The sequence below is a fragment of the Octopus sinensis genome, unplaced genomic scaffold (genome assembly GCF_006345805.1).
Source record: "Octopus sinensis unplaced genomic scaffold, ASM634580v1 Contig10964, whole genome shotgun sequence".
NCBI lineage: Eukaryota > Metazoa > Mollusca > Cephalopoda > Octopoda > Octopodidae > Octopus > Octopus sinensis.
In genome coordinates, this window is record NW_021832231.1 from 1 (window position 1) to 109,823 (window position 109,823).

General features: G+C 42.5%; 6 protein-coding genes and 5 pseudogenes across 6 annotated transcripts; 1 reads left to right on the plus strand and 10 right to left on the minus strand.

The window, feature by feature from the left end:
* Nucleotides 1-1,314: 1,314 nt before the first annotated feature.
* On the minus strand, nucleotides 1,315-1,833 carry LOC115228762 (eukaryotic translation initiation factor 6-like). Its single transcript, XM_036499015.1, has one exon. It carries the CDS (start codon nucleotides 1,819-1,821, stop codon nucleotides 1,315-1,317), a length of 507 nt encoding a protein of 168 aa, XP_036354908.1. The 5' UTR covers nucleotides 1,822-1,833.
* A 15,206-nt stretch (nucleotides 1,834-17,039) lies between these two features.
* Nucleotides 17,040-17,780, minus strand: LOC115228699 (ribonucleoside-diphosphate reductase large subunit-like; the record flags this gene model as incomplete). Its single annotated transcript, XM_036498998.1, has 1 exon — nucleotides 17,040-17,780. A coding segment is annotated over one exon (741 nt), but the record flags the coding sequence as incomplete, so codon positions are not given.
* Nucleotides 17,781-17,808: 28 nt separating this feature from the next.
* Nucleotides 17,809-18,550, minus strand: LOC115228768 (annotated as a pseudogene).
* A 2,086-nt stretch (nucleotides 18,551-20,636) lies between these two features.
* On the minus strand, nucleotides 20,637-20,754 carry LOC115228769 (annotated as a pseudogene).
* Nucleotides 20,755-34,747: 13,993 nt separating this feature from the next.
* Nucleotides 34,748-35,266, minus strand: LOC115228700 (eukaryotic translation initiation factor 6-like). The gene has a single exon (XM_036498999.1). The coding sequence runs from the start codon at nucleotides 35,252-35,254 to the stop codon at nucleotides 34,748-34,750; it is 507 nt and encodes a 168-aa protein (XP_036354892.1). The 5' UTR covers nucleotides 35,255-35,266.
* A 650-nt stretch (nucleotides 35,267-35,916) lies between these two features.
* On the minus strand, nucleotides 35,917-40,376 carry LOC115228701 (homeobox protein SIX2-like). Its single transcript, XM_029799226.1, has 2 exons — nucleotides 39,904-40,376; nucleotides 35,917-36,034 (listed from the first exon to the last, which is right to left on the minus strand). Exons 1-2 carry the CDS (start codon nucleotides 40,374-40,376, stop codon nucleotides 35,917-35,919), a joined length of 591 nt encoding a protein of 196 aa, XP_029655086.1.
* A 17,552-nt stretch (nucleotides 40,377-57,928) lies between these two features.
* Nucleotides 57,929-59,847, plus strand: LOC118761250 (annotated as a pseudogene).
* A 9,923-nt stretch (nucleotides 59,848-69,770) lies between these two features.
* LOC115228703 lies at nucleotides 69,771-70,178 on the minus strand. The gene has a single exon (XM_029799228.1). The coding sequence runs from the start codon at nucleotides 70,176-70,178 to the stop codon at nucleotides 69,771-69,773; it is 408 nt and encodes a 135-aa protein (XP_029655088.1).
* A 2,562-nt stretch (nucleotides 70,179-72,740) lies between these two features.
* Nucleotides 72,741-88,541, minus strand: LOC115228704 (annotated as a pseudogene).
* Nucleotides 88,250-90,281, minus strand: LOC118761235 (annotated as a pseudogene).
* A 13,624-nt stretch (nucleotides 90,282-103,905) lies between these two features.
* LOC115228705 (innexin unc-7-like) lies at nucleotides 103,906-105,078 on the minus strand. The gene has a single exon (XM_029799229.1). It carries the CDS (start codon nucleotides 105,076-105,078, stop codon nucleotides 103,906-103,908), a length of 1,173 nt encoding a protein of 390 aa, XP_029655089.1.
* Nucleotides 105,079-109,823: the final 4,745 nt, after the last annotated feature.

Consider the following 109,823-nt stretch of genomic DNA (forward strand, 5'->3'; position numbering starts at 1 on the left):
CAGAATGAGTGCACTAACTTAGACAGTCAGCCAATCTCCTAATCTTCTGCTCATATTTCTCTTTGAGCATGTCCGAATGGTCCTGCAGTTCGAAAGAGTGGGCAGATCTCATCGACTCGACTTCGTTGGCATGGTTGAGTTTGAGACGTTCGTTGATTTGGACCAACTCGATTATCCTCTCTCGATATTGCACAAGCAGGAACTCCATCTTCTACCATAACTAGTCGAGTCACCTCGTAGTTCGACGGGAGGTCCTTCTCCAGGGAGTCGTCCACCACAGAACGGTTCGTCTGAACATGTAAACACACCCAACCGTCAATTTGTTAAAATCCAATTCTAATTTCTCCTGTTTTTTGACAGCCTGGCTGAGTGAGAGTTCCTGGGAGCTGACTTGCTTGCTGAGTAATGCAATCTGAGCAAGTAGTTAATAGACCAACGTCATTCTTGAGGGACTCGTTCAAATGACAATACAAGACTGAGTCCTCCAACAATGGACTGATGCAACTAATGTGTCGACTCAACTCCGCCAGCTCGAAATACCCAATAATTGACAACCTTGTGAGGAAGAGTGTCCAGGATTGTTGGGTCAATGTTTATAGTCTCCTCCTCAGTCCCTTCCAACTCCTAGAATATGCACTCGCTGTATTTACTTGGCCTTTGTCGCCTAACGCATCACGGACTATGAATATGAGTTGGTCGAATACCGGTTACGGCCACGTCGACTGCCTCCCTCAGACATGCCAACAGACTGGTGAATTGACTGTATTTGATTGGAGTCGACATTCACCACAAAAGATATCACACTATTTTAATAATTAAATCCCTTTTATATAAAGACAAACATCAATAAATAGTGTGCTAAAAATGCATACTGGAAAAATAAAATCAAACGGCAGTCGGGGAAGTTTTGCTTAATGTTCTACGGCAGTGCCCCCTCAAAACAACTTAACACAAAAGAGGACAAATACAAAAAAGGACACAATAAAGATTAAAAACAAATCAGGCAGTTCTGCGACTGAGACTAACATCGACACTACAAATGTGGATAAATAACAACCTCTCCAACAACGCCTCCCTCAAACCATCGTCGGCCCCCCCGGCGAACATGAAGGCAGTCGTCTGCAATTGGAGAACTCGCTCGATCTGTCCAATCTCGGTGGGGGTGGTCGACAGTCCACAAAAGGCAGAAAAGTCATTGGCCACCAGTCCAGCCCCCACAGCCAACTTTCCACGATTGACAGTGCCCCCCATCAGAGGGATTTGGAGGAGGGAAGACAGTTCATCCAACTCCTCAACCTTGGAGGAGGCGTGAATCTAAACACAGTCAGAAGAGCAGCCAACAATTCCCCCCTTGTTTGAGAGCACGGAATATGTGCCCACCAACAGTTCATCAGCAAGACACGTGCGGAAGATCTCCACGCCCAACACGTCGGAAATGACCTCCTCTGTTTCTCTAGACAAGTCTGGGTGTGCTATTGCCACGTGGTCATTGCAGGAGATGACATTCCCCAGGGCGGATAGTCGTTCGTCCACGCGGGTCACCACCACGCAGTCAGGCAGGGAATTCCGGAAGTGCTGAATTTCGGTGTCGTAGGTGGCGGGGGGGAGTACAAGACCTCGCCGGTTGCCCACTGCCAGTCTCCCGACAATCCGACACTCGCCAATGGAGGAGTGGACGACTGGCATGCACCCACTCAGCTCGGATTCGAACTTGCTGTAGAAATTTTGAGAGGACCCGACTCCCACGAGACAGTACGAGTTGGTTAGCAGAGAAAAGACTCCAATGTTGCAATTGCCTTCAATGTTCACTCGATGAGCCATTACTACAAGCACACGAATATATCACGCTACAAATTATTTAATTAATTTAAAAATCAACGAGGCTAATTTAGGAGGTTTATGTGTGGGTTGTATTAAGTAGTGTGCAATGTATGGACTGAGTGTTTGGACGAGGATGGGCAATAAAGGCCGATTGTGGAATGTACTCACTCACCAGCAGACTGTCTCCTTCAGTAGGAGGACACCCTCCCAGATAAACCTGCTGTACATAGTGCGCAAACTGGTGCCCTATGTGTGGCCGAAAGAAAGAGCAATGCGGGCGAGGGTGGTGGGGGCTGTCGGGTGTCTGCTGGCGGCCAAAGTAGTGCAGAATATAATGGCAGATCACCACCATTCAGACCCCCTTCATTTTCAAATTGGTGGTCGACCGACTCAACGACCAGAACATTGCCACCGTCTGCACATTGACTGTGGCCGGCCTCGTCGTGCTGTGTTAGTCCCCCTCCTGACTGGCAGATGGCCTCACGCGAGTGTGCACGCAGGTCTTCTCCGACCTCCGCCTGGCCATATTCTCGAAAGTGGCCCTCAAGGCCATCAAGACAGTGAACGAGAAGGTGTTCCGTCACCTGATGTACCTGGACATGTCCTACCACGCCAATAAGCAGACGGGGGCTGTTTCCCGAGTCATCCAACGGGGCTCCGGGTCACCCTCGTTTGATAATTGTAGAGCCATCCAAGTCATTTTGACACACGTCGTGTTCAACATGTTCCCTCTCCTCCTCGAAACGTGCATTGTGGCCGGCATTCTGGTTGGGACTTGGTCTAATCCAGAAATACAAATGTGGGACACTCACTGCTATCGCCAGCGTCTCCTGCATTGCCTCCTACTTTGTCTTCACTCTCGCAGTCACTCAGTGGCGGTGCCCCTCCTCTCTCATTCACAGTCTCCAGTTTAGAAAGAAAATGAACGAGTCGGAGACTGAGGCGGGGAACAAAGTGGTGGAGTGTCTCCTCAATATCGAGACCATCAAGGTGACTCCCCTCATGACGGCAGTACTTCTCCAACGAGGAACTGGAGACGGCCTCCTATGGCAAAACATTGAGCAAATTCCAGGACTCCTCAGTCAAGACGTGGTGGAGTCTGGCATTGCTCAACTGCGGACAGAACTTGATCATCACGTCGGGAATGACTGCCATCATGCTCCTCAGTCTCACTCAAGTCGAGCAGGGTCAGCTTTGTCCCTCACTGCAGGACTCCTCACCATCGGGGATATTGTTATGATCAATGGACTCCTCTTCCAACTCTCCATGCCTCTCAATTTCCTGGGGACTGTCTACCGTGACCTCAAACAGGCCACCATCGACTTGGAGGCACTCTTCGCCCTCCTTTCGATGCAGTCAGTCATTCGGGTGGCCACTCCCTCACATCCGTAGAATTCCCCCTCTGCACGCGAACTGATCCTTCGGGACTCGTCCATTTCCTTCGAGGACGTCCACTTTGCCTACGACAGTTCGACCGATGTGTTCAGAGGACTGTCCTTCCACATTCCCGGGGGCACATCTGCGGCCATCGTCGGGGGGAGTGGCTGTGGGTGACACTCCTCCTCTCATTCACAGCAAGTCCACCGTCGCCAAACTGCTGTGTCGACTGTACGACCCAGTGGGGGGGAGGGTCACCATCGACGGACAGGACATCCGCTCGGTCACCCTTCACAGTCTGCGCACTCAAATGTCGGTCATCCCTCAGGACTGCACACTCTTCAATGACTCCATCCGCAACAACATCCTCTACGGAGACCCATTCGGCAGTCAGGAGGCCCTCACCGAGGCAGCCAGACTCGCCGAGATTGATCGACTGGTCGAGAGTCTCCCCCACAAGTACGAGACTGTCGTGGGGGAACGTGGCATGAAGCTTTCTGGGGGGGAAAAACAGCGGATAGCGATTGCGCGTGCCCTGGTGGGACAGCCGAGGATTGTGGTGTGCGACGAGGCCACGTCCAGTCTGGATTCCCTGACAGAGCAGGTGTGGGGGCGTCTAACTGTGCAGAGCATTGCCAGGTCGTTGAGGGTGGCCACGGCGGGGCGGACAACTCTGGTGATTGCCCATCGACTGTCCACCATTATGCATGTCGACCGGATATTCGTCATCTCGGAGGGGAGGGTGTGTGAGCAGGGCACTCACTGGCAACTCATCTCCAATCCCCACAGTTTATATCGAAGACTGTGGACCATTCAGAGTGAGTCCGCTACATAGCTGTTGTTATGATTTATGCACTTTTTTAACAATATTCATTTGTAATAAGAGGGCAGTATATAGAATGAATTGTATATTAACTATTTGCATTATTTTGATGGACAAAATAATAAAAGAATTACACGTATTGCTGGTTTATGATTCTCCCCGTCTGTGTGTTTATAAACTGTATTCCCCAAATATTGGACAATAGACCTAACGGCTAATTGGGAGGCCGAGTCCAATTACATGAAAGGACTTGAATTATTCGCATCGTCCGAATACAGCAAAGCCATAAACTCGTTCAACAAGGCAATTGGTATGACTAGGAGTGTCCTACCCAGCAGAGTTGGATCCCGCCAATTCGACTTATTTGTTCCGCAGAATGATTACTTTCCGAGCCACAAAGCAGCACAAGTCAATGATGAGGGACTTGGATGACCTCCTCTTTATAAATCCTCACCAGAAAACAGTTGTGATTGTTAACCAGCCAGGCATTAACATACCGAGCTGATCTCCTCACCAAAAAGTGCAATCTGGAAGAGGCGAGGAAGGACTATCAAACACTCGTTCCCATTCCTCTGACCATGTAGTAGAAGTCTCTGGGGGAGTCAGTGGATGACCGTATTGCCCTCATTGGCCAACTGGAGGAGGCAGTGAATGGTTCTCTCAAGGCTGCTGCCAAGAATGATCACAACTCAGTCATTGACAAACTGGGATTTGTTCTCAAGGCAGTTCCTTGTTGATTACCTTAGAATTGTCTTTACTCGGTCGTGCTCTACCAAGTGAGGGCTGCCAGTTACATTGCGAGGGGAGACTTTGAGAGGGCAGTGTCCGATTATCGACAGGTCGTGGTGCTCAAGCCTCAGGACATGGAGGCAGTACTCCGATTGTCCTTCCTGATTTATGAAAGCGGGGATTGGGAGGACTCTCTCCAGTAATTGCTATTATCTAGGAGACAGGGTTATTCGGGGTTGTCTTCGAACAGACCCCGACAATCGGGATTGCATGAGACACTACAAAATAGTCAACAAACTCAACAAGATGTGGGGGACCATCGAGGGGGCCAAATCTCAGTCTGATTGGGGCAAGTGCATTGATGTGGCCCACACGATCACACTCCCCACCTACAACCAGGCAGTGGCATTCCAGGCCAGTCAAGTCCTTTGTTTGTGTCAGTCCAAAGTAGTCCATCACATGTCACGTAGAATGCCCAAACTGCCCAACAAGCAGTGGCCAGTTGTTCGTCAGTCTTGGAAATTGATTCAGGCTTGGTTGGGACACTCTTCAGTCGAGGGGAGGCACATCTCCTGTTGGGGAACTTTGATAAAGGTGCAGTGTGTGTTGACATGCAGCCGAGAGTGATTTCCGAGCAGTGTCGGACAAACATCCAAACTACGAGGGAGTGCGGGAGGCCCTTCAGAGGTGTCAGAAGATGAGGAAGCAGGCCTCTAAACGGGATTATTACAAGATTCTCGAATTGCCCAGGTCTTCAAGTCTGTGTGATGTGGCAGGAGTGCTTCGAAGGGTGACATTGTCAAGTCCTACCGTCGACTGGCCAAGATCTGGCACCCTGACAGGCATTCAGGGGACGATAAAACAGTGGCGGAGGCAAAGTTCAAGGATATTGCGGACGCGAAGGAGGTGTTGAGTAATCCGGGTTAGCCATGCTCGATTGAGGCGCAGATATGCGTAGGAAGTACGACAGTGGGACTGACCCTCTCGCCGAAGAAGAAGGTTCTTCCGGCTTTGAGGGATTCCACGGTGGGTTTCCCGGGGGATTCAAATTTAATTTCCACAATGGTGGTGGAAATGATTTTTTCTTCAACTTTTGAGGGCGGATTAGAGTGGCTATTCGGATGTTTTATTAGTATAGTTAAGATTTACCAAATTTACATATCACAACTGTCATTTAAAAATATTTCGCTTGTTTGAACGTATTTGGGCTAATCCCCCCCACGTCATGGTTAATTATATTCTCTTTACACTCCTCATATCCCTCCCTCGGCTGTCGCTGTGCCTCCAAAATCTTAATTTTTTGATCTTTGTACACTTCGTAATCGGGGATCACGTTTATTTGGTGTGACTGACACAGAGGATTATAAGAGTTGGGTGTCCTCTGTTCGTGGTCGGGGATCACGTTTATCCACTGTGACAGAGTATTGAAGGATTTTGCTTCCTGTTCCATGTAATATGTATTGTGGTAACTGAAGAGTCAGACTGAGTGATTACCAAGGACTAAAGTCGTCATTCACCCCAAGGTAGTACTCATTTCCGCATGTTTGTGCATTGTCCTCCCCGTAGTAGTCCTGGGGGAGTACATCAGAGAACAAGTCAGGCCTGTAATCACCCTCGCGACCATCCTCTCTGAAGGAATAGTCGGGACCACCCGCGTAGACGAATGACTGCTCCACCAATTTGGGACGACTAATTCTGAAAGAATGAAATATAATAATACCCTTTACGCTCATTCGTCCTCTTCCTCTGTCTTTTGTTCTTGAACCAATTGGAGACCTGCGACTCGGTCATCCCCATCGCCTTGGCCATTTCCTCCTTCTCGTCCGTGGATGCAAATTCGTTATTTCGGAAAAAGGCCTCGAGGAAATTCCTTGATTTCTGTGGCAAGTTGTACGACAACTTTTCCCCATTCCACACAGTCCGGGGTGGGGGGTACTTTTTTCTCAGTCTGAATTTTGCCACAGCCTTCAACTCTTTTCCGTGTGACCGGAGTTCTTGGTAGAACGATTCGTACCACAGTTTTTGCAGCTTATTCCAAATGTGGCAGGGAAATGTATTAGTGCTCAAGTAAGTTCGGATTTGACTGAATTGTTTTCGCGGAATAACTTGTCGATCACCTCAAATGGTACAAATCTTCGCGGTTGCTGAAATGGGAGTAGTTACTGCACACTCGGCAGTCCATGTAAGGCATGTTGTGTGGACAGAACATTCCTCAAGCATCTCCGAATGATTTATATAGTCCTACGACGTGCGGATGACGAAGCCTGTTATCCGGATTGTCTAGTCATTGATATTCGAGAGTAACATTAGATAATTTTATTTCTCACTCGGGTCACATTCACTGCTATACCTCTCCGTCGGGCTGATGTGCTAAGTTACTCATGCTTAGAAAACTAATCCGTGACTTGTCAATTTTTAGGTGGGATAACTTGTCAGGGAATGACGCATATAAGAAAACTCTTATCTACGTTGGGTCTCCAAATTACGCCAAACGAGTTGATATTCTGAAATTCCAAAATAATGTAAGTATCGCACACAAAATAACAAAAATTGACCAAGAAATTCTGACAACTAAAAACAGGGTTGTTTGTTTTAGTGCACAGTAATAATTATTATAAATTTAAATTTTATACTTATCAATTATATCTATCTTACAAAAGTATAAGAAAATTTACATTACTTTTATTTTTTTATATTTAATGATAATTGTTGAATCAGGACAGAGGACTCGAGATTCCGGTTCCCACTTCTTCTCAGAAGTACTAAGATACCATTTTGTGTAAGTCTTTTACAGATCTCTAGAATTTTTTTAACCAAACTTACTTGTTTAAGGAGTGATTCGCAGTCACAATTTGAAGCATTGATTAATGCTTGCTTACTTCTGTCGGTTAGTTGAAAACTTGATAACGACAGTTTAGGTGTTGGTATATGCCTACATCTATATGTTTGAAAATATGCTCTTGATATTAGATCACGTATGAAGAAATCAATTATGACTGTTATAAACGTTTATGCGACCCACGCGCAAAGATTATCGACTTGTATGAATAAGCTTGATGATTTCTATACGAAAAATATATAATCAAATTGATAATATTTTGTGCAAGCAGTCGCAGAAGCGATTATTAGGCAACTCCCGTTTGTATGGAGGAGCCTTGACAAACAACGATCATAGGATCTTACTCTGCAGATTAAATCTGAGAGACTTTACGGAATTTTACATGGAAATCATGCACAGGGTAGACAAACGCAAAAATCAATAATTAATGTCAATACTGCTTATTGCATTGTCAAAATTGTTAAAAAAATCTAGCTATTATGTACTGGCTCGCAGGATTGAAAGACAATTTCCGCGTAAAACAGCCAGCGAGATCCTCTGAATAAGGAATATAAATTCCCTGGGATCTCTGGAGCGGTAGGTGCACAGGCGGCCAAGTTTCTTAAGATGAGCAAGCGTCTTGGCCCCAAAAACACAGGAAGTCTCGACGGCAATTGTCCAAAAGCGAAATCGATCGCGTAAATCCTCGAATTAATTACAATAAAATTACACGTTACAATGGTTTTTTGGATTATCTAAAGAAATGCTTTATAAAATTAAGATTTATAAAGATTCCACCTGTTTAGACAAAGAACTGGCAAAGAAAGAACGCTTTCTCGTCAGAAGTTTCTTGAATATCAGAAGAAGTTTTGACGGAGAAAAAGCTTTTATTTTTTAAAAGGGAAACTTTTGAGGTTCTTTGCAACTGACGAAGCTGAATTAAAGATGGAAACTATTGAGGTAAACTTATTGATTAAAATTTTAAGGCTGAGCACAATTCTAACTATTTTGGTAGAGATAAGCTTTTTATTTCATTAGCATCTAAACTATATGGAATAGAAACACCAGAAGTTGTAAAGTTATCGGACAGTGTACTTTTTGACAGGCAAGTTAAGTCATTTAATTTGTATTCTAAACTGTTAATAGCATCTAAACTTCTAATTACACCTATAATTGATTACAAAGTCATTGAAAATCTTAAAAAGCGGGCGAAAAAATTACCAGAAGATGGAAATTTGATGAAGAAGACATCATTGTGGAAGAGTCAGCGAGATTAAGAAACGACATCGATGCAAATAGAAGAAAGTTCCTATTATATGACGGAATATCTGCAAAAACATGTACAGTCTTAGAAATAATGGTCATTTCTATTCTATCAAAAATGAGGAAACTCGGGAAGAACTCACAAATATACACATATCAAGATTATCTAAATCAATAATAATCAATGAAAAGATAGAATTATGTTTATGGTGGATATGTAGCCTGGCGGATTGCCAAACTGTTTCCCCGGATAATGGCAATCGAGAGCCGTTGCATTAGCCAGTTCGCCTCCCGAGGATCATGGGTGCAGATTATCTAAATTAAAAATAAATTATTAGTTTGCGTTGTATAAGTGGGATATTGGTATCTCATCGAGGAAAAAGTAAAATAGAGTTTAAAAAAAAACGTATATTTTAGCGTACAATTTTAATTAAAGAAAAAATTAAAAAAGTTTTTTTGGGTTCCGTCTCCGGGGTGGTTCCGCCTCTTACCTTTGATAATTAATTTAAAATAATTAAATCTATAATATTTGATTTTGTGATAAATCAACACTTCCAATGTCGGTTCTCGACAATCAATCAAAAATTTCTTATAGCTTGAGAAGGGATAGGGTTTGGTGCTCCTGTTTATGTGGTATAGTTTTTATGTGACAAAAAGGACACTGCTCGATTAAAAGGAGATTTTTAAAAACTTATTTCTAATAAATTAAGACAAATTGCCGTTTCAGTGGCAGGGAGAGACCAAACGAGTTCTGAGAATGCCTCTCTTTTAATAATCAATGATTGAATGAAGCAAAAAAGAAAGAAAATGCATAGAGTCGTTAAAGAACGTCAAATAGACTCTAATAACCTTAAAATGACTGTCCATCGGTTACAAAGTAAGGTTAATCAAATTAAAGAACAAAAAACGTGTCTCGTGAATCAAATGTGGGCTCAAATGGATTTTCATGAGCAGCTTACTCATAAATTGGAAAGTTTATTGGAAGGAAAGTTTACTCAGTCCAAAAAATTAGATAGAAAGTCAATTTATGAGTCAAACAGCCGTTTAAATCCTGAGAAGGATGAAATTAGTGAGTGTGTTAATTCTCTACAACAGCAAAATATGGTTTTTTAATCTCATTTAAAAGCAGTTAACTAATAGCAAGTTCAGGATGCTCAAGTCCACTGTGATGTCCGGTTCTTGTGGGAAAAAATGACACCCTCAAGGCACAATTACATTTGACTGAGGTGTATTTCAGCACCACAATGTTCTAATGCCCTCAGCTGAAATGTACAAATGACGAATTTTACTGCAAGATTAGAGAATTGGATTTATTAAGATCCCTTAACGCTGAACTTGAAAACAATATATATTTTCTAAATTTTCAAAATTCGGAATATCTCTCTGTAATATCTCGACTCGAACAAGTGAATGTGGATAATTTAAGCGAGTTACATTCAAAAGAGTTTTATGAGGTGGAAGATGTTTTTTCTCACAATGAACCTGCAGAGAAGACAGAGAGAGCTCAAAAAACGCGAAAGTTTAAAATTATATCGAATTCTTAAACTTTGTAAAATAATATATTTGAATTAGATTGTTCATTTTCGAGTAATTTTTTTAATTTCCATAAAATTGTTTATTCCTGAATTATTTATTGTTCATTGACCATAAATACTTGTTATTTAAACGCCTTTACAATTATTTGAAAATGATTTTTACTCCTGTATTATTACTTTGGTCATTCGGCCGAATGTCAGTTCCCAGTATTATTATAAATACATCATAAAATTAATAGAATGTTTTAATTCTACATGCTATACATATGTATCAACAGAAAAAACATATTTTCAAGCAAAAACGTATTGCAAACAAAAAGGAGGCATCATTGCCGTAAGTGACAGTTTAAAGAAGGATGAATTTTTAAGTAGATACATTTCTAAATAATATTTGCAGATAAGATACGTCAAAGTTATGGAAATAATGACATTTTTATTGGTTATGATAATATACAAAATCATGATGTTTATATCAATTCTTATGAAACAACTCAAGTTATGTTTATAAAATTTTTTTTCGGGTCTTCTACAGTTGGAGAGATCAAACAAATTACAATATTAAGAACTGCGTAATTAAAGAGGGTATTTATGGATCGTGGGCGACCGAGTACTGTTCTACTAAGCATCAATTTATTTGTGAATTTAAAGGTTAATTATAATTTTTTCTTATTGAAAGATCATACAACATATGTGGGAACCCCATTAGATGCCTCATATTCAAAAAACTTTATGAAGTGTAGTTAAAGCAAACTAATTACGCATTAACCAATCTTTCACTAATAAACGATTCAATCGAGTTAATTGAGCTAATGTCAGTCATAAATCTATTTTTCAACCCAATCTCTTGCAATATCATTATAAAATAAGATCAGATGTTTTTTGAAGCACAGTTGTATCTTAAAGACTCGGTTCAATTTGACGAAATGAATATTTTTTATAAAAATGAAAATTTCCATACAATTAATTAACTAAACAATCATCATTTGTTTCAATTTTTCCTATTGAAAGATCAGCTAATTGAGTTTGCTCTCGGCATCAACATTGTCCGTTTGTGGAGGAAGTCACACGCGCAGATCCGAGAATATAAATTAATAATTCTTTTCCCCGACTTAACGTCCATCTTTCTGGCTCGATTCTATTTTAGGTAAAAATTCAAGAATACTTGTGGTTTCCAACCTTAAAGTGTTTTCAGAACTTTTTCAGGTTAATTTTTTTCCTCGGAACTTTTCCAGTTAAGTTATTAAAATTTTCATTTAAAACATAATTATTGTCACAGGTTTTATTTTGGACCAGGTTTTATTTTGGACCGAGAAAAAAAATCAATAATAAAAATTTTATTCCACTAAAAATATATTAGTTAATGTTAAATTATACTTTTATATAGTTTTTTCTTGATTTCATTTTGTTTTTTAAAAAATGGAAGAATGCATTAACCAACCAATCAACAAATTTGATAATTACAGCGTTGCCGTTACGATATTTATTTAAAAATTGGTCTTCCATTCCAAAAAAATTAAAAACTAAATATAATTCTATTAATTAAAAATTTAAAAATATAACCCTAACACATATACATTCTAATAATAGCCCTAACACCCAAAATCCTAATTCTAAAACACCCTAATTTTTAATTTAATTTTAAAACCCCTATTTGCAATAGTTGTCCGAACCATAAAAAACTTAATTTAATTTTAATTATAAAAATCTTAATCTAAACTAACAAAATTTCAATCCTAACCCTAAACATTTCAACCTTAACCTTAAACAAAATTTCAACCCTAACCCTAAACATTTTAACCTTAACCCTAAACAAAATTTCAACCCTAACCCTAAACATTTCAACCTTAACCCTAACAAAATTTTAACCCTAACACTAAAATCCTAATTTAAGCTAAAGTTATGTTTTCTTATTAGTAACAAAAAGTAAAAATTACAATTTTTTTAACCTAGATATGTGTACATTTTTAATTAATTCTCCTTTTGATAGTGTATAATTCTGTTCTTCCTTTTCAACAATCCAAAACTTTTCAGAGACAACGTTATCATAAAGAGGATATTTTCTTGTTGATACATTTGTATCAAAGTCAGGTTTCAATATCACCTGATCACCGATATTTATTTCCTCTTCATCGAATTTCCACCTTCTTTTTCTCTTCATATTTTCTCCAGCTTTTTGTATGTTCTCTAACACTTCTTTTCTCATTTCCCTGATATTTTGAGTTCTGTTTTCATGTATGAAATTATCATTTTCTTCTGCATTTTCTCCTCCCTCGAAAGCAATCATGGAATCTATTTCTGTTTCTAATATGGGTTCGTTTTTTATTATTCCCATAAAAACATTGAATGGAATATTTTTCGTTGTGGAATGATGCGTTGTGTTATAATCATATACAATACTTTGGAGAATGTTAAAATATTCCCCAAATCTCCCATTGGAATTGCTTGTTGAAGATATCCATCTTTTGATTGATTGATTAAATCTTTATATAAAAAATTAGTTACCTTTCTACTTGTCCTTGAATCCACGGGCATCGTGGTCTGCCGAATACTCGCTTGATGTTGAATTTTCCAGCAAGTTCCTCCATCTTTGAATTTTTGAACTCCAATCCATTGTCTGTATGTAGAATGACTGGAGGTCCGTATGTGTAAAAAATCTTCAAAAAAGTTGAGAAATTTCCTCAGCAGATTTTGTTTTAGATAATTCGACTACTGCAAATTTTGAAAATGAATTGATTAAGACGAGCAACTTAAATATAAATAAAGTTTAAACCCATGAATATGAATCGTTTATTTTAGAATATCTCCTTAGATCTACGAGATCCGCGAGATATCTATCTCGAGGTCTTTTCGCAATAATTGGAGTAATACTAGGCTTCGTACACATAAAATTTTTTGACTATTTGTAAATGAAAAATATTACCTGGCACTCAACACATGATTTAATTACATCGCAGATTTCAGAACGTTTGACGCAGTAAATTTTATTTCTTAATAGGCTTAACATCCTAAAACCTGGTCCAAAATAAAACCGGTCACAATAATTATTATAACCAAAAAGAATTTTAATATGAAAATTGAAGTGAATCCCCTAACTTTCAACAATGAATCTCAAGACTAACTAACCTCTGCTCCCTACATAAAAATCGAGCGCATTCTCTAAAAGAACTCGATTTCTCTAAGCTATCGTCTCTTCCTGTCTACCGTCTTAATCCTGTTGTTTCCTCTTTCTGTTTTACAATAAAAATTTATTTGTTTATTAGAAACCTTTTGTGAACGTGCAGAGAGCTATAGGCCTATTAGGCTCATCAGCTCAATTTTTTTTAATTTTTCCTCTAATATTCAAATAAATTTTCATTAATTAATTTAGTGCCTATTTTCGTGATTCATGAAATAGAAAAGTACCCAATTTATTAAGCGAAGCACTTTCATATTTAGCCCAACTATTCATTCTTCAATAAACGAAACACCACTTAAAAAAGATGAATTTCTGGCACAAACACAGTCATTCATGACTATAAAAGTTTTTCAATTTTTTAAAATTTTAAGAAAAGTGAAAGTTTAGATGATTTTTCTCGGCGCTCGATCCCTCGTGGCGCAGGGATGAATAAACAAGTATCGTGAAGAAAAGTAGAATCTCATATTGCAAAAATAAAAGAATAGTGACATAATAGTGGTCTAAGTTTATAAAGGGAAAAAAACCACAGTCAGCTAGATCACAACAGGCAAAAAAATAAATCAACCCGTGGATACGGGCGACATAAAAATTTCTGCGAAACTAAAATATCTTGGAGTATGTCAATCAAATTGGATTTTTCATCGAATGTATAGAGACGAGAAAACAAAAAGCAGCGGGTATGCTCAAGTAGCTGCTTTGTTTTTGCTCGGAACCTGAAAACGTTCTTATTTATATACTCTGCGTGCATCGAGCCGTTTTGAATATACAGATTCCAATGGTGGTATGACTCTGAAAATAAAAACAAAGTACTTCTTCTTTTGACTTTCATACTTACATTTAATTACCTTAAGGTTTATATGCAATAAAAGATAAGTCGGGATAAAATTATTTAAATTGATTGTTGTATTAGTTTATTTTTATTTGTTTCAACCATTTCTTATTTCTTTAACTGCAATCTTGTGTTCAGCATCACCAATCTGATCAGAATTGTTGTTCCATAAGAACGATTCCGTCATTTTCGACCAGTCGTAAAGATTTTCGTTGTAGGAAGTGAATGACTGCACTAACATCACTCGCTTAAAGTTAATCCCATTTCGGTGCTCCACTAACATACTTTCAAGGGTTTTCTTTAATACAATAGATTGAGTATATGCTCTCGGAATTATATCCACATTCAAAACATCCATATATGACTTGTAGAACGTACAATTCCGTCCCAAGTTAAAACAATAGGAATAATTTTAACTTTCGCGTTGTATATTTGAGACAACTCTCCAGCGATGAGGTCGTATTTGTGAAGTTTTTCTACCTCGACCATCTCAACATTCTCAGTTGTTATCATTGATTGAACTAAGTAAGTCTTCAGTTTCTTTGAATATGTGAGTCCACATTTTATGACACAGGTTTAAATGAAGATATCTCATCACCTCATTGTGGCTATAATAATAAGTCTTTGGGTAAATATCCATTTTTAATTAAAATGACGCTAAAACCTTCTTATAATATATTGTAAATTATAATCTTAGTAGTTATAAAAACATATATTTACTTTCAATTTTAGAAGTAAGCCAATCTTTACAAACTTTATAAAATTAGAAAATTTTTATTTGTTAAAAATCTAATTTTTATTGCATTGGTCTTTAATGCAATAACTGACAAGACTTTCAAATAATTATTAAATTTATTTGCAGTGTTTGTCTAGTTTTAAAATTTCTAACAACATTGAAAGTTAATGTTTCTTAATTTGGTAATAATAATTTTTTCTGTTATATCGGAACTTGTCGAATGTATATAATGCACATATCCTTCCGTTTAAAAATGCTTTCCTCATTTTTAGGACTATTTCTAGCCTACTTCTTTACATTTGGTTTATTTATGATAAATTAATATTTATCAGAATTACTTAAGAATCCAATAAATAGAATAGCATTTCCACCGATAGATAACAACGTGGATTTGCTGTCCATCTTTCCATGTTCCAAAGCACAACTATCTTATACTTTCCCCTGGGACAAAAAGGAGAGTGTCCTCACCATCAGAGCTGTCGAGGCAGTTAGGGATGGCTGGTATCTGTTCAGGACGCTCAAGACCAGAACTCCATATTACATTGGGACACCAAAGAGCGTCCCTGGATCGGCTGGAAATGGAATTTACATTCATAAGAGAAAATATGGATTGGAGGAAATTGTGGTTTTTAAACATGTTAATGAGACAAATGTACTGAATCAGCGTATTCGCATGACTGTAGAACTGAAGTGCCTTGAAATTATAAAAAATGCTTTTGTATGATGAAATAATTTAATTTACACAAATTTGATATTACATAAATCAGTGATTACATTTTATTTTTTAAAATTATTTCTAAACGTATAATTTTATGCCCTATTCGACCCTAGTACCCAGAGATAGCCCCTCTAACAACATATTAAACTCCCCCATTCTCTCCAAAGCATCAATTCTGTCCTCGATAGCAATTTGTCTTGACAATTTCGGTTTCTGCAAAATCAGTAAGATATTTTTTTACTGTCCTTGAAATCGACGTATTGTATAAAACACGGTTCTATATCTTTAATGGATAGTGTATTCTTAGTAATGATCTAGTAATAATTCGGATTTCGAATGTTCTCTAACGAAAATGTTTTTTCAACAGACTAAATTGAATAGTCATTGGCGAATAATCTTATAAAAAGTCACATGCTATTAAAGTTTCAAAATTTTAAATGCCATAAAAGTAGGCTACTAATCTTAATGAATTAAAAATTCAAAATATTCTGTTTGTTGAATTCAATCAATGTTTTTAGTGACCCCAATATGATAAAGGAACAAAATTTTTAATGAATTTAATTTTTCATAAGGAAACAAAATATTAAAAGAAAAATCATTTGTTTGCGGGGTGAATTGCTTGAACGCTCTAGCGGAGAATGACAACTTTTCCATACCCACGAGCATTCACGTATTCACTTTCAAAGACGTAGTGAGACACCTTCCTACGGCTGAGGTTTCGAACGCGACCAAAGCGACAAAATACTGGTGCTAGTGACTTATAATAAGTTTTTAAGATTGAGGTTTATTGGAGAATTAAAAATCCAATGAAAAAAACCAAGAAAAAACAATCAGCCTGAGCACGAGAAACAACCATTTCCAAGCAATTTACATGTTTCCATTTGCTGAATATCATCGCTGTCAGTCGGTAGTTGTGAACTAGATGACGAAGATTTATTTTCCGCAGCTAATTTGGATCTGATTCTTGCCTTATCGACAGTGAACTGTATTGCATTGGCAGCAGGCTTTGTCCGCAAGTAGTACATTCCCGTTTTTAGTCCCTATCAAGTTGTAGAAAGTAAGCTAACAAGTTTCCAAGCGTAGAAATGCATGCTCGTAATTTTCCCATAATTTGGCTCAGCAATGTGGAGGTTAATGGATTGACTCTGATCTATGAAAGGAGACCGATCAGCAGCCATTTTTAGGATTATCTTTTGAGGGATCTCCCACACCGTTTTATACAAATTTTTGAGTTCTTCGGGAATCGATGAAATGTTCTAAATTAAAAAACACAAAAAACCCAACCTGTACAGACCCATTAAAGTGTAATAAAACATTTTTCATGTCGTCATTCCACAGACCGGCATCGACGAGATCCTTGAGGAGATACTTATTGACAACTTGGAACTCCCCCGACAGAACACGACGAGTGTAAAAATTGCTAGTAAAAGGCTCAATCGACTCGTTATTTCCAAAAATTTGAGCAGTCGTTGCCGTTGGCATTGGTGCGATAAGAAGAGAATTCCTCACTCCATACTTAGCAATATCCGCTCGGAGGGCAGCCCAATCATGACGAGAACTATCAGAAACACCCCACATGTCATGCTGCAGTATTCCTTGACTTATTGGTGACCCGGGATATGACTCATATGGCCCATATTCTTGAGCAAGGAGACAACTTTTTTTCAGTGCGGAATAGTAGATTGTTTCAAATATATTAATATTTACTTCTCTGGCTTCTTCGCTATCAAATGGGTATCTTAGCATGCAAAAGCAGTCAGCTAGTCCTTGTACACCAATCCCGATCGGCCGGTGTCTTAAGTTTGACAATTTCGCCTCGGGGATTGGATAGTGGTTTATGTCAATCACTCGATTTAGATTTTTGACGATGACACCCACAATATACTCTAATAAACCATAGTCGAAAACTCCATTGACCACAAAAGCCGAAAGAGAAATAGAAGCAAGGTTGCACACCGCAGTCTATTAGTAGAACAACATTTTCTCAAACCTCATCTGCAGCACTGTATTGGACAATTTCTGTGCACAGATTACTCGATTTGATAGTCCCGAGATTTTTTTGATTAGATTTTATATTTATAGCATCCTTATAAAGCATATAAGGCACCCCAGTCTCAATCTGAGCCTCAACTATAGCCCGCCAGAGATGTTGAGCCTTTACTTTTCTAACATACTTTCCGGTCCTCTCATATCTAAACAAATTCAAACAAATCCTTAAATTACTCTTCATAAAGTTTATCGAAATTGTCCCCGTAGCAATCAAAAAGGCCCGGGGCTTGGTCAGGCGTCATTAGACACCACATCAAATCATCACTGACTCTCCTCATAAATAAATCAGGGATCCATAGACCCAGGAATAGATCTCGTGCCCTCATCTCTTCTTTTCCTGTGTTCTTTCTAAGTTCTATGAATTCGTAAATATCCGCATGCCACGGTTCGAGATAAACGGCAAACGCCCCCGGCCTCTAATCATTTTTTATTCCAGAAAACTTTATTTCCGCCTTGGTCGACGTACCTGGCTGTGGCATTGAACACTTTGAGCATCGGAATCAGTCCATTCGACCTCCCATTTGTCTGAAAATCATCAGAGCTCATTACCCCGGCAATAAAGCTTCCCGTAGATCTTATGCAATGTACGTGGATTCCGACTCCTCCAGCCCCTTTGGAAATGAGGGCACATTCCTTCACTGTATCATATATTCCCTCAATACTGTCTGCCTTCATTGCGACCAAAAAACAACTGATTTTACACTGACATTAAGCAGAAACCTCGAAAGAGAAGAGTTTTGAGTTCCTGCGTTGAAAAGAGTAGGAGAAGCGTGAGTGAAATACTGCTGAGACATCAAATTATAGGTTTCAAGAACGGAACAAATGTCTTCTCCGTGAATTCCAATGGCCACTCGCATGTACATGTATTGAGGTCTCTCAATGACTGAAATATAACGACAAAATTACCTTTCCCATCAATTTTAATCAAATAAGACCTTTCTAATGTCTTGAATCCAAAATAAGAAATGTTGAAATCTCTCTCATCTTTAATTGCGTCGTTAATGGTCTATTTTAATCACATCAATTATAAACTTGTTTATGGGTTTGGACTGTATTATATAGATTTTCAGACACAAGAGGGTATGGTCTCGATGTATCTTTGTGGATGTAATGGTAGAGCTCATCAACCGCATCTGATACATTTTAAGATAATATTGTGCCTGAAAATTGGCTTTTGGTTTCTTTTTGTAGATTAGATATTGCAATTCTCGAAGCTAATGTTGCGTAATCGGGATGTTTTGTGGTCATAGTGGCAGCCGTCTCTGCAGCCAGATTGTCAAGTTCTTTGGTTTTTACACCTGAGTAAAGGCCATTAACCACTTTGAGAGTCACCTGAGCCTATTGGAAAATAAATTCGAGCAAATAACCGGGTCTATATGATCCTCGTTTAGACCATAACAAAGCTTTGTGATTCGGCTTGTGATTTTATCAAGGAAAACTTTTTCTGTTCTTCCATCTAATTTAGAAGGGTTTTTTTAAAACAGCAAAACCTCGTTTCTCAACAAACATTTTTCGACAGTTTATGATAATATAGAATTTTATTATATTTAAAGACTTGTTCATAAATATTCATTTTTTTAATTTTAAATAATAAAAATATTCAATGAATATTTTATGCCTTTTTGACTGCTGGCAGCAAAAAAAGATTTTCGAAAATCTATTTGGATCGGATGATGCGCCCTGGCGACATTTTTGAGATTTGTTGCAAAGAAAACCTAACAAGGAAATGAATTCATGGTTGTCAAAAAATGGGAGTCAGCAAAAAGTCCTCCCTGATGGCCATGTTTTAATGATTTTCAAATTTAATCAAATTAAATCAAATTGAGACATGTTAGTCATAACATATGACTCATAAGTTTCCATTTTCGAAGCAATCAATGTATTTTGTTAGTCATCAGGTTTAGTAACAAAGTAATATTGACATCTAGCATTAAATAAAAGTAATCTACATTAACAAATTAATTTGTTGCTTGACTCGCCTGACTCGTTTGCCATTCGTTTTTGATAAAGAATTTGAATATAAGAAGAGAAAACCATTTTGTCATTGAGAAAGAAGAACAATGAGAAAATAATTTTCTTTAAAATGCTTAAAGTAAACCAAAAAAATTATTTATGTTTTATTAAAATAAAAAATAGTTCTAATTGTTTTTCTTCTATATTTGCCTTGTACTTTCTTATTAAAAATTAAGAAAAATTTATGTCTCTCTTAAAATAGTGTAACAATTACCTTTAAATTTTTTTTAATAGTTAAATTTTTTTTTAACGAAAACAAAAAATAAAAACTAGCTATTATGAACTGGCTCGCAGGATTGAAAGACAATTCCCGCGTAAAACAGTCAGCGAGATCCTTTGAATGAGGAATATAAATTCCCTCGGATCTCTGGAGCGGTGGGTGCACAAGCGTCCAAGTTTCTTGAGATGGCAAGCGTCTTGGCCCCAAAAACACAGGTTTCGACAGCAATTGCCCAAAAGCAAAATCGATCGAGTAAATCAACATATTTCGATAGTTTTGCAAATTCGGCCTTCTCGGCCGACGAGCCGGGACAAGCCGTCCCAAACGAGCTGTTTCCCGGATTCAAAAGCGAACAGCGTACAGCCGTCCGAACAGCGTACCTTTAAATTGTAATTAATCTAACTTCATGAAAGATCAGAGAACAACAAAGCGAAAACAGCGTGCAGAAACTTTTATAACTTTTAGAAGTTATTCCGACGTAAATTTATCATTTATCAACATTATAGGGAGAAGAAGACGAACAAATAAAAAATGTACGACACTGTTGTTCCCAGGCGGTCACCCAGCCAAGTACTAGAACAGCCTGTAATCGCTTAACTGCCGTGTTCGGATGGGTACGGGTATTTACGACTAAGTATGATCGTGCACGTTAATTGTTTCCTACCTGGTCTGGGGAACCGCCTATTTTCGGAATTTCGTTATTAGAGTTATTTAAAAACTTTGGAACACTTCCAGATCGAATCTTCGGATACGTTTTCCAAAGCCATTTTTTGAAATGGCCGTATCTTTTAAATTCAATAACTTGTAAGAATTCTAAACAGAAATATTTTGTGTTTCCAATAATTCTGTCAAATAGTTTAACTTGGGTCTAATAAAAGTAATCTGAAAGATTCTATAATGCCAATATAAATTAATTGAAGTAACCCCGTAGTATTTGTTAAATGAAAAAAATATTTCTATTCATACACAATTCGGCGGAATACAATGCTTAGAGCAGCTGTTAATCAATAGTAAATATTGTTTTTTATTTTTGAGCTGAATATCAAAATTAGTCAACGAATCCATAAATATAGACTAGGTCATCTAAACTCTTTGTGAAATATAGGAGCAGATGGAGTATCTATAGGCATAATTTCTAGAATTTTTGGCTTAGAAATTATCATTGGTTTCAAATTTTTTTTTCGCGTAATTTTATTAATAAAAAGACTAGAGAAAACTTGTCATTGGCAGATAGCCAGAATATTACCTTTGACTATGGCTATGGATATTGGTTTCAAATTATGCGTTCTGTTACTAAAGATTGCAACAGTTTCTGATTTTGCCTCATCTTAATAATAAAATGGTATGGTGTGTGTCTGTCTGTCTGTCTGTCTGTGTGTGCACACCAACTTCAAATTGGCAATACGATGTCCTCGACTTACATGATGAGGTCCTTAAAACCTTCCCCCCAAAAAAAATTTAAAAAAATTTTTCTGCATTTTGGTCAAAATGAACAACTACGATGTCTTCGACTTACATGATGAGGTCCTTAAAACCTTCCCCCAAAAAAAAATTAAAAAAAAATTTTCTGCATTTTGGTTAAAATGAACAACTACGATATCCTCGACTTACATGATGAGGTCCTTAAAACCTTCCCTCCAAAAAAAAATTAAAAAAAAATTTTCTGCATTTTAGTTAAAATGAACAACTACGATGTCCTCGACTTACATGATGAGGTCCTTAAAACCTTCCCCCCAAAAAAAATTTAAAAAAATTTTTCTGCATTTTGGTCAAAATGAACAACTACGATGTCTTCGACTTACATGATGAGGTCCTTAAAACTTTCCCCCAAAAAAAAATTAAAAAAAAATTTTCTGCATTTTGGTTAAAATGAACAACTACGATATCCTCGACTTACATGATGAGGTCCTTAAAACCTTCCCTCCAAAAAAAAATTAAAAAAAAATTTTCTGCATTTTGGTTAAAATGAACAACTACGATGTCCTCGACTTACATGATGAGGTCCTTAAAACCTTCCCCCAAAAAAATTAAAAAAAAATTTTCTGCATTTTGGTTAAAATGAACAACTACGATGTCCTCGACTTACATAATAAGGTCCTTAAAACCTTCCCTCCAAAAAAAAATAAAAAAAAAATTTTCTGCATTTTGGTCAAAATGAACAACTACGATGTCTTCGACTTACATGATGAGGTCCTTAAAACCTTCCCCCAAAAAAAAATTAAAAAAAAATTTTCTGCATTTTGGTTAAAATGAACAACTACGATATCCTCGACTTACATGATGAGGTCCTTAAAACCTTCCCTCCAAAAAAAAATTAAAAAAAAATTTTCTGCATTTTGGTTAAAATGAACAACTACGATGTCCTCGACTTACATGATGAGGTCCTTAAAACCTTCCCCCCAAAAAAATTAAAAAAAATTTTCTGCATTTTGGTTAAAATGAACAACTACGATGTCCTCGACTTACATAATAAGGTCCTTAAAACCTTCCCTCCAAAAAAAAATTTAAAAAAAATTTTCTGCATTTTGGTTAAAATGAACAACTACGATGTCCTCGACTTACATGATGAGGTCCTTAAAACCTCCCGCCAAAAAATCAAAAAATTATTTTCTGCATTTTGATTAAAATGAACAACGCGAATGTCCTCGACATTCATGATGAGGTCCATTAAAACCTTCCAGGCAAAAATCTCACATATTAAGAATATCCTTGATGAAAACGACAGCGAGAATATTGACAATGATGAACTCCCAATTATTCGCGATAAAGAAATTCAATTCATCCTATGTTTTTCTCTTTAAAATTAAATGCATATATCATTATCGACCATGAATCAAAATTAAAGCTATTATCATATTTGACTTTGACAGAATGTGCAATCACAGATTGCACGACTTTTAATAGAGTGTGCAATTAACAGATTTTGAAAAACCACTTTGATAGTTGAAACAACATTAGCACAATCATTAACACAATTTACCACCAATTGACGCACGACCTTGAATAGAGTGTGCAATTAACAGATTTTGAAAAACACTTTGATAGTTGAAACCACATTAGCACAATCATTAACACAATTTACCTACCAATTGACAGCGCAATCTGAAGAATTTGCGTAAAAATATTCACTATTTAGTTAAGTTTTTCGTAAAGATAGAATTTATTTTCGGTATGTCTCTTTTCCTAAACTTTTTTATTATTCAAAAATAATTTTTTCAATAGATAACCGAAGGAGGGAAGACGACCTTAAGAAAATAAGTTTTTCGTAAAGATAGAATTTATTTTCTGTATGCCTCTTTTTTCCTAATATTTTTTATTATTCAAAAATAATTTTTTAAATAGATAACCGAAGGAAGAAAAACGAAGCTGAAGAAAAAACGGGCACCTTAAGGTAATTAATTAAATCTTTTTTGTGTGTCGCTTTTTTGGCTGCTGCTACTCTGCCTGCCCCATTTCCGCCAGTGGTTTTATTACGAAATCTTGCGCCACCTAAATTATGCAACGGAACGAGGTTAGTTATCAAAAATTTAATGGCTAACGTAATAGAGGCGACGATATTCACAGGTAAGTATAGAGGTGATGATGTTTATATTCCACGAATTCCGATAATTTCTGATGAATTACCATTTAGATTTAAAAGGCTGCAATTTCCTTTGAGGATGAGTTTTGCAATGACAATAAACAAGGCCCAGGGACAGTCATTAAAGGTAGTTGGGTTATTTTTAGAGAGTGAGTGCTTTTCACATGGACAGCTGTATGTGGGATGCTCGAGGGTAGGCAGAAGAGAAAATTTATTCATATATGCCAAGGAAGGACGGACGACAAACATCGTTTATCAACAGGCGATAGAATAGGGTTACATTAAACCAGGTAGTTTTATACATCTACATAAACTTATAGTTGTTTGATGAAACAGGCCCTCCGCAGGAGCTAGGTCGCGGTGAGCGAAGCGAGCTGCCGAGCTAGTATTTTAATAAATGTTCAAATAATAAACATTTTTACATTTTTCACTTGTCAAATCAGTCGCTAACTTATCAATACAACTAACATAATAAAACGTAAGCAAACTCTTCGAATAGGACACTTTTAATGTGACGAAGCATCCGCGTTACCCATACTACCGTGTTACACACTTGACTCATATTGTAACCTAGATTTTTTGATAATTGACCTAGATTTAAAATCTATTGTTTAAATTACTTTTCCTTCTCATTTTTTAAGTCTTTAGTGTTTTATAATTGTAATATTTTAGGAGGTCCAAAATTATAAAATAATGCTTTTAAAATAAAAAAACCTGGAACCTGGAACCCATCGGGCTTGACCGGGGAGATGGCAGAAGGCCCGATGGGATAACTCTTTTCCCGTACTCCCAGGGAAAATCACTCGCATGGGATGCGACGTGCGTAGACACGTTCTCCCAGTCCATGATTCTTCGGAATATTCATTCGCCCGGTTGGGCCGCTAATGCGCAGAAAAGGCGAAGATATCTAAGTATTTGGAGATCGGAAAACTTTTCCGTTTTGTTCCTATCTCGATAGAGACGTCTGGTGTAGTGGGATCCAAAACCGCGGAATTTCTCAAGGAAATTGGGGCGATGCTGGCTAAACGAAGGAGGGACAGTCGCGAGGGGTATTGGCTTCGCCAACGTATCGGAATTGCAGTTCTTCGTGGCAACACGCACGCGATACTGGCTGCCGGAGCGTGACGATTTATAATAACTGGGGGAAATGATTAATTAGAAACGATAAACAAGTTAACAAATTTAATTTTGTATAAATTGTAGTTGGTTGTGGTTATAGACTCATTTTCTAAATTCGCAGTTGTAAAACTTGCCAGGCGGAAATCAGCGGAGGAAATTACTAGAAAATTAAAGAACATTTTTTACATGATTGGTCCCGCATTTATTTTACAGACGGATAATGGGAAAGAATTTAAGAACAAATGTATTGAAACAATGTGTAATGATCTGAAAATCATACAAATAAGTGGACTCCCTAAAGCACCATGGATTCAGGGTCAAGTAGAAAGGCAAGTTATTTGTAACGAGGACGATTGAGAAATGATATTGATGCGAATCCAAATAACCGAAAATACCCCCTATACGATCAGATTGATTCCACTATATATGAAATATCGGAGGTTGATAAATACAAATGCGTACTTAAAGATCTTAATGACGAATCATCCAAATATGTACACAAAAGTCGTATAAAAAAATATGACTCATATAAAAAATTTTTATATAATAAAAATTCATGAATTTTTAATATTTGTTTTTAAATGGTAGACCTAAAAAATTGTATAATTATAATAAAATACGTTATTGATTCGGAAAAATTGGTGATCCGGTTTTTGCCGACTCTTTGGAAAATTCTTTCAATCAAAAAATGGATAAAAAAATTGAATAAATCGAATTAATTCCATTATCAAGTTATTTTTAATTAATTATCAGGTTATTTTCGTTTGATTTTAAAAAAAATTTAAAAGGGGTATTATGTGACATGGGCCAAATGATACGTATGGGATGCGCGTTACACTGACCTTCAATTAATGTTAATCTGTCAATTTATCGATAGACTTCAAACAAACTTTTTTTTTTTTTTTTAATGAAAACCAACCAATAACTACAAGTTAAGCCGACGACGCCGACGCGATCGAGAAAGAATTAGAGCGTACTATCGCAAGGGATATCCGCTCGAAAAACCATCTCGATTCGCGGGCGTCGCCTGTGATGGCAGACATGCGGGATCCGATCTCCTGAACGAAGCTGATTGCCTTACTGCCCAAGGAACCGGAAGTCTCAACCGCGAATGGAAGGAATTGGAACTTCTCCGTAAGTGAGGAGTACTTCCGCATCTTTTTGCATCCGCGGTTGTGACAATAGATCCAGGAGCGGAGGCCGACATCAGCAGGTTCTGAGGCGAGAAAGAGTCCACACACGTGGCATCCCAGGTGAGAGGCTTCCCCTGTTGAAAGGAAACACAGTTATCCCGTCAGGCCTTTTTCCGTCCCCCCGATCGATCCCAGTGGGTTCAAGCAGGGAGGGGATTCAAACAAACTGATTATTGAATTAACAACTACAAAAATAATTAATTTAATTAAGTTTTTTAATCCTGTCCATGCCGACTATAGAATTCTCCCCATTTGAGTGTTTAATCTATTAAATAAATAAATGTAAAACTACCTCTACGGGATTATTCGACAAAATATTTATTATTTCAGCTGGCGGATAGTAATGTGATTCGAATTTATCCAGTCACAGCGATAGATTTGTAATAATTAGAAGTTTCACCAATGGCTTTTTTTGGATCCGGATAGGAACATTTTGACTCGGAATCATTTACGTACACTCAACCCTCTCAAATTGGCATCAATGACCGTTAAATCTTTACAGTAAAGTAGCTTTGTCGGCACTGATATTCAATTTTATTCACTCCTCCGTGAGAATACTTGTGCAATGTGTCTGCAAAAAGCTCCATTTCAGATTCATTATCCAGAGTAATGACTAACTTAGAATCAGAGGATTAAGGATACAATCTGAAACTTATTGCGCATTCAAAAAAACCTTTCATTTATGATAGTGAAATTCTTTATTTTATTGGCAAGCCTATATTTTTTGTGCCTCGAGAAATTTTCTGGAAATTTACCAGCCAACACATCCTTTAAAATCTCATATTCGATATTGTCTTTTACAAAACCCTTGTAAGAACTCATTACAACAAAATTAAACAAGAAAAAAACACGCTAGAAATGTAGGTTCGCCAACTTAAAAAATTAAAATCTTAATAATTGTAACTTTAATAAATTAAAGATAATTTAACATGTTTGAAATCGATTAATTTAATATATTTTTTTCACCATAAAAAATTAAATTTCGGATAATCAAAGAATCAATTTTGGCACGCGCGTTGTTGTTGTTGTGGTGCACTTTTTATATTCATTTGTTCATTTGCTATTTGTTATTCAATTCAATAATTCTCTCTCTCTTTCCATTTCTCTTTATTCTCTCTCTTTTTCCATTTCTTTTTGTCATCCATTTGTTCATTGTTTTTATCTTGCTCTCTTTTTATGTCTTTCTGTTTCCAACCCACTTCTGTTCTATGCTCTACTTGCGAAGTTAGTAACAACCGCAAGAAAGGGAGAGTCTGTTCGAGTTGCGACAGATTCTTCCACCTTTCTTGCGTGCGTCTTTCCAGACGCGTTTCTGCCTCTCTCTTAATTTGGGACTGTCCTTCCTGCCGCTCTTGCCAGCCGGCTCAGTGTTCCAGCCCGCAAGAACTCCCCGAAAAACCGCCATTCGCAACATCCCCGTCTGCCGAGGAAGTTCTCAAATCTATCAAGCTCTTCCGTCGTCTCCGGAAAATCCCATCCAGAATCCCAAAAGCTGCGCGTATCTTTGCAGCCTCCTCCCTGACCGCCGCAATCGATAAGGCTTTGGCATCTGATGGCCATTCCGATTGGCTTAAGCTGTTTTGCTTCGCCTCTTTCGGTCTCGGTTTTGCCCCATTAAGAGCCCGTGTGAAAACCTCCTCCATTTCGCTGGCTACAACCGTCAAACAAGAATTGGCCTTGTACGATAAGAACTCTTTTCCATCCGCTGGCTGCGGACCACCTCGCTAGCACCGAATTTCCCTCTGGTTCACCATCCCATAATGTGTCCTCTCACGCGAATGACGTCGATTACCTCAACAGAAAGATTAATAGTAAACTCTTGGACGGCGACGTTCGTGGTGCAGTTAGGCTGGTTGCCTCGACAAGTTCCCTTTTGCCCACGACCCCTGCTGTTTTGAATTCCCTCAGGGAAAAACATCCCCCTCAGCCAAACGACTTCAGGCCTCAGCCGTCCCCTGACACCCTCGCTCTCAATCCTTTTGCTGTCTCGGAACTCTTGTACTGAATGCCCTGAAGGACTTTTCACCTGGAAGCAGTGGTGGTGTAGATGGTCTGAGACCAGGTCATCTGAAAGACCTGACGTCTCCCACTACCGCCGAAGCTGGTCGAAAACTCCTACGCTCAATCACCACCTGTGCAACCGCTTCTCCGGTTCCCTCCCCGATTTTGCTCGTGATATTTTCTTTTCCGCCAACCTTACTGCCTCGGGAAAAAGGACAACGGCGTGAGGCCCATCGCCGTGGGCAATATTTTCCGGAGGCTCTCCGCTAAACTTCTGTGTCGAGCCATTGTTCCCTGCTTGTCCTCGAAGTTTCTGCCTGTCCAACTCGGGGTTGGCGTTCCTAACGGCTGCGAAGCTGCTGTCCACTCAATTCGTGATTTAACTGAATCATTTGAGGAGTTTATTATGGTCAAATTGGACGTTTCCAACGCATTCAATTCCATCAGACGGGACCACCTTCTGGAGTGCTGTCGTGAATTAGTCCCTTTCGCCTATCCCCTTGTGCATCTCTCATATGCTTGCTCAAGTATCCTTATGTTCAACGATATACCTATTTCTTCGTCTACCGGGGTTCAGCAGGGTGACCCCCTGGGCCCTGTTCTTTTCGCCTTGGGCGTTAATAATATTGCCCACTCTGTCCGTTCCCCAATTAACATTTGGTACCTTGACGATGCGACCATTTGTGGCCCTCCCGATGTTGTTTTTGGCGACCTCCGTTTCATTATTCCTTCCCTCTCGGCCATTGGCCTTTCTATAAACGACAACAAATCCGAAGTGGTGAACATCAATCTTAACCCAAATTCATTCACTGTCGCGACTTCCACGTGCCAAAATATCCTTTCTGACGTCCAAGTCACCGACAAGTCGAATTTGATGATCCTCGGTGCTCCCATGGGTCCTTCTGCCCTTGAAGACACGCTGTCTTGCAAAATCTCTAATCTTTCCAAAATGATCGAGAAGCTCAAAGACATCGAGCCTCATGTAGCTTTCTTCCTACTGCGGAATTACTTTTCTATGCCTAAGGTCCTTTACACATTAAGGTGTGCTCCCTGTTTCAAAAGAGACGACCTTCTGTCAAATCTGGATAACATCCTCAGGCTCGGTACGAGCTCGCTATGTAATCTGGCCATTGACGATCCGGGTTGGTCTCAGGCATCGTTCTCAGAAACCTTCCCGAACGCAGAGCAGAAGAATGCTTCTCGCAGAGCAGAAGAATTAAAGATTTCAAAGTACACCAATCTCTCGGAACGCTATCTGTTTACCCCGATCGCCGTGGAGACCTCTGGCGTAATCGGTGACAGGTCACTCATTTTCCTCAAAAAGCTGGGTCGTCTGATTTCTCGCAAGAGAAACGACACGCGTGAGTGTGGATGGCTCCTTCAGAGGATTTCCCTTGCCATTGTACGTGGAAACTGTTTCTCCATCTACGAGGCGGGGAAGTCCTCTTGTTAACTCTCTTTTCTCTCTGTTTTCGTTTACAAAATACAGATAAAAAAAAATCAAAGAATTCTAATTTGACAGTTTCAATGTCAAATAATGTAACGCGCTGCCCATGTCACATATTATCCAACCCAGGGCATTATCCAGCCTGTGACATAAAATATTAAATTTCATCCAAATTCGATAAACTAGTTTTCGAAATTACTTATGGCAATTCTGAGAGCGGTTGTACCAATTTGAACAAATACTATACTACAAAAATTTTTTGTTTGAATCAAATAACCTTTTAGAAATTGAAAAGTTATGTCTTTTCGTATTCTCACATTTCTAAACACGTAAGAACTCAATAAAAAATTAGTTTTGTATAAAATTTAAACACAGAAACAATTTTCTCAGAAATTCATTTTATTCGTTTGCATAGAATTTTTTGAAAAAGTAACTACAGTGATTTTTGACTAGTCTATGAGTTGTTGACTTGACTGGCTCAAAGCTCTCCCCACTCCTAGTACGGGGTTACTACTGGACGACGAATCCTTGCGGATTGGGATCAGCTTACGATTGGGTTTGGACATCTGCCAGCCCCACCCTTGCCGGTGCGGGTCCTCAATTTCGTCAAACGGCTTGCACGCCTTGTCGTGTAAGAAGAGTGCCGGGAGAATTCCCCGTCACACTCATCTGAATGACGTTGTGAGGAGGGCTCTAGAGTCGGCTGGTTTCCCTTCCACCCTAGAGCCAGTCGGCCTTTCCCGGAGCGACGGCAAGCGTCCCGACGGGATGACGACCTTTCCTTTTAGGGAAGGCAAGTCCCTGGTTTGGGATGCCACGTGTGTCGACTCTTTTTCGGCGACAATGCTTCCCAGGACTGTCGCAAACCCGGGTTCCGCCAGTGCGCTGGCTGAAGAGACAAAGATGACGAAATACCGGTGTATTTCGGACGCTTTTGAGTTTGCCCCCCTCGCCTTCGAAACCTCTGGAATCGTCGGAAAGGCTGCGACTCAACTCCTCACCGCCATTGGTAGAAAAATCTCCACAAAAACAAACGACCGGAGGGAGACGAGCTGGCTGTTCCAGCGAATCTCGGTTGCTGTGCTCCGCGGAAACTGCCACTCAATACGCAGCGCGGCATCGTTGAGCTGACCCTCAGGCCCTCGACAATTCCCTTAGCCACCCAATTGCTTACTTTTTTCTGTCTATGAGTTTACCTGCCAGCTAATTAGTTCAATATTAATTTTCTTTATAGTATCATATTTTACTTGTCGAAAATTTGGGTAGGAAATTTATTGTGATACTCAGTAATTTAGTTAGTGGGCTACCAGACGATTTATATTTTTATACTTAATATTGAACCAAAACAGAAGACATTATTCGCTGCAAGACGATTTATATTTTTATATATTTTTCTGTTACTTTTTTTTATTTTTATCTTATTGTTTGGCCTGAAACAAATATTTAATTCAAAGTAACGAAAGATTTGCTGATCATTAATTACTTTGATCCGTTGTAGAACTTATTTAGCTAACACACGACATACGTTTAAACGCAGTTTTGGAAAATATAAGGGATTTGTTTCCTTAAAATGTCAAAGTTTTGTAAAATAAACAGATTTCGGATTATTTTTAAATGCTTTATTATGTACAAATTTAGTTGCACTTTTATACTTTTGAAAAAACTTAAATATTGTATTAAAAATAAACAAGTGTCCCAAGACAAATTTGACCCACTTTATAACATACCAATAATTCAAATGATAATCAAATTTGTAAAATTATTCACAAAATTTCGAAATTAACACATTTTGTCACTAATTTATATTGTATTCCCATTCGGGGACGCAACTCTTCGGGATTAGATAATTTTTTAGACTTTGATATAAACGACTTGCACTTTCCAGAAGTCCTTTCTCCATTTATATTCTTGCTAATCTGTTCATACATTAAATAATCGAACGAGTTGAATTTTTTCGTAAAGAAATGGAACACTCGTCTACATGTCCCATTTCTTTAATCCTCTTTTTGATCGTAGAATTCCCATTAGTTGTCTGCTTAAGTGTAGTCAGAATTATTTTGGAAATTTATTAATTCAATAAAAAATGGACTACAAACAATTTCCATGGAAATACCTGAATCTCGTGGGTATAATTTTATTTTAATGGACAGTATTAAACTTGTCGAAAAAGCAGTAAATGAATTCAAATCGGATTATTTAAATAATCGGATCGAATTTGATCAACTCAAAAAAAATTTTGATTATAATCTATCTCTGATAAGTGAACGGGACTCGGAATTATTTCGTTACGAACAAATTCTATCCGGTCCTCGTTAATCCTTGACCTTCCCAGAATATCAAAAAATTATCTCTGAGAAAACAGGAACAGAAAGTGAGTTGAGAGTGGAAATAGACAAGCTCAAGGACGAGCGAAACAGCCTGGGACAGCGAGTGTTGGAGATGAGTGCTGAGATTAATGTCCTCGTCATGGAAAACCGCAAATTGGTGGAAAAGAGCAGACTGTTGGTCGGCAAGTTAACTTTGTAGAGAAATCGAGGAAGAAAGAAAAAAGTCTGGGATTCACATCAAGAACATCAAAGTCGAGGCAAACAACGAGATGAACAAACTGAAAGAACAATTTGAATCAGAAAGACGAGACCTTCTCCACAGATTCGAGCAAATCTTTCACGAAAGGACACTCGCACTAAGAACACAGATCCAATCGACGACCAAATTGTGTTCGGAGTACCAATTCGGAGTGGGTTATCGTAATGACGGATAGGAGGTTGTATTGGAGAACGAGATCACCTCCTTGAGAGAGGATCTGCACAGGAAAGCCGAACAAATAATGAAGGACGAGGGCCAATTGGAGGAAAAGGAAAAGCAAATCCAACTGGCGAAGGTAGAAGTGGCAAACCTCCGATCCTCCTACGAAGAAAAGTAATCCGCGTGCATTTCCCAGGTGTTTCTACCTCAACAACATAATCAAGCACAACGAACAGTTGATCACTGAACTCAAGATGGAGGGGGAGATTACTAAGTTTGGTCAAAACCAACCGGAAACTCAACGACAAATGAAGGACTTTTCAATGCAGACTTGTGAGGACTGTCGAATTGAACAGTTGACGGCCGCCAACCTTCGTCTGAAGAACGTGGTGAGTGGCATGAGAAAGCAGATCCAAGACTTGTCATCCTCGTGTAAAGAACCGAGTGAGCGAGTGAACGGTGATTGTTTGTGGGCATTCCAGAAATCATAAACTTGCAGAAGGCGTACTTGGTCAACAACATTGCCCACCAGCAAGCCACGATCACCCGACTGCAAGAGGAAGTCAAGCGAAGTAATCAGTCATCTAGGAAAGTTGTGGAGTAGTGCAACCATCACTAGTACGAGACCACAGTGAAGAAACTGTTTCGGGGGATCGATAGAATGACAAGGAAAGGGAATGTCGAGTCGAGTCCTTCCCAGGCCGTGATATATCTGACGCAGAAACTGAAGGAGGCGGTCTTCGTGATACACAGTCTGACTCAGGAGAAACAGCATTGTCTTGAAAATGTGTTTAAATCGGCGAAAGAACAGTCCCCTAAAGAGTCCGAACATTGTATGTCCGTCTCCTTCTATTGTAGCTTTATCCCTCAACTCCCTCAACAACCTATTCGAGGCAGTCGACAATCTTAGCGTGGTTTCGGACTTGACTTAATTTGAGTAGTAAAATAATTTATTATGTGTTATTGCGCTCACATTTGAGTTGGTTGCTCATATATTCGTTGTCAATCTGCAGTTTCTGGGTGAGTCGAACCAAGTCCCTCTGCACAATCTCCGCATCGTCCAAGGATCCCCGCAAACAGCGTATTTGATTGTACAACTCGCGTATCTCCGCCTCACTCCTCTCCTGACACGTCACGACACTCCCCAACCTGCCTCTGCTTCGATTGCGTAATCATCGCACTGACCCCCTCGACGACATCCCCCTCCGAACAAGTCATTCTCCCAATTTCGTCTAATCAGTCAGAATGAGTGCACTAACTTAGACAGTCAGCCAATCTCCTAATCTTCTGCTCATATTTCTCTTTGAGCATGTCCGAATGGTCCTGCAGTTCGAAAGAGTGGGCAGATCTCATCGACTCGACTTCGTTGGCATGGTTGAGTTTGAGACGTTCGTTGATTTGGACCAACTCGATTATCCTCTCTCGATATTGCACAAGCAGGAACTCCATCTTCTACCATAACAAGTCGAGTCACCTCGTAGTTCGACGGGAGGTCCTTCTCCAGGGAGTCGTCCACCACAGAACGGTTCGTCTGAACATGTCAAACACACCCAACCGTCAATTTGTTAAAATCCAATTCTAATTTCTCCTGTTTTTTGACAGCCTGGCTGAGTGAGAGTTCCTGGGAGCTGACTTGCTTGCTGAGTAATGCAATCTGAGCAAGTAGTTAATAGACCAACGTCATTCTTGAGGGACTCGTTCAAATGACAATACAAGACTGAGTCCTCCAACAATGGACTGATGCAACTAATGTGTCGACTCAACTCCGCCAGCTCGAAATACCCAATAATTGACAACCTTGTGAGGAAGAGTGTCCAGGATTGTTGGGTCAATGTTTATAGTCTCCTCCTCAGTCCCTTCCAACTCCTAGAATATGCACTCGCTGTATTTACTTGGCCTTTGTCGCCTAACGCATCACGGACTATGAATATGAGTTGGTCGAATACCGGTTACGGCCACGTCGACTGCCTCCCTCAGACATGCCAACAGACTGGTGAATTGACTGTATTTGATTGGAGTCGACATTCACCACAAAAGATATCACACTATTTTAATAATTAAATCCCTTTTATATAAAGACAAACATCAATAAATAGTGTGCTAAAAATGCATACTGGAAAAATAAAATCAAACGGCAGTCGGGGAAGTTTTGCTTAATGTTCTACGGCAGTGCCCCCTCAAAACAACTTAACACAAAAGAGGACAAATACAAAAAAGGACACAATAAAGATTAAAAACAAATCAGGCAGTTCTGCGACTGAGACTAACATCGACACTACAAATGTGGATAAATAACAACCTCTCCAACAACGCCTCCCTCAAACCATCGTCGGCCCCCCCGGCGAACATGAAGGCAGTCGTCTGCAATTGGAGAACTCGCTCGATCTGTCCAATCTCGGTGGGGGTGGTCGACAGTCCACAAAAGGCAGAAAAGTCATTGGCCACCAGTCCAGCCCCCACAGCCAACTTTCCACGATTGACAGTGCCCCCCATCAGAGGGATTTGGAGGAGGGAAGACAGTTCATCCAACTCCTCAACCTTGGAGGAGGCGTGAATCTAAACACAGTCAGAAGAGCAGCCAACAATTCCCCCCTTGTTTGAGAGCACGGAATATGTGCCCACCAACAGTTCATCAGCAAGACACGTGCGGAAGATCTCCACGCCCAACACGTCGGAAATGACCTCCTCTGTTTCTCTAGACAAGTCTGGGTGTGCTATTGCCACGTGGTCATTGCAGGAGATGACATTCCCCAGGGCGGATAGTCGTTCGTCCACGCGGGTCACCACCACGCAGTCAGGCAGGGAATTCCGGAAGTGCTGAATTTCGGTGTCGTAGGTGGCGGGGGGGAGTACAAGACCTCGCCGGTTGCCCACTGCCAGTCTCCCGACAATCCGACACTCGCCAATGGAGGAGTGGACGACTGGCATGCACCCACTCAGCTCGGATTCGAACTTGCTGTAGAAATTTTGAGAGGACCCGACTCCCACGAGACAGTACGAGTTGGTTAGCAGAGAAAAGACTCCAATGTTGCAATTGCCTTCAATGTTCACTCGATGAGCCATTACTACAAGCACACGAATATATCACGCTACAAATTATTTAATTAATTTAAAAATCAACGAGGCTAATTTAGGAGGTTTATGTGTGGGTTGTATTAAGTAGTGTGCAATGTATGGACTGAGTGTTTGGACGAGGATGGGCAATAAAGGCCGATTGTGGAATGTACTCACTCACCAGCAGACTGTCTCCTTCAGTAGGAGGACACCCTCCCAGATAAACCTGCTGTACATAGTGCGCAAACTGGTGCCCTATGTGTGGCCGAAAGAAAGAGCAATGCGGGCGAGGGTGGTGGGGGCTGTCGGGTGTCTGCTGGCGGCCAAAGTAGTGCAGAATATAATGGCAGATCACCACCATTCAGACCCCCTTCATTTTCAAATTGGTGGTCGACCGACTCAACGACCAGAACATTGCCACCGTCTGCACATTGACTGTGGCCGGCCTCGTCGTGCTGTGTTAGTCCCCCTCCTGACTGGCAGATGGCCTCACGCGAGTGTGCACGCAGGTCTTCTCCGACCTCCGCCTGGCCATATTCTCGAAAGTGGCCCTCAAGGCCATCAAGACAGTGAACGAGAAGGTGTTCCGTCACCTGATGTACCTGGACATGTCCTACCACGCCAATAAGCAGACGGGGGCTGTTTCCCGAGTCATCCAACGGGGCTCCGGGTCACCCTCGTTTGATAATTGTAGAGCCATCCAAGTCATTTTGACACACGTCGTGTTCAACATGTTCCCTCTCCTCCTCGAAACGTGCATTGTGGCCGGCATTCTGGTTGGGACTTGGTCTAATCCAGAAATACAAATGTGGGACACTCACTGCTATCGCCAGCGTCTCCTGCATTGCCTCCTACTTTGTCTTCACTCTCGCAGTCACTCAGTGGCGGTGCCCCTCCTCTCTCATTCACAGTCTCCAGTTTAGAAAGAAAATGAACGAGTCGGAGACTGAGGCGGGGAACAAAGTGGTGGAGTGTCTCCTCAATATCGAGACCATCAAGGTGACTCCCCTCATGACGGCAGTACTTCTCCAACGAGGAACTGGAGACGGCCTCCTATGGCAAAACATTGAGCAAATTCCAGGACTCCTCAGTCAAGACGTGGTGGAGTCTGGCATTGCTCAACTGCGGACAGAACTTGATCATCACGTCGGGAATGACTGCCATCATGCTCCTCAGTCTCACTCAAGTCGAGCAGGGTCAGCTTTGTCCCTCACTGCAGGACTCCTCACCATCGGGGATATTGTTATGATCAATGGACTCCTCTTCCAACTCTCCATGCCTCTCAATTTCCTGGGGACTGTCTACCGTGACCTCAAACAGGCCACCATCGACTTGGAGGCACTCTTCGCCCTCCTTTCGATGCAGTCAGTCATTCGGGTGGCCACTCCCTCACATCCGTAGAATTCCCCCTCTGCACGCGAACTGATCCTTCGGGACTCGTCCATTTCCTTCGAGGACGTCCACTTTGCCTACGACAGTTCGACCGATGTGTTCAGAGGACTGTCCTTCCACATTCCCGGGGGCACATCTGCGGCCATCGTCGGGGGGAGTGGCTGTGGGTGACACTCCTCCTCTCATTCACAGCAAGTCCACCGTCGCCAAACTGCTGTGTCGACTGTACGACCCAGTGGGGGGGAGGGTCACCATCGACGGACAGGACATCCGCTCGGTCACCCTTCACAGTCTGCGCACTCAAATGTCGGTCATCCCTCAGGACTGCACACTCTTCAATGACTCCATCCGCAACAACATCCTCTACGGAGACCCATTCGGCAGTCAGGAGGCCCTCACCGAGGCAGCCAGACTCGCCGAGATTGATCGACTGGTCGAGAGTCTCCCCCACAAGTACGAGACTGTCGTGGGGGAACGTGGCATGAAGCTTTCTGGGGGGGAAAAACAGCGGATAGCGATTGCGCGTGCCCTGGTGGGACAGCCGAGGATTGTGGTGTGCGACGAGGCCACGTCCAGTCTGGATTCCCTGACAGAGCAGGTGTGGGGGCGTCTAACTGTGCAGAGCATTGCCAGGTCGTTGAGGGTGGCCACGGCGGGGCGGACAACTCTGGTGATTGCCCATCGACTGTCCACCATTATGCATGTCGACCGGATATTCGTCATCTCGGAGGGGAGGGTGTGTGAGCAGGGCACTCACTGGCAACTCATCTCCAATCCCCACAGTTTATATCGAAGACTGTGGACCATTCAGAGTGAGTCCGCTACATAGCTGTTGTTATGATTTATGCACTTTTTTAACAATATTCATTTGTAATAAGAGGGCAGTATATAGAATGAATTGTATATTAACTATTTGCATTATTTTGATGGACAAAATAATAAAAGAATTACACGTATTGCTGGTTTATGATTCTCCCCGTCTGTGTGTTTATAAACTGTATTCCCCAAATATTGGACAATAGACCTAACGGCTAATTGGGAGGCCGAGTCCAATTACATGAAAGGACTTGAATTATTCGCATCGTCCGAATACAGCAAAGCCATAAACTCGTTCAACAAGGCAATTGGTATGACTAGGAGTGTCCTACCCAGCAGAGTTGGATCCCGCCAATTCGACTTATTTGTTCCGCAGAATGATTACTTTCCGAGCCACAAAGCAGCACAAGTCAATGATGAGGGACTTGGATGACCTCCTCTTTATAAATCCTCACCAGAAAACAGTTGTGATTGTTAACCAGCCAGGCATTAACATACCGAGCTGATCTCCTCACCAAAAAGTGCAATCTGGAAGAGGCGAGGAAGGACTATCAAACACTCGTTCCCATTCCTCTGACCATGTAGTAGAAGTCTCTGGGGGAGTCAGTGGATGACCGTATTGCCCTCATTGGCCAACTGGAGGAGGCAGTGAATGGTTCTCTCAAGGCTGCTGCCAAGAATGATCACAACTCAGTCATTGACAAACTGGGATTTGTTCTCAAGGCAGTTCCTTGTTGATTACCTTAGAATTGTCTTTACTCGGTCGTGCTCTACCAAGTGAGGGCTGCCAGTTACATTGCGAGGGGAGACTTTGAGAGGGCAGTGTCCGATTATCGACAGGTCGTGGTGCTCAAGCCTCAGGACATGGAGGCAGTACTCCGATTGTCCTTCCTGATTTATGAAAGCGGGGATTGGGAGGACTCTCTCCAGTAATTGCTATTATCTAGGAGACAGGGTTATTCGGGGTTGTCTTCGAACAGACCCCGACAATCGGGATTGCATGAGACACTACAAAATAGTCAACAAACTCAACAAGATGTGGGGGACCATCGAGGGGGCCAAATCTCAGTCTGATTGGGGCAAGTGCATTGATGTGGCCCACACGATCACACTCCCCACCTACAACCAGGCAGTGGCATTCCAGGCCAGTCAAGTCCTTTGTTTGTGTCAGTCCAAAGTAGTCCATCACATGTCACGTAGAATGCCCAAACTGCCCAACAAGCAGTGGCCAGTTGTTCGTCAGTCTTGGAAATTGATTCAGGCTTGGTTGGGACACTCTTCAGTCGAGGGGAGGCACATCTCCTGTTGGGGAACTTTGATAAAGGTGCAGTGTGTGTTGACATGCAGCCGAGAGTGATTTCCGAGCAGTGTCGGACAAACATCCAAACTACGAGGGAGTGCGGGAGGCCCTTCAGAGGTGTCAGAAGATGAGGAAGCAGGCCTCTAAACGGGATTATTACAAGATTCTCGAATTGCCCAGGTCTTCAAGTCTGTGTGATGTGGCAGGAGTGCTTCGAAGGGTGACATTGTCAAGTCCTACCGTCGACTGGCCAAGATCTGGCACCCTGACAGGCATTCAGGGGACGATAAAACAGTGGCGGAGGCAAAGTTCAAGGATATTGCGGACGCGAAGGAGGTGTTGAGTAATCCGGGTTAGCCATGCTCGATTGAGGCGCAGATATGCGTAGGAAGTACGACAGTGGGACTGACCCTCTCGCCGAAGAAGAAGGTTCTTCCGGCTTTGAGGGATTCCACGGTGGGTTTCCCGGGGGATTCAAATTTAATTTCCACAATGGTGGTGGAAATGATTTTTTCTTCAACTTTTGAGGGCGGATTAGAGTGGCTATTCGGATGTTTTATTAGTATAGTTAAGATTTACCAAATTTACATATCACAACTGTCATTTAAAAATATTTCGCTTGTTTGAACGTATTTGGGCTAATCCCCCCCACGTCATGGTTAATTATATTCTCTTTACACTCCTCATATCCCTCCCTCGGCTGTCGCTGTGCCTCCAAAATCTTAATTTTTTGATCTTTGTACACTTCGTAATCGGGGATCACGTTTATTTGGTGTGACTGACACAGAGGATTATAAGAGTTGGGTGTCCTCTGTTCGTGGTCGGGGATCACGTTTATCCACTGTGACAGAGTATTGAAGGATTTTGCTTCCTGTTCCATGTAATATGTATTGTGGTAACTGAAGAGTCAGACTGAGTGATTACCAAGGACTAAAGTCGTCATTCACCCCAAGGTAGTACTCATTTCCGCATGTTTGTGCATTGTCCTCCCCGTAGTAGTCCTGGGGGAGTACATCAGAGAACAAGTCAGGCCTGTAATCACCCTCGCGACCATCCTCTCTGAAGGAATAGTCGGGACCACCCGCGTAGACGAATGACTGCTCCACCAATTTGGGACGACTAATTCTGAAAGAATGAAATATAATAATACCCTTTACGCTCATTCGTCCTCTTCCTCTGTCTTTTGTTCTTGAACCAATTGGAGACCTGCGACTCGGTCATCCCCATCGCCTTGGCCATTTCCTCCTTCTCGTCCGTGGATGCAAATTCGTTATTTCGGAAAAAGGCCTCGAGGAAATTCCTTGATTTCTGTGGCAAGTTGTACGACAACTTTTCCCCATTCCACACAGTCCGGGGTGGGGGGTACTTTTTTCTCAGTCTGAATTTTGCCACAGCCTTCAACTCTTTTCCGTGTGACCGGAGTTCTTGGTAGAACGATTCGTACCACAGTTTTTGCAGCTTATTCCAAATGTGGCAGGGAAATGTATTAGTGCTCAAGTAAGTTCGGATTTGACTGAATTTGTTTTCGCGGAATAACTTGTCGATCACCTCAAAGTGGTACAAATCTTCGCGGTTGCTGAAATGGGAGTAGTTACTGCACACTCGGCAGTCCATGTAAGGCATGTTGTGTGGACAGAACATTCCTCAAGCATCTCCGAATGATTTATATAGTCCTACGACGTGCGGATGACGAAGCCTGTTTATCCGGATTGTCTAGTCATTGATATTCGAGAGTAACATTAGATAATTTTATTTCTCACTCGGGTCACATTCACTGCTATACCTCTCCGTCGGGCTGATGTGCTAAGTTACTCATGCTTAGAAAACTAATCCGTGACTTGTCAATTTTTAGGTGGAATAACTTGTCAGGGAATGACGCATATAAGAAAATCTTCTTATCTACGTTGGGTCTCCAAATTACGCCAAACGAGTTGATATTCTGAGAATTCTCCAAAATAATGTAAGTATCGCACACAAAATAACAAAAATTGACCAAGAAAAAACAAGATCCTTCAACCCGTGACATATCTTTGTAAAAATTGACTTTTCTAATAAATATATAGGTTTTATAAAAAAGAAGTTAAAAAGAAAAAGTCCGCCTGACGCAACTGCAGGGCGTCGGACTCCAGTTCCGAGGGTTTGCGTTCAAGCAGTTGCTCCAGGAGCCTGAACCAATTTGAAAAGGTTTTTGCTTGAATACGTGCCGGATAAAAGATCTTCATGATGTGAAAGGGAATGTGTTGGGAAATTTTTAGCCTCAGAGCTCTGATGATCACATCGTTCTGAGCAGCGTGACGTGGCCCTCTTCTTGCACTTCTTCTGCATGATAAAGGGTGCAATCCCTTCGACTGTTTTCCCGCGTCGGAATCATTGGTCCTGGCAAACTTCTAGCCTTTGTCCGATTCTAATCCTCAAGGAATCGTATAAAGTTCCGCAGTTTAGTATTGCACCAAGTCATGCTTCACTCCCTCACTTACAGCTGACACCAAACCCCCAAATCTGAAGCAAGTTTACATTGATTCCGACCAAGTTCGTCGAAGCGGACGTTAATTCAACAGTTTATTTGAGAGATTTGTCTATCGAAAGTAGACATTGTTTGTAGCAGAGTGAACATCGGATAGGTATAAAAGTTTGAGTAGTCTACTTTGGTGAATGTTCCACACTGCATAATCTTTGTTGAGAATGAATGCTTTAGTCATTACGTCTTCAAAACGATGTTTATATTCTACGAACATTCATTCTAACGTCTTCTTTAATGGCCCACTGTCTTATTAGAAGTTTTGCAATGTGGACATTTCGAACCAAGCTCGCAGGAGAAAATATTCCTGTCCTGCAGAAAGAAAAACATGGCTTCAGATTTAGGGGAAATATTTCCTTTTACAATCCATTTTGAGAATGTGTGTAGATATGTGGTTCCAGTATAAAACCAACTATGCGGGTGACTAGTTCCGTTAATAATATTTCTGATTTCTTGAAGTAGGAATTTGTGAAGAGAATCCAATTTTTTGATGAAAAAGTTGTATACACAATCACATCCCGGAGCTCTCCAGTTAGGAAGGGATTTAATTAAATTTGAAATGAACTTGTCATTGATGTTGGAATCATGGTGCTCAGCTCCAGTAACACTTTTATTCACTCCAAAACTTAAATCATTTTTGTTCTTTTTCTTCCAACGTCCATCCAAAATTTGAGACAATCAGATGTGTCGAAACAATCAATCTGAGCATTATCAGAATTAGAATGTAGGTTTCTGTAGAATGACCTTCGATTCAACTCAAACTTCCAATTATCAATTCTGTATTGTCGTCTTAAAACTGCAATAGACACCTTTTTGTTTAGGATTCGAATCTGGTCTGTGATTGTTGTCGAGATTCTTTCGAATTCTTCCCTATTGGATTTTTTGTAGTTGTAAGAACATAAAATGTCAATGACTTTCTTCTTTTCTTCGTCTTTCATAGTAGACATAAAGTATTTTGATTTTAATATATCCTTTTCAGTCAGACTCAATTTTATTTTGGATTCTCTGCTTCCAATTCGTTTTAATTGGATCTCTCATTGTAATTTGTTGATACACACACTGCGCGGAATATATCAGAGTTGAAATATCTTCAATACTTGTAGGTAGGTTATTTGTTGTATTTAAATCTGGATTTACATATCGTGCAGGTATCTTTTTTGCCTGTTGCTTCGCATCGATTGGTTTGGAATTATTTGCATTAACTTGAATTAATGCTTTCTCAAGCACCCTGTTGTACAGTGCCAGATCAGGGAAATTTTTATTCATTTTATTCACAAAGACAGAAGCCAGTCCCCCAAAAGAGGGGTTTCCCTGGAATACTAACAATAAAATAACGTTTTGTTAGTTGAAAACAAAAAAGATCTTTATTTTAATTTACTCTAACGATTTTAATTTTTGTCTTTACGATTTTAATCTTTGTTTTTAAAATAATCCGTTATTTTATCTCTGATTTTGTACTTTTCTTTATTAATTGATTTATTTTTATTTTTTAAGTTATAAAATGCAGTTACTATCTGTGGAGCAAGCTGCAAAAATACCATCTTCCATCTCATCAATTGAAGAAATTAGTTTCTTAGTAGATTGGCATTTTTTAACACCGTCATATAACGTCGCGTCATTTTCTATACCAGAGATTTATACTGATATAATTTCCTTAACACTTTCTTCGATCTTTTCATCATTTATTTCTTTATTTCAACTCTTTCTTCATTTTTTTGACACCAGCACAAGTATCTGTTACCTCTACGGAGGATTTACAGTCGGATTTTTCACAAATAATCCAGTCTCATCGGGGTTGCACTGTATAATTAATAAGCACACCGCAAAATAACGTTAGTAAAGTTATCTCGCTTGTGCAACCCTCTCCTGGATGCGTTTTATTAATCGCTTCAAGTCTCCCTGTTCCTCGATATGTAGATAAATTGATTCCAACTTTTGAAAAAAAGATTTTAAAATTCCAATCACTCAAAAAATCGTCATTCAGATTTTATAGTGTTCTCAGTTAAAATTGAGAGTTTTCATTGGTAATGCAAATCAGAAAAGATAGGAAATTATCTTTGGACAACTGTTTCGTACCAAAAAGACATGCCGTTTCACAGGTGGCGATATTGACCTATCTCAAAAGTAGCCTTCGTGGAGTCAAACCTACGATGACCGCACTTAGCCATCTTTTATAGTGACATTTGTTGCTATTTATTATACTTTATAATTAATTAGAATTAAACAAATAATTAATGTGTAAACAATCAATTATACCAGCGTGTTTGAGCGTTGGCTATTAATTGTTTTCATTGTGGTGCATTGTGGACGTTTTAGATTTTATTTATCTATTTTCTGTTTATTTTCACTATTCATTATTATTATGTTTATTGATTCTTCGAGTCTTCTCTTATATCAAGGAGTCGATTTGTAGGCATCTATAAATGCTGATAAACATTATTAACAATGATTAGTGCATTTTTTGATTTGTTTTTTATATAAAGACAGTATTGTTAAATACGATCTGTGATTTTAATTTTAATACTCTTTAATAATCATAATGGACCAAATTCCTATTAAAAATTGCAACTAAATTAATTTATTATATTATTTTTTAAAAATTATTTTTTTACAATTTTTATAATTAAATTTAATGTACAATACTGTGGCACCCCCAAATTTCAATTTTTTAAGACTATAACAGTTTTTTTGACCATCCCCAAGTAAAATTAGTCAAATCATGAGAACTGAAAAAAACCTAACTAGCCTCTCGAAGTTATTATCAGACAAAAGGCATACTGAGAATTAATAGTTATATCAGTTTAATAATTCATTCCCGAGCCTCCACAGGGATCACTGTATCCTTTCTCGTTTCTTCTCCACCGCCATTTCAACTTCCCCAGATAAGAATTGAAAAGAACAGGGATTTTCCTTCATCCTTTTTAGCTTGTTCTTGGCGTGATAGCCACAATGACTCGATTCCCTGCTTATTGTGGAGCGATTGTTCTGGCACAAAATTGCGGCTGTGTTGACTCTTAAATGCGGGATATCCTAACAATTCGATTCTATTGTAGGCTGGCCCAAAAATTTAAAAAATTCCCTCCGGTACAGATACTCGATCCGTCTGTACATGGTTTTGGATTATTGGAATCAGCGTGTCTCGACTCCGATCAGGAACTCGACACCAGAAAAATATTCCTAGGGTTGCCCCTCTCTTTTTCCCACCAACAACCCATGCCCTTCGTGCCAGGTCCTCTTGCGTATTTTCAACGAAACTATTTTGTTTCATCCACTTAATCTACGACATTGCAACATAGGTTTCTGGGTTAATTCCACCGATAGAACCAGGATGGTTCTCGACCCACTTTCGCATACATCACGTAAAAAGTTGCGTTTTTTGCCCACTCCATTGATGTTTTTTAAATCTGATCGAATTCTTTGCTGCAGATACTCGTTTTCTGAGTTGAGTGCCCAAAAATAGATATAGTCCAAAATTTGCTTCAATTCAAGATGACTATGTGAGAAAAGCTGACATCTTCTCAAATCGATTTTGAGAAATTGCATGTTTTACATTTCCACTTTATTTGTCGAGTCGGGATTTGTCTGAAAGAAACGGCAATCCGTGCTGCAGTTTTCGCATTTCATCGAATTTTGATTAGCTGATATTGAGCCACCTAATCTTGCGTGGTCATTGTTATTTCCACAAAATCTCGGTGATTCAATTCAAATAGTAACAATCATATGTTGGTTGAGTATTATTTTAACATAAATAGTCGATACAGACTGCTTTCCACGAGACATCATTCAAAAAACTGTTAAAAAGCGTTGCAGATAAATTATTTTGATAATTATAATAATTTTTAAAAAATAATATAATAATTTAATTTATTTGCGATTTCTAATCAAAATTGGTCCCTTATGTTTTAAGACGCTAAAACACGATATCGCCATTGTTAAATACGATCTGTTGATTTTTATTTTGTATACTCTTTAATTTGATCTCTATATGTTCTGTCTACTGTTTCGAATGCCTACTTATGAATATTGCTAATTTTAAAACAAATTCACTTACAATGTTGAAAATCTCTATCAAAACTCGATCTATTCTTCACTCTAAAATATCTTCGTACATGGCTCTGCGATGAATAACAGATAATCCTGTTTGGGAGTGGGTGACTTCATCCCCAAGTAAGTTTCTTCCCCCGTACGAGAGTAGCTGGGCAATCTTTGGAGCCCTCTCGGCGCATCCCTCCACTAATCGGTCCCTCCTGACGCTGTTGAAGGCAATTCGCAGATCAAGTTTAACAGCCACGTGAGGATAGAGCATCCTTTGAGAGAAAGACAGTTCGGGCCGCGTGTACGGCAGCTTCACAGCCGTTCGCGATCACGACTCCCAGTTGAAGTGGTGATAGCGGTGAGTAGATTTTGGCCTGCGGTCGTTTGAGAAATAAGGTAGTGTCCTGGCGTAGTCCGTCTATGCCCCCACCAGTGTTCCCTCTAAGCGAGTGGTAGCTATGCGCGCTGGGCACATTGCATTGTGCAGCGTTATAAAGTGACGTGTGCAAAAAATTTTTGGGGGGGGAAAATTTTACAATTAAAAAACCAATGGTTAAAAAAATAGGTCTAGTCAATTGGATATTCTCTTCTGTTTTTATTTTGTATCCAAAATTTGTATACTCGATCAAGATCCACTGTATTCCCACTTGTTAAATAGAACTTGATTCGCATGATCATCTCCAATGGTCAATCTCAAGTCTATTACGTAGTTTAGTTTTGATACAGTTCATCAAACTAAATCCACGTTCAGCATCAGCACTCGACGCTTGAAATGTGCCACAAATATCCCAAATGTTGCAGTGGCTGAAAATTTTTTCTCCGCTAGTATATAGTAAATTACATCTTCAAATGTTTTCAAAGCACCAGAGTGCAGTTTTTCTTTTAAAATAAACTTGAGATCTGTATATTCCGACTGCAGTTTTATGAGTGGGACTTCTGAAGAGAGTAATTAAATTTTTTTTTTCGCTAATTTAATTATCAGAGAATTGCTCTTCTCCGCAAGGCTACTCGCGTTCAAAAAACCCAACGGAGGAATCCGCCCCATTGCGGTCGGAAACTATTTCAGAAGACTCGCAGCGAAGATTGCTTCGACCTCTGAGCCGCCCACTCGGTGCGGAGTTCTTCCCAGAACAAATGGGTGTTAGTATCCAGAACGGATGTGAGGCAGCGGTTCATGCAGCAAGGCGTTTCTTCACACAGAAGAATACTGCAAACGAATGCATTGGAATCAAATTGGACATAACCAATGCATTCAATTCTCTCAGAAGAGACTCCATTATGGAAAGTGTTGGAAGAGGGCTCCCATGCTTTTCCCTCTTGTTAAATTGTCATACGGAGAAGATACGTCTCTGGTTTTTGATGATGAAATCATTAAATCAAAAACTGGTGTCCAGCAGGGAGATCCGCTCGGACCCCTCTTATTTGCCCTGACAATTGATGATGTTGTGAGATCAATTGACGCACAACTAAATCTCTGGTATCTCGACGATGCCACAATTGGAGGATCTTTCGAGGAAACATACAACTTTACGTCAAGCACTTCCCGCATTAAAACACTTGGGATTGGACATCAACATTAACAAATCAGAGTTAATAAATGTCTCATACTCAAACACCGACTTTCTCTCTATCAAGGAGTTTTTCAACGAACTGCTTCCCGGGATCCCGACTGTGCCAGTTGATAAACTATATTTCCTTGGATGTCCACTCAGTGAAGACGAACTCAGGAACCATCTACTTTCTAAAAATGAAGAATTATCTCGCCTCGCAAAAAGATTGTCATGCCTCGACTCTCACACATCCTTCTTCCTGATGAGAAACAACATCGGACTACCCAAGCTTTTATACCTACTGCGAAGTTTCACCTGCCACGAACATTACGACAGTCTACTTTCGATAGACAAATCTCTCAAACAAACTGTTGAGTCACTAATCAACGTCCGCTTCGACGAACTCGGTTGGAAGCAATGTAAGCTTCCCTCTGGATTTGGGGGTGTCGGTCTAAGATCGGCGCTGGAGGTCGCGTACCCGGCATATCTTTCGTCTCTCTCAAGCTGCAACCATTTGACACGGCAAGTCCTTCGTCCACTATTGGACTTCGCTGGAATGAGTCATTTGATGAAGCTTGCCGGGATTGGAACGGGTCAGGACTCAAAATCCCCGAAGACACAACGAAACAAAGGAACTGGGATAACATTGTCTGCTCCAAAATTTCAGAAGGGCTTAAAAAAGAAGCAAATCAACATCGCCTTGCTTGCCTGGTGTCAGCCTCAAGTGGAGGGAGCGGAGCATGGCTTGGTGCAATCCCTTGCCCAAATCTCGGGACTTTTTTGGACGACGATTCTTTGAGGATTGGAATCGGACAAAGACTTGGACTAGACGTTTGCCAGGAGCACCGATGCCGCTGCGGGAAAACGGTCGATACGAAGGGATTGCACCCGCTATCCTGCAGGAGATCCGCCGGAAGAGGACCACGTCACGCCGCTCTGAACGACGTGATCGTCAGAGCTCTGAAGGCTGCAGGCTTCCCAGCACAGCTTGAACCAGTGGGTCTCGATCGAGGTGATGGAAAGAGACCTGACGGGATGACTCTTTTCCTTTCAACTCCGGACGATCTTTAGTCTGGGACGCAACTTGCGTCGATACTTACTCAGCACGAATCTCCTTAAATCGGTTCAGACACCTGGAGCAGCTGCCTCAATCGCGGAAAACCTTAAAACCAAAAAATATTCCTTCCTCCTCGGGACCGCTACAGATTCACCCCTGTTGCGGCTGAGTCATCAGGAGCTGTTGGCCCAGCGACTGCCGAGTTCTTGCGCGAACTCGGAAGAATGCTCGCCACAAAAGAAAATGATCCTCGTGAAGGAGTATGGCTAAGACAAAGGATCGGAATAGCCATACTCCAAGGGAAACTCGCTTTCCATACAGGCAGCGGGCTTCCTCAATTGATTTCTCAAATCATCTCTTCTCTGAATTTATTAACTGACATTATTAATATCGATAATTAGATAAAAAAAAAAAAAAAAAAAAATTTACTCTAACGATTTTAATTTGTGTCTTTAATTTTAATCTTTGTTTTTAAAATAATCCGTTATTTTAATCTCTGATTTGTACTTTTCTTTATTAATTGATTATTTTTATTTTTAAGTTTATAAAATGCAGTTAATATCTGTGGAGCAAGCTGCAAAAATACCATCTTCCATCTCATCAATTGAAGAAATTAGTTTCTTAGTAGATTGGCATTTTTTAACACCGTCATATAACGTCGCGTCATTTTCTATACCAGAGATTTATACTGATATAATTTCCTTGACACTTTCTTCGATCTTTTCATCATTTATTTCTTTATTCAACTCTTTCTTCATTTTTTTGACACCAGCACATAGTATACTGTTACTTCATACAGGGGATTACAGTCGGATTTTTCACAAATAATCCCATCAGGGGTTGCACTGTTAATTGACTAGCACACCGAATAAAAATAACCGCATAAAAAACGTTAGTAAAGTTATCTCGCTGTGCAAACCCTTCCTGGATGCGTTTTATTAATCGCTTCAAGTCTCCCTGTTCCGCGATATGAGATAGAAATTGATTCCAACTTTTGAAAAAAAGATTTTAAAATTCCAATCACTCAAAAAATCGTCATTCAGATTTTATAGTGTTCTGAGTTAAAATTGAGAGTTTTCATTGGTAATGCAAATCAGAAAAGATAGGAAATTATCTTTGGACAACTGTTTCGTACCAAAAAGACATGCCGTTTCACAGGTGGCGATATTGACCTATCTCAAAAGTAGCCTTCGTGGAGTCAAACCTACGATGACCGCACTTAGCCATCTTTTATAGGTGACATTTGTTGCTATTTATTATACTATTTAATTAATTAGAATAAACAAATAATAATGTGTAAACAATCAATTATACCAGCGTGTTTGAGCGTTGGCTATTAATTGTTTTAATTGTGGTACATTGTGGACGTTTTAGATTTTATTTATCTATTTTCTGTTTATTTTCACTATTCATTATTATTATGTTTATTGATTCTTCGAGTCTTCTCTTATATCAAGGAGTCGATTTGTAGGCATCTATAAATGCTGATAAACATTATTAACAATGATTAGTGCATTTTTTGATTTGTTTTTTATATAAAGACAGTATTGTTAAATACGATCTGTTGATTTTTATTTTGTATACTCTTTAATTTGATCTCTATATGTTCTGTCTACTGTTTCGAATGCCTACTTATGAATATTGCTAATTTTAAAACAAATTCACTTACAATGTTGAAAATCTCTATCAAAACTCGATCTATTCTTCACTCTTAAAATATCTTCGTACATGGCTCTGCGATGAATAACAGATAATCCTGTTTGGGAGTGGGTGACTTCATCCCCAAGTAAAGTTTCTTCCCCGTACGAGAGGTAGCTGGGCAATCTTTGGAGCCCTCTCGGCGCATCCCTCCACTAATCGGTCCCTCCTGACGCTGTTGAAGGCAATTCGCAGATCAAGTTTAACAGCCACGTGAGGATAGAGCATCCTTTGAGAGAAAGACAGTTCGGGCCGCGTGTACGGCAGCTTCACAGCCGTTCGCGATCACGACTCCCAGTTGAAGTGGTGATAGCGGTGAGTAGATTTTGGCCTGCGGTCGTTTGAGAAATAAGGTAGTGTCCTGGGCGTAGTCCGTCTATGCCCCCACCAGTGTTCCCTCTAAGCGAGTGGTAGCTATGCGCGCTGGGCACATTGCATTGTGCAGCGTTATAAAGTGACGTGTGCAAAAAATTTTTGGGGGGGGGAAATTTTACAATTAAAAAACCAATGGTTAAAAAAATAGGTCTAGTCAATTGGATATTCTCTTCTGTTTTTATTTTGTATCCAAAATTTGTATACTCGATCAAGATCCACTGTATTCCCACTTGTTAAATAGAACTTGATTCGCATGATCATCTCCAAATGGTCAATCTCAAGTCTATTACGTAGTTTAGTTTTGATACAGTTCATCAAACTAAATCCACGTTCAGCATCAGCACTCGACGCTTGAAATGTGCCACAAATATCCACAAATGTTGCAGTGGCTGAAAATTTTTTCTCCGCTAGTATATAGTAAATTACATCTTCAAATGTTTTCAAAGCACCAGAGTGCAGTTTTTCTTTTAAAATAAACTTGAGATCTGTATATTCCGACTGCAGTTTTATGAGTGGGACTTCTGAAGAGAGTAAATTTTCATATTTTTTCGCTAATTTAATTATCTCCTCTTTTCCAAATTCAAAGTTTGTCTGATTTTGAATTGCTTGAGTGTCAAATGCTACCCATTCTTGATTGCAATGAAAATAGATTTACTGTCACAACTTGTAAGTTTCATTATGCTAGCAAAAACTGTTTTGTGATAATTTATCCCCGTAGGACGATATTTAATATATATAATAAGCATTTTGGTTACGGATATATCTGTGCTTTCGTCCACAATGAGTGTATGGAACCGAGACTCTCTAATTTCCTGCATACATATCTCTTTGACCACGTAGTCGATGCATTCAACAAACTCAAATGCATAATTTTTACTTCGCCAGCTATCAGGAAGTTCTACATATTTTGCCATATGATCATGTATATTCATAACAGAAAGTAATGAAGCATTCATGGAGAGAGCCAAAATAACATTGTCAATGAGAATTTTCACTTTTTCAATTTTACTTCGTGCACGATCACTCATTTTGAATCTCATCTGTCGGTCATCCTTAGACTCTGTGAGCAAGCAGCTGATTCCAGTTCCTGCTCGAATTCTTCTTAATTTTATTATTGAATCTGAATGAATTTTATGGGTAATATGTCTCTTCAGATAATCCAATTTCCATATATCCCAGGTTTTTCCACTCGCAAAATCACAAGTCGCTTTAGCGTCGCCACATATTTTACAAACAACTCCGCAGTCTTCGGAAAAACTAAAAATATCACCCAGTTGCACATGTTGGGGAATTTTTGAATCTGGTGTTAAGGTTTCGACGTACTCTATCAACCATTCCGGCTTAAAAGAAGGAGAATTTTTCTTAAGTCTCATATCAATATTATAGACACGTTTTCGTTTTGAAATGAAAATAAGAATATATAAATTCATATAAAAAATTAAAAAAATAGCAATTTTTAATATTATACTTTCTACTGCGCAGAAAAAAATTTCGCTGCGCAGCAAGGTGCAAACTGCTGCGCGGCCGCGCACGCGCGCAGCTTAGAGGGAACACTGGCCCCCACAGCTGCTTTTCCAGAATGATTGAATTGAACGCTTGATTTCCTCGTTCGTCAGAGTTAGAACTGGAGTGTCTCTTGGGTGTTCAAGAAGTCGGAGGTCGACGGGAGGGTCTGGATGTTTGGTTTTCGGCTTGCCGAGAACGTCGGGGGCTGGGAGTAAGACAGTGTCGTCGATCATGACAGTGCGGATAGCAGCTCGGATGTCGCCTTCAGCCAGCTTGTTACTGACACGTTCATTCAAGTTCCGCCCGGCGTTGTAGTCACTTCTATTCCACTTGTGCTCGAACATCCAACATATTAATAGTCTCTGACTTAGTATTTCCGAGTAACAAGATCCATTCACAACAGCTATAAATATTACTATAAAAATTTAAAACTTGTATAGCTAAATTCGATTATTTATTATATTATGTCACATGGGCGACTATGTCGCTATGGGCAGCCAGTCCTTTTACGTGTTTCTATGGAAACCGCAGAAAAGGTATTAAATATTGAATATAGCAATTTATATATGGAAGAGTGTAGATTAATCAATTATTCTAATTTAAAATTACATTTGAATTATCTTTTAAAAATGGCTTACCCAAAGTATATTAATTTTAACAACGTGGTTACTCACACTTTGTGATGTCTGGGTTTAAGGGTTACGTCAGAAATATGAACGAATACAATCAATTAAGAAGCGTTAATCGGGATATTCCGGAGGATATGAATGCTCGAAGCAAACACCGGTTGGCCAAAAAGGCTTCCAATTTTTGTCAAAAATGTCTGAAGAATCGTCAGCAGAAACATCATTTAATTTCGAGTTTGGGTTAGGGTTAGATTTTGAATATTTATGTTGTCACTTGCCAACGTTAGGGTTAAGATTAGGGTTATCTTGTATGCTGCGTAACTTATAAAACGTGGACTAATTCTAACTGGGTTTAAGCTACAAAGAAAAAAATTAAAAACTTAAGGACCATCAGAATATAATGAAATGAAAATTAAAAGTATTTTCACTCTTTTTTTTAAATGTTTATTTGATTTTTGCAAATTCAAATTTGTAAATAATTAGTTGAAATATGTGGAAGGATGCCTAGGAAAACGAAAGACACCTAATTATGATGATTTCGTCGGATATCCTCTCTGCATGGCTGAATGATGTAAATTCCGTTTTGTCAGTGTTTATCTTCAAGAAACATCTTTGGAAAATGTTATCAGGATGTTCATTTATGTATTTGAGAAATTCAGAATCATCCAATACAAGGTCCAGATTATTAATCAACTCATAATATTGTCCTTTGATAGATGATCTGAAATCTCTTAGTGCAGCCTTAAGATAAATAATAGAATAGGAAACAACGAATCTACTTGTGGAACTCACTTGCTTCACAGACTACCGAACAGCAAATAATTATAGCCGCAAGGCGTCTAAAGACATTCCCAACAGCAATGGGTCGTATTCCACAATCATATCGTGGAGAAAAGTAAATCCCTTGCAAAAGGAGGGATCTCACCAGAGATAATTCTATAGGCACATGATGGCCAACATTAGGCTCTTACCGTCTTAGCAGTTACCGGAGAAAGAAGGTCCTTGAGATGGATGGGTTTCATACCATCAATACCACCACTGCTACTGAGGGGGAAAGAACTGAGAGCAGCAGATACTTCTGCTGAAGTGACGGAATATGCGTTACAAACGGAACCAGTGACCAACTCAGGAATTTCGGATAGATCGTCCGCGGGGTGTTTTGAACGTAGTTGACTAAGAACCTTGTCCGAAGGTGGGGCAATAGATGAGTTTGAGCAGATAACACAGACAGCACTGCGTACATCGCCTTGCAGACTGTTCGGTCACATTCTCAAGATGGACCTGGATGTCCCGACAAAAGAGGCTTTTGAATGCTATTGGTGCAAAGGGTGGTCGTGCGGCACAATTGAACTTTAATTGTTTTTTATGTATTCTCGGCAGTGCTGATAATAATAATTCCCGAAGGCTGAAAGGGGAAAAGTAAAAAATATAGAAATCTCGAGATATACGCATCGTGGGATTAAAGACAATTACAGGGGACGTTCCTCTCTCTTCGTCCACCGTAGTCCAGCAGGAGTCTGCTCTATTCTTTCTTCCCTTCCATAATGCGGACAAATTTGAAATTGTGAACATTCATCTAATTTCAATTCTATTCACTGCCCCAACTTCCAAATTATTCTTACCGACGTCCGAATTACAGCCAAACTTTGGGAATAATGGCTTCGCGCCTGCTCTGCCGCCACCGACGTCACGGAATCGATCTGATCCGACAGGGAAGTAGTTGTGGGTCTTTTCATAGTATAAAACTATCATCTGCCACCGCGGTGACCAAGTTGGACGCCCTGCCTATCCATAAACTCGACAATGGCACTTCAATCAGTATAAAACAAGGCTTTGCGCACAATATCTGGGTGTCTGAAATCAACCTTAATTGATAACCTTCACTGTGAAACAAACTTTTTCCCAATTGAAGATCATTTAAATATGAGAGGAGCGCAATTTTTATTTGCATCTCGAATTCCCTATCATTCATGTTCTGCCCTAAATGTGCTAATTCTCGTTCAGTGTAGACCCCGAATCTATATTCCCGGATCTTTGCTAAAATTGATGGCCTGCACCAATGTCCATATAAAGAGAATTCACGATTCGACATCTACGTCAGCAATTCTTAAGCTGATGTCCAACTCTGTGCCCAATAAACCTTCGTGCTGACGAACACACAACTGCTCATCTATTCCGCTGTCCCTGTCTTCTTTCGTTCCGCAAAAATTTGTCATTCACTTCCCGGAGGTCCTATGAAAGTAACCTGGGAGGGCGCTGTTGTTTCTGCAACCTGCTGGTCTCATAATCTAATGTGAGATCGGGGTTACTGAACAACAACAACAGCCAAACCCAATCTGACGATTTTCCGTGCTCCCATGAGTATTTCGAAGGCTCACTGTCTGGGAAAATCTCAAATCTATCCAGTGATTGAGAAGCTCAAAGACATCAAGCCTCATGTGGCTCTTTTCCTTCTCTGAAACTACTTATCCGCCCCTAGATCCTTTACACGTTTTCACAGGGGTGACTTTCTTTCGGACAATGACCATATCCTCGGGGTTGTTAAAAGCTCACTCTGCAATCTGGCTTTTGATTATCCCGGCTGGACTCAGACATCTTTATCTCTGCGCTGGGGTGGCCTTGGCATGAGATTTTATTTCGACCTACCCCTTCCGGCATTCCTATCCGCTTACTCTGCTTCTTGTTCTCTCTCAGGCATGGTTCTCAGAAACTTTCCCAAACAGAAATTGTCTAAAGATTACTCTTGTGAACGGTGTGAAGCTCTGTTTGTCCGAGGCTGCCCAATTCCCCATCTATTTAGCGGTAGTGGGACGACTGACTCTCCAATTCCTGATTAAGTAGTATTATAGATAATCAGAATGTTCTGTTTGAATGTGCCCATACAGTCATTCCTGTATAAACAACTGCCAATGAGACTCAATTACTTCCACACAAATGACAAGTCTGTGAGAGGGAGACCCAGGAATCTCTGAAAAAAGGTAATAATTAAATGAAATTTATGATTTATTTAGTGAAAATATAAAAGGGCAATTAAAAGTGAATGGGTTGTTGTGGGGTTAAGTCGACAGCTTGTTGGAGTGTGATAAGCATATGGGGGGCCATCATGCTGGTTCGGCCATGTAAATCAACATTAGTGTCTCCTGGGGATATTCTTTAAAATTGAATCGGTGGCTCTAATCGAGGACATAAGCATTGACGAGAGTGAGTTTATTCTTCAGGGAGATTCTTACATAAGTCAGCAGTACAACGTGACTGCAGTCAATTGCTTCATTGCCGCCGGGATGTACCTGTTTCTACTCGTGGCACTCATCATTCACTATAACCTTAACCTCCGACGCAAAACCACAAGAACTGATTAATCTTTTAATATTTTCTTTACTTTTCTTGTCTCCTCATCTTAGGTGTATATACTCCCTTGAAGTAATAAGGGGACACCCCATTCATAGAGACGGTCTCCTTATTGCTTCTCTTATGCCACCACCCACTAAAGACTGATTTGTTAAGACATTTTATTCACCAAAGGACAGGGTAAGCCAGTCAATTACAATCCCCCATTCATGTTGCAAGCAAAGTAGATCCTTCTGAAAGGATCGAGCTGCCCACAATGATCGGACTGAGACGACAATGTCCTAGGGTCAGAGTTCTGATTTTGTAGATAAATTTGTGTAAAGATTAAATTATAAATATTTTTGTTGATGTGGGGCCTGTCAAGTCTGAGTGTCGTCAAGTCATTTGTACGTTTGGAGTCCAACTTTTGTGCCCGTCCGCGGTATTGTTGTGCATTATATATCCAAGACTGCCCAAACAGGAGTGTAGGAGTGACCCCGACTACTACAAACCACGGAGTCCCTACCACCAGACTGACCGGAACTGGCACTACAACTATTTCCCCCGATTCCACACAGGGGGACTCCTCCCACGACTGAAGGACCACGTGGAATTGAAATCTCTGCCGGCCTACCGAGACAACAATGTCTGGACAAATGAGAAGGCTATTTTTGGACAGAATGACTACATTGGTCTGCCCTGCCCAACATGTTCAGATATTTTAGGAGATGGGGATGTCGAACCAAAGGATCTGATCAGTGGCCCTCCCCATCTGATCGGATTTAAAGGACGGGAACTGCTGCGACTGATTCGACTGCTTAACTTTGAGGGACTGAAAATAAAGCACTTTGAGCCTGCGAGATATCACAATATTTGCAAGCGAATTCGCTATTTGTACAAACACGACAACATGCGGAAGAAGGGGTATGTGCGTGGCCGGCCAATGGGACATTACCCAATCGACCCCAAGAAACATCATTCCGTTGCCAGGGCTAAGTAATTTCACTCTCCTTTAATAATAAAATGTTCAATGTCCTCTAATAATGCGCGTAGGCAGTGCATCATCTTTTCTTTTTAAACGACGATTGCCACAATTTCTTACAAATGGTTTTGTGTTTCCACACAATTATTCTCTTCTTTGGAGTGGTAAAACATTCATCGATAAATCAGTCAACACAACCAATTATGGGGACAGCAGAAGAACGGAAATATCACTCAGTCTATTTAGGACTGGCATTCGCTGTCGTCATTTTGTGTATGATTTTTTACACTTTGGGGTTAGCAATTATTCTTCATATTTAAGACAGTTTAGTAACCGAATTCTGAATGCTCGCAGTGACTGGGGGACTTGATGCACTTTACATTATTTTAACAATGCCTAGTGCTACTAAGAAAGAATAGGAGATTAAAGTCAATGCCAGGCCAGCATCTGCCTCTTTAGGAGATAGGAGAGTGAAGAGTCCACCAAATAATGAACCACCAACAAGACCGGCCAATACTGAGTCCACGCGTTGAAAATGACTCGCTCAAAACTCGGGCGTGTTCTCATTACTCAACCGAGTGGAATACCTGATAGGACTGTGAGGATAGTCAACGTGGAGGACAGCACTCATAGCAGAACTCCCCGTTTGTGGGCGTGTCCGTACAATCGAGTTGGCAAGCTCCACGTAGACTTGGATTGAGCCAATCAGGAGTACTTGCATGCCGTTTATTGTTGGCGAGGATATATTCGTTCAAACTAGTCGGGGATGTCGTGTTGGGGAAGGATATCTTCACAGTCCTCCCTTCTGTCAGGGGCACGTTCTGTCTAATCTGCAGTCTCGTCCACACTTCCACGTTGTGGGCATTAAGTGGGACGTGGACTGGGCTCTCCATTCGCAGTTTGGGGGTTCCCTTCGACTCCCCCAACTCGACTCCAAACGTGAGGAGAATGGCCGCATAGTCATAGTTGGGGACAATCCTGAACACATTGAGCTCCAACTCGAGGCCGGACCCCCGTTCTCCATACTGGGATTAGAATAACAGTTACTCGGAGAGACATGTTGCACGACTGGAGGGATTGACTGGCTGTGCACGTCTGGACGATGGCATTCCCCCGAAATAACAAAACTTGTGCCTCACCTCCGAATTGGTAAACTGGTTTATCGAAATGGAGAGTGCCAAATGTCCACAAACCTGTGGTCAGTCCAACTTATTACCGCCGGCGGAGTAAATGATGAGGAAAGGAATGAGTACTTTGAAGAGAGTCCCGCACTTACACACAATGGAGGAGGACGAGAGAGGCCGCGCCCGACACTCGATCCAGTCTTCATGTCCATGTAGATGCATGTTACTTGGTTACTTCTAATTTTGTTTATTTTAATTCATTCTATTTAAATAAAATAGACCACTGATTATATGGACACTTCTCATCCAAAGTGGTACCCCTCAATCCCCCAATTGCTTACATGTAATCATGTCTCATTAATCCACCTCAGCCCCCAATTCCCTGGGAGTCCGAGCCTGGTTCCGGGACTACTATATTTGCAGTAAACAGAAACTATTAGAAAAGTAGTATTGGCGGATTGTCGTAGAATTGGCTTGTCTCCCCCCTCATACCCTGACCAAATGTACGAGTCGTTGGTGGAGCGGGCAAAGAGAGTGCGGGATGAGAGCCAGTCCTTCCTCGAATGCATAAAGCAGTTCGTGCTGAGTTTGTCGGCCACAATCCAGGCCCAACAAAAACTATACCAAACAACATTCTCGCAGGACTGCCTGTTCAACTCCGTGCACGTGGAAGAACAGCCGCTGGGACTGCGCCTTGTGCAGAACGGGAACAAGTTCATTGCCCTCCTGACATTCGCGATCGACTCACTAGAGACGATGTGCGACAAAACAATCCCCGACACCCTCCAGTCGATTGGGCAGTGCGAGACGTGCAGGTGGGAGGAGTGCCACAGTTTAGACTGCGGTGTGGGGGGTACGAGGGGGAGGAGAGGGCAGTCCACCTGGGGGAGTATGAGGCACTCAAACTGACTGTGAGTGAGAAGGTGAAGCAGTTGGAACTCAACCAGTCCCGAGTGTTTCGTCGGACGGTCGAGTTTTACGAATATGGGATAATTAATTACATCTCCTCCTCCAACAAGGACATTTCCGGGTGTGTGACTGCCCCCCTCCTCCACATGCAGGGACTCCCTGATTTGTGACTTTATATTTAAATTGTAATAAATTAATAACCCGCGTGTGTTGTGGTTGATGGCCGACTTTGACCCTCTCTTCATCGAGGAATATCTCTCCATCTACTACAACAGACTATTCCCCTACTCTGAATTGTATCGCTGGCTGTCCTATGGCCAAGGTATGCCCTTCCCACATTCCAGCCACCTTCCCCAACAGGGAGTTTTCCTTCATTCTGAAAGACGACGTGTATGTCCGACACCTCTCCTTCGCCAACCCCGCAGAAATGCAGACAGCAGTCGCCCAGCGGTGTCCGTGGAAAATCGACATTGGGGGGGTCTACAACGTCCGCCCGAAGGACCACAAGGCTGTCCGACCGGGGGCTGTGCAGGTCGTGGAAAAGGAGTTGGTCTTCGACGTCGACTTGACTGACTTTGACGATGTCCGGAAGTGCTGCAAGTATTCCACTCCCCCATTCGTAGAGGGGCTGCCGTCTGTCGGGTTTGCTGGACTTTGCTCGTCATGGCTGCCAAAATACTCAACTCCGCCCTCCGAGGTCTCCTGTCCGCGTATTTCCAGAGGATTTCGGGTTCCGTGACCTGCTGTGGGTGTACTCGGGGAGGCGGGGAATCCACTGCTGGGTGTGCGACAAAACAGCCCGTCAACTGTCACAGCGAGCTCGCGGTGCAGTGGCCGAATATCTTTCATTGATTTCGGTGGACTGACATTAATATTCTCAGGGCAACGAGAACAACAAACACAAAGTGCAGTTTGGGAGGGAATGTGTGCTCCACCCAAGCATAACTCGAGCCCTCACCACAATCGAGACATATTTCACGGACTATGCCCTCGTTCGGCAGGAAAGTTTGCGCACGGAAGAGGACTGTCGCCTCATTCTGGACTTGTTCGACAACCAAGGTGTCTTTATTCGAATAGTCAGAATTCACCGACCAAATGTTGGAGGAACTGAGCTGTTTTGAGGGGAGTGTCCGCAAGTGGAGACACATTGAAATGAGAGTGAACAATGCCGAGTCCGCCAATTGGAAGAGAGGACTCGTGGAAGCCAAGCTGTTGTTGTGCTACCCCAGATTGGACGTGGAGGTGAGTCGGGGACTCAACCATCTCCTCAAAAGTCCCTTTTCCGTCCACCCGAAGACGGGTGCCTACTCTGTGGTATTGTAGGGCGAGTGTGTGTCCCCATCGACTTTGATGTGATTGACACCTTCGACCCGACGACTGTTCCTATTGTGGGGTTGTGTTTGTGTTCATTCTCTCAGAGATCTTGTCGATGCACTGCGAACGTCTGTTGAAGGTGTATTGATTTGACGTATTTTGAGGGAAGGGCAGGACTCCTCTGGACAAGTCTCTCTCCTTCTTCCGACGGTTCGTGAACGGGCTGGCGAGGACAGATGTAGTCGAGGGAGGATTGGACTTTTAGTTTTCACTTTTGTTTATGCCTGTGTGACATTTGATGTGGTTAGCGACACGGTAATAGAGCGGAATAATCAATCTGAGTGAGTATATATAAATGTGGCCGATCACAATGAGGATATTGACTGCAGGTGAGTAGTTCATCACAATAGTATTACGTGCGTGTCAATATTGTACTACACGCTTAGGTCATGCTCACCGCTCACAACTCGCCCATCCCTCCCACACGCCATGCCTCCCAACGTCCTGCCAAGGTTGCCCCCCACTGTCCACCCCAGCTTAAGTTTCTCATAAACGGGGACCCCAATTACTGCGGAATGACCATTATTCTTAGTCCCACGTCTAATTTCCACGCCCTCCTGCGACTGCTCAGTAAAAAGCTGCCAATCTCGGCCAACATTCCCAACGGAGTACGTCGGATTTACAGTCTCGAGACATGCAGACAAGTCAGGAGCATTGCCGAGTTGCGAGATGGGGCATATTATATTTGCTCGGGGTTTGAAAGTCTGAAACACGGCCGCTTCCTCGCCAACGGTACGATGACTGGCTCATTTTAGAGGCGGGACTCAAAAAGGCGATGGCCAACCACAGGTTCGATGTCAATCCCGTCCTCGCGTGGAATTCTCGCCAAAAAGTAGCCAAAAGAAGGCCAGATGACAATGTCATGAAGACCCGAGAAGTCAAATTATTGAACGAGAGGGCGTGTACGAGCAAAATTGTGACAATTTGGGAGTATGGCCCCCCTCCCTGCAAGAAAATATGTTTGATGGTGGCCCAAAATTCGCCACGGCTAGCCAACTTTGGTCGGTTCGTGGGGGACATTGCAGACCATTTCAGCAAACTAAACCAACGTGGGAGAACTCACGGCACGCTGTACTCCATTCAGGGGACAATAATGAGCAATACAAGTGACTTGTTCTGCAAGGAATCGGTCTTTTTGTTTGTGCCACTCAGTCTGGCTGTCAAACTCTCGATTATTCGGGACATGCTCATCAGCATCTACTCTGACGGGATGTATGCGGCCCAGCTCGTCTGCTGTTGGGCGCAAGTCCTCAAAGCATCGGACACGATACACAAATCGTTCAAAACCAGGAGACCCGAAGTCGTCAAACCCCGAATTGACAAAAAGTCGTCGAATATCCCGCATTTCCCCCCAATTTCACAAAAAGCAGCTCAAATCGATTCGCCAGCAATCAAAACAAAGTGCCACTAAGTGTGTATAATGAGTAGTAAAAACAACATTGACGTTCGGCCCAAAAACAAAAGAGTGGTGATTAAACCCCTCAAACGCTCCAAAAGCCCGGAGACGACGGCGTTTGAGAGCAAGGCAATCAAGACGGAATGTCCCAAATTGTACCCCTCGACCACCGTTGGCCAATTGTGATGATTCCCAGAAAAGAGTGGCCGAACTGCCCAAGAAAGTCTGCTTCTGCCAGGAATATTTGCTCCACGGGAAAATCGGTGACGGAAACTTCGCGGTGGTCTACAGAGCCAAGAAAATAGAGACTGGTAGTGGAGTGGAGTGAGACCAAGGCCGTGTGTTCGCAGTGAAAATAGTGGACAAAAGCAAGTACAGCGGGAAGCAAGTGCTTTTGAAGCAGGAAATCGACATTCTTCGGCAGTGCGCGCACGAAAACATTGTGAGGTTGGTGGAGACATTCGACAGTCCGGGTGAGGTGCACGTGGTGATGGAATTGGCGGAGGTGGGCCACTGGGGTCATTGTAGGCGGGGGATTTGTTCGACTTGATCAAACTGCATGCCAAGTTCCCCGAGAAAACCTCCGCGGGGATGGTGAAGGACATTGCCAGTGCCCTGTTCTACCTCCATTCGCGACAAATAATGCACAGGGACGTCAAGCCGGAGAACATTCTCGTTGTCCTCTGCCTCTACTGTAGGTCTTCCAAAACAAGAACGGGACCACTCGTCTCAAACTGGGGGACTTTGGGTTGGCCATGCAGGCCACCACGCTGACATACACTGTGTGCGGGACTCCCACTTATGTGGCCCCCGAAATCCTCAAGCAAGTGGGGTATGGCGTGGAAGTGGACTGTTGGGCACTGGGGGTCATTTGTTATCTGTTCATTGTGGGGTTCCCTCCCTTCCGTTCTCCCGACGGGCGGCAGACTGGTCTGTTCGATCTGATAAAGCGGGGGACTTTTGCGTTTATGAGGCCCCACTGGGACTCGGCTGCATCCTGTAGGCCACTCATTTCACGTGCAGCTGTCAAGGATTTGATATCCCATTTGCTGAGGACGGACAGACACAAACGGTTCAAGGCGATCGACGTGTTGTGTCATCCTTGGATACTGTCCCGGGGCAACAGTGTCGACCTCCCCGACCGACTAGACGTCCTCAGGTCACAGAGCAGACTCGCGTTGGAAAGGGAGGCACTCCAGGCCAATCAGTTGATAGTCTAACTGCTTTTAATCGATTTGTAATTTACTGAGAGGTACATTGGGGTACATTAATGATCACTAATGACCTATTGATGTGCCACAAATAACCACTAATTAGTCCCATGCGGGATGTACAATTATATAAGAAAGCATGTCCACCACCCCCACGATGAGGACGAGGCCGACGGTGGGCAATCTTGGACTGCGCGCGCCTCAAAACACCTTCCTGGACGAAATAATCTCCCGATTCGACAAGAAAGGTGAATGTGTGAGTTAGCAAAGATGTCATGATCATCCTCGGAAACCAGAACTTGCCCGGCTGCCCTTTCGTCCACTGCAGCAAAGCATTCAGCACTTTTTTCGGATATAAAAAAGAAGAAATCATTGGGCAAAGTCTGTTCAGAGGATTCATTTCCGGCAACTTGACCGACCAGTCCAAAGTCCGAGATATAAAGGACTGTCTGGATGCCAACCGGGGCATAAAAGTATCTCTGATGCTCTACACGAAAAGCGGTGGGTGTTTGTGGTTACCTGTAGGCCGCAGTCTGTTCTTCTCCGTGGAAATGTCGCCCGTGTCCGACGTGGGCAACAACCCGATCTTGTACCTGGTCACATTCCAGGAAATGAAATCCAAATATTCGCAAAACAGTTCGTCGCGTATTGCCTTCCCTCATCTGCGTAGACCGGAAAGTTATGCGGTCACTTCGATGCAAGTTTTCCAAGACGAACCCCAACCTGAAGCCCTCAGTGCTCTCGGTGGTGGGTGTATGCAACAGGCCTAGTTGATGAACTTGAACGACGAGCCACTCCCCAAGTATCGCGTGGAGGTCCCGAAGAGTGGGTCGTTCATAATCCTGCACTACTCCAATTCCAAAACGTCGTGGGACTGGATTATCCTCCTCCTGACTTTCTACACGGCCATCATGGAACCGTTTTACGTCTCATTCAACTTTGGACAACGCAACCTGGGGATTATCATTTCCGACTTGATTGTGGACGCCATCTTTTTTGTGGACCTCGTTTTGAACTTCCGGACAACCTTCGTGGACGGCAATGGGAAAATAATATCCGACCCGAGACTGATTCGACGGAATTATTTCAAAACGTTTTTCATAATCGACTTGTTGTCGTGTCTGCCATACAACGCCATCCAACAGACCAATCTCAGTAACAGGGTTTGTGTCTCCTCTCATTCTGCAAGGGGGCAGAACTCCTGGCCCTCCTCAAAGTGGCCAAAATGCTGCGCCTCCTAAAAGTTGCCCGAAAGTTGGATCACTACTTAGAATATGGGGCGGCAGTGCTGGGAATCCTCATTTGCCTGTTTTTGCTGACCGCCCATTGGTTTGCCTGTATTTGGTACGTCATCGGGAAACAAGAACTGGAGCGCAATGTCACCTATGGCTGGCTCTCCAAGGTGCGGGCTGAGACCAAAACAAGTATTCCTGTGTGTGACAGAGCAGACCACCTGGGAATGAGCTATTTGTCTGCCCTGTACTACACCATGACTTGCATGACGAGCATCGGCTTCGGGAACATTGCCCCCACCACGATGAGTGAGAAAGTATTCACCATTTTCATGATGATTATTGGATGTTGGTGTCCGTCCTCATTCCTAGCTCTCCTCTACGCCTCCATCTTCGGCAACATCACCACCATCTTTGCACAAATATACTCCACCACCGCCCGCTTCCAAAACATGATGAAAAACGTCCGCCAATTCCTCCACCTCCACGAAATACCCAAAGACCTGTCCGTCAAAATAATCGACTTTATGGTCTCCACCTGGTCCACCGAAAAGGGAATCAACTCGGATAAGGTTTGCTTGGTCACCCAACTCAGATCATCAAATGCTGTCCCAGGAATATCCAGCGCGACATTTATTTCTCCATGTTCAGGCCAACTCTCGTCAACAAGACCATCTTCTCCAACGTCGACGACGAGATCCTCAAAGATCTGGCCTGCAACATCTCCGTCTATCGGGCCAGTCCTGAAGAGATTTTGTGCAATAGTTCCGAACAGGTGCCCAACATTATTTTCATCATCGCCGGGTCCGTTGAAATTGTGCAAGACGGCAAAATTGTGGCAATTCTGAGTTATGTCACTCACTAACTGGTAGACGAGGACGACAGTTTCGGCTGCAGTCTGTCCAAGTGGGACAGCACGTCCTACTGTATGGCCAAGGCAATGACATATTGCGATCTCAGAATCATTGACAAAAGAAAGATACAGGAAATATACAGAATTCGTCGACAGTTCAGCAAATTGTTGGAACTGAAACACTTCCCGACATATGACATTGGTACGAAGGTTTCCTTTGCTTTACGAAATAAGGTGTCCGTCGATTCTACCATTGCCGAGACTGTCCCATTCTCCACTAAATTCCACAAAAACGTCCAATTTACGAAAGAGTCTATTCATCATATTTCATCTCCGCCGAATTGGTTGGAAAGAAAGAGACTGAGTAACTCTGACACAGACGACTCCGCTGATTTGGAGGATAAAATACAAACTCTCCAAAACTCGGTGAATGAACTAAAAGATATTCTTACGCGCAATTTGGTTAATCAGGATAAAATAATGCAATTCATTTCCAATAAATAACTTTTGGTTGAATGAATGAATCATGGGAACTGTTTTGTCCCATCAGCCTATCCTTTTTTGGCTGAAATAAGGCGGGGGCTATCGACTATTTTGCAAACAAGCAAGCCACGATTAAGTCTGAGCATATAGTAAAATGTTCGAGTTACGACTAATTGGCATCAATTATAAAGGTCAGAGAAAAGACGCAAAATGGGAGAAAAACAAGACCCTGGAAATTAAATTTCGTCGTTATCATATTATTACTGCTGCCGCACAATCGTTTTCCGTCCCCACTCGACTGCTCCAGCAGGTGGAAAATCCTGTCCACTGTAGACCGACTTGATTTCGAGGGAACTGTCAGAGTGCCGTCTGAACGATGCAGCCTCCTTTTCTTCCTATTATCTTTAGCCGTACTATCTTCCTCGTATTAGGGACGCAGTCTCAGTTCGCTAAACGCAAATCCGCCGTTTAAACTGCGGCAAAGTAACAGGTATTGAGCTCAAAGTGCCAGTAATGGTGTCTAAACTTGTTCCAAGATCTGGAGTAGACGCTCCTTCAAATTAGGCACCCTTGTCCTAAACATGTGCTCTAAAAGTGCTGACTTTGCTTCTGGCTACTGCCTGTTCAATTTGACTGTCGATTACAAATGGCATAAATGAGTGGATTATTATTGGACAAAGTGAGGGGACAACAGGGGTGGGTCAACTCTTACATCAGTTAGGTTAATGATGTTAGTTAAAGTCTCCCAGCGTAGAAACGAGTGAGGAAATCGGGTTTGAGAGTCGTCCTCTCAATATTGAAATAATCCATAATATGGTGGGTCTGCTTCCACATTTCCTGCACTTCCACCAAGTCCATTTCGGCCTGCCATCACACACAGAACTACCTTCGCAATGACAATGTCGATGGCTCGGACATCCCGAATCCCCCTGTTAAGCTCGAATAAATCCCTTATTTTGGCCTTCACCTCATCCTTTGTCTTTGGCAAAAAGTATGCGCCCACTATCTCAGTCAAGTACTGCAAATACCAATAAATGGGGCAAGTCTGAGGTATGTCCGGTATAGTCTTAGAACACGTGGTTTTGTTTCGGTTATCGACCTGGAAATGACTGGTCTTGCCATTTTTACTGCTGTGGATATTCCATGTGCGCAAGAAGAGGACATTCAATCACCACAATGTGCTAATTCAAATGGAGTATTAATACATATTTAATTGAACTTGACAAAATTAAATCAAGTCTAAATAAAGACCGATATTTTAAGTGTCTCCTAAGGAGGGAGGATTGGTAGATGCCAATGACGAATAATATTACTATTAGTCAGTCCTTAACTCAAAAGTCGCTCTCATCCCTGTCGGATTGTTGGTTGCTTTCCTCGTCCTCCGACACGTCCTCGTATATTCCATCCGAGTCCCCCGACGTCTGATGATGAGGCAAACATACTTGGTAGTCCAACCCTCCCCCGACATCTACACAACAGTCAGTACGGCTGTGTCTGCTCAGTCCCAGCAGTGTCGGCTTGTTCTGATTCTGGCAATAACAAAACATGCATGCCTTGTTTTCGAGGACAGCCAGTCGTTCTGTGAGATATATCAAGTTGCGGTGTTTCGTGATGTAGTCTGCGTACATGGCCGAGTATGTCGACTCGAGTTGTTCGTACTCGTCCATATACGCGGGACTACACTCCTCATCCACCACTACCGAAAGTTCTTGAGGGTTTCCAGACGCTTCCTGTTTCGCTCCAACTCGGCCTTCTTCTTGGAAATGCTGTCAGTCAGGGCTGCGAGGTCTTTCTCCGAGTGGGCGAGATGAGAACTCAGTTTGTCAATGTCCGTCTACACTCAACACAACTCTCACATTCAGGTCGCGGTTGATGGCCCTCAGACACTTCTCTGCCTCCTCAAAACTCATCTTGGAGCCCTGCACGTGTGCTCGTTTGGCCTGTGATTGTACTGACTGTGTGTCACCCTCAACTCGACTTCGTTGCTGAGGAGGTCATACAGGTGGGCCCCCGTCTTGGTGATTTGGGAGGCCATTCTTCGGATATTCTTTATTTCGTGCACCCGAATTGGTCAGTGGGAATTACTTTGCTGGAGATTTCCGAGGTTATTTCCTGGTCGTCCTCCTCCGAGTGGACTGTCCCTTTATTTGCCTGGTGGAGTTGTGTGATGGGTTTGAGGAGTTCTTTGATGCACCGCTCGTCTGCCTGGTACAGTCGTTTTGTGTTGAGTTTGATGTTGGATTTGGTGACCTGAACAGTCACAATTCGCTCACACAATAAATTCAACGGCCGTCTTGAGGAAACGGATTCGTTCTGTCTCACTCCCGAGGGAGAGGGGGATGTCGAGGATGGGGTCATATCTGGTTAGTCCTCATCACTCACTTTGTGCAAATCCAGGCGAGTATTTCGGCCATTAGTTGGAAGTTGGGCAGTCTGAAGTTGTCATAAGACACCACTCTCGGATAATTCAGCGACTTTAGTTTTTCCACCAGTGCTGAGTAGAACGAATAATGTACCTCGTGAGTCCTGGAAGCTCATGATTCCATGGAAACAATCCTCTTTATTTAAATAGGTCTTTTGTATAATAAATTGGCATAACGGAAGAGGAGAGGGCGTGTTATTCAGACATGGCAGTTCTCACTGTGCCCACTCTCGTCTAAGGTGATAAGACGACACTCCTCGACGTTGTTTTGGTTTCTTCAGAGTCGACGACGAGGGTCAGTAAGCCCAATGTTAATTTTATCTTAATTAATTATTTGTTTTTAAATAAACTGAACGTAAACCCGAAAGTACGTGTCTTTGGGTAATGAATGTTTCGTGTGTTTTAGTCAAATGGTGAAGAAAAGAGAAGTGGACATCAAGCAAGGGGATTTGGAGTACGACTTTGATGGTTCGAGTACAATAATGGACTACCTGACAATGTTCGTCTTTGCCGTGCTGACCACCATTTGTCCACTCTGTACGATCGAATGAACTCATCCCAGGGTTCTACTCCCAAATCCTCATATTCGACTTGCTGTCTCTGAATGTGTATTTCCTCACATTCCCGGCACTGAGCGTGGTGGCCCTCACCGCCGCCTACCTCCGCCACAAACGCAAATGGCGAGTTTGCACTTACAACATGCGAATTGAGGGCATCACCGTCAAACTGAGGTCGGGGGAGTCCGCCCAATCTCTGAAGAGAGAAATGTTGCCTTCCTTCTCTATATTAGGATTTTGAGGAAGGCAAACACGGTCGTGTCGCGGGAGACGCTGTTTTCTGCCATTTTCTCGTGCAATGCTGGGTATTTTGTGGTGCATATCCTGGCATCATACTTTCTGTTCTTTGGTCTCAATCTTAAATGGTGGTCTTTGTTGCTCACTTCAGGAATTTTGTGGCCGCCTATTTGTGTGCCTCCTCCTTCGCCCTCTTTCTGACTACTGGTACGGCTAAGCAGTGACGACTTTTAATTACTTATTTACTCTTAAATATGCACTCTATTTAGTTAATAATGATTTTTTCAGTCGTTTTAGATAAATTTTGGCCTTTTTCCTGCGCTCTGACTTGTAGGTCGACCGCAAATTGCACCTTAAGTTCCACTCAATGTAATCTTCTTGGTAATGAAGGAGCCTTGCACGGCCGACAATCCTCCCATGGCACTGCGTTGTGGCCATTTGTATCTCAGTAAGGCATATTTTCATCGCCACGGAGAACACGTCTATGCGATGTTCCTCGCCGTCCCCTACTTCTGATTAGGATTTAATTATTGTTTATTAATTTGTTAATATACGTGGGTACATGTCAAACTACATGCTTTGTAGTAACCTAAACCAGTTCGTCTGCTAATATCAGGAGTTCTGTCGGACTTCTCGGTCTTCTTAATTTCAAATATCCTGCCAAGTACAAATTCCTAAGAACTATTGAGCATTCTCATAGGTAGTCAATTGTCTTTTAATATTTCATAGCCCTTGAACTTTTTAAAGTCTGTAGAGTTTTAAAAAAATTTTGATTGAAAAAATTATTATAATCACTTTATTTAAATAATATTTCCAATGTCAAGAAAGTATAGTTGTGCTAAGCCGATTATAAAAATGCCTGATTTCTTGGATAAAAGTAAGTGTTGTGAAAAAACAAAGTCGATTTAAATAAGTTCGAAGAGTATGTTCAACTCCGAGACTCCTTTGAGGAGTATGATTGGACTAAGAACAGCACTGTGTCTCCCGTCTGTTACATCGACAATATATTGGAATCCAAAACGAGTATGATGAGGGATATCCTCAAGTATTCCTACACTACTATTTCAGGGCTGATGACACATGGTCAGACAATCCGGATGCTTAATATTTGTTGATTTTATTCAATGTTAATTTGAGAGTTTATTTTTAATTAAATTTGAAACGATGCATCTCACTCTGTCCAAAATGACTCCCCTGCTGTTCCCTCAGTCTCCCCTCCTTGACCATCTCAACTCGTTTTGGGAGAATAAAGTAAAAACTGGAGGAATCACGTAGGAATACGAATGAAACCGTGAAATAGAACACCAAAACAGACTAATATAATTAGGGAATCGCATGATGAGGTCTGAGCTATCTTAGCACATAGGGATAGCAGGGCAGACGGTTACACTTATAGTCTTCCTTGTTTGTATAATCTGGTATTCGCGACTTTGTAAGAGGCGACTAATGGGTTGGAAAAAAGAAGATAAACAAAATTTATAAATGAATATTACACATCCACAAACTCCGAGGAACTGGAATCCGAACTCATCATCAAATCATTGTCTAAATTGAAAAAACGAATAAACCAAGAAGATATTCCTTGGGATGCCTGGCAACAACATTTTCCATGTCGTCCTCAACATGGGAGTCTGATTCCGAGTCTGATAAATTTTGCAGCTTCGAGGGAAAAGAATTCTCTGCTATTTTAACCAAATTCTCGCTTTTCTCAACGTTTTCTGGAACTGTGGGCAATATATTTTCGGCTGGGTATTTAGAGGACTGGCACAGCCTCTTTCCAGGGACAATTTGAGCACCAAATCTCTGCGACCTTTTGACGTGAATTGCACTGGAAAGGCGTTCCAAGATCAATCTTTTATTAGCCTGGTCAATCAATATAATGCACTCTCTTGTGGTTGTGCGTTTATTTCCTTTATAAACAACACTTTCCTGTTCGGAGGCTGCGTCTGGCATGTTTACTAATGTTGGATGAACTACAGTCACTGCTTCATCTTCCAGTTCTAAAATGCCTCGATTTTCATCCACCGAGGCAGGCTTAAAGTCGTCTACATTAATTTAGAGGGCATAAACAGCGGAGTGTGTGGTATTCCGTTTGGCACTCTCTTTTTGCGTAGAAGGAATTGCCCAGGATTAATTTGTAATTTCCGTCGGGCAGATTTTGAAAATGGTTCATGGCTCACCAAATATTAAATATGATATAAAATTAACTTTTGTTTAAACATGAGGATACAAATAAAATATAGGAAATGAAAAATTAAACTATATATAAACGCAAAATCTCGGGACGTAGATTGTGGCCGTAAAACCCCAAACCGAGATGGGCAGATTCTGTTAGAACTTTCTGAAGATTATGGCTTTCATATTCTAACGTCGCCAGTTCAAAACCACTATTCATCTCATGAGGTGATTGCTTAGAGTTATTCCTTGTCTCTGCTTCGTTAATCAACTATTGTCAATCTTGAAGACAAAATCGGAGTGATCATATACATATATCATTATGTTTTCAATTCAGAACTTACTTGGAGAAAGATGTTTTATAAATCTTCGAAAACAGACTGGGCTCTCTTCCACATATTCATAAACATGGGGCTTGATATGAAGAAAATCGAACCAAATCAATCAATAAGACGCCTGAACAAAAATAATTCGGATTTCAGGAAACTAATTTTGGTTTTTCTGGTAACGTATTCGCCAAAAACTATCCTTAGTAAAACCAGAAAGAGTAACTAATACGCGTATTCAACTTTTTTTATTTAACCCGAGAATCACCAACAGTTAATTAGGGTAATTAATTAGGTGATTCCAACAATCCTCAATATCTTTCTCAGCTTTTCCCGATGTTGGACTCTCGACCCAACGCAAGTCGGAACAGACGGGGAACAGTTTTCGAAAAGAATTGTATCGGGGTGATGTGCTTCTGGTCACTAATTGACATATTATGGTCTTTTGACAGTTGGTACTGTTCAATGGCTAAGAATCCGTATTCGACTTTAGTTCACCTAATGCTTTCCTTAATTATTTTTTATTTCTATGATTATATATTTTCTAGTTAAACTTGACTGAATTAAAAATAAAATTTTCAAAATTATATTTTTCACGATTTTCATTAATTTCTTGTGGTTCACTTGTCTTGGTTTTAGTTTTGAGTATAGATGAAGCGAAACCCACTAGTAAGCTCTTCAAGAAGAAAATCGAGGAGACGTCACTTTCAAGCGCCAAATCATATTAGACAGAAAATGATGAGCTCCTCCCTTTCTCCAGAAATGCGCCAAAAATTCAAAAGAAGATCCCTCCCCATTCGCAGAGAAGACGAAGTTTCAGTATTTGACCATTTTGTTATAATTAAAAGATTGTCCGTGGCCGTCATCGTGGCACTCAAAACGCCAAGGTGACTCGAGTCTGTCGGAAAAAGTTTGTGGTCTATATCGAGAGGATTCAGCGGAATAAAGTGAATGGAGCCACAGCCAATATTGGAATACACCCCTCCAATGTTGATAATTCTGTGATTAATTGCAGCTTGTGATTACCAGGGCCAAGGTGGATAACTACAGAAAGGCTCTCATTTCTAAGAGGGAGGAAATTCCATCGGATAAGTACACGGCTGTCACTGTTTAGTTCATTCTCTATTAATTTTCTGGTTATTTTAATTTTTCGATGAATGTTGTAAGACGCCATTTTTAAATGGCCTATTCATTTTACTGTAATCTTAATATTGATTACCTGCCGATATTCTCATTTTAGTGACTTCAAATTAAAGAAATATCAAAAAAGTATTAGGGAATGGGTACTTAAATATATTGCTTTGGCGGTGATCTATTACAATAAAATACATATTATTTATTTGACTAGTAACCAGGCACAACAATAGCCATCTATTTAACATTTTTGACAATACTTGGCTCAGAAAGCTCAGAAAAAATCGGAGCATTTAATTTCAGACCAAAAGGAAATTCCGTGTCACTAATACTGGAGGCTGCCCTTTGGAACCTACGAGCAAAAATGGGCCAATTTCCATAAAGAATTGATTTACGCGGATGCCGTAGACTTTCTCTCTGAATACATCAGAGATACGACAGTCCCTGACTATACAACCCAAAGCGTACAGTTTGAATGAAGCATGTACTGAAAACGTGAATGTATTTCACAGACGATAACTACATTGGAGAATGACCCTTATCATCAATTTTTAACATAATATTAATTAACTAATGAGTTATAGACGTCGATTAGTCGACGTTCAAAGTCAAACAGACGCCCTTAAGGATCCAATGACTGAGATGTAGTGTAGTCACGAGGTCTGCCTCAAACACAAGTCCGACACCCATTGCATTTCTCCTGTCGGAAGTAACGTAGACTGGTGCTTTGTATGTGTTCTGGAAATGTATGCTAACAAGTACGTGGAGTTTTAGTCGATGAGCTTCAATGGGAGTTATCTTCAGGATTGGGAGTGGCTCCACCAGGCATTTGGGTCTCTGAGGCGCCAAGCACCCCTCTTCGACATCCCACGAGGCACCCTCAATGAAGAGTCCTTGAACGAAGCAACCTGCTCAAGTCAGAATGGCAAGACAAGCCTTGGTGGAGTTTCTCGCTGACGTCTTGTTCGGTCTTGTAATTTGTGACTGTGGTGAACAACGTGGACTTGTCCAACGGCCACTTGTTGAGACGGCAGGTTGTCTGGACCAGTGCCGTAAGATAGGACTCTGGGACATGGATGCCAGAGAGCCACATCACGTTCGGCTCCCCCTCTTGGACCCAGTCCTTGTACAGCTGATATCGTCTCAGCAAATGTTCGATCCAACTGCCCAAAGCTTTAAGTGTCATTGGAGCAAGTCCTCTCCAAAGTTCTGGGATTTTTCCATTGAATAACGCGCGGGAAATATCTTCGAGTTCATTGCTCATCCCAATTTCGCCAACCAATGCCTAATTTGAGCAACCCAAGCACTACTTTTTGAAGTAGATTGAGTGATAACTTGATTGTGGTGGTTAAATTGTTGAATCGTTCGATTTCCTGGAGGAGAACAACCCCCGTCGGCTGAATGTCGGAGCCCATTTCTTTCCTTATTTCCTCCAAATTGAACGGTTCGGACAATTTTTTAAGAATATCTCTGGCAATATTGCCAATGAACTCATCTCGACTCATTTCAAGTCCAATGTTGGCCGTTTGCGGCTGCATGTCAATCAAATGGTTCCATATCGTCTTGGCAGCCTGAAACATCAAGTCAAGCCAAGACCGTGGTGTACGTTGATATTTCCGCATTTGGGTCCAGCCCGAACGCCTCCGGAGTATTGGTTAGTGGGAGAGTCTCGATATAGGCGAGGTATCCCTCCTTTTTGCCCTTGTCGGGGGGAATGCAATAGTCGACGTTTTTGTCGCAGTAAAAGTGGAACAACTGGAACGTGTCGAAAATAAAATCCCCCATGTATTCATTCATGTACGTCCGCAAGATTCTCCTGTCGATTTCGTCGATCGCTCGGCCTCCGTACATGACCTTAACAGGTCAGGCCACGTGTCTTACCTCCCCAATCAAATATTTGAGGGTGTTCCAGGGAATCGCGTTTTCACTCGAATCCCTCTCTTTGTCCAAATATGTCTTGAGAATGTCGAAGCAGACTGAAAAGTCCGAGTCGTTAAAATCGTAGGGGATGTTCCACCCAATTTTGCCATACTTTCTTCGCTCCTGCACAACTGCGTGGAAAAAGGACAGGACGAAGACCAGCGGACTGAACGCTGGGTGCGCGCATTCCCTCAGTGCACTGTCCGATATCTTGACATATGTTCCGTGCAAATTCAGTTTAAGACCATTTGGCGGTTCGGTCACGACCTGGAAATTAGTTTCCATCACACACCTTCATCGACCTCTGCAGAATCCCGATCGGGAACAGTTCGGTGGGCTCAGTCGTAATCCAAAGCCTAAACTCGGGGTGTGGTTTGGTGATTTTTTCCAAACTTTCTTCCAGTGTTTTAAGCCAGTCCACCAACAAATGGCAGTTCTGGAGCATCAGCCAATGACCCCGCTGGACAGCTACTTCCAAGTGCTGAATCGCGATCTAGGGCTGTGGAGACAATTCCATACATGTTCCTGGCCCTGCCCCATGGAAAGGAATTTGATGCGATTGGGGTCAAAGTTAAGACTTTCTGCCAACTTTAGCAGGTCTTTCGCGGGGTCTGCCCCCGGGGAGAGAATAAAGACGACGGGAGAGGCAGCAATGCTTTGTTCGTATATGGCCGTGAAGGTAATGATCGGCGGAGATATATACACCTCGCCGATGCTGTCCGACACAAACTTCTCCATTGCTCTGTACACCCTGTCTATTCGGAAACACCGTAAAAGCATTAGTTTTTGATATTTCGATATCTCGTTGTAGATTGTTGGGTACTCGACTGATTCTGGTGCATCGTGGGATACCCACTGGCAATGTCAGCACTATTTCAACCTCAACCCACTTTTCCTCGTTATTCGAAATGTCAGCCAGTAAAGTGGAAAAAGTGTTCCCGCCGATTTCCACCAGACGCACAATGTCTTCCCAGTTGCTGTCCTTGAGCCATTCAAATGGTTTTGGGGTCGTACTCTTTTCCAGAGAAACATTTCCCTGCATTTGCACCAACAATCTACTTTAAGGAAAAAGTCGATTTCCTCTTGCTTTATTTCTCCGGCATTTTCCAAGATTCTGACCGCAATTTGAAACGAAAAAAGAAGTTTGTGTTTTTCGAAAATGCCTGTGATTAAACAAAGAGAGTGTACCAGTGCACCCGTAGTAGTATACATTATATGTGAGGCAATTGATTATGTTTTCCAGCCTCTTCTTGAGTTTGGAGTCGGGCAAACTTTTTTTCAGCGAGAATTGGAACACGTCGAGGAAGGCAGACAGCGAGTACTGGTACATTGAATTGACCAGCGATAGTTCTGCGAGCACGAAAAAGAGAATGGCCCCTCTTCTCGCTACGGGTCTGTATCCATCACGCAATTTCTCAATGTCGCGGGAAGTTATCGCCCCGTTTTTCAGTTTGGCACTGACCTGGGTATTAGCCACGTGAATAATACTTCCGAAGCCTTCATTTTGGTTTCCTCCAGAGTTTCGATGAGTTCTGTGTTGTCCAACATGTTTCCCGTCGACGTCGTCAACTCCCGTAAAAGCGAGTCCTCCAAATCTTTGAGCAGATTTTTATTCTCACTAATCCGTAAGACGCAGGAATGATTGCCTCGTTTCCTGAATCAGTCTCTCACGCTTTTCCTCCAACTCGCGCCGCTCGAACTTGACTAACACACTGAGCAGTTGGTCCTCAAGTCCCTTTGGTAGAACACCACGAAATACTTGGAGAGTGACTGTGTAGTTGATCACGATCAGTTTGCCGAAAATACTCGACCCGTACTTTGGATTGGGGAGTTTGGAGTTGAGGTATAAGCGAAAGTTGGGGTCATAGTCGATCTCCTTGTCACCCAAGATAATAAATTCCCTTCCCTTGTCGCCTGAGAATGACCACAAACACAGACCCATGATTTTCTTCTCGATTACATTGTCAATGATTGGGTCAATGAACTCATCGACGTCTTTGAACAAGACCGGGAAACCATATTTGATCGCTAGTTCGAGTTGTTTCAAAAAGTCATGGTCGTTGAATGTGCAGATCTGCATTATTGTTCAATGATACCTTCAGGTTGTTCTTTTCTTCTTTCTTTTTGATCCAGTTGAGTGCTTGTTGCTGGGGATCAATGCACAGAGCATATCTGCTCGACATTGTAGTCAGCATTCCATTTTGAATCGAAAGTTCGTCGGGAGGCAGGTTTTCAGATGTCCACCTACTTTTCGACTCGTTTGAGACTACCGACTGATTTCCACGTCGTTGATTAACAAATTCTCGACTCTGAACGGCTGACTCAAAGGGATGTCTCGTCTGATCACGTCCTCCAACCACATTTTATATAGCATTTCATGTCTGTACTCGTGGCTGAATGCTCCCAAATAGCTCAGAAATGACGCCGAGAGCAAACAATCGCCCAACAGCTTTACTCCTGAGATTCTGAGCTGCAGCAGGTCTTCATGCCATCTACCTACGTCCAAGAAATAAACAAAACCGTATTTTCTCGGAACTCAATCCATTTATCAGTTTGTCGGCAGCAGCGAGTCTCCTCTCCATTATTTCTGTTTCGTTCATCAAGTTCTGTTTTTCGAGGATGGCATCTTCATATTTCTTGGCAAGATTTTTCAGCTGTTCCTCCAATTGGCTCAACGAAGCCATGACTTTGTTTAAATCTCGCTTTGCAATGAAGAATTCCTTTTCCAGTTTAGCAACCTGCAAATATTTTTACGAAGCCGGCCTTTTCCCTCTTTGGCTTGATGAGCTTGGCCACTTCACAATAGCCAATGACCGCCCTGACAAACTTGAGAAGTCCAGCTCCAGCCTTACTCACAGACCGCATCGACTCGATCGTGACATCCGCCATTTCCTTGCCTCCAAGGTGGCCTATGTTCTTCATTCAAGAATGCATTGCCTTTGACAAAATTGAGTTGTTTTCCTGTTATTCCGTCGACGTCCATTTCCATGAGAACTTTGATGAAATTTGCTTGCGACATTACTGCGAGCGAGGCCTTCCACGAGACTTCCTTGGAACCCAGAAAGACAGCCACACACTCGCACACAAACTGCACTGGCTTGGGCGGTTTGGAGAAAGATCTGAAAAATCCGAAAATAATCAAACTTTATCTCAACCACGTCGGATTTGTTTAAATCTGCCAAGGCCAATCTGGCTGCTTCCAGAATAGGCAATGCCTCGTTGAGCGCATCCTCCGCCTCTTTCTAGGAATAAAATGCGAGGAGTGCCTTCTCTTTCCCAATGACGATGTTTTGTTCTTGTATTTCGATGCTCTTCTCCGTCGAAATAATTTTTTGTTCCTCGGCTATTTCCGTCCCTTCTGAGATTTCTTTTAGCATTTCTTCACATGCCAGAGACTTTGCGGTGACTGCGATTTTCTGTTTCTCGAGTTTCTTGTTCATTTCTACCAACTCAATGCCAGCTTCCTCGATTTTTTTTAGGCCCGTCTCCAGTCTTTCACACTAACGAATGATCTGGAAGGACTTGCCTGGCCTAAAATGAAGGAGTCATTTGATGTGAGTAAATTGAGGTAGCACTTGATGAAGTCGAGGTAATTTTTCGGAGTCACAAAATTCTTTCTTCTCAGACGTTGTTCGAACTTGAGCGAGAAGTCGCTGACGGAGTTGTGGACCATCATGATGTGGGCGAGGATGTCCTCCCTTTTCTCGAGAGGGACCAACGCATTCTAAGATTAGCAATACGCTCCGAACCTCGGGAGGGATGTACATTGAGGCGACTGCGTACAGCGCCTGATTGGGCCAGGGAAAGAACCAGTTAATTGTGCAGTTATTGACCATTCCTGCCACATGCACTCATTGCCATACCAGGAAAATTCCGACATCGAGTTCGTAGCAGGTCCCCTGTCGGAGTCATTGACAACACGACGTGGAGGTTGTTCGCACATTTGCTAACAAAATGTTTCCAGATTTCTTCCTTTGAAGAATTCGAATACAATTTGACTGCCTCCTCCCGGATCTGAGGATATGCCGTGAAACCTCAACCTGGCTTATGATCCCATCCTTCTCGTCTTCAGTATACAAGGCCGGGACCATTCCAGAGGTCAGCATGTTGTTGATCAGTTCTAAGAAGCCTAGAGAAGGTTAATGCAATAGGACTGCCTTCTTCGACAATGTTATCGTCGGTGAAGATAAAGACCGTTCTTTTATCCTCAATCCCCAATTGGTTGTACAAAACCTTCAGATCTTCCCTGAACGAATTTTCGTTGTATCCGCGCGACAGTTTGATTTCAAAAATTTGACATTCACTTGCGAATGCTGCGAGTTTGGAGAGAGTTTGTTTTCCACTGCCTCCGACTCCAATAAACAACACGTGCCCTCTGCTCATTTTGAATATTCGATTGACGCGAGAAAAGTGCTCGATTGCGTCATCGAATAAGACAATGTTCATCGGGGACTTGCCTTCGTTGTATTCCTGCAGTATCTAATTCGTGCTAGTTTTAGTGTTTATTAACTTCCTGCAAGTGCACACGTGCCTCTTCATAGTTTTCGATTTGCCTGTATATTCGGATGTTGTGCTGAGAGGCCGCATAGTCGCCGAAAAGAATGGGGTCGGCGAGAATTGTCCCCGCCTCTTTGGGCATCGACTCCTCAACAATTTTTTTCATCGAGTTCTAAGGTTTTGACCTACAAGTACATTGAGGAGGTTCTGGTCTTGGAAACTGATCAGTCGGTCTCGGAAAACTCGGAGACACTCATTTCTCCAGAGACGAATTAATTCGATCGATGTCAAAAAGGCGTCGTTGGTAGAAAAAAGCAGTCCGTTGAAAATACGGGACAGGTCCCTTAAATTGAAGATGTAGTGGAATTTTGAGGGTGTCGGGGGCAGTTCCTTCACACATTGCCTGGAATGAGGCAGACAGACTACCAATAGACCTGAATAGTCATTTTCGTAAGAAGGGGAACTATCTTTACAATCTCCTGGGAAAAGGAGGAGACGTGACTGCTCAGAATTGTGTTGTATATGCTGAACAGAGATTCGTCGGAAGGGAAGGTCGTGGCCATGAGAGTAAACATTGAAATGAATCGCGGATCAATGTCGTTACGACCACCCCCGGGAATGCCCATCGACGCGAAATAGTCCACATCCTTGATTATTTTCCAGTTCAGGTCTTTTTGTCGGTCGTATATCCCTCCGCGGTCCAGCAACTGCTTAAGTAGTGCTATTGGCTGCTGAGTTCCGTATGTGTCGACCTGCCGTGAAAAAGTTATGCAAACTTGGGGCATGTTGAGGTCGTCCAGATAAATCACGAGTCTTTTTCCGGGAGTTGGTCCATACGAGTCCTTGCTTCGCTTTTCGACATTCGATTCGATGTTTCGCTGGACATCCAGAGAAGTCGTCCGGGAAGAAAAATTCATGTTAATGAATACCTAAATTTGAATTAAAACGATTCTTACAGTTTTCTCGCTGTCCATTTTCCTCAGGTAGTTCAGAATGGTGGCAGTCTTCGAGGTTCCCGTGTCCCCGACGAAAATTACGGGCTTGTTATTTTGATGACACAGCTCAAGAAACCACTCTCCTCTCACTGTGTCGATTGTTGGGACGAGAATTTCGTGAAATAGTTTTGACTTGTCGTGAATGTATTTTGGGATCAAGTTCTTCCAGGGAATCCATTTGCAGGCCTCAATGTCCCAGAAATAGTCGTAGAGTAAATAATCCGCACATGGGAGTTCGTCTAAAAGTCTCCATTTCCTAACTAACTTGGCCCTGCGAGTATTTTCTCATTGGCCACTGCAGGTTTCCCACAAATGACTCGCAGTTCTCTGTCAAAATGGACTCGGCAAGTCTCGTTCAGAGTGGCCCCAACACTCCAAATCAGTGCCTGAATAAAACAGGCTTCCAATTGGTCGTAGTCAGCAATTTCTTTGGTTATAGTCATTTTCAGAAGTGTGCAGAGTTGGGTTATCTGCGCAGTCTACAAACAAGCACAACCAAATTAAGTGGAGTTTGAGGAATAAATGTCCGCATTTTGACTTTATTGTTTCCCCCAACTATGCCTTCAGTCATCAAGTCGACGGCCGAATAGACATACTTCCCGAATAACGACTCAATGTTTTCTTTCATCGATTTGAATTCAAATAAATTGAGCCACTTGTCCCAATATGGCTGAAACCCCAAATTTTTGGGGTCGACATAAACCATCCCAGCGCGGGAAACAGTAGCAGGAGAAGCATACTTCAAATCACCGACCTAAAATGATTTCTGGAACGAACCTCGAACAACAGTGCGCAGTGGGACTGGAGTCGAATTCTCTCACTGTTGGCGAGTGTCAGCAGTTTATTGTCGTCCATCACGGAATTCATGTTCTCCACCCACAACGCATCCACATCGCCGTCAAACACGACATATCGTCTTTCGTTCTTGTCCTGAGGCAGAGGCCGGTTTATTTCACGGAATATGTTGGAAAGAAGCCCGTCAGTCCAATCACGGGTTGTGGGATCTAATATTCCGTATAATTCGACGACGGGCCTGTCCTTTGGGTTCAAAATGAATAGTTTGGTGTGTATCCCGAGTCTTGGAGTAGATCAACGAAATAACCTTGTTTGAGCATCGGCCAACGTTTTGATAACCACCGATTTGCCTCCCCCCGTTGGCCCCACGATCATGGTGGTGTGCCTCGTCATCATTGTCTCGTGCATTTGTACCACTTTGTTGACCTTCGGAATCAGTAAAGGGGCAACTTGTGATTCGAGCAAAACGTAATTATTTTCCCTCAAAGAGGTTTCCACTGCGCCATGGAAGTCTGGGTACCGAACTCGAGGACAGTCGAGCCCGGGGAAAAGGTCGGAAATCAGTCCAAGGAACAGAGGGACGTCCTCGTAGATGAATTTGGGCTGGTTCATATCTCTCAGTGCTCTCATCAGGACCACTTCCTGTTCTCATTAGATAAAGACGAGACCTCCGAAAGATCAGGGGAAGTTCTTTTCAAATCACCGGCCATCACAAGCACTGATTTCAGAGCTCGGAGTCCAAAATCGTAGTGATATTGTTTGGACAGTTGTTCTCTGGCCAATTTGTACAGCACTGTCATCTTTTTGGCCAGTACCTAACAGTGGGAGAGAATGAGTACTTTAGCAGTCAGAAACCCCTCCGAAAAGAGCATGATTTCACAAATTTGCTCCAAATCAGGAACTACCACGACTACTGGTCGGAACAGAGCCTTGATGGATTCGGGCAATTCGGTGCGTCCTGCATAGCCAGGGTTCATGGTGATGAAGATTCCGACGCGACTGTCAAAGGGGATCTCGACGCCTTCGAACTAAGTCGATCAAATCATTCAAAAATGCCTGGAATTTCTTCAATTTCATGATCAGGGCATTTTGGATAGTCCTCAATTGCGTGGATATCACCGACAACACCGAGGCGTCGATTCTGTTGAATTCGTCAAAACACCCCCACGCACCCGACTGACAGAGACCAGAGAAAATTTTCCCGATGGCCTGAGTCAAGGACCATGTGGAATACCTTGTAATCCATCCCTTCTCCACAATTTGTCACGACGCAAAGGAGACCAAGTGCTTTCGCCAAGTCTTTCACAGTTTCGGTTTTCCCAGTCCCTGCAGGGCCAGCCGGGGACCCCCCGAGACTCATGGAGAGTGCCTGGATATAATGGGCAATCGTGGACCTGAGTGAGCGTCAGGTAAATGCGGTCGGTCAAAGGAGTGATGACGAGACGCCCGTTGAGGCCCATGTACTCGTAGCCATAGTCGAAATTCCCCGAACATTGCTTGACCACCAAATTGTCGACGTCCTTCATCCAATAAAAGCGCAGTTGACTGTCCCACTCGAACTCCCGCACGTCCATAATGCTTAAATAGACCCAACTGCATACCTGTTCCTCACAAAACTGTCGACAATGTCCCGGGCATGCACGTCTATGATCAGAATTGTGTTTATTTTTTTCCTGTCGTTCTTGGAAAGGGACGACCGGACCTGTCTAATGCCGACAACTGCCATACCTGCACCACCAAGTCGCTGATTTGATGATGAAGCAGTTGCAGGTACTCCTTAAGGGCAGTCTTCTTCCCTTTCCTGATTTTCTCAAACACATCTTCCACTTCCCAGGTCCACCAAATCTGGATTGCGGCAAGACAGACCATTCCCTGGTAGTCTTTGATCCACGAAATTCTGCGGCGTCACCGGAGTGGACAAACCTGGGTTTCCCCTCGAAACGATAATAGAAGATGGCCTCCTTTGTGATCTGCCGGTTGGAAGACCGCATTTCCTTAAGAACGTCCGTCATCCAGTCTTCCACTTTCCCGTCAGCCAAAATTGGTCGCTTGTAGTCCATGATTTCCTTTTCCGCAGAAATCATGGCGGAAACCAACAACTCTCCACTCCCTCCTTTGTCGAACTTTAACGACTTGACGTTATCGAACATCTAGAGTGGTGTACAGCACATACTTTGATGATGTGTTCCTGCACACACTCGGGATCACTGCTTCCCAAAATGCTCAACAGTTCGTCGTCGGAAATAAAGAAAAACCGTGGGAAAACGTTTCGTTTTGACTCGAGATAGTCGTTCAGGGATTTCTGGCATTTGTCGAGTCCTGCGGCCAGACTGTTCATTTCGTTCAATCGACCTTTGACGTGACATGCAAATTTGATTTGCGTATTTTTGGCTGTTTCCCCCATGATCTACCGTGGGAGGACGGGAACAACCCCCTTGAAGGTCTTGTCAAGGCTATCAAAGGCTTTGGCTTCCTCTGGAAGTTGCATTCGAATGTCGCCGCCAATAAAGATTCCTTCCAAGTACATCCATTTGCGCTGGACGTTGACCCACACCTTCAATTGACTGGGGACTAATACGTCGATCACTTCGGAGATCAGGGACAAGGACTTTTCCCAGTGCCGCACACTGTTGACAAAGGGAGCCGCGAATCGAGAAGCAGCCATGCTCTGCAAATTGAGGGAGTTGTCGTCGATGATTTGCAGAATGTCCTCGACACTCCCGATTATCCACCCCCGATTGGTAGTGCCCTTGGTGTACATTGAAATGCTGAAGCGCAGGTTCGTCCACGTGTCCTCTATCTCTTTGATTCCCTGAAATAAGAAAAGGAGCCTCGCCTTTTCGATCGCCATTTCCTTGATGGCACATGTCACGATATTCGAGATTTCATCTTGGAAATCGTGCAAATTCATTTCAAAGACGCTGGAGAGGGTGAACGTGTCTGGGTTGATGTCGAATCTCTTTCCAGTCTTTTCCATCAAGTTGTTCCAGTGCCTGACGGGTTTATGGGGCTGAGTACCTTTCTCTCAAGGCCTCGTTCTTCAAATCAATAAAAAGGGGCAGCGATTCCTTGAATTGCTTTATTTTGTTTTCGACGATTCCCCAAAGTTTGAAGCCTCTTATTTCTTTTGCTAGTTTTCTCAGCGCTTTCAAAAATTCGTCGATTTTTTCGCTCAAAGTCTGCACATTCAAATTGGACCACAATATCTCTGCCCAGGTTTCCCGCGCTTTCTACGTGAAAGGTCAAAGGTTCTGAAAACCCTCTGTTCCGAATATATCGCAAAGATTTCCCTCAGTCCTTCCACGTCTTTCTCAATTCTGTTTAGTTCGGGGTGATTGCTAATTTCCAAATCAAAGAGGTGTTCAGCATTCAAAATTTCCTGGCGTTCAGTGAACAGTTTCTCGAGTTCTCCACTGAAATCGACCAACAAACTTTCCCCTAAATTGACAATAATCAGGAAACCCGCTTCAATGTCAGTTCCACACAGCCCGGGACCGGATTCAAAGTATCGATCCGCGAATTCTTTTACTTTGGTGGAAAACTCAACGATCGAATTTTTGGTGAGCTAATTTTAATGTTGAGCGAATACTTCGATAAAACGTCTCTTGACAAGTGTAAGGCCCACGTCTTTGACTTTGGATTGGTACACGAGTGACTGCCATTTCTCGTTAATAGTCTCCACCAACTCCTGTTCCTCGTTTGAATAGGGGAGTTCGTACATCGACAAATGTCTAATTTGACTTTGGGATTTTTACCGATAGCCTTCGACGAGTTGGTATATTTTTACTTCAATCTCCAGTCTATCTTTTTTGATGTCGGAAATTGCTTTCAAGACAAATTTCAGCTCTTCCAACGTTTCGGGCTCAACCGCCAGTTGTTTGTATTTGTTCTATTGATTATCCAGTTAGGTGAACATTGACATAATCTCGGACGTGGAATAACGAGTCTCTCACCGAATCGTGCAAATGATTTCCCAGACATTCAGTCCATTTGTTTGCGTGTTCTTTGAGAGAGGCAACCAAAGGCTGCATGTTTATTCGGAGACACTCAATGTCTTGGATGTCGTTAGCTTTCTCTATTTCTTTGATGATTTTGGTGTAGAGCTGAAATTGGTCGTCGAAAGCGACGATGGACGGGCCCTTGCTGAACCATTTTTCAATGATTGTTGCCTAGGTGGGCTGAAAGGCTTTACTTTGTCCACTTTCCAGATCGGCCGATATTTTTTCCATTTAGACAAATAATTGTGACTGTTTGTGATAAGTCGCTTGACGATGTTGATCGAATTCTGGTACAATTCGTTGATTGAGTGGTGCATCGATATGTCCAAGTAGAACGTGAAGGAGAAGGGCTCGTTCTTCCCCGCCAGTTTGATGGGCTTGGACTCGATACAACTCCCATTCAGCCACCGCACAAACGATTTGGATCTACAAACCCTGATCAGCTGCTTTGAGAACCTTTCGACACAGTCCCTGATCGACTGCAAGATCAAGCTATATATTTCGTTGGATGATGGATTTATTATAACGTAGGGAGAGGCTAGCATGGCTTCGATTTGGAACAGGGGTTCGTCGCCCTGCAAATCTCTGAGAAAGTCGCGAATATTCCGTGTGATCATCTGAGTAGTGATTGTTTACATTACCCGCAAAAGTGTCTCGAACATAATCTTTTCCCAGTGCGCGTAGTACGAACTGAAGAGAGGCAACTTTCCCGTAGACGATTGCGCGACCAGTCCCTCGATTTTCATGATTAGAGGACCAATGGCCCGGTATTTTTTGACCAAATGTTTGACATCCTTATTTCTCTTATTCTCGACATACTCAAAGTATTTCTGTGATAACAATGACTGGCCGTACCTTGCACCCAACCACTCCAAAGGCGTTGTTATCGCGCTTGTATAAATTGGTCGATTCGATGACGTCGAGTCGTGACTTAATGTCCAAGGAGTTTTTCTCGACTTGAGTCACCAGCGATTCAAACTTGGTTATGGCCTGGATATGAGGCAAGCTTAGGCAACCAGGAGACATCGTTCCACGTAGTCGTCGATCACCAGTGAACTCCATTTGAGGCGCTTGTTCCCCACCATCACAATCTTTGATAGTTGCTTCAAATGATGTTCGAAAATGCAAATCTGCGTGTTCTAACAACGTCCAAACCTCTGCAGGCTTGACTGACTTTATGACTTGGAGATATCTTTCCAACATGTCCTTGATGTTGATTTTATAACGGAAAAAGTTGTCCTCCAATAAGGCAACGTTTTTGACGGATTCGGGGACTTTCAAGTTGAGTTTTTCAAAATTCTTGGCTTCAACTATTAGTTCCTGAAGTTTCTCGCTGAAATTGACGACGTAATCGCTGTCCTCGGCGACTACTCATAAACAGTAATTATAGACGTATTTCTTGCTCCAACTTGGACGTCCCCTGGTAGTCGGCATTCCGTTTGGTGATCAAGCTTCTGTCCAACAAATCCTGGAGTGTCGCCTCGGCACTTTTCATCCAACTGGAATGCTGGAAGTCTTCATATCTCTTCATCTTTTTTGCCACTGTGAGGTACTTCAGTTTGACCTGCAAAATTAATCGTGGGAACAACCTCCTTCCCGAAGTCGGTGTTCATCATATTATCCATCGTGAGCAACTTTACCATCATGTTTTTTATGGTGAACAGCAAGTTGCGGGACCACAGTATTGAGCCCGACATTCTTGGACTGTTGAGATATATTTGCGGGTGGTTCTTTTCGAAGATCGCGTCCACTTGGTCGATCTGCCCAATCAGTCACACGGAAACCTCTTTGCTGAATTGCTGCAAAATATTATGGAATTTTTTGTTAAGGTCTTGACAAATAATTTCCCGAGAACGAATATTTTTGAATTTGGCGAGCATGGAAAAGGCGGCCTCTGACGACCGAAGAGTCTTGAAACTGTCGTTGATGAGCTGCAGTGCTTGCTTCTCGATCAGAACGACTTCGTTGGTAAACCGATTCATCACTTGGGCCCAGTTCGTCTGATTCTCGAATTCAAAAGGGTCAAATTTGATCTGCAATGGGACACACTACTGTCACTTGACGGAATGGGATCACGAGATTCTCAACTCGTTTGATGACTGCGGTGATTATGTCCGCGTCGTAAATGATGGACTTGAGTTCGGGGCCGAAGATCCCGGTGAACTCGACGATGGACTGCATGTTATTGGGGACAGGGCAACACTGCCTATCTTGTCAATGTCGTTGCAGATGTCCGTCATGTAGTCAGTCCGCCGGAATAACTTGGATCTGTCAAATTCCCAGCGATTTCCTTTCCCAGAAAGCTCGATTTTCGAACGAGTGGCGAAATACTGGCTCTTCCAGAACTCGAGGACTTGAACAGCCTCCCTGGTTAGTTTGAGGATCAAATCAAAGTCTTGACTGAGAGGACTGTCAAACACAACAGGATTACCATTCAAATATCGTGGGGATTGCGAGGACCTTCCTTACTCTGTCAGAGATTTCCCAGGCAATCTTCTCCATGAGGGGGACCATGCACTCGTCCTTGTTGTAGTACCTGGCAATTGTCCAAATCATCTTGAGGACGTTCATCATTTGAGGAATTGTGTCCATTACGATTGCGAAATTAGACCCGTGGGCCAAGTTCTGGACAAATACAAAGCGGGGTACCTTAAAGTGGCGTTCGAGTGTCATCAGGAACTTGATGTTGTCCTTGGCCTCGCTGTACAATTTGATCAGATCAAAGGAAATCCTATTGAGCGTGGAAAACACGTCCGGTTCCTTTATTTGAAGGACGGTAATGATCTTGATCACTTCGGGGGTCTTGAGTTCCTCCACCAGAGCACTTATGTCCGCACTTCTTTCACGCCAGTAGTCCACTTCCGAGAGAGGTCCATTTCCCATTGGTTTCTACGAGTTTGGTAATCACAGCAGAACTCTTTCGTTTATTTGTTGGACTGTCCTCGTCACATGGTCTATCCACTTTTCTGCGGTGGTGCAACACATTTGGACGCAGTCCTTGTTCTTCATCAGAATCTCTGGGGGGAGGGCGTAGTCGATATCGGGCAGGGACAGTCGGACTCTGTTTCTCAGCTGGCTCATTGTCCTGGTCGTGTTCTGCATGAACTTGTAGAAATGTATCAGAAACTCGTCACGCAAAATTGATCGGACTGTTGACCTACGGAATTGAGTCGTCCAATAATCACTTTTTTTGTTCAATGTCTCCTCCAAGTCCGCCCTCCACCACCTGATTTATGTGCAATTCGGAAGCTTCAGCATATCCACTCTCCAGCTGGACTATCTCGTTCCCAGAATGCTGAAGAGCGGGCACGTACAGCTAAGCCGTCAACCAATGAGAGGACCTGGGACATTAAAATAAACATTTCGTTCAGTGTTTTTCCCTGCAAACAGCCGTGAATGACTGCCCGAGACATAATTTTGTCTGCCTCCTCCAGCGAATAGGCCAACGGAATTAATTCGCCAGTATTTTTCATAAAGTACACAAACTCACTTTCACCCACGTCCCCCGGAAGTTCGTCGACGGAGAGTGATATGACTTGCTTCAAATATTCTTCTCTGACCACTTTCTGATGCTATGTTTATCCACAGAATACTTTTATCTGGTCTGGTTCCTCGTGTTCTGACCTCATTTCCCCCTCCGACATTTGTCGATATTCTGTAGACTCTGCGTCTGGCAATTTAGTTGGCGTATTTACCCTCTTGTTCGTTATTAGCGACGGATTCGGGTTGTTCCTCCACATCTGCAATTTATTATTGTGGAAACAGACCGACGACGTACTCCCTCACAGCGTTTGTCTCAGTCACCACGAAGAAAAGGATGGGCAATGCCGACTCGTTTTGTGTCTGACTAAAGAATTTGGATATTGCTCTCTCTGCCAAAGAGTCGTTCTCCTCCAGAAAGTCGGCAAAGACATCATCTTGCGATATATGATAGCAGTCGTAAATTATGTTTTTAATCCATTCCACTCTTTTGTCGTCCATTTGAATGGGTTGCCAGGATACTGCCTACTGGACTGGGGGTTTGCCAGCAATCACATTCCCTACATTTAATTTATAAAAGATTCCAAAAATGCAACATTAAAGAACGCTTGACTAAATAGTGCGCCCAACAATATCAGAGAAATGTCTTAATTAGAACAAAAAGTGAGTTAATTAATGTGGCTGAGTGATGAGTTCGTAAAGTCTTTCTGAAAGAGTAAGCACGGAGAGAGTACTCTTGTAGTACTCGGTCGACTTGGACTCGTCAATGTCGAAAGTCGACTCGAACTTGCAAGTGACGGGCTCGTCGCCTGGCTCGTGGAACTCGGCAAGAAAAGGGTGAGAGATCGCCTCCTCGGGGGTGATCCGGACGTCGACGTCAAACTGAAACATTTTCTCAAGCAAGTCGACGGCTGGGAGTGAAGGAAGACTACCTTCGTCCGACGCCTGAGAAAAGTACTCCTTAAAGTCGACTCTCGGATAAAACTTTTGCTTCATCATGAACTTCCTGGCCTCGACACTGGTCAGTTTGTCCACGAACTCTGCACTGGGAGTGCCCAGGAACTTGAGGATTTTCAAAAGTTGGTGAGTGTCTGGACTGACTAAACAGAGAATACGGCTTTTGCCCGGAAGATGACATGGCCGACGAGCATTTCCCCGAATATGCACCCAATGGACCAAATGTCGACTGGGTCAGATGGGGACATACCCGTGTGGTTGGGCTGCATCCAGTTGAGGATGATCTCGGGGGCACGGTACCAGCGAGTGGCCACATAGCCCGTCTGCAGTCCCAAGTTGACCTTGCGGGCCAGTCCAAAGTCCATTATCTGGAATAGCAAAAGTGGTGACCTTGACTTCGCAGTTCTCCATGAGTCCGATGTTGCTGGGCTTGATGTCCTGGGACTAACAAAGGGGGATTACTCGGTGGATTATGCCGGCCGAGTGAATGTACTACAAGTAGAGGAAACAAGCACTTTAATGGCCCTGAGTAACTGGTAGAGAATGAAGCAGATCTGTTCGAGGTTGAGTTGCTGTGTTCGAAGGACGTTGTCGAGGTCACTGTCCATCAGGGGCATTGTGAGGTATCTGGGAATAGAGAGTGTCGCCTACATGTCGTCGAAGGAGTCGTAGGACGTGTTGGGGGTGAAAAAGTCGAGCAGTTCAATGACCTAAGATGAGGAGGCGACTACATGCATTCTCGTGCTTCATGTGCTTCATTATCATCAGTTCTCGACAGGCCCTCTTGGCGTGCATGCTCGTCGAAAACACACTTTTCAGTTTCTTGATGGCCCTGTACTTGTCCTCCGTTCGGTCGTACGCCCTGCTACACGTTGGCCACACACTCTACTAGACATTCCCGAATGCCCCGTGCCCGATCAGGCTCACTTGCTCGTACTTTGTGGGCATCTCCAGTGCAATCGACCCAACCTTTACGACGTGAAATCCGGGCTTCTTTGCATTACAAGACATTATAAAATGTTCACAATTTATTTCCGGTTATTACTTTATAATAAAATAACTCAATAAACATTCTCAACCAAGCTTTAACCAAGATTAAGGAGTATTTTAATAATTAATTTGTTTAATTTGGAATATGGATATTGCTTTAAAAACTATACAATATGTTCGTAAAATTAGTCCTACTGTACAACTCCTCCTCTTGGGCACTCAGGAAATGGAAAATCTGAATTCCTTCCACAGAATGCAGCTGAAATACATCCTAGGAATCTTTTGGCCAAAACGCATTTCAAACAAACATCTCTACTCCAGGTACAATGCACACCCGTTGGACAAAGAAATAAGAAGTAATAGATGGGGCTTATTCGGTCACATCCTAAAAATGGACAGGAAAACTCCTGCAAATCTCGCAATGAAACACCACTACGCCCCACATCCGGGAACAAACTTCCGAGGAAGACCACGAATCACTCTACCAACCCTCCTGACCTAACTTTGATTGGAAAAGGGCTGAAATCAGCAGACGATCTTGAGCACCTGAGGGAACTATCGAGGAACAGAGGGACTTGGAAGCGATTAACAAAACGCATCCAAGAGAGGGTGGCACAAGCGAGATAACTTTACTAACGTTATTTTGCGGTGTGCTTATTAATAATAATATTGCTTTAATTCAGGAGTCAAAGATTCGTGTTCCAAAAAGACCGAAAACTTAAAAAGGTGGAGGCCTCCTAACCATTATCAGATTAATGTTATGAACCTATCAAACAAGATATTGGCCATTATGGACATGGAAGATCCTTTAAAACAAATCAAAGTAAAAATAAGTTTGAGATCCTTCCGGGTGACGATATATATACCTCCTGCGTCTTCATGTTATAGAGGATACCGTCCTAAACTTGAAGATTTTACAAGATTGGAAAAAATATTAATGTGCGGGGATTTGAATGCAAAAAGCCCCCTATGGTATAAAAACCAACCATTAGACCAAAAAGGATCTATTGGACAGCATTGACGATTTGTTAATTCTGAACGACCGGAACAAGAACTCCTTCCAGAAATGGTGACTCCCGAACGTCACCCGATATAACTCTAGCTGCCCAATCCATTGCCCAAACATTCACGTGGGACGTTATTTATGATTTACATACAGATCATAATCCAATACTCTTGAAAGTCCAAGGAGAACACAAGATGAATAGAACTTGTAATACTTTTATTAACTTCTTACTTGCGAATTGGCTTGGGTACACGTATTTTATTGAAGACTCCTTAATATCTTTCCGGGTAGAGAACTTTTCCTCGATAGATGCGGCTGTGGGATATATTAATGAAAATATTTTGCAAGCCCGAAAGAAGTTTATTTCAATGGGGAGATTCAAGTCTTTAGATAAATTCGACATTGAAACGAGGGCCCTTTTAATTAAAAGAAACAAGCTAAAGAAAGCTATGGGCCAAACAACAGTCTTGAATACAGAAATCACAAATCTTAATAAAGTAATAACCAACAGGATTACTAAGATGAACAGAGAAAAATGGGAGTCAACTGTGATGAACATAAACAGAAACACAAGAACATCGTCGTTATGGAAAACCTTACGGAAACTCAAAAAGATACCCAGCCACCATACACCATATGTCACCCCTGACACACTAGTAAAATTTTATGTTAGCATAAGCCACAAAACGTATTTTGAAAATGGAACATGAACCGAAACACAAAAGAAAAAATATTAATACAATGAATACTTCAAACCCTTGGATGTTTTTCATGTAATTAAATACATGAAAAATACAAGGTCAAGAGGAGCTGACGATATTTCAATTGATGAATTAAAACACTTTGGGCCGGTGGGAATCGAAGCCCTTACCCAAGTTTTTAATTACTCAGTAAACAAAAATGAAATTCCGTCATTATGGAAAAAATCACTCATACACCCGATACCGAAAAAGGACAAATCTCTGAACGATCCACGGAGTTAATTCTCAACAAAATTACTCTTTTGTTAGAATTACCCAGTTTTCAAAATGGATTTAGAAGAGATCGTTAAACTTCTACATATCTTACGAAGTTGACTCAGTTCATCTCAGATGGACTGAAATACTCAAAACCACATCAATCAAAACAACGATACCTCCCAAACGGGTTCCCACAAGGATCCCCCTTATCACCAATCCTGTTCAATTTATTTAAAGAGACCTCCCAAATCCAAAAAACGAAGATACAATCCTTTTATCATACGCTAACAATCTAATTATCGCAGCAAAACATCAAGATTACAAAAAAGCCACGCGGAAAGTTCAGGAAAATAAACGGTGTTCCGACAAATCTTCAGGAAGGTCTACAAGTTGTTCCGATAAGCGGATTTCATTCTCAATTGTGTGGATAAAATAGGTGAACCATTTTCTCTTTTAGCCGTGAAATTCACATGTATTAAACGCAAACTACTCGGACACCTACGTGTTCACTTTCCTGATTTTCTCAGCAGGCACAAATGCCCTCTCCAGCATTCGAAGATCACAAAATATGGATCCCTCTGTTTTGTCTCCTTGCCTTTGCGACCAGCAGTATCCTTTCTAAACGTTCGCGTGTGCTTTTTTGAGACACAAATCTTCTCTAAGACGTCCTCCGGGGCAATTTTTTTATTTAACCCAAAAATCACCAACAGTTAATTAGGGTAATTAATTAGGTGATTCCAACAATCCTCAAGATCTTTCTCAGCTTTTCCCGATGTTGGAATCTGGACCCAACGCAAGAGCGGAACAGACGGGGAACAGTTTTCGTATTGAACCGGGTTTATTTGTCTGTCGATTTAATAGTTTTAATATTGTTTTATTTAATAGTGTGGTTTTTCAAAAAATGGATTGATTTATAGACTGAAGAATACACTTTCATTAATTATGCCTTCGGAAGATGGGGACGTAGGAGTACTAATCGAGGAGTGGAAAGTGCCCTTGGGGAGTGTGATCGACCAGGACACTCTAGCCAAAATGAGGTCAAAAAATACAAGGTAATTAGGACAACAAACAATGCAGGAAATATTACAAAACTCAGAACGTCCTAATGCGGGCAATTTTAAAGGTCGAAGGGAGTGATCCGACAAACACGGAGGTAAGGACAAGCGAGGACATGTGGATTTGTGGGATATTCCTCCTGAACATGGTAGTGGTGGTAATATTCCCAGCTGCTCCTGTCGGGGAAAGTAGTGGCCACATTCCTGAGTGGGTCTCTGGCCGTGCTGTCGAGCACAATGGACAGTGTTGTCGACATTCTGGCCCTGCTTGTCGTGTTTGTGACCAACTGGCTCAAACGAAAGAAAGACCGGCGACAATACCCCTTCGGTCACCACCCCCGCGGGAGACTTAGGGAGACGGTCGGTGGGGACGGTGGGGCACCTGATCATGTCGGTGTCGATGACTGTGGTCTCCCTCCAAGTCATCTTTGAGTCCATCAAGGCGCTGTTTTCGGGGAAAATAGAAATTGAACTGGACGCAGTGTCGATCGGAATTTTATCGGCCACGATTGGTAGATTATCAGCACATGTGTGATTAGTCTCAAAGGCAGTCCTCTTTCTCCTCCTTTTCGGGAAGAAGACTCCCCCCTTCAGGACGATTCACAAGGACAGCTTCAACGACGTCCTCAGCAACTCGTTTACTTTGATTTGTGTGTTCGCTGGTCAGTCGATGTGAATGAGTTGTAGTCACCCAAGGAGTCCGCAACTGGAGCCCCAACTGGAAGTATTTGGACCCCCTGGTGGCCATTGCCCTGTCCTCCTACATTGTGGTGGGGTGGGTCCTCGTCTCTCTCGGTCTGCAGTGTTGCCCATTTAAGATTTGGGGAGGAGACTGAGTGGAGTGACCGCGGACCCTCACTTCATCCAGCGACTGGCCTGGGTGTGTCTCAACCACCATCGGGACATAATCAGCATTGACACGATCCGCGGAATCCACTTTGGGGACAATCTGATTGCGGACGTGCACATTGTCCTGCCCCCTTCCATGGCACTCAGCACAGCCCACGACATTGGCGAGTCACTCCAACTCAAACTCGAACGGTTCGAAGATGTCCAAATGGCCTTTGTGCACCTCGACTACGAGTCCGACCACCATCCGTCCGTCGAACATGTGTTTAAATGATAGTTGTATCTTTTATTCAAAATTGTGTTTTATTTGTATAAAATGTCTGGTGGTGGTGCGGATGCCGAGTTGCTGCAATTCGTGCAGGCCGAGAAGGCAAAGGCCGAGTTGTTAGAGCAGGTGAGGATGGTGATGAATACGCAGATTAACGTCCTCTGCGGGAAGTGTTGGGACATGTGCGTGGACAAAGTGGATCGACCACTCTCGGCCGGCAACAACAACTGTCTGAAGGACTGTGCCACCAACTTTGTCAACTCTACCCTACTCATTGCCCAACGATTGGTCAATAACACTAAATAACATTTAACACAATTTGTCAGTCGAAAAGAGAACAAACCCGGGAGAGAGTACTGGCCATACTCCTCTGCAGGGATAAGGGCGGACAGTACTCTTGTATATACTGAATGTTATGTTGTCGCACACATTCAACTCGTCCCCCCACACATTCCACTGCAGACACGGCCGCTGGGAGTCATCAACACTCCTCACCCACAAATCATCTCCGAATTTGAGTTGGCAGACGTGCACGACTTGGGTGGCCACCACATTCCTGGTCATACATACTCGTCGAAAGTGTAGACCCACACGGCTGCTGATGTGGCAATGCCCAGTGCGTGGTAGTGTCTCCCGTTGTTGGGGGCAAACACAGAGGGGGCGAGTCGGGCAGTTCAAACACTCTTTTGCGATTGCCTCCCAAATCTGTGAGGACGACCGACCCACATTCGTCCCCACCCACAGCCACTGCCAGCAGAGGGGGGAACATTCTTAAATAGGCAGCCCAAGGAACCTCGAGTTACTCCAGGAGAGTGAGCGAGAGGGAGCCTGTAGGTCGATGGAGTGGAGAACAACCCAACTGTCGAGGAAGGCAATGTTATTGCTCATCATAACATTAACCAGCCCGTCAATACTCAGACCGGCCTCACACTTACGACTGCCCACAAACCAGTGTCAGGTCGTAGGGGGAGAACTTGGTGCAAATGACTGACTTGTTCCAGTGCCCCAGTCGACAGCAGACCCTCCAAACTCGGGTAGTCTGCCTTGGGGGAAGGAGGTGACCTTTTTCCTGGAAAATAAAGACTTTGAAGTCTGAGGCGCCCGAGGCAATGACACTGCCAACAGGCTGTGAGGACGCGGCCATTGTGGTGCTGGGAGTGGGGGAGGCTTAGTAACCCGCAGTGTGGCACTGCATCTCCACGTATCGCCTGTCCTATCCCAAACCTTGACCGACGAATCACTGGAACATGTCAGCATTCGCGTGCTGTTGAAATTGAGGGCAATTGAATTGATCACATCTTCGTGCCCGGATTTCACTTGCGTACAAGGCATTATTATTCTTTCCAATATATTTAATACATTTCCTGGAGTGGGACGAGGAATGGCTTTTTAGCCTCTCACAGTACAGTTATAATTAATAAAGTAAATAGTTTAAATAAATAAGTGTTGTTAGTTGAATGGAGGACGAAGAACAGTTCAACGACACAGTGCGTGAATATGTGGTGGTTTCCCAGTGTGACCCTCCTAGGTTGTCTTCCTAATGTGGATCACCGTCTACCTCGCCTCCTTCTACACCATCGGGAGATATCGCACAAGTCTGAAAGTGCTCTACAGGACGGATGACCGAGTGACCCACTACTTGACGTACTATTGTGTCCCTCCTTCAGTTTCTCCATCTGCTCACTCGTCCTCTCCTTCGTCCTGACCAGCACTCTCCTCCTCCCCCTCTCCATTCTCAACCACGAGATCACTCACAAATACCCCTCCTTCCCCACTCTCAGCTGTTCCCTCATCAATTGTAGTCGACTGACTCCACTCTCTAGGTTTGTGGTACTTTGTGTCCTCCACTGTGGGGGTGCCCTACCTTCTCCTCATTCCATACTTCCTCCTCGAGTCGGCCCGATTCCGCGGACCATTCAGAGTAAGGACTACTCCACATTGCAGGGCATCCTCGGGAGGGTGAGTGAGGCCGTCTGCGTGCTGTGCCTCCTCGGTTTGGTCCTTCTCCACATTGCTTTCATTGTGCAGGACCGATATTCCAAACACTACTTCTCTCACCTCTACGAACAGTTTTATTCCATTTTGTGTCTTCTCGGAGTCGGTTTCCACCTGTGTAAGTCACCTCGGCTTGTTGTAGTCTGCGCTCCCCGAGGACTGTCCTCCCTCATGCCATTTCACACGCGACGGACAGTCCGATTGCTTTATTTCACTTATTTCGTTTATTCCGCGTTTGGGAGTGTCCGTGATGGAGACATGACTGTAATCCTCCATTCTGATTGACAGGGGGATCCCTCCAAACTCGGCCCTTTGGTGGATGTGGGAATGATTTCGTACGCTTATTCGGTCATTTTAGAATATTCACTGCGTCCTCCTTCTACGGCTTATACAAACTTCCCATTCTCGGCCAGTATTTGCGACTAAGGAGAAATGCCACTTCCGCCTCCCGTCTTGTCCTCAATTGCCTCTTCTTGGTGCTCCTGTCCTCCTCCCTCCCTCTCTCCGCCAGGATTATTGGTTTCTGGTCCTGTTTTAATGCAGGAATGACCAGACTTGGACTCGGAGGATGCTTCTCTGCCCTATCTTGGCCGAAGAATGGAAATGTGTTGTTTGTGTACAATTTTGTGTTTGTCTGTGCTTTGTGGTGTTCGCTTGGAGTTTGGGACTGCTTTCGTGTTTTGGGGGTGTGTATTGCAGGGCTGAGTTGGACTGCCAAATCGAGAGATTGTGCACGCCTCTTTTTTTTGGTTGTCTGGATATCCGCATTGGCCTGTTTATTGTGGGCGGACATGCCAGTCAGTTATTCCACTACGCTCACTCTCGCGGGATTCCTCAGTCTGTCCCATACTTGATTTATACTGTGAATAATATATTTATTCTTTGTCGCCACTTTGTTTACTCGTGTATCTGTCCAAGTCCTTCCTTATTTTGCCATTTAATGGGTATTTCGGGGAAAGTATTCTAGTGAGGTTGGCCTGACTGATTTTATTTTATTCCACACTTCTCTAACCAACCATTTAGTCCTATCCAGTGCATAGAAGCAACTAAGAATGAGTTGGTTAGAGAAGTGACAATTGAGTAAAGGGCATAGAATGAACAATGATAATTAACACTCGATTCCAATAAATGATTTAATTTTGGATAGTTGCAGATAAGGATTTAAGGATAGTTGCAGATAATTAGTGATGTCTAATCCTCTTAAATAAATCGGGTTAGTTTTCCATTGTCACATCCGCTATTAAATATCCTTGTTATAAATTAAGTGAAATATATTAATGACAAAAAATGTTTTAAAAATAAAGTTTAATAAAAATTGTTAGAATATAAATTATTAATGAATCAATTATGTTGAGGTTTATTTTAACTGTTGATGTGCGATCCGGACACTAACTCTCGATCCGTAAAATTCTCAGCAGTATTGACGACCACCATAAACTACTTGGACGAACCTCCGAACCTCTTCTCCACCTGTATCCCCCAATCCTAACATCCCAGCAAATTCCACCGAAATAATCGAGAACTACAAAAAGTCCTCCATCCAATACTCGTGCAAGCCAATCCCGACAGTCCTCAACCAACTCTCCGTGAGTGCACTCCTCCCTTAACTCCACAGGCCATGACTTTGAACGACGACCGATTTGAGTGTCTCAACCTGGCAAGTAAGACCGCCCGTCGAGGTAGATTTGCGTCTCCACTTCAACCAATGTGAGGCACTCGAGGAGGTGTTTCGACGGGCGAGGTTCCGCTCTCTGATTCTCGACGGGGTCACATTTGACGAGGAGGTAAGACCCCCCTCTTACGACAGGGGGCCATTTCACTCTTCGAAATAATCAAGTACTACGATTCCGCCCTCAAAATATCGCTCTGCTCGGCGAAGGGGTTGGGGATTCGTGCGTGGGGGGGACTGATGAAGATGTTGAGAGGAGTAAGCGAGTGTGGTCAGCCCAGACGTCCTGCCTCTGCCAACTCAGTCTGAATGGAGTGAATTTGGACGGAGGGGGACTGGTGTATTTGTCCAAGTCCTTCCGTTGTGGGGCGGAGGTGAGTGTCCTTCGACTGGAGAACACAAACATGAACGGCCCCAACCTGAACGAGCTGGGTTGTCCCCCCCCGACATGGCAGTGAATGGACTCCGCAATAACACGGCCATCAGAGAGTTGTATTTGGGACGGAATAATATTGGACTGGACGACGTGGCCTATCTCCGCTACATGCTCGCTGGGCAGTGTCGACTGAGACTGATTGACTTGGCCAACAATGACCTGCGAGTGAGGGTGTTCCTCATTCCAAGGACTCGGGCTTCATCTCCCTCCTCAACGCTAACATGGGGTACCTCGCACACCTCCATGTCTCCAAAAATGCAATCACTGCCAAGTCGATGGCCACCCTCGCTGGTTTTATGGTTGTGTTGTCGATGAGTGTGTTCTTAGACCACTTGTCGTCTAAAGTGTGTTGTCCTCAGCAACAATCCCATCGGGGACGAGGGAATGGCAGTCCTCAAGCCTGGGTTGTTCAAATGTGGGCGACTGGTCCGTCTGGAACTGCGGAATTGTGGGCAGACGTCGGAGGGTAGTTGACTACTCATTTGCAGGCGTGATTGCCCTCTCTGAGTACTTGGCCGAGTCGAGGACAATTTCCCAGATTGATTTGAGAGGCAACAACCTCAAGACGGCTGCCTTCTTTGCTTTGGTGTGTTCTCTCCGTCTGAATCGGTCTCTCCACCAACTGCTGGTCGACTCCTTCCCTCCCAATGTACATATGTCCCCCAATTTGCAGATATTGGAGATGGAGGAGGCTGCGGCGGCGGCCAACCTAATCGAGGGGATGTTGGAGAGGAACAGAAGTGACCCGAAGAAAGAGGAGACGACGTCAATATTGAGTTACGAGACGAGCAGTGTGTTGGAGTATTCGGGAGCACTGGCTGCTGTGGTGAGTGTGTGTTTGTATACTCAGACATCGACTGGCAATTTTATAGTCGCGGCCTCCTCCAAAGTGTTCAGATCGTAGTGATTGGGTGTGATGTGTAGTATTAAGGGGCTCCTCTTCGGCAGAAAGTCCACTTTGGCTGACGAGGATTCTCTGGAGACTGCGTCGGTGGACATGTTGTTGCAGGATGTCATCTCCGAAGAGTGATCACTTTTTATATATTTTTAAACCCTTAATAACTCTTACTTTAAAGTCAGTAAAGGCTAGCGGGTTTGGTTAATAATAAAGTATTGATTATACACGTTATTGTGGTGATGAGCAAGTCAAGCAAATCACAAGAAGACTGGCTGTGTGAGGACCCCCAGTAGACACGACTTGATCAAATAGGTGTGGAAACGTCAACTTTGCCCGCCGAGCAGAGTGCAATCGCTGCAGAAAGCCACGTGCCAAACCAAAGGTGGAGTCCGAGGAGGACCAGTTGGTGATGTCGGGGACAGAAATCGGGAAGGAGGCGGCCGAAAAGAGCAACGGGCTGTACAGTGCCGACGACTGGTCCTGCAAAAGCTGCGGAAACGTGAACTGGGCGCGGAGGAATCGCTGCAACATTTGTTCTCTCCCCAAATTCCGGAGAGTGGAGGAGCGGACGGGTTATGGGGGAGGCTACTTTGAGCGAGAACAAGTGGAGTACAAGGAAAAGGTGGACTCTGATGGGGAGTTCGACGAGGTCTTGTCCTGACTAAGTGCTAGTTTGGGATGAAGAAGAAACGGTTTCGAGTGAGTGCCCGGCAGAGGAGTCCGACGACCAGCGAATCGGTGATGTGTGTGTCTCATTGCAGAGTGCGTCTGATGAGGACGTGGATCTGTCCAAGTACTCCTTCGGGGACGCAGAGAGTGGATAGTACAAATATGCTCCTGTTCCTGTCGTCTAGTGTCCTCGGGGATCAGTCGTCCGGGTCAGACAGTCCGCCTTCCAAGAGGACGTGTCATTAGTTCAGTGGGCACTTCTGATTTCAATAAATTGTGTCTTTATTAATATAATTAAATATTTTTTATTACTAGTACGACTGGCGACCCCACTCTCAATAGTATTTTGTTTTCTAGTTGGATAAATGGACCAGAGTACAAGAGAAGGTCACAATTAAGGACGTTTTACCTTTAGAAGTGACTAATATATTCGAGTTGTTGGACAAGGAAAAAACTGGCAAAATCCCAACGTCTGATCTGGGCCTTGTTTTGAGGTGTCTCGGCCACTCCCCCTCACTTTCGGAGGAGAGGGCTTTAGCATCCCAGGCAGATCCAAGCAGTATTCATTTTTGCTGTCACTGCGAGGTTCAAACTTCATAGAACTAAACAAATTGATGAGCGTCATCTCTGCATTGTCGGGGGAAAGGAACGACCAGGAAATAATCCAAGCATTCCAAATTATAGCCAACTCCACCACCCAAGAAATACAAGTTTCCGTCCTTAGAAATGCTCTCCTGAGTTACGGCGACAAGATGGGGGCAGATCAAATCGACCAGATCATGCAATTGTTTCCACAGCAGGACAATGCAAAATTCGACTATAAAGGTCAGGTGCAGTCGGGTAGTCCCTAGATTTCGTTCGCCAGCATCGACTGTGAATCAATTTGTTACTTTTAATCCTTATTCATTATTTTTCCGACATTAATTAATATGCACTTCCGTATTCCGTACCTTCTTAAAGTATACGTTGGCATTGTTTTTTTCAACTAAGGAGGAAAATAGGTCGATAAAGTACAAGGGAGAAACCAGCAGAAAACAAATTCGCTTACATATAATTGGATTAGAATATTACTAATCTGCTCAGGCTTGATAAAGCACATACAATTCTGCCAACACATCTTAGAACCCTCATTATTTAGTATATCCTTTTTGTGTAATGCCAATGAAAGTTACGATATCGCTCCGCCTTTCGTTTGTTGACAATTTATCTACTGAAGTGACACCCAATTCCATTGTCGTACTCGGCACTAAATTTGTAGAGCACTTGCAATTGTAGTATCGACCCCAATTTCCGCAAAGCTATTTGACATGATACGCAGAGTGATTTTTTAATCTCTTAGACTTTAAAATCTCCGAAGCTTTATCTCCATAGTCTAATATTAAGTGTTCCTTTTCGTGGCATATTGATATTTTGAAGTTTTGAGAGCCCAGGTTAAACATCCGAACAGCCATAAACGTTTGGCTTTCAGGCGAGAGCTTTTCAATTTCAATGACTTTCTTGTCTAAGTATTTCGTCCACAATTGACCTGCCCGGACTCTTATTTTGTGAAGGATTCTGTTTCTTTGATTTCTTAGCTCTCTTTTATTTCCAACAACGATTTTCGATTTTAGGCGGATATCGCTTTAGTGCTCTGACATTTCCCTTATTGTTGAATCTAATATGCGTGATTGTTGTTTGGAAGGCTGTCTTTATAGCAGATAGTATCCGCAGCGCCCTTTTTAACAGCCACAACCAACTTTTTCAGAAGAACGTCTGGCTTCTCTGCCATATTTAGTTGTGATATATGTTGCTTGATATTATCGATATTTTGTTCTTTTCACGGTATTGTTTATTAGTGCCTCGTAGCTAGTCTTCGCTGTTTGGTGTTAGCTGAGTTGTACTGGGCAATGTTGGAAAACAGTTTCTGGATGCATATCCGAGCCACTGTTATTCTGTGATCGCTGTTTGTTACTGCTCCTTCATATGAGCGAATTTTTATATTCATTTTTACATAGTATATAATCTATTTGATTGTATATTGTGATTTCCCGACCATCTTGGTCTTTTTTTAGCCAGTCCAGGCCGTCTTATGTCGGGCCGGATGTTGAATGGCTGTTGCAGAGATAGAGACCAAATCTCAGACAAAAGCCAATTAGACACTCACCGAATGAATTTCGATTGCCTCTTCTGTGCCTTCCGATACATACTTCTTAGTTTTTCTAATGTCTGCTTTGGCATTTCAGTCTCCGCGAAAAAAACAATTGTTTTTTTGTTCAGTTCTGCGTTGGAAAGGCTTGCATAAAATTCGTCTAACTCATCAGAGGTAGCCAATATTCTGCCCGCATGGGGTGCATATACGTTGATAATAGTAACAATCTGCTCCTTGTTGATTTTAGTTTGATTTGAAGAATATGATCATTAACACTACACATTTTGTACTCCTGGTTTCTCAACGAAGTCCGAACTGCGAATCTTATTCCGTAGTATCGGCACTCCGACGGTAGTAACATTTGGTAGTAACAAATACAACATGGGACTCCTCGACCAGGTTTGTTTGGCCAAAAATGCCAGATTTTGTCGACTTACCGCAAATTCGTGATCTAAACTTAGGAAAGTCCGCAACTTCAGTTTAATTGCCATGCACATTGGTGTAAACTGTTGGGACAGGATGAACACGCTCAATTTGTCAGTTCGTGTCCTCCATTTCCGGGTCACCTTCTTCCGGCCGTAGGTCCTTGGGGACTCTCGTGATGTTGGGAGACTATTTTCTTCAAAAAATTCTAAAACACGTGTGTATAAACAAAAATCTCATGTCTTGTCTATGTCTAGCGAATCTAATTTGGAGTACTTTTGCAGAGTCCTTTGTTAGAAAGCACGCTCGGTCCTCCTATGTCGGAGTCCTCGATTCCATTTCTTTTCTCCAAATGACCCCCTGGGCAATCAACAAAAAAATTGTTTCACGTCATGTCCCACTTTTTTGGGAAATGTCATTACTTGTACTTGGAGAGTTACAAAGAGAGAATCAAGTCTGGTCTTTTTCCTTATATTTAGATTTCCGGTCAAGTTGGAGGAACTCCTCATCTCCTATGCCTTTCTCAAACCCTCCGCGAACGTCCAGACCGTGGAGAGCACGGTGAGGAGAATCCGCTGCCGTCTTTCAATCGCTTTCAATGTAATCCTCAGTGCAACTTTAGGTGTTGGAAAGTCCCTTCTGGTTTCTCTTGTTCGCGGATTTCCGTGGTCGGTGTTACCGTGTGGCGTCGTATTTAAACCACACGGGAAATGACGCTTCCCAGGGATTGCTTCAATTCAACGTGGGGAAACCCCTGGGACCCAATGGACTGCGATGGTTGAAGATCCAATTCTCTGCCAATTCTCTCAGGTTGTCGAGATCATCAGCAGTTTCGAGTTTCCTCCCAATAATTTTGAGATCCTGATTTAGCACCGATGGAAGTGTTGTCCTTGGTCTACCTCGGAATGCGTCCTCTGTTTCCCAACTGGATTTAATCTTTGAGTAAATTAGATTGTTTAATGAAAAATAATATTAAAGGAAAATTTGAATAAACTTAATAATCCCTTTAAATAGATCGTATTAATCTTGTTATGATTACCATTTTCCCCGAATCGTGTGAATTTCGGCGTATTTAGACTTGAGTAAAAACACTAGAAAGTCGCGACGTTTCCCAGAAAGAGACAATTCGCTTAACAAATACCTCCAACGCTGAGTCTGTGCACTTTAAAGTGAAGACAACTGTTCCTAAGAATTACTCAATCCGCCCAAACAGTGGCTTTCTGTCTCCACTCGAAGAAATCAGCCTTTCTCGTCAATTCGAGGTGTTTATTTGTAGTCACGTGGCAACCCGGAGATTCTGCTTCGACTCCAGAAAAACACCGTTTTTTGGTTCAGTACTTCGCCGCCTCCCAGTACGCTAAGTTTAAGGTTCGTCCCCTTTTTTACTGCAGTGGTCCGAACTGGACCCGAAACAAATTTCGTCGAAACAGTTCTCGGCGAATTTCCCAGAATTTTCAAACACTCCCAAAGATTCTTTGGAAGGCGCTAAATTTGTTTGGAATTATGAGACAATGAAAGAGCAAGTTGGCGAAGCACGTGTGCCGAATTCGCGACGTGATCTCATTGGCATTGGTCAAATATCAACCCTTTTGGGAATTGTCATTTTGTGCATTATTTCGTTTCTCGCGGGTGCTTATCTGTTCTAACACTTACTAAATTATACTTTGCTTACCTTGATGAGTACTGTTGGCTTCTACATGAGTCGATAGTTGGACTAGTAATGGTACTAGGTGTTGTCTAAATCGACTTTTTGAAAGAATTTCTTGGTGTTTGTCTCTGTTTATTTTCACAATTCTGGCATTGTTTTGCGCGACTTTGCTCTGTATTTGTGATTCTTACCCCAAAATATAATTAATATAAAATTTCGAGAAAGGCACTATTCCCCCTATTTAGAGCAGTGACGCAATTCTACAAATCAATCGAATTGATTCTGTTAATTCTATTGGACATAGTTCAATGGGGACCAATTCAAAGAAACATTCGTGGTTTGTTTGAAATAAGGAAAAGTTTATTTTATTGAAAATATCAAGTCATTTACAGCTATATTTGTCTAAGACATCATATTTCCCCATCAGTATATTCACTCATAAATGGCTTGTACTGTCGATAATTCTCCCACATGGCCCCTACAATTTGACTCGTGATTATGTCGCTGGAATTCTTGGATATCAAGTGAAGGATCAGGACCCCGTCAGTCATAATGAAATTGGAAACAAATTCTCTGCATCTCCGTCTTTCCGTAGCAGAACTGTACTTTCCGGCAAGTCTCAAATGTTTTTTGATAAAGCGGTATCGACTGAGAGGGAGCATAAGCGCAAAGAACCACAACACAAAGTTGATGCAAGTGAGAATTGCCGTGATGACCAACCAGAACCAAATGAATATAAATATCTTTTCGTTGAACAAGTTAATAGGGAGGACACACTGTACTCGATAATTATGGACAGCCCCCAGTTTCCTGACATCAAAGTCACACATTGTAATGGTCGGGAAGCCAGGAGTAAGGTTTATCTGATCGACACCAGAGATCAGTCCTCGAATCATTTTAAAGCCATACATTCCATACTCCGAGCCCAGAAAACTGTCGAGAAGTACAAGCTGAACAACAGTATTGGCGACGTACAGAAGCTTAGTGATTAAGTAAAGAATCGAGACATATCGACCACTCGTGAAGCAACCGAGACGACCAAAGATAGTTTTGGCAATCTGTTGGTGGTCGAGGTAATTGTCGATATATCTGGTCACGTGCTTGGCTATTTTGTCCTTCTCGTCAATTCGAAGAGTCGATTGGAACATTTCGGCGGCGTCGATGATATTCTGGATTGTGATTCCGGATTTCCTGTTGAAGCTTCGCCAAATCATGCCGGGAATGTAAAACAGAATGGCCTGAGCCAGGAGGATGAGGGGAACCCACTGGTAATAACTGATCTCCAAATTATTGGTTTCTTCAGTGCCGGGGAGAGGCAGGTCTCGTCGAATGGGATAGTAATATGTGTTTTTGACCCAGCACACTTTGTTCATGTACTCGACGTGGGACTCTTCTCTGCAGCTGTCGTAGCACCAACATGATATGGGTTCGCCCACGTACTGCTTTGTGGAAACAATGATGGAGAAGATTATCAAAATGATGACAGTGTAGCGGTGGTTCAGACGGTCAATTCCGTCGTCGTCCGTGCTGAGTGTTTGGGAGGCGGCCACAGTAGCAAATGTTCTGATCAATTCCCCGGGCATTACAGAACTGCTCACACGGGCACGAAGTCAATTATAAGCACAAATTATGACCGAATATAATCAAATTAGCAGTCAGTCAATAACCAACTGATTGTCCCAATAGGAAGGTGTCAACAAATGGGAGACATCATAAATGGTCGAACATGGTCTTACTTAAATGGTCGAAGAGTTCACCGAATTTTCATCAAATCAATTCATTATCGGCATTGCCTAATTAGCAGATTTGTACTCCAAAGTGAATAGATTAATTGACCTCTTTGATATCGAATTATTCTTAAAAGACAAATGTTTGTGAATTATTCTTAAAAAACGAGATTATTACACTACAAACTGCTGGACTCCCTATCAAACTGGAACCCTCTTAAAAGTATATTTATGAAACCAGAACAATCATTGTCTATCTAAACAATACACACACTAATGGACTATCATTAAACAGAATCCCCGTTGAAATAGAACAACCGTTAATTACTCGACATCCATATAAGGAGGAGGAACATCCTCACCCTGAAGGTGCATTGTGGCAGGGAAGGGACCCTCGGAAGACTGTCCAACACGCCCCAACTAATACAACTCACACAACACATCCCACAATTTCCCGCAGACCCTCCTCGTCCACAAACTCAAATTGCCGTTCAGGACCAATAACCGCCACAGAAACATTCTGGGGATATTAGCAAAGAAAACCTCATCCGTCAGCATACAAGGCACCGAATAAGTGAGGGACTTGACACACCAAGTCTCCAAAAGAGTGACCTCGGCTACAAATATGCTCAGACAATACAAGTTGGCAAGTCGGGGAGAACACTCTCCAAGAACGTGGCGGCGGACTGTGACCGACTTCCAATGGCGATGGCCTTGCAACTGTCAAACGTGGCCGGGGGAGACAGAGAGTACAACTGAGGACCAGAGTCCTAACAAGTGAAGGGGACAGCAAACATCGACACCCGCGATGAGGACACCCACCCCGAATGGACGGGACCCATATCTCTGAGTTTGTGGCTGCATTTCTTGTGGGATTAACAAAAAGGGCAACTGAGGACGAGAGCCTGGACTAATTGACTGATTGGAATATCTCGGTCGAATTTCCACCGATAGGACACACACAGTTCTTTCATGTAGTCACTGGGAGTACAGATTGGGGGATACACAAGTCGACGACCGTCCGACATGAGTCCCGACATTGCCACGCCCACATGTTTCGACACTTTGAACACTTTTTGTGGATAGTGGGACAAAACGTTGGCCCGTTTCTTGGTTTTATGGACTGAGGGAGAACCCTGAAGCCGGCGATGACTACGTGAGTATTCGACTTGGCCCCCATCGAAATGGAGCCCTGTTTGACTGATTCCATCGCATATTCTATCTGGTGGATTCTCCCGTGAGAACTCCAAGTGCTTACGTCGCTGTCGTACTTTTTAACGAACTAATATTATAATTGAAAGGAGACCATGTCACTACAACGCGGAATAATCGACTATTACAAAAAATATTTAATATTTTATTAATATTTAAAATGAATAAGGTACTATTCAGACTCAGGATTTTCGTTACTGATAAAAAGTCAGTAAAGTTATCATCAAAAAACTATTTCATTTAAATAAAATATTATTCAATTTAAAATTTATAAAATAAAATCAATTAATTGTTGGTGAATGAGAGTCCCGTGTCCAGAATTTCTACTAGCATGCACTCCTTGTGCGTGCACTGCCTTGCTATACGAGGGAGGGTGGCTGGTCACAGGGGATGGACAAGGATACATCACTCTGTGGGATATTCCACGACTAAAGAAGACGGGCCAATGGCGACCCCACGAGAATGTATTAATATTTAAAATTTATTAAGAAAATAATCTGGCTGGATTTGTTGAGGGATAATTCTGACACGTTTTCTATTCTTTCCTACGCACTCACCGAGCACGTAAAACTATCCAAAAAAGTAAATTCGAGTTGGTCTTGGCAAGGTTTAAATCACCCTGTTTTATTCAGTTTTCGTGGATATCGAATATGCCGACTTTAATGTTTTCTCTGCGACGTGGCTGAAGTGTTCTCTCCTCCTTGCCTCCACGTCCAGAGAGTCGGGACGCGTTTGAATAGTCACGTCAATGTAGACCTGCCTTCTCAAACGGGAAGACGATTCTTTCTCGAAAACATTTATACACCCAACGGGGGATACTCCACTGATCACTAAATTGACTGCGACCGACTCAAAGTTGTATTTCCTGTGCGGACATGAGAGTGGACTCATTGTCGTGCATTCCAACTCCTCGGACTTGGCACAACACTGGGTTTCTACTTCATACCAAATTCACGGAGATGCGGTGACGTGCTTTGATGTCTGGCATGATTACGTCATTTCTGGGTCGGTTGACAAACACGTGTGCAAGTGGTCGCTTATTGGTGGAGAAGTGAGGTCTCGACATGTCCTTCCGAACGAGGGAGTGGCGACGTGTGATATCCGCAGTGATGGACGTGTGGCTGTTCTGGCCTGTTTTGACTGTTCACTGCGCGTCCTCTCTGCTAAGAACTTGAGACTGTTGGCCGTCATTGACTACCACAAAACACACAGAATCCAGTCGGTCCTCCTCTCCAGTCCCAACTACGTGTTTTCGTCCTCAGCTGACAAGCTCATATATTGTCTTAAACTGTTCTGATTTCTTGTTAAATCAACACACATAAACGTAGGTCTATTCCGATTTGGGTAGGCACTAAATGGGTTTGTGAATAGCTACTCGTCACTGGAATTGTTTTTTAGTCACTTCTTTCTCGTGACTTGTGCCTTCTCGTCCATCTGTTTGGTAAAGTTAAGAAAACACAATCAGAAAATTATTTTTTTTAATTTTTTTTTGATAAATTGATGACTTCACTCAGTCTGCGGCTTCTATAGATTTCATTTTTAAAATCTTAGTTTCAATTTTTAAACAGCACATTAATCAATTTATAATTAATTAAAAAATTATTAAATAAAAGAGCATGCATGGTGAGTGTGGTCTACCAATTCTAATAAACCGCCTGTTTTCAGTCGAACTAAACCAAACTCTCCAAAAAATTTCAACCGGTAAACCCGCCTAATAAAATCCAAGAACTACATAAAGGAAAGCACACACTGCTACAAATAATACAACAACTGAGGTACATAATCACCCCATTCCAGACCATATCTGCTTTCCTCAGACACTTTCAAACAAAGTCGGGCTTTCATTCTACTGGCTCACCTCGTCCACTCACTTCCCCCAGGCTTTTTCGACGACGGGGGACGTGAGAATAGTCCAGTCAATTCTCTGGTCGTGTTTATGAGTGGAGAAGTCATTCGAACCCCCCAAGTCGTGCCCCACGTTCTTCAGACCATGCAAGGAGTGCTCCTTCATGGCACGACCGACACGCTTTTGGGGGACTTTCTTCTCAATTTTATGAATAAACAAGTTGTTGAGACTGTCCATACTCGGGACATCCTCTCCTTTTGTCGGCTTGTGAATGCCTTTGTGGATGGTTCGCAGGGTTGTTTGGTGAGTCACTCAAACAGACTTGTCTGGGTCGTTTGTTGGGGAGTTTATTCGATTCATTTGGGGGGAGGATGATCACCGAGTGTTGATTCCTATTTTGAAGCTAATTGGCCGGTTCAATCAATTTGGTTGTGTTTAATTCGCATATTTTAAGGATACTACGAGGAGGCTGACAAGTATTTGCACAAACTTGAAAAATATATATTTAAAGAGGTTATCCACAATCGCCAAATTATTATTAAATTACGAATTAATTAATGATTTATATCAATTACAATTTTACCTATAGGAATCAAAATATGACAATCACGACTTTCTGTTTGAGTCATTTTTGGAAGCAGTGATAAGTACATTGAGAGTGAGCCCACAACCAGCAAACATGTGTGTTGATTGGTTCAGCAATACTTTTGAAAGTTGTTTGACAAGTCGCCACCGAACGTATTATCTCCGAACCATCGTTCGACCGTTGTTTGTATATTTATAGAAATCACTCTTCGAGGCCGGATTGGGACAAGAACAAATATATGTCCAACAGTTTTGCAAAATTTATTCGGAATTACAAATCCAAGTATGATTGTGGGTGGACTGTAGACTGTTTGCCTCATTGGGGATGCACTCCTCGACAGGGCCTACTTGGATCTCCTTTGGTCACTCATCCGGGGACTTGGTCAAGTGGAGGAATGTGTCACTTCCATCTACGACTGTACTCCCCACTCCTCCATCAGGCCTGTTTGTGGAGGCACTTTCTGATTCGAGTTGTTTCAAGCACGTATTATTGAGGACAGTCCTGTCTGCGGATAGTAAATATGCCATAAAGTATGCCACTGACATTTGGGGAGAGTTGGTCAGGGAAATTGGCAGTCCTCAGGTCAGTTTTGTGTTTGTATGAGCAGAGTGCAGTCAGTAGTGGGGAACTGCTGCGAGTTATGGACTCCCTCACGAAGGTCATTGCCCCCTTCGCCCTACAAAACCCTCTTTTGGGGGACATTCTATCAATTGTTGGACGATTTGTGCAGGATACTGACCCAAGTCTCTTTCCTTGCATTCTCGGAGTGTGTTGTTCGGTGGTGGAAGCAATGGACGAGGATTTACTCGTCAACGTGTTTTTGTATTTGGTCAAAATGGATGATTTGTATGTGTGTTCCACATTCCATAGATGTTTTGATCATGTCGAGTGTGTTGCACATTTCGTCCGGAAAGCAGTCCATCCAATCGGATGTCATTTCCTTCGAACATGTGATTG

Bases quoted from the DNA above. Each gene is read 5' to 3' on its own strand.
- LOC115228762 (XM_036499015.1), bottom strand. From the start codon at position 1,821: ATGGCTCATCGAGTGAACATTGAAGGCAATTGCAACATTGGAGTCTTT.
- LOC115228700 (XM_036498999.1), bottom strand. From the start codon at position 35,254: ATGGCTCATCGAGTGAACATTGAAGGCAATTGCAACATTGGAGTCTTT.
- LOC115228701 (XM_029799226.1), bottom strand. From the start codon at position 40,376: ATGCCTTACATGGACTGCCGAGTGTGCAGTAACTACTCCCATTTCAGC. The intron at 36,035-39,903 runs GTATTATTATAT...TTTCTGGATTAG, and splicing joins AGGACGAATGAGCGTAAAGG to ACCAAGTCCCAACCAGAATG.
- LOC115228703 (XM_029799228.1), bottom strand. From the start codon at position 70,178: ATGCCAGACGCAGCCTCCGAACAGGAAAGTGTTGTTTATAAAGGAAAT.
- LOC115228705 (XM_029799229.1), bottom strand. From the start codon at position 105,078: ATGCCCGGGGAATTGATCAGAACATTTGCTACTGTGGCCGCCTCCCAA.